Source organism: Heteronotia binoei, chromosome 8 (genome assembly GCF_032191835.1).
Source record: "Heteronotia binoei isolate CCM8104 ecotype False Entrance Well chromosome 8, APGP_CSIRO_Hbin_v1, whole genome shotgun sequence".
Taxonomy (NCBI): Eukaryota; Metazoa; Chordata; class Lepidosauria; order Squamata; family Gekkonidae; genus Heteronotia; species Heteronotia binoei.
Window position 1 is genome coordinate 87,855,808 of NC_083230.1, and position 144,179 is coordinate 87,999,986.

Here is a 144,179-nt window from a genome sequence, read left to right on the forward strand (position 1 = left end):
CGCTTGACTGCGGAGTGCCTCAAGGGGCGGTCCTCTCCCCGATGTTATTTAACATCTATATGCGCCCCCTTGCCCAGATGGCCCGGGGGTATGGGTTGGGTTGCCATCAATATGCTGATGACACCCAGCTCTATCTGCTTATGGACGGCCGACCCGCCTGCGCCCCAGAAAACTTGGACCGGGCGTTACAGGCAGTGGCTAGGTGGCTTAGGCTGAGCGGGCTGAAGCTGAACCCGGCGAAGACAGAGGTCCTTTGCTTGGGTCGCTGCGGCCCGGGAAGGGAAATCCCCCTGCCAGCTTTTGACGGCGCTTCGCTAACAGCGTCGGGCAGGGTCAAGAGCCTAGGGGTGCTGTTGGAGCCTTCGTTGACGATGGAGGCTCAGATAGCAGCCACTGCCAAGTCCGCGTTTTTTCATCTTAGGCGGGCGAGGCAGTTGGCCCCCTTCCTGGAACGTGACGACCTGGCAACAGTGATCCATGCTACGGTCACCTCGAGGCTGGACTACTGTAATGCCCTCTACATGGGGCTACCCTTGTGCCGGACCCGGAAGCTGCAGTTGGTGCAGAACGCTGCTGCCCGGCTATTATTAGGGCTCCCTAGATGGGAGCACATTCGGCCGGGGCTCCAGAGTCTGCACTGGCTGCCAGTAATATTCCGAGTCCGGTACAAGGTGTTGGTCATCACCTTTAAAGCCCTATATGGCCTAGGACCTGCCTACCTTAGGGACCGTCTCTCCCCACACGTTCCCCAGAGAGTACTACGCTCAGGCTCACAAAACCTGTTGGTAGTCCCCGGGCCAAAGGAGGCCCGTCTAAAATCCACCAGGGACCGGGCCTTCTCAACAACGGCACCTTACTGGTGGAACCAGCTGCCGGAAGAGGTACGGGCCCTGCGGGATCTAGGGCAATTCCGCAGGGCCTGTAAGACAGTCCTCTTCCGGCAGGCCTATGACATTAACTGACAATGAAAACATCCTGGATGGAACAAAATGTATTTATAGGCCGCCGGTTTTAATTATCCTATTTTATCCTGCTTTTTATTAACCTATAGTTTAATTGTATTTTAAATGTTTCAATCTGAAGTTGTCTAATTTATCATGTTGTAAGTCGCCCTGAGACACTTAGGTGAGAAGGGCGGGGTATAAATCTTAATATAAATAAAATAAATAAATAAATAAATAAATAAATTCTGATTCCCATAAACGTTTTGGGGCTAAGTTTGTTCTGTGGTCAGAGCACTAAGGAGACATAATTCAATCCTGGTTTTAACACCTTACACACCAGACCTAGCAGGGGCCATGTTTCACAAAGCATGGTTGTATATCTAAGATGCTAAATTGCTGTATTTTAGCTCATGGAATGGAGAGCAGGCAAGAGGTTTGGATATGTAAATATGCAAAACAGATGTTGATTTATTTAGGTATGGCAGTGATAAGAGTATTCTGAATATGTTGTCCTCAGTTTACTAATACAATGTCTTTCCAAAATGTCAAAGATTTGCACGATGGTTTGGCCCAGTGCCAGTTGAATTTAATCACTAAAGACTCTTCTCAAAATTGTTAGGCTCAATGGTTTGTAGAAAACTGTCATTAAACATGCAAAACACAAGACTGCTACTCCCTGTCTACAGGAAGAGGAGGAAGGCACCATATGGAGGGAGCCCATGCTTTGGGCACTGTGGTACATCAGAGACTGGATTAGCAGCTTCTTTTGCCATTTCTGATGTGGTCCAGAGGGTGCATTAATTGATCAACATATTCAGCATAAAAGAAATATTGGTGTGCTGTCATGAATATCAACGGTCATATATTGAGCACTTCTGATGTTCACCAAACATAACAAAGAGTACTTCAAACCAGCAACAATGGGTCTCTTCATGCTGAATTCACAGGACAGTAAACAAAAATATTTTCCAAATAATCTCCAAATGCTTGATATCTTTATGGGACATGCAGTAATATTTGTTTTCAGTACCTGATATCAACTCACATATCAAACAATGAACTCAGTTCTGACAGGACTGATAGTGGATATGCATATGACTCACAGTGCTTTTCAGACTTTTGACTTTCTGAGAACACCTTCTGCACTGAATTTGTCTGTTGAGGAATCCTTGCATATTGTAGAAGATTCTGAGATATATTATCAGGTATGTACTTTGTTCACCCTGATCTGGATGGCCCAGGCTAGCCTGATCTCATCAGATCTCAGAAGCTAAGCAGCATTGGCCCTTATTAGTACTTGGATGGGAGACCACCAAGGAGGTCCAAGGTTGCCACCCAGAGGCAAGGAATGGCAAACCACCTCAGAACATCTCTTGCCTTGCCACCTCTGAACATCTCTGGGTCCACATAAATTGGCTGCAACTTGACAGTACTTTCTACCACATACACCTCAATTGAGGTGGGTACTATTTTGTCTTACTATTATCCACTGTGAACAAGGACACTGCCTATGGCAAAGACAGTTCAATACTGGTTGACAAATTGCCTTTCAGTGAAGTTTATCCACTTTTACTGATCTTCTTATTGAGAAACTCTAAAAAGCTCCCTAAGAACTCTGCTTGATTAAGCGAAGACTTTATTAACAAAGGTGACTGATGATACAATCCTAAAAACACTTTCTTGAGAATAAATCCCATTGAGCAGACTTCAGTAGAATTCTGAGTAGACCTTTTTAGGATTGCACTGTGAGTGTCTCAGGGTTTATAGGACCAACACCTAAGGCTGGTAGTCCTCCATGATCCATGTGCACAAATTGTTCAGAATCTGACCACTAGTACAACATCTTGAAAACTTTAGCTTTCACCCCTCCTCACCAGCTTTCATGTTTCCACAGATGTTTCAAAACATGCATGTGATGTGCAGGGTTGCTAGCTCTGGGTTGGAAAATACCTGGAGATTTTTTGGGGGTGGAGCCTGAGGAGGTGGGGTTTGGGGAGGGAAGGGATCTCGGCAGGGTACAATGCTGTACAAAGCAGCTGTTTTCTCCAGGGGGATTGATCTAGGTCATCTGGAGATCAATTATAATAGCAGAAGATCTCCAGGTTGGCAACCCTAGATATCTGCAAAAAAAGGGTAAAACATCGATGGCCTGAATTTCTACATATCATTTCTCATAGCCTCCAGCTTCTTTCCTTCTTTAGTCCAACTGGACTGAAATACAATCTATTATTCACCACTTGAGTTTGTCTCTCTTCTTAGCATGATCCTTTTTCTATGACATTGGATTGCACTGTAACCCTGGCCCATGGCAAACAGTTCATGTGCACCCACCAGCAGGTGCACCTTTGTACCTATATGCACCCATTGTTATGCACAGGGTGTATTGTAAATCACCACATTTCTAAAGCTCCCCACCATGTGCTGAAACATCAGCATTGTACATGGGTGGCATATGTATGTATCACTTGCTTGTCAGCAAGTAGTAATACAGATATTTCAAATGGCCATAATACATTTAAATGTTGCAAATGGGCCCTTAATTGCCTTTTTGAGTTGTATTTGATTGTCATCCCTAGTTTCATATACAAACGATCTTATAAGATTCCCTATTGGGCAGTCTGGGACAGTTTTATCAGGTGAAATTTTGGGGAAATATGCTGACCCTCCAATGGTCAGCTGCAAGCATCTTATTTGCTTCCAGAAAGATGGCACCCACAGCAGAAAACACAGTAATCAGAGACCATCTATCAAGGGTTGGACTTCTGGGATTATTTGGATTGATTTTCATGAATAGCAGTTGAGAAATGAAATAATCCACCTCTGGGTAATCCGAACATCCAAGCTCAAAGGTAAATATCTGAACACAATTCAATTTTTAGACACAGAAGAAAACATTTTTGTAAGATGCTCCACAGATGGGAACAGCATTGCCCAAGACAGATTTTTCTCCACCAGCAGTTTTCTGTTTACCACCTAGAAAACGTTCAAGTGAAATTGTAAATTGTATACAACTACTCTCTGTTAAGTGAGTGGAGTGGCATATTGTTTAGGAATTTGTGATAAAAACATATCATGCATTTCAAATGAAACAAAAAGGAAGAGCTGGAATGATTTCTAATTTCCCCAAAGAAAACCCTGATTGGCTAGTAGTTTTTGTTTTAAAAAGTTACCTTGATATACTGTCTTTTAGATTCCCCTTTTAAAAACATTTTTTTTTGTCATTTCTGTCTTTTCCACAGTTGGAAAACTCCTCTCCTTGGAGGTCTCTGAAAGTTTGTGCCAAAGTTTTTCTCCTGCAATTGCTTACATATTTCTCTGTGCAGTAACAGAACTGATTTATTTGCAATCAGTGACAGACGTTGTGAGATGAGCTCTACAACAGCACTTCAAATGAGGATCAAGACTTCAGCAAACATATCTTTGATGATACATGACCAGGGAGAACTTTATTTCATTTATTTATGCGACTGTAGAGCAAGCACCATCCTAAACAAGAACATTTTCTGAAACCACACACACACATTAAAGCTCTACTAAATCCCAAACACAAACAAGTGCTCAAACTCACATCCTTTTGGCTTAACTGTGGCTCCATACCAATGTCAACCCAAATAAAAATTAGTGTTAATTACTGATTAATTTTAAATCAATTTGCATCTCATTGAACTACAACATAGAATGCTAAAGGAAGTGAGAGAGAATTATGACATTCATGATTAAAAGAAAATAATCTTTTAAGCATCTGCTTTGCATGCAGGAAGTCCTAGGTTCAACCCTCAATCTTTCCAGTATAAAGGCAGGTAGTAGATGATGTAAAAAACCTCATCCTGAGACCATGGAGAGCTACTGCCAAGTCAGAGTAGACAAAACTAATTGTGATAAACCGAAGGCCTGATTCAGTAAAGAAACTTCAGGTGTTCACAGTATCTTATTTCTATTGTGTTCTTTCTCCAAAGAACTCACAGTTCTATTTCTTTACTCTATTTTTATCTCACTGTTCTCCCACAATGCAACTGATGGTGCCATGTATGGATGGCTTGGGAGATTCCCATTGACTAGACCCAGATCTGCTTAGCTTCAGCAAGATGGATTCATCATGTGAACTCCAACCATGCTCATGCAAGAGCAAAAGTGGGCTAAAACCAACTGAAACAAATATGCTTTTCAGTCGCACGGCCACTGGTTAAAATTTAGCCCCATCTATGAGTTGACTACAGTTTTAATCAAGTTACCAAACAGTTCAGCTGAAGTGCACAGCCCTAATGAACTAAATAGTCTGAGTTATCAGCAAAAAAAGTAAATATCCTGTGTGTCACATTTGGGTCATTAAAGTGACTTATTTGTCAAGAATGGAACCAATAAGAGTTCATCCCTTCTTTATGCTTGTACAAATGGATGCACCCATTAAAGAACTGTACAGAGAATACATTGGCTGCTGTTCATGCATTGAACAAAAGTTTCATTAAGTCCACAGGCAGACACCAAAGGAACAGGGAGATAAGTAAACAGTAAATCTCAGTTTTAAAAACTCAGGGGTTTTCCCCCCTTTAAACAGTTGGAGGCAGATAAGTTGTGAGGGGGGGAACAACTGTGAGAAACCAGTTAAATTGTGCAAATCTGAATTGTTTGGATATGGTGAAACAGCTCAGCAAAAATCAGCTATCTGATAGCAGCTGGGTGAGCAGAATGTGAGCTGAATTGGTAGGTCACCAAGTATCCACACCGAGCTGTAGTTAGGTACTGTGGTGTTTCTGTCTTGTCAAACAGGCAGAAGGTGTCTGATTCAGTAGTGCAAAGGGTCTGTCACTATCTCTGATTTCACATCACAAGCAAGGAGTTAGCAGCATCCTAGGGATCAGCTCCCTCATGGATCGCTGGCTTGATGCAGTGAGGGGGCTTGTGTGGTTTGATGAGGCTGTGGGCTATACCGTGGAGGGCCACATCCCTTATGAATATATAGTGGAGGTGAAGAATAGGAACTAGAGCTGATAGAGTGCCTGAAGAACTATGGACAGGAGTTCGTGGCACTGTGCGGAAGGCAGCAACCAGCACCATTCCAAAGAAAAAGAAATGCAAGAGAGCAAAGTGGCTGTCTGAAGAGGCTTTACAAATAGCAGAGGAAAGAAAGAAAGTGAAAGGCCAAGTTGAAAAGGAAAGATTCACCCAACTGAATGCAGATTTCCAGAGAACAGCAAGGATACATAAGGAGGTCTTCCTGAAGGAACAATGCAAAGCAATAGAAGAAAATAATAGAATGGGAAGGTCAAGAGATCTCTTCAAGAAAATTGGAGAAATCAAGGGAATGTTTCATGCAAAGATGGCCATGGTAAAGGACAAAAACAGTAGGGACTTAACAGAAGCCGAAGAGATTAGGAAGAGGAGGCTAGAATACAAATAAGAATTATACAGCATCCTCGACAACCACAATGATGAAATCGATGACCTCATGCCAGACTATGTCAGCAAATTTGGAAAATGCAACAGTGGCCACAGGATTGGAAAAGGTCAGTTTATATTCCAATCCCAAAGAAAGGTAATGCCAAGGAATGTTCAAACTATTGCACCATTGCACTCATTTCACACGCCAGCAAGGTCATGTTAAAGATCCTACAAGCTAGGCTTCAGCAGTATGTAGATCAGGAACTACCAGAAGTTTTGGAGAGATAGAGAGATAGAAGAACTAGAGACCAAATTGCCAACATTCGCTGAATTATAAAGAAAGCATGTGAGTACCGGAAAAACATCTATTTCTGCTTCATTGACTATGCTAAAGCATTTGACTGTGTGGATCACAACAAACTGTGGCAAGTCCTTAAAGAGATGAATTTGAGCAGACTTTGGAGGATGGTGGAAGACAGGAGGGCCTTGCATGACTTGTTCCATGAGGTCACAAAGAGCTGGACTTGACTGGGAGACTGAACAACAACAGCAAAGGGATCAGCTGTGCCCTTGTGCTCTCCAGTGATCCCTGGAGTCTTTCATTAGGCTTCCAAGAGAGGGCTACCAATACTGTTGTTCACATGGAATTGAACTGGTTTAAATGTACACATTCCAGAGGTTCCAGAGGGGATCCGGGAAATTACAGGCCAGTCAGTCTGACTTCAATACCGGGAAAGTTGGTAGAAACCATTATCAAGGACAGAATGAGTAGGCACATTGATGAACACGGGTTATTGAGGAAGACTCAGCATGGGTTCTGCAAGGGAAGATCTTGCCTCACTAACCTGTTACATTTCTTTGAGGGGGTGAACAAACATGTGGACAAAGGAGACCCGATAGATGTTGTTTACCTTGACTTCCAGAAAGCTTTTGATAAAGTTCCTCATCAAAGGCTCCTTAGAAAGCTTGAGAGTCATGGAGTAAAAGGACAGGTCCTCTTGTGGATCAAAAACTGGCTGAGTAATAGGAAGCAGAGAGTGAGTATAAATGGGCAGTCTTCGCAGTGGAGGACGGTAAGCAGTGGGGTGCCACAGGGCTCGGTACTGGGTCCCATCCTCTTTAACTTGTTCATAAATGATTTAGAGTTGGGAGTGAGCAGTGAAGTGGCCAAATTTGCGGATGACACTAAATTGTTCAGGGTGGTGAGATCCAGAGAGGATTGTGAGGAACTCCAAAGCGATCTGTTGAGGCTGGGTGAGTGGGCGTCAACGTGGCAGATGCGGTTCAATGTGGCCAAGTGCAAAGTAATGCACATTGGGGCCAAGAATCCCAGCTACAAATACAAGTTGATGGGGTGTGAACTGGCAGAGACAGACCAAGAGAGAGATCTTGGGGTCATGGTAGATAATTCACTGAAAATGTCAAGACAGTGTGCGTTTGCAATAAAAAAGGCCAACGCCATGCTGGGAATTATTAGGAAGGGAATTGAAAACAAATCAGCCAGTATCATAATGCCTCTGTATAAATCGATGGTGCGGTCTCATTTGGAGTACTGTGTGCAGTTCTGGTCGCCGCACCTCAAAAAGGATATTATAGCATTGGAGAAAGTTCAGAAAAGGGCAACTAAAATGATTAAAGGGCTGGAACACCTTCCCTATGAAGAAAGGTTGAAACGCTTAGGGCTCTTTAGCTTGGAGAAACGTCGACTGAGGGGTGACATGATAGAAGTTTACAAGATAATGCATGGGATGGAGAAAGTAGAGAAAGAAGTACTTTTCTCCCTTTCTCACAATACAAGAACTCGTGGGCATTCAATGAAATTGCTGAGCAGACAGGTTAAAATGGATAAAAGGAAGTACTTCTTCACCCAAAGGGTGATTAACATGTGGAATTCACTGCCACAGGAGGTGGTGGCGTCCACAAGCATAGCCACCTTCAAGAAGGGGTTAGATAAAAATATGGAGCAGAGGTCCATCAGTGGCTATTAGCCACAGTGTGTGTGTGTGTATATATATATATATTTGGCCGCTGTGTGACACAGAATGTTGGACTGGATGGGCCATTGGCCTGATCTAACATGGCTTCTCTTATGTTCTTATGTTCTTATGTTCTTATGTTCTTATCTGGATTGACAGTCTGCTTTACCAACTGCTTAAATGCTTTTCACAGATTCTTACTATCAGTTGCAGGCATTCAAATACAGTTGTTCAGAACAACTGGAGAAACCCATGAGAAAAAGTTATATTAATAAATGGAAAAGGAAAACTTGGCAAAGGAAAATGAGGTAGGTAAAAGACAACCAAAGAAAAATGTCTTTGGCTTTTGGAATGGGAATTTTTGGTTTTTTTTCTGCTTTTTTAACTACCTATTTTACTTCAGCTGTGTGGGCCTTTCTCAAGCATTGGATGCCAGCTGGGAAGAAACAGGTGCAAAGCTGGTTCACTTTATGACATGGCCTCTTGCCTAATAGTCTCAGAACTCTGGCCACCAAACACATTTCAATTAGAATCCCAGGCTAGTCCTAGCAATGCCAAAGCAATCTGTAGCACAGGCAGAGCTTCAGCTTTAAAAAGAAATCCAAATCCAACCTGTTAACTGCTGGTGCAGATCTAAACAGGTGAAGCCTGGATCTACCTGCCCTTCCCTGACCAGACAATTCTGTGCTGCTCCAGATGAGAATATCCAAGTCCTACATATAAAATGTCCCACCCGAGATAAAGATGCTAGACTCAAAAACTTGCATAAAACTATGGCATATTAACAACTGACCTGTACAACTGATTTAAATCTCCCCAACCCACTTTCATGCAACTCACCTTGGGCTTCAAACTCAAGGTACCTTGATTTTCTTTGCCTGGTATCTCTGTCAAGAGATACCAGGCATCATCACCATTCCCCCATACTGGTCAGCATGAGTCCAAATGGTGATGCTGGGCACTGGGGGAGTTCCCAACTGCTCCTTGATCTGTACAGCCATTTGTGCCTCTTCTCATGCTCAGAATCCTCACCAATCTACTTAAAATTCAAACGCATAATGTATACTATTCTTGTCAATACCTTAACTAAGGTTCAAGATAGGGTTGCTCTCCCCTTGAAGGCACTGGTCTGTATTCTGGGAGTGCTTTTGACCCAGCTTATTGCTGAATAAGCATATGAACATATATGAACATATGAAGCTAGCTTATACTGAATCAGACCCTCGGTCCATCAAAGTCAGTATTGTCTACTCAGACTGACAGCAGCTCTCCAGGGTCTCAAGCTGAGGTTTTTCACACCTACTTGCCTGGTGTGAAAGCAGGCAAGCAGATGGCAGCTTTGGCCAGGAATACCTTTCCAATCTGGTTTCAGGTCTGGTTATGGGGCTGACATAGTCTTAGTCACCTTGGTGGATGATCTGGACCAGGAGATGGACAGAGGGAGTGCAACTCTGTTTATTCTCCTGGACTTCTCATAGGCTTTTGATACCATTTTGATATCATTTTTGTAAAAAAAAAAAAAAAAAAAGCCCAACAGGAACTCATTTGCTTATTAGGTCACACCCCCTGACAACAAGCCAGCTGGAACTGCATTTCTGGACATTCCTGCTCAAAAAAAGCCCTGATGGACTGTCCTCCTGGGCTGGGATTGGGAGGCACTGTTCTGTGGTGGCTCTGGTGCTATCTAGGCTTCTATGGTGCTGGGGGACTGCTGCTAAGTCCCTTGGCTTATGGGGTTCTGCAAGACTCTATTTTGTCCCCCTGTGCTCTTTAACATCTACATGAAAGACATCTAAAGATTTGAACTGGGTTGTTATCAATATGCGGGTGACAGTCAGCTATACCTCACACTTCCAGTTGCCCCAGGGATGGTGTAAAAACCCCAAACTAGTGTCTGGAGGCAATTTTGGAGAACATGCAGGCTAATAAACTGAAGTTTAATCCTAACAAGTTAGAAGTGCTAATGGTGAGCGGAAAGTCTGAACTGGGACTGAAGGTTCTAGATAGGGTTGCTCTCCCCTTGAAAGCACAGGTCTGTATTCTGGGAGTGCTCTTGACCCAGCCTGTTGCTGGATAAGCAGATGACAGCTGTGGCCAGGAATGCCTTTTGCTAGCTTTGATTGGTTAGCCAACTGTGGCTTTTCCTGGGCAAAGAAGATCTGGTCATTGTAGTGAATGTCTTAGTTACTGCAATGTGTTCTGCAAATAGCTGCCCTTGGAAAATGTTTGGAAACTTCAGTTAGTGTTGAATGCTGCAGCCAGGATGTTGACTGGGGTGGGTCACTATATCCAGTCTTGGCTCATCTACACTGGTTCCCAATTTGTTTGTGGGCACAATTCAAGGTGCTGGTATAAGGCCTATATAGCTTGGGACCAGCATATATCAAGGCTTTCCTACTCCCTTAGGAATCCACCTGGCTGCTGCATTTATCTTCTGAGGTTCTGCTTCAGGTGACCCTGCCTTCTGAGATCAGGCAGGTAACAGCTTGAGAGTAGGCCTTCTCGGCCATGGCACTCTGTCCACGTGGCACTCTGTCCAAAACTCTGGAACTCTCTTGCCAGAGATTTGTCTGTCTCCTTTCCTGCAGTATGTTTTAATGTGATGTTTTTGTATGTGCATTTTAGCTTGGCTTTAATTGGGAGGGATAGTAATTAGGCTTTTTAAAAGAAAAAGCACAGCAGGAGCTAATTTGCATATTAGGCCACACCCCTGATGTCACACAGGGCTTTTTTTGTAGAAAAAGCCCAGCAGGAACCTATTTGCATATTAGGCTTTATGCCAAGCCAGCTGGAACGGCATTCCTGTGCATTCCTGCTCAAAAAAAGCCCTGGCAGTAATGATTTTTAGGAAGTGACTTTATTAAATATGGTGCCCCAATGAGGGCAGAAAAGCAGAGTATAAATTTTACAAAAAAACACAACAGCATCAACAATAATAACATCCACTGACTGGTTAGCCAGATGTCATATCTATTTAATATCTGACCCTCCCTGCAAGAACAAAATAAACATGCCATGCTCTGAGCCAATTGGAAAACTACAACAATTCTTGCTTGGCCCTGAAGTGAATTCTACATCGCACCTATTGAAGAGCCATGTGGGCAGCAATCTTCTCAGCATGAGCCTGCTAACGAAGAGTAGGATGACATTCAATAGTCCTCTCTTCTTCCTCTTCTATTGTCCAAGCTGTACAGAACTGCCTGCCTGGCTCCTGCCCATCCTATTTCCAATGGGGTGGGTCCAGAAATAGCCCCAGCTCCACATTAGGCTTGGAACTGAGCATGGCGCTTGGTAGCTTCATCAGAGCGTTGCAGCCAAACCAGCAAGAATCCTTGGCAACCACAGTATTAAAAAAGACATTTTCTTTGTCACAGAAAAGCAAAGGAGGAAAAGAAAGCTGCATGGGGAATCTTTGAACTGCCACAAAGTCCTTTGATTAACGTATAATGACTTTGAATTTGCTCGCTAGTCAGCAATGACTAAGTTCTTGTCATTGCAGGACTTTTCAAACTCCTTGAAAGGAGACATGTCTCTGCCTCTGCTGTGGCTCCAGTGTCCAAAGCAAGGCCATTATCTTCTCCAGGCCAGCTGGCTGCCCCAGAAACAGATGTGTCAGGTTTGAAACAATGGTTACTTGCAGTCCAGAGAGGTTAGGCAAACACCAGCCAAAGTGGAGAAGAGCTTAATTACACAGCACACTGCATGCTGGAGGGAAAGTTTCTCAACATCTCAAATGAAATGGTTATATACTTGGTCTAAGATCACCTTGCCACAGCATCCAGGTCAACAACTTAAAGCAGGTTCTCCCACATTAAAATTCAGCCCATCTTCTTTTCTTGCAATCTACACTTAAGGTTTTTTAAAGCATGCATCTAAAAAGTTACATATGAAAGCAAATGATATGAGAATATGAACACATGTATCATGAAGATCCAATTGCCAGGAAACCTGGCTTGCAGTGGTTCGCTATCAAATATACCTTTGATAGTAAACTGCTATTCAGTGCTAGATAATGCTCAACATGGTCCAGGAAGTGACATTTTCTGTATTATTTGTATTAGAAAACAAAAACTTGCCATATGATTATGATTAGCTTGCACTCTTTGAACTAGCACCAAAGTCATTCTTTAGGTTCCAGTTTATATAAAAAGGAGCGGAAAACTGGGGAAGAGTATTGGCCCTTGCTGTTGTCTTGCTCAAAGTAGAAGGGGAAAAGTGAGATGGAAAATTTGACCTGTCTCAATTTAGCCTGTGGTCCCGCCACTGTTTTAAGGAATGGTGAAGGGACCACAGGCTAAATTGAGACTGCTAAATATGATTTGCTAAAAAAACTGGAATTAGATATTAGAATGGGAAAATATTAGATATTAAAGCTGGAAAACAGTACAGTCAGTTATCAACCAAAATACACGATGTCAGAAACATTAATGAACTTGGCCTAATATTAGGATACAGTGGTGTCACTCTGCTCAAGCATGGTATAGTAACAGAGTGGGGTAGTTTTTGGTCAATTCAGAAAGAAGTGGGATGGCATCGTACTTTATTCAACTCCTCCGAGAGCATTGGGCAAATATGAAATGAATGAGCATCCTACCCAGGGCTTTTTTTCTGGAAAAAAAGAAGTGCTGCAACTCTCAAGAGGGAAATGAAGGAGAAACAATGGGATTTTTTGAAGCAATATTATTTTCATGTGTTATGGACTTACCTCTACTTTAAAGCAGTTTCTAATCTTTAGACTCATCACCAACTTCCTCAGTTCTTTTCCAGGTCTTGCTTATGGTGCTTAATGCTGAATGATGACCTTGAAGCCACCATAAGAACATAAGAACATAAGAGAAGCCATGTTAGATCAGGCCAATGGCCCATCCAGTCCAACATTCTGTGTCACACAGCGGCCAAATATACACACACACACACACACACACACACACTGTGGCTAATCGCCACTGATGGACCTCTGCTCCATATTTTTATCTAACCTTCTCTTGAAGGTAGCTATGCTTGTGGCCGCCACCACCTCCTGTGGCAGTGAATTCCACATGTTTATCACCCTTTGGGTGAAGAAGTACTTCCTTTTATCCGTTTTACCCTTTCTGCTCAGCAATTTCATCGAATGCCCACGAATTCTTGTATTGTGAGAAAGGGAGAAAAGTATTTCTTTCTCTACTTTCTCCATCCCATGCATTATCTTGCAAACCTCTATCATGTCACCCCGCAGTCGACGTTTCTCCAAGCTAAAGAGCCCTAAGCATTTCAACCTTTCTTCATAGGGAAAGTGTTCCAGCCCTTTAATCATTCTAGTTGCCCTTTTCTGGACTTTCTCCAATGCTATAATATCCTTTTTGAGGTGCGGCGACCAGAACTGCACACAGTACTCCAAATGAGACCGCACCATCGATTTATACAGGGGCATTATGATACTGGCTGATTTGTTTTCAATTCCCTTCCTAATAATTCCCAGCATGGCGTTGGCCTTTTTTATTGCAAACGCACACGGTCTTGACATTTTCAGTGAATTATCTACCACGACCCCAAGATCTTTCTCATGGTCAGTCTCTGCCAGTTCACACCCCATCAACTTGTATTTGTAGCTGGGATTCTTGGCCCCAATGTGCATTACTTTGCACTTGGCCACATTGAACCGCATCTGCCACGTTGACGCCCACTCACCCAGCCTCAACAGATCCCTTTGGAGTTCCTCAAAATCCTCTCTGGTTCTCACCACCCTGAACAATTTAGTGTCATCCGCAAACTTGGCCACTTCACTGCTCACTCTCAACTCTAAATCATTTATGAACAAGTTAAAGAGCATGGGACCCAGTACCGAGCCCTGCGGCACCCCACTGCTTACCGTCCTCCACTGCGAAGACTGCCCATTTATACTCACTCTTTGCTTCCTATTAATCATCCAGTTTTTGATCCACAAGAGGACCTGTCCTTTTACTCCATGACTCTCAAGCTTTCTAAGGAGCCTTTGATGAGGAACTTTATCAAAAGCTTTCTGGAAGTCAAGGTAAACAACATCTATCGGGTCTCCTTTGTCCACATGTTTGTTCACCCCCTCAAAGAAATGTAGCAGGTTAGTGAACATCTGAACATCTGAAGCTGCCTTCTACTGAATCAGACCTTTGGTCCATCAAAGTCAGTATTGTCTTCTCAGACTGGCAGCAGCTCTCCAGGTTCTCAAGCTGAGGTTTTTCACACCTACTTGCCTGGACCCTTTTTAGTTGGAGATGCCGGGGATTGAACCTGGGACCTTCTGCTTACCAAGCAGATGCTCTACCACTGAGCCACTGTCCTTCCCCTGCTCTCCAGGGTCTCAAGCGGAGGTTTTTCACGCCTACTTGCCTGGACCCTTTTTAGTTGGAGATGCCGGGGATTGAACCTGGGGCATGATCTTCCCCTACAGAACCCATGCTGAGTCTTCCTCAATAACTTGTGTTCATCAATGTGCCTACTCATTCTGTCCTTGATAATGCTTTCTACCAACTTCCCCGGTATTGAAGTCAGACTGACTGGCCTGTAATTTCCTGAATCTCCTCTGGAACCCTTTTTAAAGATGGGGGTGACATTTGCTACCTTCCAGTCCTCAGGAACGGAGGCAGATTTCAATGAAAGATTACAGATTTTTGTTAGAAGATCCACAAGTTCAACTTTGAGTTCTTTCAGAACTCTCGGATGTATGCCATCCAGACCCGGTGACTTATTAGTTTTTAATTTGTCTATTAGTTGTAGGACCTCCTCTTTTGTCACCTCAATCTGACTCAGGTCTTTCAACACCCCTTCCAACATTAATGGTTCAGGGGTGGGCAAAAAGTTCTCATCTTCCACAGTGAAGACAGAGGCAAAAAATGCATTCAGCTTCTCAGCCATTTCCCTATCCTCCTTCAGTAATCCTTTTACCCCATGGTCATCCAAGGGCCCCACTGCCTCCCTGGCTGGTTTCCTACTTCTAATATATTTGAAGAAATTTTTATTGTTGGTCTTTATGTTTTTTGCAATATGCTCCTCATAGTCCCTTTTTGCCTGCCTGATCACAGTCTTGCATTTGATTTGCCACAGCCTGTGTTCCCTTTCATTAATCTCACTTGGACTGGTTTTCCACCATTTAAAGGAGTCTTTCTTACCTTTTACAGCTTCCATTACTTTGTTTGTTAACCATGCAGGCCTTTTCTTATACCTGTTTGTGCCTTTCCTAATTTGTGGTATGTATTTTATCTGAGCTTCTTGGATTATAGTTTTAAATAGTGTCCAAGCTTCCCCAAGGGTTTTGACCGTATTTACCTTTCCTTTCAGTTTCCTCCTCACATGCCTCTTCATCTCAGAGAATTTACCCCTTTTAAAGTTAAACGTGGTTGTGGCGGTCTTTTTGGGCAACTCCCTATTTATACAAACGGTGAAATCAATAACATTATGGTCACTGCTCCCAAGCGGCGCGATCACTTTTACATCTCTCACCAAGTCTTGGGCATTACTTAGGACCAAATCCAGGATCGCCCCACCCCTGGTAGGTTCTGAGACCATCTGCTCCATAGCACAGTCATTGAGAGCATCAAGAAACTCAGTCTCTTTCTCTCGACCAGAACACATATTGACCCAATCAATCTGCGGGTAGTTAAAATCACCTATTACGACACAGTTTTTACGTTTAGCCGCTATCTTTAAGCCTTCCAACATATTATAATCGTCCTCTCTCTTTTGATTTGGTGGGCGATAACAAACTCCCATAGTTAAATTTCCTTTTGGGCCCTCTATTTCAACCCAAAGCATTTCTAAAAGGGAATCTAATTCTCTGACCTCAGTCTTACTGGACCATGTTTTAACTTACTTTGTTGTATCAAAAATTGTTAAGGGAGGTCCAAAAGTTTTATAAACAATACAGATGTTATGGTTTTGACTGACAAGGAGGACTTTTCTGGAGTGACAATCAAGTTCATCTGGGAAAAATCCCCTTTAACACTCTTTGGAGGAAACAGCTATTGTATTGGTGAGAACAACGTCCCCTGTGCTGTCTGGCTCTTTCCCTGCTTGTCCACAGCTACTACTGAGCATCCTCTCATTTAAATTTTATTTTTTTAAAATTTTATTTGAATATTTTGTGATGTCACAAGTGACATCATGCTTCCCCAGTGTCCCTCAGGAACCTTTAATTTTTTTTTTTTTGAGAATTTTGTCTGCATGAAGAGGTTTCAGAACTCCATTCCACTATGCTCCCCCAGAAAAAAAAAGCCCTGATCCTACCTCTTCTCTCTCATGTATCACCTTGCAATGGCAGATCAGTAGTGGTGGGCAAGGTTTCCTTCAGGGAAGAACATGTGCCATTCCAGGTCTTCCTGTTGAGGAAAACTTGATAAATTTCCAAGGAACTTCCAGTTAATTGAAATGCAGTTTAAAAATAATTAGATTATGAAAAAACCTGGCTGCTCAAAATTCCATAGTATGTGGTCAAAATACATTATTGGCTTTGGCCATAAAATGAAGGTCACTTGCATTATTAGATATTTATTTGTGGCTGAAATTATGTTAAAAGAGCTGAGATCAGCATCATTCTCCATAGCATTGATTTCCCACAACAGTATCAAGAAAAGAGATTTAAAAAAGAAACTTCTTATGTAATAGCAAGAAAAAACGCAAACAAAATATTGTTCTGAGGTTTTTGAAATCAGTCAAAGGGGTCTTTGTAGTAGACAGCAGAAAACATCAGTAACTCCAGGCTTGAGTCTTTCATCTCCTTTTGTTTTAAGGCTGGTTATCAGGATTGGTTTTTATTAAGTCATTTTAGAATGATGCACGGAAACATGGATCTGCTGTTCATGAATGATTGCAAATGAAAAGCCAAGATTGAGACAGAGAGAGAGATTATTCTCCCTTCCTTGGTTCTAATGCTGGGACCCTCAGTCTCAGTTCACCTGTGGGTACCTTTGGCATTTTGAGAATGGTAAATGGTGGCAGCCACTAAATGGCTGCCACAGGGTACAGAAGCTACATCGTCATCTGCATTGGAATATTCAATCAAGGCCTACTTAGATGTATCTTCAGATGTGGATCTGGGTCCCCAATCTGGCTCCAACTGGCATTTGCTCGCAATCTCAGCTAGATCTGGGCCTATAAAATCAAGAAGGTTTTCACTAGGGGCTTTAATGATGAACTTTATAGATTTTATTATTACTTTTTTTAAATTGCTGTTTTACTACCTCTGGATATTGCAGTATTATTTTCACTGCAGTCCACCTGTCAACTGAGTATTTGTTTTTCTGATGTTGGCAAGATGACTAATTTCCTGTCTTGTCTTTCTCAAGTCATTTTCTTTGGTCTTCTTTCTTTTTGTTCAGTTAATATTTGAAAACTCTCCTGGTTTAGTAACCTAAGCAGATTTCATTAACCTGCTGTTTACTTTCTTTTCCAGATCAATTAGTGAAGGCAATAAATTAAATGAAACCTAATACCAATTGCTCTGGCACCCCAAGTAGCTCCCTTCCTTTGAAACTGGGCTCATTGCCATTTATCATTACTGTTCATTAATGGTCTTCTGGCCCATTTATAGCCCATGTGGCAGTGCTTCTAACCAAAGGCAATTTGAGTTCATTTTTCAAGCACAGTTTTGTGAGACATGGTATTGAATGCTTTACTACACCCCAATTCTGTTGCATTCCCCCGTTTCCACTAGAATTAATCATTCTATTTTTAAGACTTCGAGTCTCCCTGGAATGATTTAGCCTTTATTGTTTGCAGAGGCAGCTCCTCTATTCAGGTGAGAAGAGTGCGCTGGGAGCATTTCCATGTTAAAAATAAGATAAACTAAAGAGCCACACAGGTCAGACAAAATAAGCTTTAGAGTAACCCATTCCTTTTCTGGCTGGGTGTTCTCCGACATTTGCATCTTGGGTTTTCCTTTCTCCTGTGAACTGCAGGTACATTTTTCCTTATATCCCCATGTACAGAGGGTCAAGAGACCCTTTTTGTCCTTAATTAAAGCTGAACATTCAGGGAAAGGCGTGGAATACCTCTTTAGGCACTTGAACAGCATTCAAAAGGAATCAATATGTGTCACACAAAGACCTTCCATTAGCGAAAGGCATTTGACAGCTCCAGACTTGTCACAATGATAGGGCATGTGAAATTGAGTCCCTGGCACAGTTTATTTCCCCACCTGTAATTTTGATTTTGCTTGTTGCTGTTCTAGGAATCACTTAGGTGCAGGTCCTAGTTATCATTTATGGAGCCCTGTCAGGGCACATATCACATTACAGAGTATAGGAAGAAACTTGTCTCAGTTCCAAGAATTCTGCCCAACTTCAAAAAATGGAAAGATAGAGAAATGGGAGAAAAGAAGGAGAGGGATAGAGGTGATGAATAAAAGAACACAGGAGGGGTGTAAATTATAAAGAAGTACTTTAGACCAGGAGTGGCCAACGGTAGCTCTCCAGATGTTTTTTGCCTACAACTCCCATCAGTCCCAGCCATTGGCCATGCTGGCTGGGGCTGATGGGAGTTGTAGGCAAAAAACATCTGGAGAGCTACTGTTGGCCATCCCTGCTTTAGAATATTTAGGTGTAAGCTTTGGGGTATACTTGGGTTGAAAATATCCCAAGTTAGTTGTTTCAGATTGGCCAAAAGCACCCTCCAAAACCAGGGAGTAATGAAAGATTATCTCCTAGAATTTCAGGAGTGTGTTAGGTTTGCGGGAGATGCAGGAGTGGGAAGGGAAAGAAGAAGCTGGCCTAGGAACCAACACTGTCTTTCTTCTCAGTGGCAGAGGAAAAAATGGCTGCTGTGATATCTAAGCCTCATAGGAGTTCAGGAGCCTGCCATTCCACCAACCATTTTTTGACTGAGGTGGTTGGCTATGCTGACTCCAGTGCTGGTGGCAGGGAAAGTCTTCAGCAGGGATGTCCCTGGCTCAGTAAATCCAGTGTTGACTTTCTCTCTCTTTTTTTCATTCGTTCCCACCCCACCTGGCTTGAGGATGGGGAAAATGATAAAAACAGTGGTCCTGAGGTGACAAAAGAAGGGCCTGTTTGCAAGCCTTATAAGATATTTACTCTGAAAAGGAGTAATCTGAAAGTGTTGACTAGTGTAATGCTGTGTTAGTGATACTTAGGAGTGTGCAATCAGATACTACCAGCTCCTAGAATTCATCTGACTTACCCGCCATTGGATTGGGTAGGCTATATCTGAGGCAGTCAAAGACTTCTTGGAATGACTCCTGGATCTCTTAACATCATGAATTAATTGTCAATAATTTAACATAGCCTGTCTACCTATTAAAAATGTTTCTCTCCCTTCCCCAGAAAACAGCGTATCTCCCATCCAATCTTAGTCCATCCTCAAGTGAGTTGCTTTGGCTAGTTGCACAATCTTTCTTGGAGGACAGGAAAAATTTAAACTGCAGTCATGGCTATTTCTTTGACTGTTTTGTTCCTGCAAGTGTGCTGTGTGAGCACTGTACTTGTTGCTCCTTGTGTCTTGGAAGAGATGCTGTGCTCAGATTTTGCTAGACTCTGGCTGGCCAGATCCTGCTTGGATGGCGCTTCTCAGCAGGTTAGTCAGATTAATTTATTATCACTACTAGCTAACGTTTCCTCCCTCCTTTTCCCTTGGAAGTGGATTAATAAGGCGAAGTACATTTGGTCACTAGGGGTAGGGACTGGGAGTTATTACTTTCATTGTCAATTTGTATACAGTGCAATATTTGGGTTAGTTTGTTCTTTGGCCTTCCTTTTTTGTGTTTCTGATGAGTTTGTTTTTGTTTTTCATTGTGGCTTTCTTTCTTGGTTAGTTGACTTTTCTAGGGTTGCCAGCCTCTAAGTGGGGCCTGGAGATCAGCTCCCTTGGAGAAAGTGGCTGCTTTGAAGGGTGGACTCTATGGCACTGTACCCTGCTGAGGCCCCTCCCCTCCCCAAACCCCACCCTCTCCCATATCCACCCCCAAAATCTCCAGGTATTTTCTAACACAGATCTTTTCTGATTGCTTTCAGTTAGTGGGTTACCTGTTTTCCACTTTTTTTGCAGATTAATTAGTGATTTTAGCTGTTACTTTTTTTCATTGCTTAGATAGATAGGCTTCCTTTCTTCTACAATGTGATTGATTGGAGGTGGGGACTATTGCTACTTGCAGTTACTAAATTTGGTAAGAAAAATTGCTGCTGCAGAAACTGTCACACCTTTTTCACTCTGAAGAGAGGATGGCTGGGGGCATCTTATTCAAGCAATGGTAGAATTGGACCCCTTTGTCCAATTCACTTGAAACATGGGGAGTCTTTAGAAGAGAGAGTGAACTATGTTCCCTGATGAATTATTCTGATTTAGTGGAAAAGTCGTTTGGGAAAATCTGTCATTTTCCATGCATGGAAAGCAATAGACAGACATCTGATCCAATCAATGAAAACAGAAATGGAATCCAATGTGTCTTTGTGATACAGCAATATTTCTGAGAATTTTAAAAGTGATATACTTTCTTTTTCTTCAATTATGATTTTTGTAAATAATGATATTTTCCAGTGTCCCCCCCCCCAGTGCTGTCACTTCTGCAGCCTCACCCCCCCACAGCTGCTAATTGCTCTGCTATGATAAATTTGCAGGCAACATTCAGGTGATCCATATATTTCCCCTAACAAGGAACCCAAGGGGTCTTTAATGTTTAAAAATGATGTAAGAGAAAAACAGTATACTCCTCTCCCTACCATGTCAAGTTGCTGATCCAAATCTCCCCTCCACAGTCTGCCCTTTACCAATAATAATGTCTGACAGACACATTCACTGATCTCATTTAGTTCGGCCCTTAGCTAGCTTAATAGCTATGAGTGTGGGTTCTAAGACAGAAAGTTCTCAGCTCAACGCTCTCCTCTGCTGTGAACTTACTAGTTGGCCTTAGCCTCATCCCCTCATCTGCAATAAGGTCATAATGCTAATCTGTTGAATAGGCTCATACTGAAATTAAAAAAAAACCACTAATGAAATGCTAAACTTCCAGTCCCTCCAGTATTGCAGATAAGGAGTTTGAAGCTGAACCTGGGGTTACTGAATAAACCGAGGCATGATTCTGACCTAGGGACTTTTCAGCTCACATTTTCATCTATTGCAATGCTCCAGCCTTGTCTCTCTCCTTTCTCACAAGTGACATACTTCATCTGATGAAGTGATAAAAATAGTCTTACAAAAGCTTAAGCTTCAATAAATTGCTTACAGTGCAGTCCTAGGCAGGGTTATGCCGTCCTGAGCCCAATGAAAATAACAGCCATAGGCTAGGGTAGCCCTGCATGGGATTGCACGGTAAGTGTTTCGAAATTCCACAAGCCTCCTTTTTGTTCAAGGACTATGTATGTATCCTTGGTAGTGGTACATGGAGCTGCAATTCAGGTTTGTATAAACAAAAAAGTGTTTTTTTTCCAGATGTTTGAGAGGGGAGAAGGGCCACTTCCATTGTCTATACATGATACCACTTTTAATGAGATTATTATAGAGAGAACACTTAAGCCAATGCAAGGGCTGCAAGGAACTGTGTGCTTAATGTACTGTAATTACAACTGCAAATTGAACTTCAGCCCAAGGCTTTACAGCAAAGCTATAAAAACTAAAATCAATTTTAATCTTTAAGGGCACTTTGCTACATTCTTCTTCTCCAAGGCTAGGCTAGCTAGGTCAGCCCTGTAGAGCTGAAAATTTAATATGAGCTTTTTCTCCCTTCACTATAAATGTCATTTTGTGTATCAAAGATCATCTTATGGCCAACCACATTACGCTTCTCCTGGACAAACATACCAATAGGTTAGAGTGCAGATTTGGGGGGTACATTCATCTAGCTCATGTTTTGGAAATCCAAAGCATTCATTCATAGCAGCTAGCCCTCACCAATTTCTATGAACAAAGGCAAGGCCTTACAAAATGTATCCCAGCTTCTGGATTAAGTTGAGTGCACATTCAAATGTCAGCTGGTCCTGATTACACTGCCGTTGCTATGAAAAGCCCTAGAAGTTTGCTGTTGTGTTTCACTCACAGGTACACTGCATCATGATAGTCCAAACCTTTTGTCCACTGGCCTTGAGCATTCATTTTGCTTGTGATAATGTAGATGGTTTGGCATGAGAGGGTTGAACAAAGGGAGGAGCAGTGGTTCAATGGTAGTGCATCTGCTTGGCATGTAGAAAACTCCAGGTTCAATCCACAGCATCTCCAGTAAAAAGGACCAGGCAGTAGGTGATGTGAAAGATCTCTGCCTGAGGCCGCGGACAGCCGCTGCCAGTCTAAATAGACAATATGGACTTTGATGAGCCAATGGTCTGATTCAGTATAAGGCAGCTTCATATTCCTAAATATGCAGTTTTTTATTGCAGTTCCGCAGGGCTTGTAAGGCACAGATGTTCTGCCAGGCTTTTGATTGAGGACAGCATTGTTTGGCACCTTTTCCTTCTCATTCCCCCCCAGAAGTCCCCCCCCCCGCCCCATATGCTCCAGAAATCTGGACAAAGAACACAATTAGCAGGACACCATCAGGGGTTTTGAAATTTTATTGTTTTAATTTGCATTACTGCTTTGTTTTTAATTTATGCATTATTTTTACCTGATGGACATCACCCAGAGCCTATCTTGGGCTGGGATGGGGTGATTCAGTAAACATTGTTGCTGTTGCTATTATTATTATTAATATAAACAATATAGATCTTGTACATGTGTGTTTTGCTAGAGGACATTTGCTTTAATTTGGAAGGGTTCAAGTATCTTGCCATTTTCATTTGAAAATAGATTCAAAGCCTTCAGAGAGAGGTGTGGCTATGGAAGTGTTGGGAACTGAGGCCGCAAGGTCAAGCACCTAGGGATAAGGAAGAAGAGGTTTGCTGACTGCGCTCATGAACAGAATACCCAGATGGGTAGATCTCACATGGAATGGCTCATATAGGGCCATCATTTGATCAGAAGAGAAATATGGAAGGCATTTTTAGATTTGGGGGAACCTGTCGTCAGCAAAGGAAGTGGGGTAATTGGCCACTTATCAGGTCTTCCAAGTGGTCTTGCTAATTGATGCTGATCTTAGTGTCATCAACGGACATGACCAAACACAGAAACCTTAATTGGGAAAAAAAAAATATTTCCAGAAGGTAGAGTTCAAATGAAGAATGGTCTCTCTCTCTCTCGGCTTGGCTTCGCGAACGAAGATTTAAGAAGGGTGCAATAGTCCACGTCTGCTGCAGGCTCGCTGGTGGCTGACAAGACCAATGCGGGACAGGCAGGTCCGGCCACAGTGGCTGCAGGGAAAAGTCTGATTTAGGGTTGGTGCTGTAGCAGTGCGATTCTTCCTCAATCTCCTTTTGTCCTCAAGACCAGCTATGCGTGCGTTCTCAAAAGAAGAGACAGCCTGGTGGATGGTGTGCCTCCATGCTTTGCGATCTGAGGCTAGGTCAGACCACTGGTGATGGTTGATGCGACAGGTGCCAAGGGATTTCTTCAAGGAGTCCTTGTACCTCTTCTTTGGTGCCCCTCTATTTCGATGGCCGGTGGAGAGTTCGCCATACAGGGCAATCTTGGGAAGGCGGTGGTTTTCCATCCTAGAAATATGCCCTGCCCAGCGCAGCTGCGTCTTCAACAGCAGTGCCTCGATGCTGGTAACCTCTGCCCGCTTGAGAACTTCAGTGTTGGTCACAAAGTCACTCCAGTGGATGTTGAAGAATGGTGCTGGACAATAATTCATGATGATTAGTTCATAGTTATTAGTTGATGTGACTCATGATCTTTTTCAAGTGAACTATTTCTGTGCTCTTTTTTTGTTGCTTAAAAAGATATATTTCAAGATATAGAGCTGAGCAGATAATTAAATATATTCATCAAATAGTTCAATATTTCTATGCAATACCTTTGAATAAATTATTCAACTTCTTAATTATTCATCTTACACTAATTACTATTTTTAATCATTTGGGCATCATTCCTACAAATCTGCACATTAAAAGATTATACTTTGGTGAGTGGTTACATGGAATTCAGTGGCATTGCTTACATTAGTAAATTTAAGCATATATGCTGGTGCTTTGCATCGCTTGTATAGTCTGGAAAATGGCCTTTCCTGTGCCTGATTCCTAAGATCAAACAAGCTGTCCTGTAATCTATTTATAGGATTTAAACAAGGATACAAAGTGCACAATCCTAAGAACACTTTCCTGGGAGTAAATCCCATTGAACAGAGTAGAATTCTGAGTAGACCTGCTTAGAATTGTTCTCAAAGAGACACATTCAATTGAAAGCATATATATTTGGAATTAGGTAGGGTTGCCAGCCTCCAGGTGGGTCTAGAAGTCTCCCAGAATTACAAGTGATCTCCAGTTTATAGAGATCCACTGCCCTGGAGAAAATGGCTGCCTTGGAGAGTGGACTCTGGCATTGTACCATGCTGATGCTCCTCTTCTCCCTAAACTCCCTTGACTCCACTCCCAAATTTCCAGGAATTTCTCAAACAGGACTTGGCAACCCTAGAATTAGGTTAAGAAAATCTATAAGGCTTACTTAACCATGCATCAAACCAAAGGAATATCTATCATGTCATTATAGAGTTGGAGTGTAAAAACAATGTCCTTTATACTCCAGTGTGTTTAGGATTGCAGCATTAATAACTGTTCCAGAACAGGCAAAGCTCTGCAGTTACATCAGGTAAGAGCTAATCCATTTTTCTATGTTAATGTTTATTTATTTAGATGGTAGCATGGGACTTTACATAGTAACACAGCAGAAGGGGGAGATGCTTGCTTCAACCGTTTTGCAATCTAGTTGTTGTTTGGCTGCTTAAAAAGGAGACAAATACTCTCATTAGCATCCTTCCTTGGAAGTGAGATCCAAAGAAGAAAATTTCCATAAATGTGTTTAGAATTAGGAGATAAAGTTACAAGGAAGAGTTTGTGTGACCAAAATGGTTTGTTTCTCTTGTCTGATTTTCTTATGAATCTTTAGGTATCTTTTACCTCATGGACAGCAAGGAGAGGGGAAATGCTATAGGAAGAATGAGAGAAGAACTCTGAATTTTTGGTGATATTCTGGCTTAATTAATTGGAGCAATTATGCAAGTTTTAGACCATTATTTTAATATACATGTCTATAATATCCTGCAGGTTGCTGATTCCTGAGCTTTCCCTCCCTCCCTCCCTTCCTAGGATCTCTTTCTCTCTTTCCCTTTGCTATGTGAATCCAATTTTAGGAAGGCTGAAAATCTTCCTCTGAACAGTTCCCCCTACCATCAAAGAGTAACACCCCTACCCCACCCCCACCTCCAGCCTTTCTTGCCTCTCATTCCTCCCTCCTCTTAACTGAAGTTCAGAACTTGTAATATCATCTGCGATGGATCTGAAGGGGAGAAACTTTATGGTCCAAAACAGCCTTTAAAAATTCTTTAGGAGTGACATGGTGCATATCTGAAAAGAATGAAAAACGGTCTCTGTCTTTTAAAAATGCCTTGTGGGATACTCTGCATTGAAAAAGAGCCAATGCTGTAGTCCAGCACTTTGTCCTGTGTGCCAATTGATGTAGAGCTTGTTATAACTCATTGTTCAGATGTCAATTTACAAGTGACTTGACTGAAAGCTAAGACATGCCTCAGAGAAATGAAAAACCCAGGGAAAATACTAATTGTGTATCAGCAAGAGGGGCACAGACTGCTCCCTTGTCTTCTGTACCATGCCCGAGAGCTTCTTGCCAAACATGAAGGAAATCGGTGATTGCTGAACTGTAAACCCTTGACAGCTGTCTTCATGTTGATAGTATTCGAAACAGCAGTTTGTTCTCTGGGGTCTGCTTAAGAATTTACTGTAGAAAAATGGGGGGAAACCTCTTGAAGACTTTCTGCCCTTTAACTAGAGGGGAAAGAAGTACAGCCGGCCTCTCTCTTTCCTAGGAAAACACATCCATGTTATTGCTCCTCATTTCTTGTGAAGTCTTTGGCAACTCCAGAGCCTAGTGGCCTCTCTGAACATCAAAGGCACCTTAGAACTCACTACAAAGCCTGGAGCTCAAAGTTCACAGAGAACCATCCTACCATCAAATCAAAGCTCCTAACATGTTTGCAAATGATCTTGTGTGATTGCAGAATCAGCTCTTGCCAATAGCTTCAGGACAATGAATTTTCAAACAATGTATCCATTAAATACTCTCTTTGCTTTTTTTTTTTTTTTTACAGCAGGAAGGAAAGTTGCTGTTAGGGCTTGAGTGTTATTTTATGCATATGTGAAGATTTTTGCCCAGAGGTCTGCTTAGCTTCCCAGATGTAGAAGAGTTTGAAACATGAACACTTCTGAAATGCATGCTGTAGAACTTGGTTGTTTTAAAATTGCTACTGTGCCACGCAAAACAAACACAGAATGTCTTCTACTTTGAGCAGCCTGCTAGAAGTCAGACAGCATCTATTTTCAAAGCAAACTGAAGTGTCTGTAACCAAGCCTACGAAAGAAACCCGATAGACCCCAAACACATAATTAGAAGCATTTCAACATCTTCTTTTATAGCACCCTGATGGGACTGCTCCTCAGATCCAAACTTTCTATTTAGGCAGAATTTCCCAACATGCACTTCTGATAAGACATGAGACACCAAAATAAAGTCTGACTGCTGCAGCTCAAAGCTCAGAATCACAATATTGAATGGTACCCTCACTTGGGCTGCTATTTATTAAGCATATGGAGACGAGAATAGATTTCCTCCTTCTTCAAGCATATACCTTCTGTGGCAGACCTCTCAGGGCATGAGACAGCATAAGATAATGGCATGAGAAATTCAGACTAACTTGAACTTGGAGTTTGTTAAAGTGTTATAGAAGCAAGGCATGTGAGGACTTGAACAGAACACATTACAAGTTAATCTTATTGATCTTAGAGTTCGTTTCTGGTCAGGCTCTGAAGGTATTTAAATTCCTTTGGAGTCTGCATGAACCCTCCCCAAACCACGTGAACCTCCATGGAGGTTTATGAGGTTCAGGGAGGGTTTGTTGAAGGCACATTCTCCCAAACCCCTAGTTTGGGAACCATGAAGCAGCCTGGTTTGTGACCATCCTTACTGGGGAATCAAATCTGGTTCTCCAGATTAGTCTGCCACTCTTAACAATGCAGCTCATTGTAGAACCTTGGGCCAAATCACTGTCCCACAGCCAATGTACTCATGGGGTTGTTGTGAAGATAAAATGGAAGAAATGAGAACCACTGATGACACCCAGCCCTCCTTGGAGGATGGCTAGAATTTTTTTTAAAATGTAATGACCAGGAACAAAAGGAATCTATTTAATGAGTTTTTATTATTCCAGTCAGACTTCTGAAAGTCCTGGTTGAGTTGGGGGGGGGGGCAGTCAGTCAAAATGGACAGAAAGAATGTCATAATTTAGATTCATCTGAGCAAGTAGAGCCAGCTGCACAACACATGCTATGAATACAAAATGTATCAGTTGTCAAGCATGCAGTTCTCAATGACGAGTCAAGTGGATACAAAACTACGTTTATTGATAGACTGATATGCTATCAATACAGGTTCTTGAGAGTAATGCCAAAAATACATTGCTACATTACTTTTAAGCCATTCTTCAAAGGATTCCCCTGTGGGCCCCTGTCACTAATTATCTTATCTGGGAATGAGTGGATTTTCACAATGTGATGGAAAAAACAAATAGGCTAATCTTTTGGCGGTTGGCAACTGCGCACACGGGATGAAGTGTGCTTGCTTTGAAAAGGTGTCCACTACTACCAGGATTACAGTTTTCCCTTGTGAAGTTGGTAGCTCTACTATAAAGTCCATGGAGACTACGGACCAGGGTCGGGTGGCCATTTCCAGGGGTTTTAATAACCTGGGGGGGGTTCCCTCCCCTCCTTTTGGCCATCAGGCAAATAGGGCAGGAAGCCACAAACTCAGAAATGTCCTTTTTCATCTAGGGCCACCAAAACTGCCTGTTAACAACGTGCAGCGTCTTCACATACCCGAAGTGCCCCGCCAGTTTGTTAGAATGGCAGAACTGCGGAACCTCCGAGCGAAGACTCTTGGGGACATATAGTTTGCCATCTTTGTACCAAAGACCGTCCTCCCCTTTTTGCACCTCAGCCAGCCGATCTTCCCCTTCATTTTCTGTTTCAATGGCCAGGCATGTCCCCAACACACACACTTCTCGGCCTGTGAAAAACGCTGCTTTGCTTTAAAGCGGGTAGTTACTACAGCAGCCTCCTGGGACTGGGGAATTAGAGAATCTACCACCGCTTCCTTTTGGCTGTTGTGCTGAGGAAGACGTGAAAGGGCATCCGCTAAAAAGTTTTTGGCCTCTGGAATATGTTTCAAAATGAAGTCAAATTTAGAAAAAAAAACCCGCCCACCTTATTTGCTTTTTGGTGAGCTTACGGCAGCTGATAAGTGCCTCCAGATTTTTGTGGTCTGTCCAGATTTCAAACGGCAGTTTGGCGCCTTCCAACCAGGACCTCCAGGTTTTTAACGCATAGGTCACTGCAAACGCCTCTTTATCCCACACCGACCAGTTTCTCTGCTCTTGGGAGAATTTCTTTGAGTCCGCTTGTGGAGAGGGCGGGATATAAATGTAAAGTAATAAAATAAATAAAATAAATAAATATACGCACATGGCTTCAGTCTCCCTTCCTCATCTTTCTGCATGAGAATGGCTTCCGACAGCAACATTGGAAGTGTCACATTGCACAATGAAGGGTTTTCGCTCATTGGGGTGGCTTAAGACTGGTTCACTAGGGAACAGTCGTTTAAGCTTAGTGAACGCCCCCCGGTTTCTTAGCATCCAGTCCTTTCCCCTTAGGCTTTAACAACTCAGTGAGGGGTAGCATAGTCTGAGCGAACCCCGATACGAAGGTATGGTAAAAATTTGCGAATCCGAGGAACGACTGGAACTGTCTACGTGTCCTCGGATACCCTGAAACCCAAATAATCGAGTTCGGTTTTGTGGAACTCGCACTTAGACAACATGGCATACAGTTTATGTTTCAACAACATGCTGAGGATTTCCTGTACCAACTTCACATGCAATTGAAGATCTTGGGAATAGATAATTATGTCATCCAGGTACACCACCACCCCCTTAAACAGATAGTCCCTCAGTACTTTATTTATAAAGTTCATAAAGACCCCCGGGGCCCCTTGCAACCCAAACGGCATCACTAGATACTCGAACTGTCCCATAGGTGTATTGAAAGCCGTTTTCCATTCATCCCCCTCCTTGATGCGCACTCTGAAGTACGTATCCCTCAGGTCCAACTTGGTAAAAATCTTCCCCTCCGACACCGTACTGAGTAAGTCCTTGATGAGGGGTATTGGGTACACGTTAGAGGTGGAAATCCCATTAATCCCACGAAAGTCAGTGCAAAGTCTAAGTGAGCCGTCCTTTTTCCGGAATAGGACAGGCGTGGCAGGGGGGCTGTGGCTGGTCATATAAAACCCCTCTTCAGATTCTTATCTAAAAATTTCCTCAATTCTACCTTTTCAGCCCACCCCATGGAATACGGTTTCGCTTTAGGTAAGGTTTGCCCTCGGATTAACTCAATGGCGCAGTCAGTGTCTTTGTGGGGTGGGAGTTTGTCGACTCCCTGCTTACTAAACACCCCCCTCAAGTCTCGGTAGGCTTTAGGGATCGCTTGAACTTCTTCCACCATTATGCAAACCTTCTCATTTCGGGGTGGCGGGTTTGGCCCCCACTCCCCTTTCCACTGATGGGTATGACACCTCACATTGAATTCTTTGGTTTGGTCCCCCCATCGGATGTCCGGCTCATGCTTTGCCAACCATCCCACTCCTAGAACTACATCTTATGAGGAGGAGGGGGTTATCACAAAGGCCTCCTGGTCCCAGTGGTTTTTAATGCCTACGGGCACCAACTGTGTCTCCAAAGCGCAAGGCTCCCCCCTCATCATGAACCCATCCATTTGTTCAAACTGGATGGGATGGGGTAGGGCCACAGTGGGCAGTCCCAAAGTGTTCACTAGTTTAGGGGTGATTATGTCTCTTGTGCACCCCGAGTCAATCATGGCTTTCACCTGGATGAATTGCCTAAGTTTGCTGTTTTGCAATATCACTGGGACAAAAAATAATGACTCCGTTACTCTCACCCTGAGCGGTGCCGGTTTGTCGGCGACCTGCTGGTTCCGTTTCCCGCCGGCTCGTCCTCCCAGGACATCTCACTCAGCTTGTCGATGACGATGGTTTCCTCCTCCAGGGTCGAACTCGCTGCATCTTAGGGCGGCTGGTCTGCTTCTTTGGAGTCGGTGTACTCGCCTTGGTGCTTATCAATGCCGGCCTGGGAGGGTTGGGGCAGTTGCTGGCCAGGTGGTTCGGGTCTCCGCAACGGAAGCATTTACGGGTTGCTGAGGATTTCCCTACTCCTCCCCCCCACCTGGGTTTTCTTCACCTCTGTCTTCACCCCTGCTTTCTGGTTGTGGCCCGCCTTTCCGCTTTGCTGCTGGCGTTGTAGGGCCACTTTCTTCATGTTGGTCTCCACTTCCCCCACCAGCTGTATCCAACCTACCAAGGTGGTTGGTCTTGCTTGCTGCAGGGCTCGATCCAGAACACTAACATTCAGCCCCCGGGTGAAGTGTTCGATCTTCATCAGTTTGCTCCACCCCCTCACTTTAGCCGCATTGGCGCGGAACTCGGCCGCATACTCATGGATCGATTTGGATCCTTGCTGTATGTCTCTCAGAGTGGCCAACGCGTGGGTCTCCTGCAGTGGGTCCTCGTTCTGGGTTAGCAACGTCTGAAGGAAGGTGGCCACATCATCCAGCTCTGGGCTCATAGCCTCATACAGGCTCATGTACCATCTTTTAGCTGCCCCCTTCAATTTCGACCCCAGGTAGTCCACCTGGCTAAATTCATCATGGAAGGTGTTTCCCCAGTAGTGCATGTAGCTGTTAGCCTGAATGGTGAAGTACTCTACCTCTTCGGGGTCCCCATCGAAGGTTGCCTCCAGCTCTCTTCCCCGACTGCCTTCTCAAGGGGGTGGTGGCCCTGCCGGTTCTGCTTGGGGTGGTATCACCGAGGGTCTAGCAGTGGGCGGTTGCGGGGTTCTTCTCTGGTCGGCCGTTCTCAGGATCCGGTCAACCTGCCTGTTGAATTCTCCGGTCATTATAGTGGTCATCACTTGCATCTCATCCTGCAACCCCTTGGCGACCTCCTCGACTTCCTTCCTCACCATTGAGCGGAACTCTCGGGTCATCTCATCTTCTTCATCCCCAGAACCAGTCAGTCCCTGGGCTCTGGCCGACTCTCCCTCCAGTAAGGGAGGGTTGGCTTCCGTGCAAGCCGCAGCAGCTCTCCTCTCCGGGCTCGGTCGCTTCACCGTTCCCCGCCATCATTCTCACCCAGCGCATGTGTCTGGTTAGGATGGCATCTCTGCGTGCCAGAGCCTCATCCATCATGATGGTGGACATGCGCGGCTGCCACTGACAGGGAGTGACCGAGAGTGTCTGAATGTGGAGAGGTGAGACTTTCCCTGCACGTGCCATGGTGATGTTGGTGCTCTTGCCCCTTCTTTGGGTTCTGGAAGTTCACTGCTCACTGGAATCTTTTCAGCCATCCGGTTACAAAGTTGCCAGGGCAGTTAAACTTCTTATGGGATTACTCTCAAAATGTCAAGCATGCAGTTCTCAATGATGAGTCAAGTGGATACAAAACTACGTTTATTGATAGACTGATATGCTCTCAATACAGGTTCTTGGGAGTAATGCCAAAAATACATTGCTACATTACTTTTAAGCCATACTTCAAAGGATTCACAAGGTTGGGGGCAAGCAGGGCGCTCTAACACATAAACTATCATAAATGTCTACATTCCCACAATGTTATCAGTATCTCTCCTTGCTTTCCCCGGATGTTTCACACTCCCAAGGAGGAATGCATGGGAAGGTGCCGATCGTCTCTTCTCAAGCCAGTTTTGTTTCTCTCTAGTCTACTTTCACAAGCAATAAAGCAAGAGGGGGGAAGAGGAAGGAGTAACAGAACTAACATACCTTGGTCCCCCTGATATTTCACAGACCAGCTTTATGGGGGACCCTAAAACAATTAATTACCAGTGAAATTCTACCATGCTTGACATCAGTTACAAATATCCTGGCTCTATCAACTTGGATATTGATGGTATCCCATATTAGATTTTTGTAAGTTTCCACAGTATAATTATGTATAAGTTGGGAGCCTATGAGGAAATGTGCATGGTAGGAGAAGAACAGGTAGAAATTTCCCAGAGATAACTATATCCTCTTGCCAGAATACTAAAGAATTTTAGCAGACCAATTTTTCCACCCACCCACCCACCCAACTCCTCCCTCCCTGTTTCTATGCGATGCTCAACTCCAGTAAATATGCTGTCCCTTTGAGAGGGTAATGTACTCAACAGGCCACATGTACATGTAGAATCCCCCTCTTTTCTTTTAAAATTTATAAAAGAATATTTCTTTATGCATACCTAGAAGAGTTTTCCAAGATATGTTTAAAGAAAGAAGAGAATTCTTGTGGGTTAGCTGGCATGTTTAATCACAGTCTGGACTTGTTTGAGATTGAGATAATGTTCCCTTGTTCAAAATACTGTTTATCCTGAGTGAATGGAAAGATGGTTTTGTGTCATCTTTTCAAAGAGCTTTTGTTCTAGCAAAGCCTCTTACTGGCTGGGATAAAGCTTGCAAGATCTTATGAGATTTCACAGGTACAAACACAGGTTGCGATTGTATCTCTTTATATAAGTGTACATTTACCCATGGGTGCAGAAACCTCAACCATTGTTCAAGCAAGAAGCATAGTTTTGTTGTTGACAATCTACCCTACACTTATTGTTTTGATAATGACTAGTTTCTGAGTTTACTCCCACCAGATCTAATGAAAATATGGCTATTTGCATTGGTTGTTGAGCTGAATCTTTAAGAAAATGTATAGATATTTGATTTTTGGACATCTTTTGAAGCAGCATGGATCCTGGATTTCCCTTAAAGACCACATACATTTGTTTCTGTGCTGGTTTTTTGTGATGGTAGTATGTCTTATTACAACATACTGAAAGAAGGTTCTAAATGGAGAGCTGATGGTTGTTCACGGGACCAAAGCGGCTAGAACTGTTTTAGATGTAGCATCTTGTATACATGTATATAGTTTCGTGGTTATTATATATATACAAATAGAAAACATGCAAGGAGCTGCAAGGGCTGCTTCATTTCCCCCTATATTCTCTTCCCTACATGATTTTCTCTTTTTCTTCTCCTGGCAACTCCCATATCCATTCCCCTGCTTCCTTCTTTTCTTCCCATTCACCAACCAATATCTATTTTATCTGTTCCCCATCTGTTTTATTATTTATTCACTTTACTTATACCACACTTTTATCTTCAATGGGGACTCAAAATAGCTTATCTACTACTTTTCCACTTTATCCTAACAACAACCTTGTGAGGTAGATTAGGATGAGGAAGAGTGACTGGCCTCAGGTCACCTAGCAACTTTCCATGGCAGAATAGGGATTTAAATCTTAGTTCCCCAAGATCCTAGCTTGATGTGCAGATTGGATTCGGGGGGGGGGGGGGAGGGGGTCTGCATTACACCCCCAACCAAAGGTGCCACTAAGGAAAGTCCTTTGGGGGAAATGTCATGCACAACTTCTGGAGTGTACAGAACAGACCCTGTGCAAGCTAGAGGCATCAAATTCCAGCAGACTTCCCCAGGATGCTCCCCTATATGCCCTCCAAGGTCTGTGCAGATTGGACTTGGGTGTGTGTGTGTCTGCATTACATCCCCACCCAAAGGTGCCACCAAGGAAAGTGCTTTGGGGGAAGGGTCAGGCACAGCTTCTGGAGTGTACAGAACAGACCCTGTGCAAGCTAGAGGCATCAGACTCATAGCAGACCTTCAAAGGATGCTTCCCAGAATGATCAATGCCCTTCCTCCACTGGGCTCAAAAGGCCATCATCACTGTGGTGGGTGGCCACATCCCTGGGCCCTGTTCTTCCTCTGTAGTCAAGATGACTGCAGGGCATAGCCAACACCTTGCTGCCTGTGGGAGCCACCCTCACTGTTGGAGGACATGGTAATTGCAGAGATCCCTTCTGCCCTGTCTTGGCCTGGGTGCTACCCACACTATTGGAGATTGCGAGGACCCCTGCCCCATTGACCCTCCACTGTTAAAATGGCCACAGAGTACAGGTAGCCAACAACAGTGGAGGTGGCTCAAGGCCATGACACTAAGCAGATCCAGACTCAAGAGCATTGGAAATGGAAGGAAGGAAAAAAGGAAGGAGGTGGCTCAGGGCACCAAGAGAACAGAGAGAAAGGGAGAGAGAAACAGAGGACCTCTCAAAATCCAGAACAAAGCCCTGGGAAAAGCTTTGGTTATGCAGAGCAATCACCTTGCAAGTGAGAGGTTGGCTCAAAGCCCTGAGTTCACCCAGTGCCCAATGGGAAAAAGCAGACCAAAATTGGAACAGGGTGGCTCAAACCTGCTGCCAACATCCTATTCCCAGGAACAGCTGGCTGCACAGTTATCATCTTGTCAGCTGGTTAAAAGCCCTGAAACCACCTAAACCCAAGTAAGAACTAGTTCAAAGTCCTGAGTCCACCTAAACCCAATACACATCAGTAATGGAAGGGGGTGGTTGGTTGTGCACAGCTATCATCTTGACAGCAGATTGAGTGAAAGAGGATGGCTAGCTGTAGAGCCATAGAACATTTCTTAAAGGAACAGGTGCTGCTTCTATTATTTTTTGTGGGGGTTAATCCCCCAATCCATTTGATTTTAGTTTTCAGATTTTTCTGCAAACCTGGGGCTTTTCCAGGTTTGTAGAAAGTTCTGTCATGCCCGTTCATAGCTCCAACCTCTGTTTTTATGTATTCACAAATGGGTAATATTGAAAATTAGATATATTGATATTGCCAGAGGGATCTCAGATATCCTATACGGGATATCATAAACAGATCCCTAACGGAAGGGCTTTTTCCAGCGCCACTCAAAGAGGCTGTGGTCCGTCCCCTCCTAAAAAAAACATCTCTAGACCCGGCCCAATTGGCACACTATAGGCCGGTCTCAAACCTGCCCTTTTTGGGCAAACTCATTGAGAGGGCAGTGGCGAGGCAGCTACAGACTTTCCTGGAGGACGCTTCCATCCTTGACCCACTTCAGTCCGGCTTTCGCCCAGGTCACGGGACGGAGACGGTGTTGATCGCCCTGGTAGATGACCTTCAACGGCATCTGGATCGGGGTGGCTCGGCGGTACTGATGCTGTTGGACCTATCGGCGGCGTTCGATACGGTCGACCATCAGTTGCTGACTTGCCGCCTCGCCGACGCGGGGATTCAGGGGCTGGCCTTGCAGTGGCTTTCCTCTTTCCTTGAAGGTCGGGGACAAAGGGTCGCGATTGGGGGGGAACTATCCCGGAGGCGCTCACTTGACTGTGGGGTGCCCCAGGGAGCGGTTCTCTCCCCGATGTTATTTAACATCTATATGCGACCTCTTGCCCAGATTGCCCGAAGGTATGGGCTGGGGTGCCACCAGTATGCTGATGACACCCAGCTCTATTTACTTATGGACGGCTGACCGGTCTGCGCCCCAGATAACTTAGATCGGGCATTACAGGCCGTGGCTGAGTGGCTCAGACTGAGTGGACTGACACTGAATCCTGCGAAGACAGAGGTCCTCTGTTTGGGCTGTCGGGGGCCGGGGGGGGAAATCCCCCTGCCAGCTTTTGGCGGTGTTCTGCTGAGGCCGACGGACAGGGTCAAAAGCTTGGGGGTGCTACTGGAGCCGTCCCTAAATATGGAGGCTCAGATAGCGACCACTGCCAAGTCCACGTTTTTTCATCTTAGACGGGCAAGGCAGTTGGCCCCCTTCCTGGACCCCAACGACCTAGCAACAGTGATCCATGCTACGGTCACCTCGAGGTTGGATTACTGCAATGCCCTCTACATGGGGCTGCCCCTGTGCCAGACCCGGAAATTGCAGCTGGTGCAGAATGTCGCGGCCCGGCTGTTATTGGGCCTCCCAAGATGGGGGCACATTCGGCCGGGTCTTCGGGCTCTGCACTGGCTTCCAATAATATACCGAGTCCGGTACAAGGTGCTGGTTATTACCTTTAAAGCCCTATATGGCCTGGGACCTGCCTACCTGAGGGACCGTCTCTCCCCACACGTTCCCCAGAGAGTACTGAGGTCTGGGACTCAAAATCTTCTCACCATCCCCAGGCCCAAGGAAGTGCGCCTCAAAACAACTAGAGACAGGGCCTTTTCCACAATGGCCGCTATGTGGTGGAACCAGCTACCGGAAGAGGTGAGGGCCCTGCGGGATCTTACTCAGTTCCGCAGGGCCTGTAAGATGACCCTCTTCCGGTTAGCCTACGCCTGACTGGACAAATGTAGCTTTCTAGATTCTAGATTTTTGTGATTATACTGTATAGTTTTAATATACAATGTAAAATTTTAAGGTTTTTAGGTTTTAAATGCTTGATTTTAAATGTATTAATTTGTTCCGATTTTATTGTTTTATTGTTTGTTGTAAGCCGCCCTGAGCCACTTGTGGGAAGGGCGGGATATAAGTTACAGTGCAGGGTGATTAACATGTGGAATTCACTGCCACAGGAGGTGGTGGCGGCCACAAGTATAGCCACCTTCAAGAGGGGTTTAGATAAAAATATGGAGCACAGGTCCATCAGTGGCTATTAGCCACAGTGTATGGAGCACAGGTCCATCAGTGGCTATTAGCCACAGTGTATGTGTGTATATAACATTTTTTGCCACTGTGTGACACAGAGTGTTGGACTTGATGGGCCGTTGGCCTGATCCAACATGGCTTCTCTTATGTTCTTATGTTCTTAAATAAATAAATAAATAAATAAATAAAAAAGCTTTGATAAATAGCATGTCTTTCAGACAATTCTGAAAATATTGCAACAGTTCCATAATTGGTTTAATGTGTCTTCATATTTTTATAGGATTACATAACATTTTTAAAAAGCAGGATACAATTACTGGTAAGGATGTCCATGCAGTTCTTACAGAATCTATATTTTTGCAAAGTTCAGGAGAGCACTTCTATAAAGAGAATAGAGTCTCAGTACAATGGAATGGTTCAGAGGCAGGCCTCAGAATCAGCAGGAGCTCACAGGATCGTAGCTCCTGAACCTTTCTGAAGGTTCCCACGTTTCCTCCCCACCTACCGTGTCCATTGAATAGTAGGTGCAGCTGCATAACAATCCCTGGATTAGGAGAATGGGCAGCTAGCCAGCTAGCTTTGCCACACCCCCAGGGGCTTTGCCACACCCCCAGCAGCCCTCATTAACCCCCGGAGAAGCCCACACCACCCTTTCTCCACTTCTTATGTGATTTTGGGTGGCAGGTGTCTTGCTGGCATTTTGACTGGTGGAGGCAGCCCAGGAGAGCCCCAGGCGAGTGAGGCCTGCTTGTGAGTGAGGCCATCGAGGCCATCGATGGCCCAGGGCTTTCCTTTCTTGCATCAGGTTGCTTTTGGCTGGGGGGGGGGAGGTAGCAGCATAGGCTAATAAGGTATGCTAATGAGCTTCACCACCTATTTTTCTACAAAACGACTCGTGCTCAGAGGGCTTTTTTTTTAAATAAAGGGAGTAGAATTGCAGATGATCGCACTGATTATTATATACATTTTCTTGCTCTTACCGCATTGTTTTCTATTTTGTAATTCCGTTTTCTCCATTGTTTATATGTTATGTCTTATACTGTTTCTTTATTTGCGCTGCTTTCTCATTTTTAAATCCTAGTTCTATTGCATTGGTTTCTATTTTGTACCCCCAGCCTGAGTGTTGGTGAGAAATGTGGACTGTGAATAAAGTAAATAAATACATTCGCAAACATTACCATATTTAGATATGTACATACACAAGCTAGATTCATATGTATTTTACAATATTTTTCTCATGTTCTTCCCACTCATACCTCATTTCCATGTGCAAGAAGGATTGTTTAAAATGCAAAAACTCATGATGCAGCATCACTTTAATCTGGGCTTTTTTGTATAACTCATTTGCATATTAGGCCATACCCCCTGACATCACCATTGTTCTTACCAGGGCTTTTTTTGCAGAAAAAGTCCAGCTGGAACTCATTTGCATATTAGGCCACACCCCTGATGCCAAGTCAGCCAAAACTGTGTTCCCATGCGTTCCTGCTCAAAAAAAGCCCTGACTTCAATCAAACCATGCCTGTACCAGACCACCCATTCTAATTAAAGGCAAAGAACTGAATATCAATAAGAATAGCCATACAAAGAGAACCAACGCAATTTAGATATATGCTTTCCCTGCCACATAAATCAATTGCTTGAGGATTTGAAAAGAACAACCAAAGTTGTTTTAACTACAGATTGCACAGATGTGTGTTTGTTTCATCCTGTATATGTTAATTTGGATCCAGCCAGCTTTTTCTTTCCATCTTATCTAGGTAATTCCACTTGTTGCTGTGTTCCTATCACACGTGCTTTTTGTTCATGCAAGCAGGTTCAATTATTCCCTTTTTTGTGATCAACAAGGAGTCCCTCTCCCTTTTTCTTCACTGGAAAAACTGGTTGGACTCAACTCCTCATGCCATCCTTCCTTATTCATTTCCTAAGCCAATTGATTGTACATTTGCTGAGCTATGAGCACAGCTTATTTCTCTCCTCACTGATCTCTGTTCATACTGATCAGGAAATTCATTAGCATGAAATCTAGGTTCCTTATCACCTCTTCCAGTCTTATTATAATGAGCTTATTTTTAATTTGCCTTCCTGATCACAAATAGTATGTTTCTTCAAGCAATCACACTGCTGAACACGAAAGGGCTTCCTACACTGTGCAAGATGATCCCTCTATCTAATTACAGAGCATCTGTTGAAGTTTCCATGGCACTCAAATTTTCCTCAAACTTCAAGCAGATTTTTTAAAAGAAACTGTTTTTTTTTAAAAAAAATATGTTAAAACATTAGGCTTTTCTGAATTCAAACAACATTCTGGTTTCTCAGTGACTTTTTAATTTGCAAAATTTATATATTGCGTTTCAACATTCAAAAGTGGTATACATAATAAAAGAATAAAACAGTATGAATACATAAGAATAACAACATAATGAAAAAATACAATTCTATAGTAGCAGGAAATAAGTCTGGACAATCACAGCCTAAAACATTTTAAAAAAATAAAATTCAAGTTTTCAATTTGAAGAAAAAGCAGCATGGAGAATCTTAATGAAAAGGCTGTTCCACAGCATGAAAATATACTGCTACACCCTATGGTGGTCACTGAAGAAGAAGACTTAAGATTTATACCTCGCCCTTCATTCTAAATCAGAGACTCAGAGTGGCTTACTATTTCCTATATCTTCTCCCCCACAACAGACACCTTGTAAGGTGGGTGGGGCTGAGAGGGCTCTCACAGAAGCTGCCCTTTCAAGGACAACTCCTGCGATAGCTATGGCTAACCCAAGGCCATTCCAGCAGGTTAAGTGAAGGAGTGGAGAATCAAATCCGGTTCTCCCAGATAAGAGTCCGTGCACTTAACCACTACACCAAACTAGCTCTCTCCGTCTATGGATATAATTTCTTAATAAACTCTTAATCAATCATGCAAACCAACAGTTTCCATACATTAAAAGTGGCCTCATTCTGTATTCCTGTCTGGGCACCCCATTCTTCACATAATCAGCCTTGTATGTGGATGGTTCAGTTCCATATTAACACTGGTCTCAGTTAAGCCTCCTGGGCTTTATAATTGTGCAACTCATGCACATGCATAGTTTAGGCTAGGGCTGCCAATCTCCAGGTGGGGACAGGGGATCCCCTGATTTGGAGGCCCTACTCCCACTTCAGGGTCATCAGAAAGCAGGGTGAGCGATGTCTGCTGGGCACTCCATTATTTCCTATGGAGACCGATTCCCATAGGGTATAATGGAGAATTGATCTGCAGTTATCTGGGGCTTGGAGTTGGGAGCTGTTTTTGAGGTAGAGGCGCCACATTTTCAGCATAGCCTCTCCTCCAAACACTCCCTGAATTTTAAAAGGATTGGACCTGGAGGCTACTGTGTTCCACTTGAAAGAAACTTGGGTGAGACACTGTAAGTTTTCATGCATTATGGAATGGTTGAGAAATTTGTTAGAGGAGTATATATATTGTATATATATTGATAGACAGCTTAATTTGCCTTTCAGAATTGAGAAAGGATGGAGCTCTTGAGGAAGCCACGAAACTGCTTATATTTGAATAGCAAGTCAGGCTCAGGGATCCTTCCCTCCTATTTGGAAGCTTGTCTCTTGTTCAAGAGAAGTCCTATTGGCTAGTGGAAGAAAGGAGGAGTTAAGCACTCTCTATCGGACTATATTTGTAGAACACCTGTTTTTGGACTGAAAAGGTTTCTCATCATTCATGAATTGTACTTTATCTATATTGATTTACTGTTCTACACTGTAATATATATATGTTTGTTGTGAATTGCATGGTCTTTTCCTTGTTTTGTCTAGTATGGAGACTGTGGTGCCTTGTTTTTTGTTTACTAAAAGTTTTTGACAGATTATGGTCCATGAATCTTCCCCAAAGAAGGTGCTCCCATCCTTCAAGTCCATCCTATCTCCAAATCTCCAAGATTTTCTGGTTTGGATCTGGTAACTCTACCCCCTCATCCCCTACCTGTGGCCAGGGGGGATGGCAACCCTAATCAACGCAACTGTGTGAACTGGCTGGGCATGTGACCAGACTAGATACCCCAGATGAATCTCAGCCTTCTTACAGCTTTCCATATAGCCACTGAGAATCATGCTCTTGGATTGACCTGGATAGGAACTAATCTTGGTCCTGTAGCATCACAAGCGTTGAGCGTCATCTTTCTGCTTGAAACCCATGTATGAAAAGTGATCAATACAAGAATAAAAGGCAGGACTAATTGTGAAATTAGAAGTTTCTCGGTCAAGAGAACTCTGACAGAATTCCTGGATAAATGGGGGCTTTAAAAATATTTCTATATTTATAAGTGTCTGTCATGATCTGTGCAGGACTGGAGGACAAGGTCTAGAGAGGCATGGGCCTAAAGACCAGTGTGGGAGTAGAAAGAAGACACAGCCTACAATCCCCACAATGCTTGGCACCTGCTGTAACCAATCAGCGTCCAGGGATTGTGTGAGGGGGGATTGATACATAAACTTTGTGTGCTGTGGAACTGGATTCTTTTCTATCACAGAGTCAGTTTGGGAGGACAGTCTGTGGCTGAGAGAAGCTCCCTCACTCAGAAGGTAGAGTGAGTCACAGGGAGTTGGCCTGGAGAAAAGGGCTGTGGGCCCTGACGACTAACAGGCTAGGGGAAGTGCAGGTAGCTGTATTTTCATTTTCCTTTATACACTGTTATATCTATTAAGCGCCATGCCTTGTTTAAATCGCCATCCCTGTATTAATAAACCTTTATCTTTTTAGTGTTCTCTGCCTGGTCATCACACCTGGGTTTTTTTCTCGGCTTAAAGGGGCATTTTTGTTGGGCTTGGGAGGGTACTCTGGGCCTTCCCAAGGGACCATTAATCCAGAGTGGCGGTAGTGTAAGGCAGCAACCCACAGAGTCAATGACAGTGTCTCTCTAAATAGATTATATTAATGCTTTGACTCACACAAAAAATTAAATCCCAGCTAGATTTTCATATGTGCTGGTGTCTTCCGGCCAAGGAGTCTGGCTGGACAAAAACATTAAGCATTCTACTTTGATCTGTAATTAGGAACATTTATTTTAAAACTGTTATTGAATATTCTCATTGCAAACTATCCTTCAAGCCTCCCCAAGATGGAGAATTCTGCACCTTTGTTTCCCAACTCAGCTTCTGTATCGTATTGGCCTGTTGTTCTTAACTAATCTGAAATATTAGATGCAGTTAAAAGTGCTGCTTATAGGCCAGGTTTATAGCAGCAAAGGGCACCATTAGCACCAGACATGTGCATTCAAAGCATTGCCAAAATTAGATGGTCAAATTACTCATGACTAATTAATTAGGCTATGAGTTTGTGAGCTTTTCTGCCACAACTGATTTTTATTTCTGGGAGTTTGTTCACTGTGAAGATCATTTGTATTCCAGGAGAAAAATATAGCCATGCATATCTTTTAAAGCTAATTATGTATTTGTTATTGGAGCCATGAGATCAGCTACCCCAACCAATCATTCATTTCTTCATTTGATTTTTATTGTGGAAGTCAAAGTGATGTGCATGGCTTTTCCTCCCTGTCTTATCCTCACAACAATTTTGTTTGGTAAGATTATTTAGGCTGCAGTCCAAAGAAGTTTTTCCTATCTGCAAGCCCCATTGGATAAAACTGAAGTAACATCTGAGTAGAACACTTTATGGGAGTTAGAATAGATTCAAGTCCAGTGGCACATTAGAGATCAACAAGAGTTACAGGTAGGGTTGCCAATCCCCAGGTGGGTGCAGGGGATCCGTTGGTTTGGAGGCCCTCTCCCTACTTCAAGATTAGCAGAAAGTGGGGGTGGAGACACTGGGCACTCCATTATACCCTAAGGAGACTAGTTGCCATAGGGTATGATGGGAAATTGATCTGTGGATATCTGGAGAAGTTGCTTTTTGAGGTAGAGGCACCAAATTTTCAGCATAGCATCTGGTGCCTCTCCTCCAAACACTCCCTGAATTTCAAAAGGGTTGGACCAAGGGGTCCAATTCAATGAGCCCCCAAAGAAGGTGCCCCCATCTTTCATTATTTCCAGTGGAGGGAAGGCATTTAAAAGGAGTGTGTCGCCTTTAAATGTGATGTCCAGAACTGTCTTCAGATTGTACTTGTCACAACCTTCCTCTTGGCTCCACCCCCAAAGTCCCCAGGAATTTCTTGGGTTGGTCCTTGCAACCATAATTCAGGGTGAAAGCTTTTGAGAGTCAAAGCCCCCTTCATCAGCCATAAGTAGGAATACTCATTGTGTCTGGCAAAGAGATCAAAATTTTACATCCTGAAACTTTTTGAAATTTTACACTCTGAAACCCTTGAATAGGATTCTCAGTAGATCCAATTAAGATTGTTCTCTTAGGCTCAGAGATACACTGCTCCAAGATCACACTGTATAATAGCAGAGCAGAAGCTTGAGCCCAAGTGTCCCCTGTCCTATTCCAGTACATTATAATAAACAAAAAATGTATATCTTGGTACACTCAAATAACTATGCCAGTGAAAGAAAGATTATGACTTTGCACATGTAGATGAAAATAAATACTTTGAATCAGAGATCATCTAGTCCAACCCGCTGAACAATGCAGTAAGTTCACAAATACCTTCCCACACACACATACATTCCCAGTGACCCTGCTTCATGCCCAAAAGTTGGCAAAAACCTCCAGGATCCCTTGCCAATCTTGTCTGGAGAAAAATTACTGACTCGCTTCCCTGGGTGTTTAAGAAAGGGCCACGAGATCTAAGCACTGATGTAACCCTTCCTGCCCTCCTCATGATCTGCCTAATTCACAGAATCAGCGTTGCTGCCGGATGGCCATCTAGCCTCTGTTTAAAACCCCCCAAGGAATGTGAGCTCACCACCTCCTGAGGAAGACCTGAGGAACCACTCTGTCAGGAAGTTCTTCCTAAGGTTTAGCTGGAAACTCTTTTGATTTAATTTCAGCCTGTTGGTTCTGGCCTGACCTTCTGGAGCAACAGAAAACAATTCTGCACCATCCTGTATATGACAGCCCTTCATGTACTTGAAGATGGTGCTCGTATCACCTCTCAGTTGTCTCCCCTTCAGACTAAACATACCCAGCTCCTTCAACCCCTCCTCATAGGACTTGGTTTCCTAACCCCTTACCATCTTCATTGCCTTCCTCTGGAAACATTCCAGCTTGGGTTTTTTTTTTACTTCTTAAATTGTGATACCCAAAACTGAACACAATAATCTAGGTCAGGGGTGTCAGTCAAACTCATTTGTTAGGAGGGCCGGATCTAATATAAATGGGACTTTGTGGGGCCAAGCCATGCATGTCCTAAAATGTATTGCCAGATAGCAGAGATATAGACTTTATAGAGGACACAGGCCAACACTATTAAATAAAAATAAAACTCAAGAAAAAGCACAAAGATCACAGCAGAAACTTTAAAAAATAAAATGCTCTCAGCCTGGGAAAACATGAAATGGCAAGGCATTGCAAGCTTCTCTCCCCCCTCCCCTCGGTCTACTCAGGTTAGCAATGGCTCTCCAATGTCGTATCCCCCTTTGGATGTGGATTCCTAAGGTAGAGAATTCACTAGGCACTAGTTTTTACTCCATTGAGAAGAGACGAAGCTGGCTTAAGGCATCAATGCTTGGTTTGCAACAACATAACTCCAGGAAGCTTCACCTGGCCATAGGAAGTTGCTCTCCATTGAAACACAGACAAAGTTGCAAAGAAAACAGATGTATTTTCTCTTCATTTCTGCTCTGTCCAGAAGCCAGAGTAATAAATCCATTCTGCATTTTCTTTGCAGCTTTGCTTTCAGCTTTAGCCTGTGCAAAGAGAAGGCAGAAGGAGCTGGGAACATCGTCACAGCCTTTGGAGCTTCACGGGGTGAGGATAGGAGGGGGGAGAAGAGAACCTACGGGCCTGATTGAAGCTCTGGGTGGGCCGGTTTGGCCCACGGGCCACATGTTTGACACCCCTGCTCTAGGTGATGTCTAACCAGGGAAGAATAAAGTGATATGATCACTTAATGTTATCTGGACACTATACTTCTGCTGATATAGCCCAAAATTGAATTTGTCTTTTTAGCTACCACATCACACTACTGACTCATGTTCAGTGTATGGCCCACTGTGGTCCACTAAATCCTTTTTGCATATAGTCACTATTACCCAGGGTGCCCACTACTTCCACCTTATCAACCAGTTCTTCCCTGTTGGTGAGAATAAAGTCTAAGATAGATAGCAGAGCCTTGTTTCCCTTTCTACTTTTTGGAAAATGAAGTTTTCAGCATGACAAGTCAGGAATTTATTTGGCCTTTCATTTTTAGCAGAGTTGGACTGCCATGATCACTGTGTCATACATATTAACATATGAAGCTGCCTTATACTGAATCAGACCCTTGGTCCATCAAAGTCAGTATTGTCTACTCAGACTGGCAGCGGCTCTCCAGGGTCTCAAGTTGAGGTTTTTCACACCTATTTGCCTGGACCCTTTTTAGTTGGAGATGCCGGGGATTGAACCTGGGACCTTCTGCTTACCAAGCAGATGCTGGACCACTGAACCACCATCCCTTCTTTTTAAGAGCTTTGCAATATTTGTGTGAAGTTGGTATAGTTTTATGGGATTATTTATTATTTATTTATTATTTAAATTTATATTCCACCCTCCTCACAAGCAGGCTCAGGACAGATCACAACATAAAACCAGAAACAAATAAAATCAATATAAGTAACAGTTTAACATCAATAAAACAGTATAAAATTTCTTTATAGCACAGGGTTTCCAGCTGAAAGCACTGGTCTCCAATTTCAAAGACTGAGCTACATAATATGGCAGATGGTATATTAACAATATCAACAGTGGGAGGGACAAAGGTCTTTCTGGATACCCAGCTGCCTCAACCAAAGGCCTGGTGGAACAGCTCTGTTTTGCAGATGGAGTACCTGCTTAGTTAGTTCTGTTTGGTAGCTCAAAGTATATATTGAGCTCCCTTATTCTGAAACAGTTGTTCCCTGTTGCCTGTCTTTCCATTAATAGATATTTTAAACCACACCCAGTGTCTTTGCTGCTGAGAAGAACAAAAACCTGAGTGGGTACCCTAACTCTACTCTATAAGTAAAATGAGGCATTAAAGAGGTCATGTTGCAATGGCCAAGATTGTTGTTCTTGGAGAAGTCCACATTCCACGGGTCTGTTTCCTGTTTGAAATTATCATGACACCATTCACGTACATGGAATTTGGACATCCTTTCACATCTGAAAAAATGCATGTGTATTCTGTACTGGTGTACCAGAACCAAATTTTTAAGTAAGGAGGCAATTATAGGAACTGGATTGCAGGAGTGTTTTGAGGCATCTAGCTAGGTTGAATTATGGGGTCAACCAACTGGCACTTCCAAGAAAATGTATTAGGGAGATGTTGATGGGAGAGAAGATAAAATGAGTTGGCAATACTCAGTCGATGAGGTTACTGGTATTGCTCCCTCAAGGTTTCTTGATGAGGCCTTACACTCACACTGGAGTATTGATCGGACTAATTTCACCTACAGGGCAAGTGAGGAATGCATGGCATTGTTTGAGGAGCAGTAAAATGAAATGGAAGATGAGGAACAATAAATGGCTGCAGCAGAATCCCACAGTATTCTTGGATGCCTGAAAGAATGGATAACTGATAGATGCCAAAGAGAAACACATGCAAGTCATGGGGTCTGTATGTGTGTGAATGGGGTCTCTTTTTGCTGGATACATCAGTTGTGAGAAGGGAGCAATCAAAAGAGAGTGGCTAGATATATGATCATCTATGGTGTAACAAATGCCACTACTTATTTCTATTTTATTGCATCTTGCAGCATGCACAGAATGATATAATTTTGTGGCTTATTTATCTTCATGCCACAACTTCGTAAGAGGTCTCTGACCTTCAAATCCAATGTATCATGCCAGCCCAGAAGAATAGACTTTGCTATTCAAAGGCCTTTCATGAATATACAGTAATTCCTAAATACGTGTAAACAACAAAAGAGAGAAACAAAGGCACAATGGGACACATTTTGAACAAATAGGTTTATGAAGCATATTATCCAGCACATTTAAATTTGCATTTCAAAAGATACCCTTACAGTTATCACCAGCAGGGATACAGATATGTTTCAAAGCTGGATTTATTGAATTAAATTTTATAGTATGAGAACAAAGAGATCAAAAACCAAGCTGAAGTGTAAGGAATGGAACCTAGTATGTGGCAAACATGAACACATTGTTCCTGCTAGCACCGTCATGATACATGGCAAACTAAAAACTAAAAGTGATTGTATTTGTGCAATTTGCAGCACACTATGCTACAGACTGGATCTTTTTCAAGGTGCTGTTTTTTACCTTTGAAGTTCTAAATGGCCTGTGACCAAGGGATCTCAAAGGCCACATTCACACATATAAACCTGTCTATGGAGCCCAAGCTCTACATTTCACCTGCATTAGAGTTGAGGAAATAATTTCACAGCAGCACAGGACCTTTTTTGAAGTGGCACTGATGCTGTAGAATGCTGTATCCAGAGATGTCCATCCCTACTTGTCTTGATTCTATTTCAAGCACTTTCAGGCTGAGTTGAGATTTGAGCTTAATTACTGAGGAGATTTTACTGTTTTCCCCCCTCTGTTGATTGAGTGGTCTGTTATTGATGGTTGAATTCTTGTTCTGCAACTTTATCATGTAAATTCTTGGTTTATTCTGGCATTATCATATTTTATCTGCTTTAAGTAGGCTTAAAAGTCTGGCTTGGAAAATTCCCAGAGATTGGGGGGTAGAGCCTGAGCAAGGTGGGGTTTGGGGAGGGACCTCAGTGGGTTAGTCATTTCCTCAGTGGGAACTGATCTTTGTAATCTGGGGATCACCAGGCCCCACCTGGAGGTTTCAAATCAAAAATACACCGCTTTCAGGCACAACACAACAATAAGAGTATTTTAGTGATAGCCAATCATATACAACAAAACATTAATTCCAAATATACATTCCCAGTATATGGATACATAAATTGCCCATTGTTTTGACTACCCCTGGAGCTTAGGAACCCTAAAGTCACCTTTTGTCTTTGGAAATCAACAGAACGAGAGTGCAAGTTATAAATGCTTTGAAATAAATAAACCTGTGGATCTACCTAATTAAAATGGGTCATAAATATCTTAAATACTTAATTAGCTAAATAAATAAATACAGTATCATTATTATGAGGCACAACATGATAGACACAAGTCCTGTAATCCTGGCTATCTTTGCAGAATGGAGAGGGATTGCTTCCCACAGGAAGGCTATTTTCATCAGTGTCTCTATGCATTCCTAAAGTGTGCTTTGGATCATCTGACATTCTTAAAATTTCAGTGTGGTGCTACGGATTTAGTCTTAACACAGATACTTTTTGGAGATAAACTAGGTTAAGCAGACCACATAAATGTAGATTGTTCTTATATTGAAACTGTGAGAGCAATCCAAAGCAATTCTACTTGAAAACCCATTCCAGCCTGTTCCGTGGAGTTTACTCCCAGGAATGGCACTGTGAATAGTCTAACTCTAGAGAAATCACCTCAGTGTTATAATTCATAGCCTTCAGAGGATCAACAGACCACCCCAGTCTTCGTAACCTCAGGACAGAACTTTAGTCCCTAAAACAAGAGCACTGAGAGACCTTGAGCTGGATCCTGCCAGGAGACTGTGGGAAACACACAGACAAAAGTCAGTCAAGATTGACTGAATCAGATTGAATTTTGAGTCCAGTGGCAGCTTTACGATCAATAAAAGTTTATTCAAAGATAGATCAGGATATCTGAAGAAGTGTGCATGCACACGGAAGCTCATACCTTGAATAACCTTTTGTTGGTCTTAAAGATGCCACTGGACTCAAACTTTGTTCTACTGCTTCAGACAAACAAGGCTGCCCACCTGGCTCTAAATCAGATTGAACAAAAGGGCTGGAAGGATCCTACTCCTTCTATTTGACTGAAGATTTTGAAGGAGAGGCTCTGGAACAGCATCTGCTTGGCAGCATGCAGAAGTTTCCAGGTTCAATTCCCAGCATCTCCAGTTAAAGTTATCGGGTAGCAGGTGATGTGAAAACATGTTATAATGCAACTTATATGATCAACACTACAGTAAAAAAGATAATTGCAGCTCAGATTCATGCTTTCTTCCCAACTGATCTGATGTATGCAGCTAATATGGCATGCAAACTAAACAATAGGATTATGAACAGTTGCACTGTAAGGCATTTGTCTCTACTATCTACCCTCATGGGTCACAACCTGACAATGTGAATTCCCTGACCTGATATTGTCCATGCATTTGCCACAGCTTATATTTCTTTCCAATAATAACTTCCCTTTAGGCATGGTTATTAAGGCCACCATCTCTGTGAAATAGCTTCTGTTCACTGAGGCAGGCATTTAATGGGAAGTGATACAGTATAGCATGCTTTAATCCAATACACTGAATGGGGTGAAATGATAGACTTTTTACTCATTTAATCCACTTAATTACTACATTCACAAATAGTGGGAGAAAAAGTCTGCACCTCGGGTGACAGCCAGAATATTTGATTCCCAAATATTCACAGGGTCAATAGGCATACAGTGTGAAAAACGGTACCGAGGAGACCAAAACATAAGTATTTCCACGCTGTGTTACATCACTGAACTACCTACCTTGGCATTCTATTTCTAAACACAAGCCTTAGCAGTGCATAAAGGTATTTTCCATACTTTAGTAATTTTTACTGTCAAACAGTCAAATGTATATGATTTCTAAAAATGGAGATTGCTCCTTGGGTTAACATAATTCATTTTTAAAAATTGCATCCCACCTCTCAGCTAGGGCTAGATTTAAGGGCACGAGTAGGGTTGTCAATATAGGTTGGGGAAATTCCTAGAGAGTTGCTTGATGTGCTGACAACACTCCTAAGAGATCACACAGAAGTGACATTATCACATTGCACCAAGTCATTATCCAGCTGCATTTTCCTCCCACTTCTCCACTGAGAGATCATGGGGGAATTGAAGGCAGAAGCAGGAGTTTTGTTTGCCAAGGTTGGGCAAATCATAAGGCTTGCATATAGGGCCCAAGGCAAATGGGAGGAAAGAGCCTAAATGTGCAGTACATGTTTTAAAAACACACCATATAGACATCAAATATTGTAACAAATGTATATGGATACAAAAGAAAATACTCAAACACATTTATTTATTTATTTAGTGGACTTCTATTCTGTCATACCCCAAAAACGGGGTCAGGGTGGATTACAACAAAATGAAATATGTTAAAATCAGCAAATCAACAATTAAAACCATCTGGTTTAAGAGCAGGAGACAAATTGATTTACTAAATTAGTACAATTTCAAGATGGAACCAGAGAATCACTAGGATGTTGTCAGTCCCTTGAGGCTAAGGATGTCAGCCTTGGGGCAGGGGGGAGTGGAGTGGAGTTCTCACAGAATTTACAGCTAATCTCCAGACTACAGAGATCAGTAGTGCTGTAGGATATGGTGTCTTCAGAAGGTACAATCTATGGAATTATATTCCTGCTGAGCTCCCTCTTCTCCTCAAAATCCCCCCTTCCCAGCTCCACCCCCAAATCTCCACAAATTTCCTAACTCAAAGTTGACAACCCTATATGGGTCTCAGGCTACTCCTGCCCCATACTGCCATGGGTTGTGCATTTTCGAGTGCTCTGTCATGTTAACAAACAAGCCCCCTCATTTTAACAAACATTATCTATTTTTAAAAAGCACAAATTGGGGGGCTTGGACTCCTGGTGGGGCTTGGAGATCTCTCAAAATTCCAAGTGATCTCCAGACAACAGAGATCAGTTCCCCTGGAGAAAACGGCTGCTTTGGAGTGTGGACTCTATGGTATTGTACTCTATTCAGGTCACTGTCCTCCTCAAACCCTGCCCTCCCCAGGCTTCACCCCCAGGTCTTCTGGAATTTTACAAACCATAGCTGGCAACTCTGCTTTTACAGTTGCTTGCAGTTAAAAACAAACACACAGAAGACACAATTCTTTTTTTTAAAAAAGCACCTTCCCTTCTGAATGGAAAGGGACAACTCAGACTGATTCCTCACCAGCAGTTTCTCCACTCCTGGGCTTCTGCTTGAACCGGCTCAAGCGATCAATATCCCACCCCCTCCAGTTGCTGCATGGGCACCTTTTGATCTGCGGCTACCTCCCATTCCCCTCTCAGTGACTGGATCTGTTTTTTTTTCTCAGTGACTGGATCTGGTTGCCGTGGGGGGAATGGAAGGTAGCCACAGATCAAAAGGTGCCCACACAACAACTGATGGAGAATTGATCACTTGAACAGGCTCAAGCAGAAGCCCTGGGGTGAAGAAACTGCCAGGGAGGAATCAATCTCACTGTTTATTTATTAATTTATTTATTCCCATGATTTACCATCCACCTTTCTTATGGGGGCTCAAGGATTACACAGAATGAGTTAATACAATCAAGAGGATGGGACATTCAATAATGAACAGTGCAGTAGGATTAGGGTTGTGGAAATCTGGAACCAACCAACTAGGAATCTAAAAACATATTAAATTATGCAAAATTATGCAGCAGGATCCTATTTAACAGCAAGTTATGCAGAGTAGTATAGTGCACAGTCCCTTTACCAAAGCATTATCTGAACAATTTCTAACTTCCCTATTAGCAGAATAATAAGGGAAAAAAAATCTGTTTTGAAAAATGCAGATTTTCATGGTTTGTGGAAAACCAGTAGGGTGGAGCCTTCCTATATCCTCAGGCAGGCCATTTTATAAGGTAGGGGCCACAACAGAGAAGTATGTGTACAGGCAGTTATTGATTTTGTCCTTTTGCAGGTACCTGCAAGAGGCCAGGCTCAAATAAGCAAAACTGTTTAGGGGGGGGCTTGGGGGGAGGCAGACCTGCAGATTTGAGAGCCTAAAGTCACAAAAGGCTTTGTATGTGACAACCAATAGCTTAGATAAAGTCTGGTAACTGTTATATATTATCATACTGTTTCTATAGAGCCAGTAGAGGGGCAAACATAAAAATTTTGATTTGACTCCTAAATAAATTGTAAAGGACCAAATCTCTTGTCTCAGAGACACATCCTTGAGTGGATCTCTTTCATAACAAATGGCCCTCAACTAGGGTTGCCTGGAAATCCAGACTAGATGGGGCCTGGAGATCTCCCATTTACAACCACTCTCCAGCAGGAAGAGATAAGCTCCCCTGAAGAAAAAGGCTGCTTCAAAGGGTGGAAGAAGAAGAAGGCCGTAGATTTATACCCCACCCTTCTTCTGAATCAGAGTCTTGGAGTGGCTTACAATCTCCTTTATCTCCTTCCCCCACAACAGACACTCTGTGAGGTGGGTGGGGCTGAGAGAGCTGTCCTAAAAGCTGCCCTTTCAATGACAACTGCTACGAGAGCTATGGCTAACCCAAGGCCATTCCAGCAGCTGCAAGTGGAAGAGTGGTGAATCAAACCCGGTTCTCCTAGATTCCGCACACTTACCCACTACACCAAACTGGACTCTATGGCATTCTATCATGCTGAGGCCCCTACCCTCCCACCCCCAAAGTCTCCAGGTATAAGAACATAAGAGAAGCTATGTTGGATCAGGCCAATGGCCCATCCAGTCCAACACTCTGTGTCACACAATGGCCAATATATGTGTTTATGTGTATGTGTGTGTGTGTGTATATATATATATATATACACACACACACACACAGACATTTTCCAGCACAGACCAGGCAACCCTAACCCTTACTGTACTATGCGTGTTAGGCCCTGAAATCCATACTGCTACAGGACATTTCTATACATTATATTTGGAAATGCCTTCCTGAGCCCGCCTGTTTCCTTGTTATATATATATATATATATATATATATATATATATATATATATATATATATATATATATATATATATATATATATAGCATTACAGTTCTTAAAGGGGCTCAAGGTGCATACATGGATTTCACTTCCCCCTCTTCTTATAACAATTCTGTGAGGTAGGTTTGACTGAGACAGTGACTGGCTCACCCAGTGACCTTTGAGTCTGAGTTGGGAATGGAGGGCCTTAAAAGGGGTGGGTGGGAAGGAAGCGTATAGGTTTATTAGCTGTTAGGTTAATATGAAATTCTTCTCAGCCTAAAAAGATTTTATAACCATGGTTTACTGACATGGCCAGCAGCCAGCAATATAACAAGTTTTTATGCATTCTTTCATTTTCGAGCTATATATATTGATGACCATTCCTACAGTGCACTGTACTGTATGTAGAAATAATTCCTTTTGCAGGTCTAAATCCTGACTCTCAATAATATGAATTAGAGAGGATTTAAAATTTTTCATTCCTGCTGTTTCAACCAGAAAAAAATCCCATTTTGATGTTACTTCTCCCTTGTGTAATCAGTTTTGTGATTCTGGTACAAGCATACATAACACCAACAGACCTACAAAACCAAGAGCAAAAAGCATAGAACGGGAACAAAAATATTAATGAATATAAATGAAATAGAATAGGGACCATTTGCTCATACCTTGTCTGAATAAACAGATTTTGTTCTTTTTCACTACTGATTTTCTCTATCCTCTGCTGATTTTGTTGGGACTTGTTGGGGCTGTGTTGTGTTGCTCTGTATGTCAGAGGACATATAGTCAAACAAGCTAGAAAACATTAGGGAAATAAACTGCCCCACAGAAAGATATGGGTGGAGATAACAGATCAAATGGGATACTTAAAAGTGAGATTATACTATTTTCCTCCCCCCTGGATTAAATCCATGAGGCAGATTTCAAAACAGAGAGGGAAATAAGAGAAATAAAGTTAAGAGCATAAGAGAAGTCATGTTGGATCCGGCCACTGGCCCATCCAGTCCAACACTCTGTGTCCCACAGTGGCCAAAAAACCCAGGCACCATCAGGAGGTCCATCAGTGGGGCCAGGACACTAGAAGCCCTTCCACTGTGCCCCCCCAAGCACCAAGAATACAGAGCATCAACTGCCCCAGACAGAGAGTTCCAACAATACTCTGGCTAATAGCCACTGATGGACCTCTGCTCCATATATTTATCCAATCCCCTCTTGAAGCTGGCTATGCTTGCAGCCGCCACCACCTCCTGTGGCAATGAATTCCATGTGTTACTCACCCTTTGCATGAAGAAGTACTTCCTTTTACCCATTCTAACCCAACTGCTCAGCAATTTCATTGAGTATCCATAATTTTTTGTATTGTGAGAAAGGGAGAAAAGTAGTTCTTTCTTTACCTTCTCTATTCCATGCATAATCTTGTAAACCTCTATCATGTCACCCCTCGGTTGACATTGCTCCAAGCTAAAGAGCCCCAAGTGTTTTAACCTTTCTTCATAGGGAAAGTGTTCCAACCCTTTAATCATTCTAGTTGCCCTTTTCGGGACTTTTTCCAATCTTATAATATCTTTTTGAGGCGAAATGACCAGAATTGTACACAGTATTCCAAATGAGGCCATGCTATCAATTTATACAGGGGCGTTATGATACTGGCTCGTTTGTTTTCAGTTCCCTTCCTAATAATTCCCAGCATAGCATTGGCCTTTTTTATTGCAGTCACACACTGTCTCGGCATTTTGAGTGAGTTATCTACCATGACCCCAAGATCTCTCTCTTGGTCAGTCTCCGCCATTTCACACCCCATCAACTTGTATTTATAGTTAGGATTTTTGGCTCCAGTGTGCATTACTTTGCACTTGGTCATGTTGAACCTCATTTGCCATGTTGATGTCCACTCACCCACCCTCGACAGATGCCTTTGGAATGCCTCACAATCCTCTCTGGTTCTCACCACCCTGAACAATTTAGTGTCATCTGCAGACTTAGCCACTTCACTGCTTACTCCCAACTCCAAATAATTAATGAACAAGTTAAAAAGCATTGGACCCAGTACTGAGCCCTGCGATATCCCACTGCTTACCACCCTCCACTGTGAAAATTCCCATTTATACTCACTCTCTGTTTCTTATTAATTAGCCAGGTTTTGATCCACAAGAGGACTTGACCTTTTACCCCATGACTCTTGAGCTTACTAAGGATCTTTTGATGAGGGACTTTATAAAAAGCTTTCTGGAAGTCAAGATAAACGACACCTATTGGGTCCTTTCTGTCCACATGGTTGTTCACCCCCTCAAAGAACTCTAACAGGTTAATGAGACAAGATCATCCCTTACAGAATCCATGCTGAGTTTTCCTCAATAACTTTTGTTCATCAATGTGCCTACTAATTCGTTCTTTAAAACAGTTTCCACCAATTTTCCTGGTATTGAAGTCAGACTGACTGGCCTGTAATTTCCCAGATCTCCTCTGGAACCCTTTTTAAAGATGGGGGTGATATTTGCTACCTTCCTTCAGGAATGGAGGCAGATTTTAATGAAAGATAGTATAATATGGGGGTGGCCAGACTTGCTTAACGCAAGAGCCGCATATAATAAACATCAGATGTTTGAGAGCCGCAAGACATAAAAGTCAGATGTTTGAGAGCCAGAAGACAAGGAAGGAAGGAAAGCAAACAGATGGGGAAAGGAGAGAGAGGTAGAAAGAAAGCAATTTTAAATACATTCTCCAAGCCAGCTGACTGGGTGTTGGGGGTTTTGAGAGCCACACAAAATGTGTGAAAGAGCTGCATGTGGCTCCTGAGCCACCGTTTGGCCACCTGAGGTATAATACATGGTGATGTCAACTTTTCTCACACTGAAGAGCTAAAGTGTGCTTCAGGGTTGCCAAGGGATGCCAAGTCTCTTGTTTTGGCAGGAAAATTCCTCCTGCCCTCCACTGGCCATTCCCACTGCTGCTTAGCTGAATGCTGTGAGAAGAAGGGGGTGGGTTTGAGGTGATTGCTGGAAATAACACCATTACACTGCAAGTGATGCTCTTGTATTTGGCCTTTTGCTTGTTTTGGCTGAATGCCAGAATGTCACCACTGATGCAGTGATGTTATTTCTGGTCATACCAGAAATGATGACATCATGTTGCAGGTGATAACAGTACATTGATGGTCAGGTTGTCATTCTGGTAAATCTGCAGGCCTCACTTGGAGGTTGACAAACCTTCCTGAGTCATGCCATAGAAATGAGATTTCTAGATACTGTACATTGGAGCAGTTGATCATGGAGCCAACTAGAGGTGTAGTGACTCTGGACTTGGTTCTGAGACAGGCTCGAGAACTGGTCTGAGATGTAGGTATTGTCACACAAAATGGGGACAATGACCACAATGCCATTAAGCAGCATTCATGCAGTGGAAAGATGCCTCCAAAGTCTTAACAATTACTTTTGATTTCAAAAAGGAGAAATCTGCAAAAATGAATTAAGAGCATAGTCAGAAGGGAGTTAAAAGGGAGAATAAGAGATTCAAATCCCCCCCCCCCCCCGATGCCTGGAAACTCTAAAACTACACTAATTGAAGCCCAGAAAGAATGCATACCTGAAGTCAAGAAATGTACCACCACATCTAATAGTATGCCTGTGTGGTTAAGAAGTCTTGTCAAGGAAGCCATAAAAGACAAGATAGGCTTATTTTTAAAAAAATCAGAAGGTTTTCCCAAATCAGATGCACAGAAAGGAAAACAGGTTATGGAAAAAGAAATTTAATTTGACAATAAAGTGAGCAAAACCAGAATTTTAGGAGTAGATTGCATAAAACATTAAGATAAACAAGAAACATTTCCTCAAATATACCAGAACAGGACATTGGCCAAGGAGAAAATTTGACTATTGGATGATGAAGGAACAAAAGGATTACTTAAGGGAGGTGGAAGGATAGCAGAAAAAGACTTTGGAGACTTTGTATCCATTTTTTACTGTGGAAAATGGAAAGCACATACCCACACAGTAGCTGCTATTTTGGGGATGAATGTTTTGGGTCTGGTTAAGGTGACAAGAAATGAAGTTCTAGGATTGTTAGATGAACAAAAAAATAATGCCTGTAGGCTCTAAAATGGACTTCATAGGCTTGCCAGTTCTGAGGTCCCCCATTTTTGCAGGCTCCTCCCATTGCCAGCCAGCTGGCTGATGGGGGGAAGCCCCGCCCCAACAGCCACAATGTGCCTTTTCACCTGGGAAGGCTTAGAAGAAGCTTGTAAACTCATTATATTTTGAAAGGTGTTTGTGTGTTTAAATCTGAGTAGAAGCAATGCTGAATAGGGGTGAGGTGAGCCAGCAGAGCCACGTGGGTCTTCCTGGTGAGTCTGGGAAACTGGGAAAGTCAAAGTAAACTGGAACCTTTTATTTCCCTGTGTTAGTTGGAAGAACTTGGTTGAAATACAGCAGGTGGTTACATTCAACAACTTGCCTGAGTAAATTGTCCCAGTGATATCACAAAAAAAATGTTTATTTTGGCTGCTTTGTAAGAGTGTGTGTTCACTTTCATTTTGTTGAAGAGTAGTTGCTGGGATGAGGAAATGAATACTGTGTTCAGGGGAACTGCACTGCTTTATTTGCATTTATTTAATTTACCAAATGGGGAAATCTCCTGGCTCCACCCCCAAAGTCCCCAGCTATTTTCTGAGTTGGACCTAGCAACCCTAGAGGGAAATGTCCACTGGGCACTCCATTATACCCCATGGGGACTGGTTCCCATGGGGTATAATAGAGAATTGATCAACTGGTATCTGGGGTTCAGAGGGGCTGTTTTTTGAGGTAGAGGCTCCACTCCCAAAGTCTCCTGGCTTCACCCTCAAAGTCCCTAGCTATTTTCTGAGTTGGAGCTGGCAGCCCTAGAACTTCAATTGTGAAACTGTTGATTGACTAAAAAGTATATGTATTCTGTTGTTAAAACTGGTTTCTGTGTCAGAGAACTGAAAAGCAGCAACTGTCAGCCCATTTTTAAAGGGGATCCATCAATCTAATATCTGTTCCAGGTAAATTAAACTGTTATAAAAATAGAATTCTTGAGCAGATAGGGGAACAAAGTCTTCTGAGAGAAAATCAGTGTGGCTTTTGCAAAGGGAGGTCCCGCCTCACCTATTTTTTAAATTTTTTTGAGCAAGTTCACCAGTGTGTGGATAAGGGTAGGCATTATATACTTGAATTTTCAAATACTGTTGACAAGGTACCTTACCAAAGACCCCTGAGTAAATTAGTCATGGACTGAAGTCATAGGGTAAAAGGACAGGTGTTTCATAGATTCTTCTAAAAATGGTTAAACAAAGGAAAGCACACAGTAGTAATAAATTGATAATGCTTGCAATGGAGGGAAGTGAACATTGAGACTAGCGCTATTTAATTTATTCACAAATAATTTTGAATTGAGGATGAGCAGCATAATGGCCAGGTTTGCAAATGATATCAAATTATTCAGATTGTCAATATTGGCTGGGTGGACAAGAATGTGGCAAAGCTCAGTGTTGGTAAGCACACACTTTGTGGTCTCACTGAGGCAATTTACTCACCGTGGGAGTTGTTGAATGCTCTACACTCAACCAAATTCTTCACACAAACACAGAGGTTCTCTCTATTTTACTGCGCAAACAAGTTCCGGGGGGGCTGTAAAACAAACGAATGGAGTGGGCTCCTTCCTTTCCCTTCCTCAAATCAATTGAATTTCTTGTCAGACACCTTCAGTTCATAGAAAGGTGCAAGGAAAATCAATGTATGAGGATTTGTGTTACTGTTCTGGAAAAATTAGGGTAATAACCAAACCAGCAATTTCATGTATATTTTCTGCTTGGGGATCTTGGAATACACACAACTACTGCAGTCTCTCTAGTCCAATCCCACACCTTAGCCATTACAGTATACCGGCTCACATACTGTAAGGTGCCATCTTTCTCTACATTGGCTTTTGCAGAACTGACTGTGATGATCCTTACTATGAATATCCCACATACTCCCTTTGCCATAGAATTAAAAATAAAATGAGATCATAATGAGAATCTTAGAGGGGTGAATTAATACTTCCCACAATCTTTTTATTTCATAGTTTTTCTTTCAGTATTCAGTGCCATGGAAATTAAATGAATGGTTGTCCTGCAGGCAAAACTTTATGGTTTTAGTATAGATGCTAAATAGTGGTACATTTTGAAGTTATAATTTTTCCATATGGCCATTGTCCTTAGAAATGTGCAGGGTTCTGCATGCTGCTGCAGTAAGCAATTCTACTAAATTGTTTGGGAGTTTTTCTCTTGTTTTTGCCTCTCTCAGCATTTATAAAACACATCTTCCTTCCACTCACCTTCTTCGTCTGTTATTAAGTGAGGTCAGATGCTTCAGAAACCCAGCAAGTCTAATTATCCACAAAAGTAATTAACATTTTTAATAGAAAGTGCCACTGTTGGTTTTCATTGGGGGGCTGCAGGTTAGCAATATGGTAAAAGAGTGTGGCAATTAAAAATTCATTATTACTGGGTCCCCTTTACGCCCTCCATTTAATAGTGTCTTGCTTCTTAAATCGCAATACTGAGATTTGCTCAGGATGAAGGCTGGCCTCTCTGGAGAGCTTCATAGCCATTTTCTTCTCCACTGGAATAGAAAACTTCACTCAAGTAAGGAGAAAAGGAAGCAGCTTCCCCTAAGTAATATGAGTCCAAAATAAAAATCACTAGAATGAGAGATGGCTTAGAACTAGGGATGGGCACAAACTGAGGAAATGTGGTTCACTTCATGGTTCGTGGTGTATCCTGTTCATGAACTTTTAACAGCCAAACAAACCTGTTTGGTCTGTGAGGTTTGTGATGCATGGCATTCAAGAACAACAAACCCATAAGGAATCTCTGACTGATTCTCCTCTATTTGTTTTCTGAGTTTGGTGAGGATTGGGGTCTGAGTCATGTCCCTTCCAAAAGGTGTCATCAGGAAAGTACTTTCTGGGGAAATGATAGGTGATCATTTTGACAGGCAAAGATTCAGGAGGTTCGGGAGTGTATAGAATGGTCCCTGTGCAACCTAGAGACATGAGATTTGCAGAGGACCTTCCCCTGATGCTCCCCTAGATTGGATTTAGGGTGTGTCTGAGTTATGCTCTCCCAAAGAAGATGCTCCGAGGAAAGTAGTTTTGGGAAAATGTCAGGTGCAGGCTACACACATCAAATACACTGGGAACCTATTGGTGTTTCCAAGGCTGGAGAATTCCCAACTCCCCTCCCTCCCATTACTTTGAAGTTGCTTTGAAGTTTGGTGAACATTCTGTTTGAGTGCAGACAGTCTGCCTGGAAATGTATCCACTCACAAACCAGCACAAACCATAATTAACTGTTTGAAAGTTCATGGAAAGTTTGCGCTGATCAACCTGCCACACACCTTAGTTTGTGAACGATAAACTGATCAAAGTTCATGACAAAATTTAGTTTGCCAGCTGGTTCATGCCCATCCCTACTCAGAACAATTATAATGAGGAAAACATCTTATTCTAGAATAAACTAAGAGCTTGTGATTTTAGGGAAAACCCACAAATTACCAGGTCTTTGACACTGTAACGTATAAGGGAATGTTTGTAAACTGTAAATTCTATCACTACAACCTCTTGGAAAAAGAAAATAGATGGACTTCCTAAAGTTAGCTTAGAAGCTGTAACATGAGAAATTTAAAACAAAGCCATTGATTACTGTCATGACAAAATTGCCAAAGGATCATAACTGTCTACTTGAGGGTATAGTTGTATAGTCTTGTATTCAGAGTATTAATGAAAGTCAGGTTAATTAATGCTGGACTCACCTGAATAATGGTGGATACTGGGTGATTTTGGAGATATTATACTGGATCAGATACTATAGTTCTTTTTTTTTGTCTGTGCTTTTTTAAACAGAGTTTCTGAAAGTATTTTTCCATCCCCCAAGAAAGGTGGATGTTTATAATGCCCAAGGGTTCTCCTGTGTTTTATGTTTTAGAGAGAAAATATCCTTTCAAAGGTTACTTGAAATAACATAGGAAAGGAGAAGGGGTCCAAAAGCCTTACTTTGGTCATGTGAGCATTTTCCTTTTGCAAATAATTTTTCAGAACCTCTCTCTTATCTTTCAGCTTCCCCTTTCACGAGAATTCTTTACTCATGGAAAGTAGCATGAGTTTCTGGTTACTCTTACAGCACTTTTCCATTGCCTTATACATTCCTCTTGCTTCTCATTCTTTATTGGTAGATGTTAAACAATTAGCAGGGATGTTTTTGTTCATAATTTGTGTAGAACCTGGTGCATTATTATTAATAGCAATAGCAGTGAGTACTTTCATACTTGTACTAAGGGCACAGAAGCTCCTTTGACTAAAGTGCACATTCAACAATTATTTATGCTACAATAAATAATTCCTTGACATGAGACAAAAACTCCCTTTTGTTTACATGGAAGGCGCACAAGTATAACACTTATTAAAATGTATTCACCCATGGAGTTATGATCCTTACAATTAATTAATAAGTATTGTTAATGTAGAAAGAAATTCAAAATAAAAGCAAATTATATCACAGAAACTGTAAGTTATTTTGGATGAGCTCATGTTGTACAGTGGTGGACTGCAAGGACTTGCAGGGAGGCATCTCATTTCCTCTTCCCCTAATATTTTCTCTTTCCTTTCCCTGAAAGCCTCCAGAGTTCCCAAGCCCTGTTGAAGGCAAGGTTAGAGAAGTGACACATGGCCTGTACAAACCTTGCAGAAAGTGAGGGAGCTGGTGCCTACTCTGCCCAAATGCTACCAAGGGAAGCAACTACCAGCCCACCCACAGCAAAGGGGGTGGCACTGATCCAGTTGGGGCACTGGGGCAAGCAGACTACTTTATCCTCTCTCGCTCACTCTGTTGGGAGTTGAGGAGCTGGAGTAGGACCATTTTTAGGGCTGATTTTCACTCCCAGTCTGCCCCTGCCTCCTTTCTCAAAGGCCAGAACAGTCCTGGGAAAGACCTTCATCCTATCCCTGACTTTTACTGCAGCTAACCCAGGCTTGAAGGCTGGCAATATTGTGTGGTTGCTTAGCAATGTGAAAAGAAGAAGTGGGCAGGATCAAAAACAGAACAATGATACAGTGGGGAAAAATTGTTTTAGTACTGCAGTTCTAAGCTCTGCTTATGACCTGAGTTCGATCCCAGCGGGAGCTGGTTTCAGGTAGCCGGCTCAGGTTAACTCAGCCTTCCATCCTTTCAAGGTCAGTAAAATGAGTACCCAGCTTGCTGGGGGGGGGGAGTGTAAATGACTGGGGAAGGCAATGGCAAACCACCACATTAAAAGTCTGCCGTGAAAACGTTGTGAAAGCAACGTCACCCCAGAGTCGGAAACGACTGGTGCTTGCACAGGGGATCTTTCCTTTCATTGCCGCCATGCATATCTGTTTCCAACATTCTGTTGCTGTGGGAATTACATGATATTTTAAGGGTAAGTCACCTTGAGGAAAACTCTGAAGAGGTGGCAGAAAAATATCCTAAATAAATAAGTAAGAATATAAGAGACCTGCTGAATCAGAACATTATCCTGTTTCACATAGCGGCCAGCCAATAGGGTTACCAAGTTCAAAGTTCAGCCTGGAGTTCTCCTTTAATTATAACTGATCTCCAGACTACAGAGATTATTTCTCCTCTCTTGGTATACCATAGGAAGATGAAATTCTATACAGGGTCAACTCTCTAGGAATTCCACCTCTTTCTGTCACTGTCATTGTAAAAACACTGAAGATCAGAGGCCAGTTGGAGATTGAGATAAGGATAAGATTATGGATGAGCACAAATTGGCTCACGAATGAAATTTCATGATGAATTTTGGCTGGTTCATGCTTCATGAAATCAAGTTAATGGCAGGGCAACTGGCATGAACATTCCATGGAGATTCATACTGGTTTTTGAGCAGATACATTTCCAGAGAGACTGTGACCACCCAATCAAAATGTTTACAAAACTTCAAAGCAACAATTTGGAGGGCATCCAGGGAAGATCCTCTGTGATTTTGACAACTTTAGCTTTTACAGGATCCAGTCTATACACCTGAACCTGCACCTGTCAGAATATGACTCCGACAGTCATTTTGAGAAGTGCAGGCTCAAGAGGTTCAGGAGTGTATGGAACAGATCCTGTGCAAGCTAGCAACACAAAACACACAGAGGATCTCCGGTTGACTCTCCTCTACCTGCCCTCCACGTTTGGTGCCTCCAGTTTACACAGAATCTGTTCTATACACTCCCGAACCTCCTGAACCTGCACTTGTCAAAATGATCACCAGGACATGTCACTTACCATGAACCAAACCATACCACATTTTTCCAGTTCATGTCCATCTCTAGATAGGACTACTGTTGGCTGGCTTTCTCCTATAAGTTTTCATAGTGGACTTTAACTACAATAAAAACATGGAAAACATTTTGAAAGGTTTTGAATGTAATATAACTGGATAGCACTAGCAGCCAGTTATGCTTGCTCAAATATTTAGGATCAAAGGAATAGTCTGATGTATAAAACACATGCATGCAGAAGCCTAGAAATAATGTAAAGTAGAAGAAAAAGGCATGAAAATTTGAATATGGGTTGCAGGAAGTGACTTCACAGGAAAGGGAGATGTTCAAGAAGATGACTTTCCCCCCTTACTCTGTGCATTATACTTTATAATTTCTTGCAATTTTGTTTCCAATCCCATTGTTCCATCTTGATCTGATTGTGATGGTGTTATGCTCATAAGCTTAACTTTTATTTGATGTCATTCCACTCTGATGAAATAGGGCTGAACAATTGGAAATCACTAAAATTCCACACATTGGGACAAAAAGCTGAAATGCTGGTGCATTTGTTTTCCCCTGCTTCATTTATCTCACAAACAGCCAGACCAACAATACTTAAATAGAACATTTCTCACAGATACGTTAGCTATCAGACTCACATTAAAGCTAATAGCACCTGACTGCCTGAGTGAACATCATCACACTTTACCTGTTTATTTTGTTCTGCATTGACATCCCTAAATAAAAAGGCAGCATCCCTGTTGGGTGATTTAACTTTAAATGGGGTTGGCAAACAAATATAGCACCTGTATCAAATAAAATTGTGTCCAGCTAAATAAAATATATTGTTGGTTCAAAACATAGCCCAGTTAAAGTGCTAGAACTGGCTGAGGAGAGGGCTAGATTGTTTTATCAATTATTTTCTCTAAGGCCTAGGAAACTCTCCCCTTTCCCAGCAAATGGGTCCAGTCCTATTCAGTTCCCCATGGCAGCTATAAAAGACTTGGGAGATCCACAGTGCAATTCGATCTCTGGTCTAAGTCAATTGAAATCAATGACTGGCAGTTTAATCCTGTGTAGCATTACTCCAGTCTAAACCCCTTGACTGATTTTAGTGGGCTTAGATTGGAGTAATTCTGTACGGTCACATATCACCAGTGTCTCATCTTGACCCTAGACTTGTGTGTTTATTGGGCTGTTTAATAATTATCACAATTACTGTGAAAATGAATCAAACTTCCAATTTTAAAAACCTGTAACAAAAAGCCTATAACAACCATGAGTTGCTTTCATTTTGTTCTTTTCTTTTCATGGTTATTGTGGTCTGCTTTAGTGGTTTCACTTTCACAAGGCAGACAACAGTTTCCTAATAAAAACATATTGTCCCCTAGAGGGTGGGAAGAGAGAGGCTCTTGCCTTTCTTTATAGGCTGCAAGCTGTAACCACTACAATGACATAAATGTATGACATAATCCTGAAAGATATGGGATGGGAATTTGCCTTTCTCGCTCCTCCCAATGTTGACCTGCTATGCCAGATTCTCCCTTGTAGTGTACATTTTCCTGTTGGACATTATATCAGAATAGAAGACAGAACTCACATAAAAGTTCCAACCTCTAGGTGGGGCCTAGAGATCTCCCACTATTACAACTGATATCCAGACAAAAGAGATCAGTTCTTTTTAAGGTTGCCGAGTCTAATTCAGAAAATACCTGGGGACTTTGGGGGTGGAGCCAGGAGACTTTCCCTAAAATATATAAATAAAAATACAGCAGTGCAGTTCCCCTGAATTCAGTCTTCATTCCATCATTTTCAGCAGCTGTCTCGCTCTCTCTCTCTCTCTCTCTCTCACACACACACACACACTCACACACCCCAGCCAAAATAAACACAGTTTGAAAACACACACTTTATTAACCATGGGAGTTGTAGAATGCTGTACACTCAACCCAGTTGGTCAGTCTAACACAGGGGGACCAGAGGCTCTATTTTACTATGCAAATGAGTTGTGGAGGGGCTGTAAAACAAATGGAGGGAATGCTGTTCTACAGGCTCGCCCTGCCCCCATTCAGCCTAGCTCCAAAGTTGTAAAGGCACACATACCTTTCAAAAAAAACCCCCACAAGCCCTTCCCAAGTCTTCTGAGCCTTCCGAGGGTTGAAGGTACACTGTGGCTATGAGGGTGGGGCTTCCCCACCAGCCAGCTAACTAGGGGTGGGAAGGAGCCTGGAAAGTGGGGAAACCCCCACTAGGACCTGGAGATTAAACAAACAAATAAATAACAGTGAAAAATAACAAATATTCTATAATTACAATCCTAAAATAGAATACAAAAATAACAGTCCAGAGCTGATTAATTCATTCCAGTTTAGCGCAGATTCAGAATTTTTGCAGTATTTAGTGGTTGATGTAGTAATATTATATTGTTGTAAGTTGTTTATTGAATAGATTCTGTTAGATATAATTTTCATTATTTTTCAGTTATTTATTTGTTTTTGCCTTTCACTGTGATACTCCAGGGTTGTTGGGACCTGGGGATTGGCAAACCTAGTTCTTTTGGAGAAAACAGCTGCTTGGGGGGGGGTGAACTCTATTTTGGGTCACCAGGTCTGTCATGAAAAATACCTGGAGACTTTGGGAGTGGATCCAGGAGAGGGCAGGGTTTGGGGAGGGGCTTCAGCATGGTACAATGTCATAGAACCCACCCTTCAGTGCAGCCATTTTCTCCAGGGGAGCTGATCTCTGCCTGCTGGAGATCAGTTGTAAAAGCAGGAGATCTCCAGGCCTCACCTGGAGGCTGGCAACCCTAAATTGCATTATATACTGCTGAGGTCCTTCCACCCCAAACCTCTCTAAGCACTACCTCCTCAAATCTCTAACTTACACTCTGCACCCTGGAAAGATGGTGTGCCTCAATCCATCCTGTATATTCAATTTTCTATAAACTAATAAGCACAACGAGACGAGACGTCTCCCACTCGGTATCAGCTCTGCAGCATATGACGTCCTGCTTTGCAGAGGCTGCCAAGCTATTCGGCCTAGAAGTTAGTCTGAAGAAGACAGAAGTTCTCCACCAGCCTGCACCCCAGGAAGATTATCACCCTCCCTGCATCACTGTGGGTGAATCAGTTCTGAAGACAGTCCAGCAGTTCAGCTACCTGGGGTGCATCATCTCCTCAGATGCCAAGATCGACAAGGAGATTGACAACAGGCTGGCAAAGGCAAACCGTGCATTTGGCCGACTGCACAAAAGAGTGTGGAGCAACAAGCATCTGAAAAAAGGCACAAAGATCAATGTTTACAAAGCGGTTGTGATGACAACCCTCATCTATGGCTCCGAATCGTGGGTTTTATACCGTCATCACCTGCGACTCCTTGAGCGCTTTCATCAGCGCTGCCTTCGCACCATCCTCAACATCCACTGGAGTGACTTTGTGACCAACACTGAAGTCCTCAAGCGGGCAGAGGTTACCAGCATCGAGGCACTGCTGTTGAAGACGCAGCTGTGCTGGGCAGGGCATATTTCTAGGATGGAAAACCACCGCCTTCCCAAGATTGCCCTGTATGGCAAACTCTCCACCGGCCATCGAAATAGAGGGGCACCAAAGAAGAGGTACAAGGACTCCTTGAAGAAATCCCTTAGCACCTGTCACATCAACCATCACCAGTGGTCTGACCTAGCCTCAGATCGCAAAGCATGGAGGCACACCATCCACCAGGCTGTCTCTTCCTTTGAGAACACACGCATAGCTGGTCTTGAGGACAAAAGGAGATTGAGGAAGAATCGCACTGCTACAGGACCAACCCTAAATCAGACTTTTCCCTGCAGCCGCTGTGGCCGGACCTGCCTGTCCCACATTGGTCTTGTCAGCCACCAGCGAGCCTGCAGCAAACGTGGACTATTGCACCCTTCTTAAATCTTCGTTCGCGAAGCCAAGCCGAGAGAGAGAGAATAAGCACAAATAGCATAAAGAGTTAACTATATCTGAAACATCAGAGATTCTCACAAAAATTCTGCTAGCAGGAATTTATTTTCCAAAACACTAATGTATCAATCTCTGCAATCAAATCCTCTTCCCCCATACACACACTCCCATTTGGATGCTAATGGTGTTAGAAGAAAAAGTGACAGTGCAGAATTGGGAAAATCAATGCTACACTTACAAGGAAGTTTGAAACTAATGACCCCTTATGCCAGAAATCTGGGTAACTGCTGCAAGTGGCACCACATTTCATGAAACTCCAGTCTATTCCATAAACAGTATAGTAAACTTCACAAGCCCAAGGGCTGCACATGTGGAGGGATGCTCATATACCCACAGGTCAGCTCACCATTTGCTTGCTGGTTGCAAATAAGGAGCCAATTGTCCATCAGTTTACTAATTGCAAAAATTTCAAGACTGTATCCAAGCAGTACAGTACTGTACAGAGGAACTGGCAGAGTTTCACACATCCGTATTCTCACAAGCCCAACAGAGAATTCTGCTTTCCCCCTTCTTCACACACCTTTTGTTGGTGTACCCTACTCTGTAGCCAATACTAGGCAATCAGCAAATCCATCAGTCAATTTTAAGTGAACACTTATTTTTTTAAAAAAATCTATTTGGTGTTTGCTTAACTCTGTGTTATGGACATTATTTTGCTGCATATACATTTTTTCTCAGTCATAGGGAGGGATAATTTCCCCCCAAGTGCCATTTAATGTCTGAATTCTCCATGATCCTGAGTAGAAGAAGAATTGCCGATTTATACCCCGCTGTTCTCTCTGAAACAGAGACTCAGAGTGGCTTACAATCTCCTATATCTTCTCCCCCCACAACAGACACCCTGTGAGGTGGGTGGGGCTGAGAGGGCTCTCACAGCATCCGCCCTTAAACCAAGGCCATTCCAGCAGGTGCAAGTGGAGGAATGGGGAATCAAACCCGGTTCTCCCAGATAAGAGTCCAACGCACTTAACCACTACACCAAACTGGCTCTCAATCAATTGCATGTATTGCACAGATGAAGAAGCTCCTGAAACTGAGGAAATCAAACTCCATCACTACAAGTTCTGCACAGCTGAAACATTGTTAACCACTGTTCGGTGGTTGGTAGACAGACAAACAAACATTGAACATGTTTCCTGCAATATTAGCAGCTCTCTCTCTCTCTCGGCTTGGCTTCGCGAACGAAGATTTAAGAAGGGTGCAATAGTCCACGTTTGCTGCAGGCTCGCTGGTGGCTGACAAGACCAATGTGGGACAGGCAGGTCCGGCCACAGCGGCTGCAGGGAAAAGTCTGATTTGGGGTTGGTGCTGTAGCAGTGCGATTCTTCCTCAATCTCCTTTTGTCCTCAAGACCAGCTCTTGTAATAATGGCATAGACAGGCTTCACAATATTCACAAACAGGGAGAACAGTTGGTTTTTATACCCTGCTTTTCCCTACCTAATGGAGTCTCAAGTGGCTTACAATCATATTCCCTCCCCTTCTCACAGCAGGCACCTTGTGATGTAGGTAGAGCTGGGAGAGTTCTGAGAGAACTGTAACAGGCCCAAGGTCACAGAGAAATGAGAAATCAAACCCATTCCCTAGATTAGAATCTGTAGTGTACCAGGAGCTTCAAACAAAGACCTTTTGTTGGAGAGGCTCCTTGCAGCTGCATTCAGATTGACTGCCTTGCTGAGCCAGCCGATCAGGTAATATTCATTTGAATGAAGCCCATGAAATGAGGATTCCAAGCACCGGTTTTTCTATTAGATTGTTTATTGCTGGAGGTGTGTTTTGGGTGTATATAGTTACGGCTAGCTGCCTGTGTTTTCAGTTGGGTTTTTGCTAATAAAAGAGTTGTGCTAGAATCACTATAGTGTCTGATCTACTACTTTGCAGAATTCACCACTCTTAACCACTACACCACACTGGCTCTATAGTCTGTGGAAATACTTAAATGCAGATTTCCTAACCCACTCCCAAATTCATGCGGAATAGATTCAATCCAAAGGAATGTGTGTGCACATATGTGTGTGTGAAATGTTAATGGATTGATTCTACTCTGCCAAAATCCTGGACTGGATTCTGCATATTGAGATGTAGAATATTCTGATTCCACCTTGTTTCTGTATCTGATTGGCCTTTCCACTCCTCCCCATACACATTTTAAAGATTGATTTACATAGAAATTAGATGCCACAGTAAGTAACATAGACATTGTATGGTAACTTTAGTGCTATTACAGACAAAATGTATGGTGCTACCATCTGTAGTGTTATAATGCAGATGTGTATGAAAAACCTGAGCAGTTATCATAAATGTAATCATCTTCTTGATTATATCTAACTTATATAACATTTTTTTTTAAAAAAATTGCCCCCTATCCCTTATGAGGAATTTTATTGTAGAGATGAAAAATTTCTGGAAGTTTTGAAGGAGGGAAACGAAAATTTTTGGAAAAATTGAAAAAAAATGCTAAGAACATAAGAGAAGCCATGTTGGATCAGGCCAACGGCCCATCCAGTCCAACACTCTGTGTCACACAGTGGCAATTTTTTTTTTATATATATACACACACTGTGGCTAATAGCCACTGATGGACCTGTGCTCCATATTTTTATCTAAACCCTTCTTGAAGGTGGCTATACTTGTGGCCGCCACCACCTCCTGTGGCAGTGGATTCCACATGTTAATCACCCTTTGGGTGAAGAAGTACTTCCTTTTATCCATTTTAACCTGTCTGCTCAGCAATTTCATCGAATGCCCACGAGTTCTTGTATTGTGAGAAAGGGAGAAAAGTACTTCTTTCTCTACTTTCTCCATCCCATGCATTATCTTGTAAACCTCTATCATGTCACCCCGCAGTCGACGTTTCTCCAAGCTAAAGAGTCCCAAGCTACATTTGCACTTTTTTCTTCTTCTCCACATTGAAAGTCATTCTGTTACTATAGGAACATAAAATATTACTATGGATAATTTTACTTGGCATGAAATTATCACAATTAGCATATTAGAAATATAGTGTATCCAAACAATTATTACAAACAGTATTTACTTTTAAAAATAATATTTCTTTGTAATTGTAGCAAATGGAGCAACAATCTCCTGAATGGTTTACTAGTTTATGTGGAACAGACAAAAAACCCTCCACAAAACAATTTTTAAAAATCCAGAAGTAACAATTATGCATATTTCCTCTCCACAGTATTAAATAAAAATAAAAAACTGATTCTCATAAAAAGGATTGAAAAGGGGGGAAGTGTATAGAAGGGAGTGTAGGACTAAGTTTCAATGAATGGGCATGACCTAGAACTTGTTTGTCCTCATTGCACAGAAATTAGAATAATCTGATATCATATTTTTTAGAAATGATTTGGAAAATATTTGAACATCTTAACTTGAATATTTTATTCATCATATTAAAATAAAATGTTCCATAATAAATTTATTTTATTTTCTTCAATTTTTCCAATTTTACGGAAAAAAACAAAAAAGGCTTTAGGAAAAAAAGTTAAAATTCCAGAGTTTTTCCGAATTTTTCCGGGTTTTTTCCAGCCCTTCACATCTCTAAATAAAACCAGTATATTCTATCATGATTAGGGTTTGTAGAATCTTTCGGGCTCAAGTGTCATGTTCTACTGGAGAAAGTAGAACACGACACTTGAGCCCGAAAGATTCTACAAACCCTAATGATGTTACCAGCCGTGAAAACCTGAAATCTTTGATATTCTATCATGGTTTACCCATTTTAATAGGGAAAACTCCATTTTGGCAACCAGCAAAATTAGTTTGCCTTACTTGGCATGTGTAATTGTCATAAAGGCTGTCACTCAGGTAATAAGGTTAACTATTTTTACCACTCGATGAATCATTCTTTATTAACCACAGATCAAGAGTCCAGTAGCACCTTAAAATACTAACAACATTTGTGATAGGGTATGAACTTTCAATTTCATTAGTCTTTATTGAACTCTTGCACTTGCCTATTCCTACAGACAAACACCCATCTATATTTTTTTAACCACAAATATACTGGGGGAGGGGAATACTGTATATATTCCATCTTTCCTAGACTAATTAATGGTTCAATATTTAGAGTAATTCAGCTAAATCAGACTTTAAAAAAAATGTTTTGGTTTATTTTCTGAATTTTCCAACAACCAATAAAATAATACAAATAACCAAAATGAAAATTGAAATTATAAATGGCTCAGTATAAATTATCATACAATTTAATTTCTAAGTTCTGTTAGCTCTATTTCACAAAGAAAGAAAATAATGAAATAAGTAGGGTATTAGTTATTAATTTTCAGAGTAACCAACTCATTTTGAGAAACTGAATAAACTGTGAACCCGAGGGTTGAAATTCTGCCAATAAAATATCAAGTTTCTCCAATATTGGAAACCAACATTCATGATATTTTGAATGATACATCAAAGAGTTATTAATTTCAATGTTGTCTGAGATTTTGTCCATCAATATATGAGTCCAAATTCTGTGTAATTGGGTAGATCCTGTGTTTTGCAAAAGTGTGGGTAGATCCTGTGTTTTCCAAAAGTGTGCAAGCGATGTCTTTGCTGCTGATAGTAATATGGTGATAAGTTCTTTCTGAACCTGCGAGATTGGAGTAGTGTCCCAAAGGTGTAGAAGCAGGACTTCAGGTTTGTCAGCGATTGCACAATCAGTAATGTCTTTAATTTTCAAGTTTACCTGCTGCCAAAAGGATCTAATTTTTTTACAAACCCACCAGCAGTGGATATATGAGACAATCTCCCCGCACCCCTTCCAGCACAAGGAGGATCCAGATTTCTTAATGTAATTTAATTTAACCGGAGTAATATACCATCTAGTTAACAGTTTAATATTCTGTTGACGAATATTTATTGATTTACTAGTAAGAGTACGTGATGACCAGATTTCCTGCCATTGTGTTTCTGATAGGCTAAACACTCGCGCACGGGCCTTTTCCATCGCGGCCCCATGTCTATGGAATCAGCTCCCGGAGGAGGTGCGGGCCCTGCGGAGCCTTGACCAGTTCCGCAGGGCCTGCAAGACCACCCTCTTTAAGCTGGCGTTTACGGACTACTGACTTATGATTGTTCAATAAAGGGATCCGCCAATACGGTTCTGTTTAAGGACCCTCGTTACCATGCAAACTGATAGAAATAGCGCCAGGAACATCATTGCTACTGTCAGATTAAGTTAATTGTGTACTGACTGTATATTTATGGTATTGTACATCCATCAATGTTGTTAGCCGCCCTGAGCCTGCCCCGGCGGGGAGGGCGGGATATAAATAAAATTTTATTATTATTATTATTATATTATTAAGATCCTTATGCCAGGAAGCTGAATATGAAAGTAGGTTTGGTATGTCTGAAATAATAAGAGCTTGGTAAGTTTTTGAAATTGATCCTTTGTTAGTCGCATCTTGTGCCCGTATAAGCGTTTCAAATGCTGTCAATGGAAGGTGCAATGACTGTTGTACCTCAGAGGATGTGATTGTTGGATTTGAAAATATTCAAACCATGGCAATGATGTCTGTGCCAGGGCATCTAACTTAGATTTTTCTAACAGTTTGCCTTTTTTCCCCCTACTAGCTTTGTTATGGATGCTTGCTTCCAAAGCCTAAATGTACCTCTGTCATAAGCTGGTTTAAACCAGTCTTGTCCTATAAATGTTGAGACCAAGGAGATACCTGGGGCTAAGTACTTTTTCTTTTATGCCATATTTTAAACAAGGCTCAAGATTTTCTCCAATTCTTTGTGTTCCCTTTTTTTGGCCCATATAGCTTCTGGAAATGATTTTGGTTTCAAGTATTGTTCTTCTATTGCTTTTCAATCTAGTCTAGGGTCTAGTTGAATCAGACTTCATTAATATGGAGAATGAAAACATCTTATAATAAGCTACCCTGATTACTTCTTCTAAAGCTCTGTTTTGTGTAGTATATATAGCTTCCAGAATATTGATTGGTCTAAGTCACAAGGAATGGAAAGTAGGCATGCTGAGCTTTTTACGATGAATATATCTGCCAGGTGAACACATCTTGTTAGACTTCCATGATTATTCTTCAGGAATTAAGCCTTGGATCGGCTCAGTTCACCTTTGCTGTTCTCCATCCAACTTGAATTCAAGGAAGTCATCTCTGGAGCTGTGCAATGACTGTAGGCAGATGAGTTTCATTTCCTTCTTCCTGGTGCTGCTCACTTTTGCAGTTTAGCAGTACAGGAAAGTTAATTTTCTCCAGGGTCATGGTTGAGTCAGGTAATTAAGCAGCACAAAGTACTCCACTTACCCATGCTTTAGCCTTGTGCAGCATGAAGCATGATTTAATAAACCAACATTAGATAGTTGTCTGCTTGCTATGGGTTGCATATATGATTGCAAGGTTTATTATCTAGGATCATGGGTGGGATGTGAACCTTTGCATAAGGTTCAACAAGCCAATACACTGGAAATAAACTGAACCAGTAACTTTAAATTCCACATGAAAGAGAATCCCTTTATTTTTTTTTTTGTACAGTTAAAGAACTCTGTTAATGATTCAGACAGAGTAGTGGTGGAAATCAACACGTCTTCCATAAGTCTGTGAACGAATATGGATGTATGAACCGTTCTGCATCGGGACACACTGGCAGCCTTTAATGTGGCCATCATACAGACTTATTCAAGCATCAAATGATAAAGCACAGCTCTTTTTTCTCTTGAAGTATTTGTTCTATAACTATATTATTGTATTTTTTAAATGGTAGTGGTACATTCATGACAGTCCCAGCAGAAGAGATAGTATCACATATAGATGGTGCTGAATGCACATGTTTGGACAGAGAAACCTACTCGATGAAGCTGTTTATGGGCAGCCCAAGCTTCCTACTGAAGAAGGAACTGCAAAATTACCACATGCAGTCATCACATGAGCCAAACCTGGGGTTGCTTGACCACACCTGGTAGGTGGGCCCTCTTTATGCAGTCACAACAATCTGTCCCTTTTAAAGAGGTTCATCAACACATGTGGTGTAGTGGTTGGAATGCTGGATTAGCATCTGCATCTGGGAGGTCCAGGGCAGATTTTGTTGCAAATATATATTTTTATTTGTTTTTTTTAATTTTAAGTGATCAGATATCCTAAATAGAGGATAACAATGGAGAAGAGGAAAATTATGTAAGCTGCTATGGGTTCTCATTGGGAAGAAAGGTGGTGTATAAATTAAATAAATAAATAAATAAATAAATAAATAAAGTGTTCTGATCAGTTGCACAAATAGTTTTCTGGACTGAACTCTTCTGTGCGAGATTGCATGTTACTCACTACTCCTTATATACTATCAATAAAGAAATGTTGGGGTGTCAACATTAAATAATCTTCTAGAAGAAATTGAGGCATCTCAAGACAGAAATAAAAGTATTATTTAATAGATAATTACTTGGTGAAAACTCTTGTTTGATCCCATCCCAGGCCAACTGACATTAAACTAACATTAAAACTAACATTAAATGTTTGTGCTTCACCATTTTGTGCCAAGCCCTGATGTTTTCTTTGCCATTATATTTTATTATGTCACTATATCTTTTGAGGCTAAGGTTGTCAACTCCAGGTTGAAAAATTCCTGGAAACATGAGGAGTGGAGTCTGGGGAGGGTGGGATTTGAAGCAGAGAGGGATCATCTCAGCAGGATATAACTTCTTAGAGTCCACATCCAAAGCAGCTGTTTTTTCCAGGGTGTAAGCCAAAATGCCCTCAAAACGAGGTTGGGGAATTGTCAGGTGGGCACCTGGCTTAATCAGGATCTTTTTACCTATGTATACAGGATACACGTCCAGAAATTATTGCTTAAATTTACCAAGGACTCTAATTAAGTAAAACAATTAAAATTTATTCCAGAAAAATATAGAACTCGCATACAAGGCAATGTGCTCATGAAACATACATACAGTCCTAAGAAAAATAGAGAGAGATATAGAGACAACACATGGATAGACAAACAGGGTGATAATTACCGATCGTAGTCTTCAAGGAAGGCTCCAATGGCGATGAAAGAGGACGGGGGAAATGGGACCCTCAACTGGCCAAGAATCGGGGATGGATCTAGACAGCGGTACTGCTAGATTCAAACCTGTGGGGAGCTGGGTCACAGGTTATAAGGACTCCCTTGAGCCCTTAGGGGATGGGAGGTACAGGGGTGGATGACAGTGGTCAGCTGGTACATGACCTCAGAAAAAAGGGAGGCTCTGCAGTGACCATAAGGGCTGGACTTCTGCAGTAGCCAATAGCAAGTTAATTGGCACCTAATTGGGTGCCCATAACTGACCAATGAACAAGCTTGGGCCCCGGTTACCTGATTGGACTTCCAGGTAACAATGGGCCAGGTTGGGAGGCTCCAGGTTGACCGTTAAGGGAAAGAATGGAAAAATTATTAAGGTGGGGGGTACTTAAGTCTATCAAACTTATCTAAAAAGGTGACAATAGATGGCCAAATTACTACCTAGGTAACACCAGGTCTATACAAAGGACTTGGCTCTGGATGAAGATGGTCTTCTTCTTCTTCGATCTTCCATAGGCACCAGTCTTTATCTTCAGTTCCGTTGGACAAAGGCTTAGGCGGTCTGGCAGGATCCACGCCTAAGATAAGCTTGATGGCTTTATGCATAGGTGACATCTGTTGAATACGGGAGCCTCACGCTTCGATGTAATGGAGTCTGGCACATCAGGAAGATAGTTGCTTGTGGTGTTAGCCTCCCAAAATCAAGGCTGAAAACCTGCTTGCCTGGACAGTTCCTGGCGGCACAGCTTCTTCTGTTCCATGGTCGAGATGGGAGTCGCCCAGAGCAACTGGAAGCCATCTATTCTCCTTGCTAGCACTCCTCCAGAGACACGGAGCACTGATGTAGCGTTATGGCTGTTAGTACTCATAAGTCCCTTCCAGTTTGGTAGACACAACTCATGTCCTCCTGGCAGATATGTGCGAGTCAAAGCTCCAGGCACCCTGGCAACCATACTGGTGATCACAATGTCCATGTGTATGAAAAGTAGGGGGCTTTTTCTTACAAGGGGAATTGATCACAGGTGTAATTCTGGGACATACACAGGCTGTACCTGGAGGCTGGCAGCCGTAGGCTTGATGCAAACATGGCTGTGGGGTGAGACACGTGTTTGCTGTAATTTATCACCCAGGAGTCAAATGCATTCCATTAGTCATGAGCTAGAGCCTACCAAGTGCTCAGCAAACATGTTTTTTGTTACCTTGGAATTTGAAAAGCCCTGATACCGGGGCTGATAATCTGTATTCAGTATTGTGAATCACAATTTGCAAGTCTTATCTTTGTTGTAAACCTCACCAAAGCAGTATGATCCACTGGGATGATAGGACAAGAGTGAGTAGACCTCTAGCTGTCTTTTTGCTAGTGAAATTATGGCCCAAGCAGCCAGGAGCATAAATGCAGTCAGGAAATGAGCCACTGGAAGAAAAGAGCCATGAAACTTTGTAAAGGTACTTAAATGGATCAGTGCATTGTGTGTGTGGGCAATGGTTCATTCAGTAGAAAGGTTCCAAATAAATGATGGAGGAAAATTATGTAGGGTATCTTTGAATTCCATGTTTTTTAATTATCCTTGAGTCTTTGCATTAGGAAAGAATTTCCCCATTATATTTCATTATTGACCCAAGTTTTCTTTCTGCCTCATATTCCACTCCCCCGAATTCCAGTTTAACTTGGAAAAGCTCCACAATTGATTTTAGAAGTGCATCTTGCAGTTTATTGCAGTTTTCATTTTTTTCAGTCCACTTGCATCTTTTTTCACCTTTGGGCTACTGAGGATTCTTGATCTCATCATCCACATGAGCACATCAAGAAGAATGCTTTTTTGCAGTGTATTATCAATGTGCACATGGGACATCAGTAACAGGGAAGAAAGGAGAGGAGAAACAAAGTATACTGAATAAACCAAAGGATGAAGGAAACTACACATACATGATTCTGAATAAGATCCAGATTTTGTATTGGATCCCCTTCAGAAAAAGGCTAGCAATTCAGCACTCCAAAATCCTGGAATGAATTTGAATGAAGAGAGTTTTGGAAGCTTCTCTGCTTTCCCCTCCTTGGCTTCGACGCTGGGGCACTTTTTTTTCTTATCGAGCGTTTGTGCAAAATCCTCCTGCATGTTTTCCCTTCAATATTAGACATGGTTTGTATTTTTCATCCATATTCTTTTGATGCCAAAAATCCCTGTTTTGGTTTCATTTGTCCCTTGTGTGAATCAAACCCATAAATAAAGATTTCCATGCCATTTTCTGTTTCCTTGCATCACACCGCATTTCTAAATAGCAACACATATTACATATATAAGTGAATCAAATATAAAGACTGAATAATGTGTATACATGATACAAATAATTCTGGAAAATTGATCCAAGAGGCCAAAAAGGCTACATGGTCATTCGCCTTGTCGGTGAGATGATTGCTGTGGGTGAAAAAGAAAGATGTAATCACTCACAGTGATACAGATGATAATATAAACAGATATAAAAAGAAACTAGATAGAAAACATTTAACTCCATCTGTAGAAGTGCTGGGGAGAGAGGAGATCTTTTTCCTAATTAAAGTGAAAATTCAAAAAATGGTCTACATATCTGTTGTATCCACTTGGTTATATATTTATATAATCATATGCTTCCTGTGTGTAACTCTGCTGTATGATAAATGCATAAATAACTCTCCCTAGTGACCCCTGGGTGGCAGAGTGCCAGGTTTGCCACACACATATCCGGAGGAGGGCAAACCCCCGCCACTCTGCAGGCACCTCAAAGGGTGCACCCAATTATGTTACTGCCAGTGGAAAGACTGGCAGCCTGGGGGAATTTGGATGAAGAGAGTTTTGGAAGAAGAGGCCCACTCCCTCACAGGAAGAAGCAGGGGGGACAGGAGGCCCTTCCAAGAAATGTGCCACACACTTGGGGTGCCATTGGTGGAGCATCAAGGTGGGCCACCCTCCAAGAGGTCAAAAGGGCTACATGGAGGGCCCAGGAAGCAGTCATTCCCCTTGTTGTGAGAGGACTGCTGTGGATGGCTAACCCTTCTCCCGAGTGGAGGACATATCCTTTCTCTAGCTGCAGTGGTGATGGTCAAGGCTGAGGTCTCCAGAACTGTGCACTTCATAGCAGACCTCTGGAGTAGCAAGCAGAATTGCTGGGGCTTGGGCCAGGCCCCAGGAGGGAACAGTCCTGCCACTGGGCTACAAAGTGGTTTTGCTCCATGTGCAGAGTATGGATGCACAAAATATCACTGCCATGCAATGCAAAGTAGCCTGAGAAAATGGATGGATGGCAACAACATCATCCCTGGCTAAATGGTCATGGACGCTGGTGCCAACATGCTGACAGAGGTGAAGCACATGCACCTCAAGGACATCATCTGCCTGACACACACACTTCAGCTAGTGGTGAAGGATGCTTTGGGGCTGGGGAAGCCACTTGGTTGCCACCCAGAGATGTGTTCCTTGCTTGAGATCTGCTGGTGCCTGGCTGTCCATTTCTTACACAATATCAAGTCTGCCCATCTGTTGTGTGAGAGGTGGGGGAGAGGGAATTACGAACTCCACCTACATCATGATTGCACATTTGGTGAAGCAGAAGAGCATGGTGCAGGATGTCATCTCTGTGACCATTTTGCATTAGGAAGAGGAGCTCAGAATAATCTCCAATGGCTGGCTGACCTTCTCCCAAATGGTATGTCCTCAAGCCCTTCCAGGACACTGCTGATGTGCTGTGCACACATACAATTAGCCGGGGGGAAGTCATCCCATTGAATTGAGGGCTGGACTGGGTGCTGGCCTCTGCATTGGAGCTGTCTGTTCTCCATGGGTCAAGACTGGCAGAGAGGTTGCATGTTTGCATCCCCACCAGATTGCATCTTCTCTGCAATAAAGGAGAGTACAAGTTGGCCTGTATCTGTGGACCCTGTATAAAAGGCAGCATTGTTCTCCTGAATGCAGAACTCTTGCAATGGAAGTGTGAGCTCTGCAAAGACTGCGGAGGCTGCAGGGCAACAGATGTGGCCAGAAGAAACAGTGGGTGGATGAGGCTGGGGAGGAGGAGCCACAGTCCATCATCTTTGTCTCAAAGAGCCCAACCAGGTAAAATCCCCACTGCTGGTTGTCAGTGGTGAGCTAGGAGGTCAGCAGCAGCAAGGAGGTGTGCCAGGTGTGCAGTGGTGGAGAATTTGGCAGAGGTGATGGTGAAGGAGTACCTCACCAAGTCCCCTAAGACCACTGATACCAGTCCTCTGAAGTAGTTGTCACACAAGACTGTCAACTGGCCTGAGATTTTTTTCCTGGCCATGAGCCCTGAGTGCACCTAACACCCAAACCCCAGCAGGAGAGGAGTTCACAATCAGGAAGGTAAAAATATGAGTCCTCAGCTAAGTGACTTGGTGTGAGCAGAGAGACAAAGTGGATCAGAGTCCTGAGTCCACCTAACACCCAGACCCCAGCAGGGGAGAGCTATTAACAATCAGAAATAAAAGATGAATGTGCTCTGCTTTTAACAAGTTCCCTGTCTCTCTGCCTATTTGCCAATGCCAACAGAGGAGAGGTTGTGGAGCTGAAGGTATTATAGCAGGGGTGGCCAACAGTAGCTCTCCAGATGTTTTTTGCTGACAACTCCCATCATCCCCAGCCATTGGCCATGCTGGCTGGGGCTGATGGGAATTGTAGGCAAAAAAAAAATCTGGTGAGCTACCATGCATTATAGCATTCTGATCCCATAGAGCAGAGTGGAAAATCTGTTATTGGCAGCCAGTAGTACCTGATACACTTTGGAGGGCTCCAATGCTGGAAAATTTTGCCTCCGCTCCATTGCTTTGGAGTTTTGTAAATAATTTAATTGAATGAAGTTGGTCTGTCTGGAAATGCATTCATTCACAAACTGTCATAAACCACCATAAACAACAAGAAAGTTGGTGGAATGTTTGTGCCAGTTGCCCTTCCATGAACATTGCTTCACAAACCATGGGACCAGTCAAAAAGTATGACAAACTTTACTTCATGAAATGGCTGATGCCTATCTGTATTTACCACAGAGTTTCAGAGGAATTCTAGAATGTTGCCTCAACATGGTAACATCACTTCCAGGATCACACTAGAAGTGATGTCACAGTCTCAGAGTAATCACAGTGAATTTTCCCACATTCTTCCCCTGCTGAATAGCTGCAGGGAGTGGAGGCTGCCAGGTAAAAGATCTCCTGCCTAGGGATGAGCACGAACAAGGAAATGTGGTTTGGTTCGTGGTTGCAGGAGGCTTGTTCATGGAAGGCTTGCTCAGTTCATGGTCCACAGTCCCTTTAAACAAAGATTGCAGACAGCCAATCTTCCACAGCTGTTTTGGGCTGTCTTCCGCAGGCAGCACAAAACAGCTGCTGTTTTTGTGGCTTTCACCAGGAACAGAAAGCAGGGGTTCAAAGGTACTCGGGGTTCCTTTAAACCCCCACTTTCTGCTCCATCCATGAACCACGCTAAAAGTTAATGGAAGTTTGTGACAGTGAACTGGTCATGAGCTTCTGTTTGTGAACTATGAATGGGGCGGGGTGGGGGTGGGATTCATGAATTTTGCTTCATCCCTCCTCCTGCCAGAATGTGAAATTTGGCTTGCTTGTGTCTGTATCATTCCCTCCGCAGTCTTGATTTACTGGCCCATAAGAAGTCTATGTGGAAGTACATTTGTTTAAGAACTAATGCTTGATTGGAGCCAAACACTTATGTCAGAGTGATTTGGTTTGCTCTATAACTTGAGAACAAACTACTTGTCTTCTCATGTGATTCCCACAAATAAAAATATAGATACCTTGCAGGCTCAGACTCAATAAAACACAGGACGGTGTCAATGGGAACATTATATTATTTTTAGCATTTTTATTTCTACTGGTTGCTTTTCCTTGTACCTTTCCATGGCACTCTGGAAACTGCCATCTTTTCCAGACTCCACAAATGAATAAAAGCCCTCCTCCCCTTTTTCCAGTTCTAATGCAAAAGGGGACAAAAGTTTACCCAAAATGCTAGGCAAATTTTCTGAGAAGCATCGACTTATTTTATGGTTTGATTGACCACTTACAAATGAATGTGGAAATCATGCTGCAGAAGCAGTGCTAATTCCCAACCTCAGCCAGACCTCCCAAAATGGTGGCAGGCAAAGATCCTGTCATTCTAGAAAGAACTCAGTTTCAGGAAACAATAAATCCCAGCCTCTGTTTACCGAATCCTCATCCTGAATCCTCCAATTGCTCCATGAAACAATTACACAAGAACATTTTGCCTTTCCTTCCTGCTAGAAGACTGTAGAGAAGACCCTTCTCTCTGAATTAGAGTCTCAGCTGCTGTTCAAAAGCAAAGTATAATTAGTTGTCGCTGCTGTTTCATACAGGATTAAAAGTGGCTGATCAGACAGCAACATCTGCCTCCCGGTATTAACTCGTAGTAGCCCCCCTCCAATCCTTCTCGGAACCGGAGTATTTTGTTACCTGCTCCTTTGTGGTGTTTTTTGAGTTCTCCGGTTTCACCTTGTAGTTTCCATGTCCATGTCTGACTAGTTCTCGATCAACTTCCAGATGTCTGAAGGCTGTCCCAGAGCAAAAGGAGCCTCAGATATCTGGTTTACGTCTGTTTTTTTTTTACTACTTAGCGATATGCACATAACCGCATAACCACATTATGTTTTAACCTATGCACATGCTCGTGTACATAACGCACATGAAAGTGGAGAAAAAAAGAACTGCATGGTGCCGTCGTGTGGATGGCAGAAGATGGTTTCACTGCGGAGTGATTTGAATTGCAGTATGACAGTCTGATAGATAATATCCGGAACAAAGATATTCGGAACAGAAGCGGGTCAATTTAACACGGACTCAACACGCTGTGTGAATAGGGCCTCTGAGTGGCTTACAATCTCCTTTATCTTCTTCCCCCACAACAGACATCCTGTGAGGTAGGTGGGGCTGAGAGAGCTCTCACAGAGGTTGCCTTTTGAGGGACAACTCATGTGACCCAGGACCATTCCAGCAGCTGCAAGTGGAGGAGTGGGGAATCAAATCCAGTTCTCCTAGATAAGAGTCCACACACTTAACCACTACACCAAACCAGCTCTAGATTTCTGATGGCACTTCTGAAAAGTTGATTTTCCTTCTAGGGGAAAAGGAGACTTAAAAGATTGAGTATCTTACTCATGCAATTGTAATGGGTTGGGGTTGGATCCCATGGATCTCATCCACTAGAAGTGGCAGTTTACACTTGGCAGAAGGATAATTCCTCTTGTGTCAGTGGAAGCCTCCTTGCACCAGAGTAGAGTGCAACCACACCATGGAGCTGCCCAGTTTCTCTACTTTCATTCAGGCACAATCCTGCACATCACTATCAAACCAGACCCACAGGGGAACAGCTTACTCCGTTAGGGTTTGAATCCCCACCGTGTCATGAAAGCTTGCTGGGTAACCTGGGTAACCTTGGGCCAATTACTCTCTCACTCAGCCTAGATTACTTCATAGGTAATTCTTTTATATATGTCCTGTTTTTCTCCCCAGTAAGGACCCAAAGGAACTGACAACATCCACCTCCCCTCCTGCATTTTATCCTCATGTTGCTGTGAAGATAAAATGAAGGAGTAGAGATCAATGTTGTTAGCTGCTTTGTCATCCCACTGGAAGAAAAGTGGAATATAAAGATTTAATTTAAGAAAACAGCAACCATTTCTAATGCTCCATTCTATAGAAGTATAAAAATTATCACTTTATTTCCAAGGATATTTCAGCCTTCCTACATCCTGCTGTCACTGTGTTTATCTACAAAAGCAGATATGCAATTTTTGCAATGCAAATCCAATGTTGCACATCAAATTCAATAGTGTCATCCACAATTGGCTTAATTGTGCATCACATTCACCATTCAAAAGCACAAAAATTTCCTAAACACATAATCCAGATCTGAATTCTCATTGGGCAATTCATGTGCAATTGGCTTAATTGCACATCAGCTGATGGATCCAGATGCTGCTGTTTCTATGGTTCATGCAGTACTGCTCCCCAATCCACTTTCTGTTTGGAACAACTATCTACAACAACTAATATGTGATTTTTCTGCACTGGGGACAAAACAGCAGAGATTCAAAGTATCACTCCCTGCATCTGTTCTATTTTAAATTTTTGTTTTTCCCTTTGTGACTGTCCTCACTTCTTGGATTACACTTTACATGGGTATCTTAAAGCCTCTGGCTGGAATCACCATACAATTTCACAGTGCTAGATTTAAAAAAACACCAACACATGCTTCTGGCAGCAAAAAACAGAAGTCCAGAGAGTAGGCAGCACATCCAAAACAACTGTATGCTTAATCTTGTTTTATGGTGAAACCAAAAACTGTAAATTGTTGTTTACATAACTTTAAATGCTTGTGGAAACAAGCATGACTGAGGTCCTGTTTCCTGTGAACTCTCCTCCAAAACACCTTAGTTCTAAATGCAAAACAAATTAATTTGCTAGCACTCTTTGCTGCTCCCAGCCCACTGAGATTGGGGAAAAGACAGCCAGAGCTGCAATGGAAGTTTGCAAAAGTAGATGATGGAACTTCCTCACGTGTGCTGTTACCTTTTTACCCTGCTTTTCTATATATTTTTCTGGGAATGGACCTCCCTCCCCCTGACTTGGCCATACTACCCAGGTGCAAAGGGTGACTTTTTAAAAATGTTTTTAAAATTTATATTTCAATTAGTTTAATTTCAATTAGACAGATATTTCTGACAGATCTTGGGGTTGTGGGGTTGTGGTAGTTAACTCACTGAAAAAGTCAAGACAGTGTGCGATTGTAATAAAAAAGGCCAACACCATGCTGAGAATTGTATTTCCTGTCAATTTTCTTAATTTCCTGCAGAATTTGGCTCCAGAAGCTTTTGATCACGGAACAGTGCCACCAACAGTGAATTAGGGACCCTACACTGCCACAGTTTTTCCAACACATGGGTAAGGGGAAAAGGTGACTTGACCTTCCTCCCTTCCTGCATCTGAAGCCACAGGAGCATTGGAAGTGCCACTGGGAAGGCAGAAGAAAGCAAGCAGATTCCAGAGGGCCATAGGGTCCCTCACAAAATTCAACATGGTTCTTGGTCGCTCAGACATGTGCCTCATTCTGATTAGAGATAAATCCACCAGTTTTGCTCACATTCTGCTTGTGAATATCTGGAGCCTGTTCAGTGTGTTACTTTAGATGTACACAAACCATGCAAGTACAGTGCACACTACAGTTGACAGTATTTCACACACTGGCATTCTCCCACAGTTCAATGTCAGTCCTAATTCCCCCTTCAACTGTTGCTGAGTGATGCTTGGGAGGCTGGGCCTCAAGCTTTTTTTTTTTTTTTTAAGGCTTCAGATGTAGATACTTGTTAATTTTTGCCTTCTGCTAAGTTTCACAACTTTTTTTATGTATATCATGTGACATTTTTAATTTTGACTAGGGACTGGAAGGCTACAAGTGGCCCAGGTGGCAAATAGTGTGTTTTTAAAGTTTTCCCATTTAGTGTTTGCCTAGATATCCTGTTATTGACATCATTTCAAGAATTCTTTCAGCACACATCAGTTTTATATATGCATAAATAACATACAATTTATGTATAAATGCTACACAAAAGATTTAAGAAAACTGCACAACATTGTCAAAATTTCTCTTAAGAGATGGCCTCAGAGGATACAGTATTAGCCCACAGGTCAAGCCAGCTGACATGCTAAATCTCCATTATCTGGAGGAGGAAGAAACTGATGTCATTATAGGTTGCTTGAATCTCACTTCTCAAGAGGTCCCTAATACTTACGTACTTCACAGCTGGAAATGTTTATCTGGTTGAGTTCTGGATGTTACCTTTATACCCGGGTCCCTTAGGGCCAAGCACTGGCTTCAGCCCCTGGACAAGCCTTCACACTGAGATGGGGGTGGGGTGGGTGATACCTCTTTGGCTTTTCCCTTTAGCTTCTGCCATAGGGTTGTCAGCACTGGCTTAGGAACTACAGGAAGATTTTGAGGGCAGTGCCTGATGATGGTGGATTTTGGACAGAATGTGGCATTATTTCTGGAGTTCTATGAATTTCCCTTAATATATCTGGTAAATGCCACTGAGAGAGAGGGAAATTCCCAGAGCATCACTGCAGAGGCCATTTGTTCCTCTCATATCTCAGTTTCTTGAAGGCAGGAGATTGGGGCCGGGGGCAGAGGTTTACCTGCCATAGGCAAGAAAATGGTGAGCCTCTTCTGCCAGCCTTTCCATAGCAAGAACAGTTCACTTGGGAACGAGTTACTCTCAAGCACAGCTTTTGGCCGTTTTCCCACTTACCTTACCCCGGAGCGATGTCCCCCTTCACTGCGCTGCGTCTGCGCGGATTTCCTGCTTTTTGGCGGTTTACATTTGCGACGCAAAAGCCCCGGGACTACGCGGCTCTTCCTGGTGCTGCGCAGCAGTTTGTGCGAAATTCGCACAGACGCAACGCGGTGAAGAGGGACGTTGCTCCGGGGTAAGGTAAGTGGGAAAACGGCCTTTGTCTTCACCAGCCTTGTGTGTTTTACCTCTGGTTTGGGTGTGATCACTTCCTGTTTGTCCAGTTGCTGCAGGATAATGCCACATGGCTGTTTGGGGGTTGTTTCCTGACAGCACAAATCAAAAGGACCTACATAAACAGAGAATAGCAAAGAACCAGAACAACAGAAAAATAAAAAGATTCATAAAAAGAACTCAGATAGGGAAAATGCATTCATCCCAACTTTCTCTGGTTTCTGCTTTGGTATGTTTTGCATGCACAACACAAACAAAGGGGAAGGCAGGGCTTTTTTTGTAGAAAAACCCAACAGGAACTTATTTGCATATTAGGCCACACACCCTTTGACATCACCATTGTTTCCAGCAGGAACTCATTTGCATATCAGGCCACACACACCCTGATGCCAAGCTGGCTGGAACTACGTTCCTGTGTGTTCCTGCTCAAAAAGCAAAAGAAAACAAAACAATGGGAGAGGATATGTCATTGATGACAGAGCTGTGTTGGATTCCAGAGTATGATTTTCACACAGGCTTCCACTACACAACACTTTCATCTAACAGTACAATGGGAAGAGTACACTCATGAACCCGAAGTACTTTGAGTAAAGAGATGCAGCAATTATACTCACATTCAGGCTTTTGCGAACTAACTTAGTTTCTGCTGTCTTTAATTTGGTATTCCGTTTCCATGGTTTCATGCTTGGTTGGAGATGGAATATTTAAAGCCACCAAAATAAATTGGCCTGAACAAGCCAATGTTTTTGCAGGCTTAACACATGACTAAGAGATAGTGAATATCCAGGTGTAAGAAAAGATGGATGGGGTGAGAGGAAGGAAAGTACCGCTTGTGTGGGGGAGGAGGGGGAGTTTCTTTTCTGCTTGTTTGTTTAAGAAGCCTCTGAATGACAAGGGCTCTGATTCACTGTGCAGTTACCAGCTGTCTTGGCTCATATATTTGATGCCGAGTGAAATTGAAGCTTTTCAGGACAGATGCCTCCACATTTTGTCAAGCATCTGTACACAATAACGCTAAGTCATTCTTCACATGTGAAAAAAAGCACATCATAGATAGGTGTCATATTATTGATTCTAGAATTAGGTTGGGGTCTGTTCCTTCTCTCCACCAATTCCCTGGGGGCTGAGAATAAATTCAAGGAAGGTTCATGATTCTTCCTTGCAGCTTGATTGTTGGGTAGAGAGAACCACTGCAAGCCATCTGTCTGCTGTAAAATGTGGTCAAATGATGGTTAGTTTATATTACAAGGCATGTATGTCTTTTACTAAAGATGAAGGGCAGGGGAAGATAGAAATTTGCTCTAAAAGAAAATGAATATTGGCTTTAATGGACAGAATGGTTTCCATCTGCTGGATGGGATTTTTTTGCCTCCCACATCACACTGCAGTCCAATATGTCCCTCAAAATTTGGGACAGTTGGGCTACAGGGGGAGAAGGAGGTAATAAAGCCGGGCTCCACAAGTGGAAATGATTCCATTGGGAAATGCATCACTGGATCCATTTCGGTACTTACTTGATGCTACTAGAATGAACAAAAAGAAATGTCTCGCATCTTGCATCAGCAGAAAATGGTGTTCCTCTGGTTTTGTATTTTGATCAATAATATTATGAACTGTCTGATACGAGCAGGAATGCAGTTCCGGCTGGCTTGGTGTAAGGGTGTGTGTGGCCTAATATGCACATGAGTTCCTGCTGGGCTTTTTCTACCAAAAAAAGCCCTGGTCTGATATGCTTAAAACTTTTCTGTAGGTTCCAGCCCAATGTAGCTCTTGCAGACAACATTTCTCTATATTTACATGTATTTTAATATGTTTTTTATCTATACAGTGCATCAAGAATTCCTCCCTCAGGGTAGCGTAAAAATAACTTAAATGAAGGAAAATAACAAATAAAAATGTAATGACAACAGTACTGAAAATTATAATCCTGTTCTTGCCTTCTGGAATTCATCATAGTTGGGTTGTAATCAGCTTTTCCTTGTGAAACAGTGTGGTCACTTCCCTGGTGAGGCTGTAAAAAGAATGGGAAGTTGCCAAAATTGCTCTAATCCTGCCACACTGTTATACTAGGCAACCAGCAGGGGACAAGGGGTAGGGCTATGTATAAGTGGCTATCAATGATGGCATAATGTTCCAAGTCTGATGTTCCAAGTCTGTACTGAGACTACTAGAAATGAATTCCAGGTGAAGCAGGGATATTACGAAGACGTTTGCCATATATTAGATGCCATGCAGACGGCTGTACGGAAACACGCCGACACACCACCTGATGTGTGTTTCCTTTATGACCAAACAACAGGGAAAACTAGATTTGTCAGTTCGAGTGTTACACACTTCATTGTGGGTGACAAATTAGTGCTGCTGCTGGGGACTCCCCCTAACATGACATTCAAAAACATTCAACACGCAATGGATATTACCAAAGGGTTTAATTCTCTGTACCTATATATCGATATCATAGAACACCAGCTGGTAGGGGACACAGCCGTGCCTCTTCTGCACTGTGTTCCGATAAGAGGGAAAACTCACGATTTTGTCACAGTCATCTATGATGAGCCCCACTACGTCCCCGTCAACAAACAGCATATTGAAACGATCCACGTAGAAATAAAGACGGATCAGAATCAACCCGTGTCATTCCGTTATGGCAAGGTCATCGTAAGGTTGCACTTACGACCACAGAAAAAATGGTAATTGTGAAAGATTATGGGGACCAGCGCTGTTTAGGGGCTATTACATTCACAGGCCGGTTACGCTCTCCCTGGATTTCATGGTGCACCCGTTATGTATGGGTCAGGAGTTGGAGGGATTTTTCGGAGGCTTTTCCGAATAGCCGTACCACTTTTTAAAAAAGGGGCAGACATTGTCAACCTGCACTTGAAAACTGCAACTCGCAATATTGCTCAAGATGTCGTGGGCCATGTGACACATCGAATTATGAATAAACTCGATCCCCAGGAGGGATTGGGCTTTCTGTATCTTAAAAGAAGGGGTGGACTTAAAAGAAAACGATCTACTACATGCAGAGGCCCCCCAGAACTCGTTAAAAGAAGCCGCGGGGGTCCCAAGAAGCAGGAGGCCCTGATGAAGAGGAGAGGAAAGAGGAAGAAGAAGAGGATTCCTCAAGGGGGACTCAAAGACATTTTATAAGTGGCCATGGCATTCATCCACTGTGGCTCGGAAGTGTGTGTGAAGTCGGAGCTTGATCTGTTCCAGATAGCCCCGACACAAACTTGCATCGAGAAAAGCCTGTATATCGAAGTCCCACCCCTATCAGCCCTTACAGGATCTGCACCTCTAGAGTTCTACATAGCTGGTAATGGGGAAGGTTACATTACGTGAAATGCAAAATTACTCGAGAAGATGGCACAGACCTTCCTGCTGACGCTAGAGTGGCGCTGGTGAACTACCCAATAGCATCCATGTTCAGTCAGCTGGATGTGACCGTCGGAGATCGGCTGATCAGCCAGAGCAATAATTGCTACCCCTATAGGGCAATGATTGAAACTCTGCTCAATTACAGCGGGGAAACCCTAGCCACACAATTTTTAGCGGGTGGTTTTTATAAGGATACGGCTGGCCTGCATGAGTCCACCATCCTAACAAACCCCATCAACAAGAGGTTTGTCAAGAGAGCAGAACTAACGGCCGAGAGCAGGGTGATAGACCTCCACACGGACCTATTTTTTCAAGAAAAACTGCTACTGAATGGAGTGGATGTGAAAATCAAACCCGCAGCAGGTACACCTTCTGCTTGATGAGCGGTGCGGGAGACGGGACACATTTTAAGCTCCAGATGGATTCAGCCTCTCTCGTTGTGAAAAAAGTGAGGGTGTCCCCGGGTGTCTGACTGGCCCATGCTGAAGCACTGATGACCTCCACAGCAAAATACCCTATGGACCGTGTCAGCATGAAAGTGTTCAGTATCTCAGCAGGAGCCAGTGTAAACAACCAAGACAACTTGTTTTTGGGACAGCTTCCCAAAATGGTGGTCATGGCTCTGGTGGACAATGACGCTTTCAGCAGTGGCGTCACCAAAAACCCTTTCCACTGTAAAGATTACAACATTAACTTTGCAGCCCTATATGTGGACGAGGAGCAGATCCCCCCTAAAACCCTTCCAGCCCGACTTTGCCAGGGGGAACAACGTGAGAGAATACATGAGTTTGGTGCAAACGGCAGGGAAGCATCTTCAGGATAGACAGCTCCTAATAGATCGTGATGAGTATCGGAATGGGTACACTGTTTGCCTTTGACCTCTCTCTCGATCAGGAATGTGCAGACCATTACTCCCTGATCAAAACGGGGAACCTGAGAGCTGAAATACGCTTTGCAGACGCACTCCCCCAAATGGTGAATTTGATCGTGTACAGGGTGTTTGACAATGTCATTGAGATCAACCAAAACCGCAACATGCTCTTTGACTATATGTAACATGGATACTGTCCAGCTAACACGCGTCTTACTAGACAATCCTCACACCCAAAAAAGCTTCTTGAATGTCTTCCCCAGCGATCAGCTGCCTGTTAAAAGGCTGTCCCAGAGGCCCGCCTCTTTAGTGGTGAACACATCCCCACTACCTCCCGGGAGAACATTGGCTGGCGATTTATCTCAGCGACCCCAGGACCTCCGAGTTTATTGACTCATTCAGCAACCCACCCTCTAGCCCCCTCTTTCCACCCACCATTATGGACTTTTTAAACAAGAATTCTAATTAGGTGAGTTTCCAGAGGAACCGTCTCCAAGGATCAACATCTAACACATGCGGACAGCACTGCCTGTTTTTTCTCCACCACCGCTGCAAAGGTGCCCCCTTTCACGAGATTGTGAAGATGTATTCTCCACCCCCAAACTGAATGACAGGATGGTCATGAGTTTTGGAAAAAGCACCCTGAAGAATTCAAGGACTTTACAAAACATGTACACCCGCACCCAAACCTGTGTTTCTCGTGGTCCCCCTAATAAAAATCTGTTGGAATATTAAAATGGAGTAAGCATGTGTCTTTTGTCCATAAAATACTCAGAGCCGAAAGATTTGCGTTTACAAAAAAAAATTATTCCATAGTCAACCATGCAGGCCGTCTTTTTTTTCTTTTAGAAGAAATACGGAGGGGTGATTTTTTTTTTTTTTAGAAGAAATTACGGGTGTGTGCTTTAAAGCCGGAGGCTGTGGGCTTTTCAGGTCTTCCATCATTTTTCTAGCAGCCGGGGTGCCCACCACTGAAGAGGGGACGTTGAGTTCGGCCAGAGCCCTCATAAACACATCCATGTCATTAGGTGAGGAGGCAGAAGAGGGAAAGTGAGTCTGAGTAATAGTCTTGACCAAGTCAAGCAGATGGCTTTCAGCAACAGGGGCCCCTCTGTAAAGAAAAGTTCCCCTTTCATCCCAAGAGGCAATTTCTTTGTTTTGATCCATTTTCTTTAGCAGCACACGGGCATTGTTCCTGTTTCGATGTGGTAGATTCTCTATCACCTCTTCAAAAACCATTGCATTTTTTTATTGACGTTGGATGTTAACTCAGTTTGCAGGAGATACAGATCCAGCTTAGTTTTCTCTTCCTCACCCATTCTGACATGCATGAGATATTTCTGAAGAAGAGGCATAGACCTTGGCCTTCTGGTATTGGGACAAATCCCCCCTCTCTAGAACCGTTTTCATCTCCTTGTCTAGAGAGTACACAACGGCGTGCCTGATGGGTTCACTCTCAGAGGTCCGCTGAATAGTTATACGATCTAACTGCTGGCTAGGGACCAGGTACATCTTCTCAGCATGATCCATCAGGAGGGTGTTAAAAAGCTGGTGAGCAAGGGCAGAACAAAACCCAGCAAGGACCCTATAAAGCCCCCCTGCTGTCTCACCAGTTTCTTCTTCTTTGTAAGAGGAGTCTTAGAGCTGCTCAGGGTTTTAATCAGGGACCATTTTTTTCTTCTGCTGCTGTGACAGGGGGATAACGCCTTTTAGCATGTTTAAAGCTATCTCCCCGATAGCCTTTATTAAATCGTTTGGAGCAGCTCACAGAATAGCATTCCTTAGGTGAGGGGGTGATTTGGAGATGAGTCTTAGGAGACTTCAATTTCTTTTTAAGCATGCAGACATGCTTCCTCCGTGCCAGGCTGACTCTCCTTAAAAGCCCCGCAGAGATAAGCGTCAGCGCCTTTTAATCCCCCTGACTGTTTTTTTAATAACATAGCAGACCGGGAGGTCTGGGGGGAACATCCCTGTACGAAGTATGTAAGATTCCGGCATGGTTGCATTTAAATTCACCATCAGGTAGCCGAAGGGCTTTCCCGTGGCATCTTCATAAGCCTCCATAAAAAAAGCTGCTTTTTCAGGGTACATCTGTCTGGCTAGAGTCGCTATTTGTAATTTATCTCTGGGGTTTTTAAATAACACCATGTACTTGGTGTTCAGATTGATGGTTCTGCTGCTCTTCCCCTGGCAGAATAGATTCTGCACAATGTAAATAATACTCAGATTTCTGTGATGAACCTATTTGGTGAAAGCGTTTTCGATTTCGCCGCTATCGGAGGCACACGCCATCAGATCATCCATAACGACAAGTTTTATTTTATTAAGAGGTAGCAATTCATCAGCATTCAAATTGGAGGGCAAACCGTCTACAAACTTTATAAAAGAATAGTGTCTGAGCAATTCTTCATACAATGGTTGCCAGCATGTGTAAAACCACACAATATTTTCAGGCATGACAGAAAGCGTAGACTTTGTGTTCACAAGTACATTTTTTATAAAATAACTTTTCCCGCAATTGCTGGGTCCTGCCAGGATGGCCGAGAAAGGGTGATGCCACCTTGTATCCATTTTAATAACCGTAGGGCAGACTCTTAAACCCCTCTCTGAGCACTCGTTTGTCATAAACCACCTTCTGAGTTTTTTAAAGAAGTTTTGTTTTAATAACAAAGTTCTTTTTGTCTCTGACTATGCCTGGGTGACTCACCGTAATCTCACCAGGCTCAGAGCCAGAAACGTGCATGAAAACCAAATCCGTCAAACTGTCAAAATTGATCTTTTCACTATTAGAGGCATTCAGAGTAACACCCTTAATTTTCAGACACGCTTCCCCTCCTGACAGCTTGTATCCTTAGGTCTTAGGACCCGCAGAAACAAACTCCGTTATATACTGCCTCGCGGGAACTTCACTTGTCAGCTGACCTAGATAGCATCATAGGGGGGGATTAGAGTCACAGGGACGGCTCACAAAGATCACGGAATAAGTATCTGAGTACAAGCACCTCTCTCCTAAACTTTCGATGAGAGCGTGGCGTTCCAATCGTGCATAAACTGTGGTGACAGCAGCTATGAACATATTTGTGTATCTGGGAGCTGTCAAACGCTCCCCAGCGTGCTTTCAAGACACCCAGGCTACATCCTCACTGGTGAAACTGCAGGCTGTGGGCTCGTAATTCTCTGAAAATATCAGCTCAAAAAAGCGGTTTGGATCCCTCACAATTTCAGTGTTTTGCAAGTTCGTTCTCTGTGCAAATTTACCCCACAGAGAATTGAGGAAAAGCTTATTAATCTGGCGCTTTGCGGGGTTGCGGCAGATATGCTCGGGGCGGAGAAGGACACCTTCCTTTTTGTAAAAATCAGCAATGTATTTCTCTTTATCAGCCTGTGTCACACACCAATCTGGGTAGCCAGAAGATTCCTGCTTCTGCCTGAGATGTCTTTTAATGTATTTTGCAAAGAGCTGCCTGCTTTTCCCCTTAAAATGCCAAACTTCAAAGATTTTCACAACCCTGTAGCCTTTGGCCAGAGCCGTGTGCAGCTCCACAGTGACCCATGTGGCTGTCAGAGCTCTCTCCTCATCGGAATGCCGACATGTTTCCTGTTGTTTTGTTTCAGTGCAGGTCCTGCATAGTGTAAAAAACAGCTTCCCACCCACCCAGGATGGCAACACAGGGGAAAAAAGTCCTCTTGGGGGATAGACTTTAACCTTAGCCAACCCAAAATATTCTGTGAGAGGCGCAAAATTATTTTGAATTATCTCTGGGTGGCCTAGAGGGTACACCTTTGTTGCATTCACAAACAGGTACAGACTGGTGAAATTGTAGTAGTGTATTTGCTCTCCTTCTCCAGCTTTGTAGTATAGTCCGTCCCCCCAAAAGTGCATCTCTAGGAATTGGAGGATCAGGAAAGTCTGCTGCTTTAAGAAAAGCTTTCACGGCCTCGTCAGTGTTCTTAAGACGGTTCCACTCGTGCTCCCAGATGCTCTCAACTTAAACCCCATCCTTTTAAGGTCATCAAACTTCCACCGTGTAGCACAGTAAAGCTGGTCAAATGTTTTCCCTGCTAATTTATTGATTTTGTTAGGTTCATAACATTGTGGGCAGCTGTGTCAATAGCAGCCGTTAAACTCAAAAGCTGTTTTCTTCCCATTCAGCACCGCAAAACCATCTAGGAAATACTTCCCAACCTTACGTTCCCTCCCCTTTAATGTGTGTTAGATTTGGATCTTTTCAGAGTGCTCCAAGTAGCAGAGCCGCTGAATAGAAGAAGTTGAAAACCTCTTTGTTTCCCTGTGATAGTGGTCTGGAGGAGGAATGGCTACTGAGAGCGGTGTCAGAAAATTAAACCTGTACATAGCTAAACAGACCCCAGCCAATGTGAGATATTGTAGGGGGTCTATACTGAGACTGTCCTGGGCTGTCATGCTCATGATTTCAGTTCGGTACAACATACAAGCCTGTTCCAGAATGTTCACATCTTGCTGGCAATAAAAAGCTAGTTCTTTTTGGAGATCAAAAGTTCTAGATTTGTTCTCGTGCCATTTTAAGAAAGTTGCCCTTTCTTTGGGCATCATCAGGTCTACCCCATAGTATTTGGGCTCTGGTAAAAGTCCCACATAAGACTGATTTTCCTCAGTGTTGAAAAAATGAGGAAAATAGCCCTTACTCTGGGAAAATCCTAGAGCTTTTGGCAGCTTAGAGAGGGCCAAGGGAAGATGGTTCAATGAATCAATGAATTTTATGTCGAGACTTTTTATGTTAATGCACATTAGCTTTCCTCCCAAGGCTACCAGTTTGGGATCCAACCTCTCCTCAATCAGCTGCTTAACAATAAAGTAAGAATCATAAGCCTTGGAGTTATGGGCAATGAAGGTAGTAAACTTAAACTGCTTGTGTGCGATAATTGGGTTAACAAACTGATACACAGGCGTTTCACCCCTGAATCCCCAAGATTTACCACTGGCTCACCATTTTTTATCTTCCCCCAAGGCTTTAGCAAAAACATAATTGGGCTGGTGCACCCCTCCTACGTTATCTTGTGTGCATTCAAAATCATAAAATATGTATTTTGATGAAACGTCGGGCTGTTTCAGAGGTTCTAAATAGCACAGCCTGTGGAAATCTTCACCATCCTCCAGCTTCCCACCGCATTGTCTACAGACCCTCCCACGACACTCTTTAAACAGGTGAGTAACGTCCTTGTAAGAACTGCATTTTGTACACCATGCCCTGGAGGGACATGCTGTTTCATCTTTGGGCTGCCAGCTCACCATGCCTCTTAAAACAAAAGTTGCTGCTACAATACATGCAGCAGTTGGGACATTTCTTAGGTGTTCCTAGGATCGTTTTACATTATGTGGTGGAACACATTCTACAAAATTGAGAACAATTATGGTGATGGTTGTATAGGGTGTGACAATACCTTCAATAATTCCTAGACCCAAAAAAACTCTTAATGTGAAGAATGCCATAAAAATGATCACTCTGTAAAAGCATAAAATGGGTCTCAGGATATTTCAGGGGCTGTGTTTTAAATATACTCCATTCCTTATCAGAACACAACACAACATGAATGTTCACTTTTAAATGTTCCTCAACTGTTGATATGTCACAGAGACCCACCTTTTTCTGATCAGACCATCCTAATTCGCTGTGTAATTTTCTAGCTGCCTCTAACAGGATTGCGTCAGAAGGATCCCTCGTTCTTTTCATTACACCCATGAGCCTCGCCGCGAAGCATAGGTTGTTGTTGTAATCTGAAAAATCTACCAAAAAACGCCGCATTTTTTTCAATTATTGAACTGTAAGGGATAGACTTGTTTTTACGACGAGCACCGCCCCTCGGGGGCTTTGAAACAGTCACAATTAAGCGCAGTGCGCTGGTGCTGAGTATTTCTCTATTGCTTTGCAGCATATTTACCACAAACTCCAGAAACTCATCCGCGTTGAGATAGTCTTTCTTTTTCTTAAATGAAAATAATGGGTTTTGTAGACCTTCCCCCTGTAGGCGCATTTGAACAAAATCTCCCTCATCTATGCCAACATTAATCTCATCCAGAACATCCTGGATCCCCCTCGTTAGCACCTCGAAGGCATGTGCAAAGGAGCGCACGTGTTCTAAATTTACAAAGCGAAATTCCTCACTGGTTACCAAAGACCTAAATCTTTCATAGGGCCTCTGCCACCCCCTCACATGTTCTACACAGTCTTCGGAAGGTTGTGGGGAGGCATTTGGACCCCCCAGCACCGCCTTTACCTCCTCCACACCATCGGTGCTGTCGGAGACTTCGGGAGGTGATGGAGAGGTTGCACATCTCTCTGCTGCTCCCTCCCCAATCCCATTGGTGCTAGCAGAATATGCTTCCCCATCCTCCTCCCTCCCCACCTCATCAGTTTGAACAGACATCAGGTCTGGGGAGCCCCTTGCCCCTTCAGAGACATTGTTGGGCAGAGCCCCCCCTCATACTGTATAGCGCTATCAACACACGCTGGGTACTTTGCATAATTTTTAATCAATTTGGTCTCATAGTTGTCAAACAGCTTGGAGATCTTGTTGGAGACAACATCATGAGCCTCCTTGGCTTTCTTAATAAGATTATCTTTCTCTTTCAATTGTTGAGTGAGTTTGAAAAGAGATTCAGTTAATTCCATCCGCTTTTTAGGTTGATCGCCATCGCTTATTACACCCTCTTCGTTGGTTCTTGCACTGTCAGTTTTTCTCTTTTTAGGCTTAGGCCTCTTCTGGCTGTTGGTAGACACAGAACGTTTCTTTTGAGGTGCACCATCACCCTGCAACGGCATAGCAGCTTGTGACATTCCAAGTACAGCTTCTAGAAAATAGACCAAAAAACACACTGTGATCATGTAAAACTGCAATTCTATTGGACAAAAGGACAATAAACTTGTACAGAAAGTTTTAAAAGATGATTATGCCATTTAAAACTAAATTATTTTTGTTAAATATGACTCCACAAAAAAAAAAAAAACCCTACAAGAATTGTAACCAATTGATAATACATATGGTAACTAATGCTGGGATAATTTTGCCAAACAGTGGAAAAAGTTGGAAGCCCCAACTATAAAAAATACCTGAAACGGCTGAAATAGATATGACAGTGGTTCTAAACGTTGAACCTATGCAGAAAGTGTTGGAGAGTTGGGCTCCTTTCTATGAATGGACCTTTTTCACAGAGTATTAAGGTGTGTCAAAATGTTATTCAAAAAACCCCTAAAATCTGTTGATAAAACCTTCTACAAGTCTCGTGCAAGCATTACAATGTTGTAAAAACTAAGCAGCTTTAAGTGTTAAAAATTGTTATATACAAACCTTTACTGTAACGTCCAAATTCTAGTAACCCCCTAAAAAAACCCTATACAGCTCTCATTAGTTTCATATAAAATGCAAAAGCTGCCACATCACAGTTCTGCAATATTGATTTTGAAACCCTTACACTGTTAAAAGTGACTCTCTCTCTCTCTCTCTCTCTCTCTCTCACACACACACACACACACACAGAGTGAGATCTGTTTGGCAAACAAGGTATTTCTAAAAAAACCCAACCATTAAAATAACACAGAGCTGATTAATTAATATTCTTACCAGGCTCCTTAAACACAGTGGCTGCCTGGGGGTACGGTTGTGCTGCTTGATCTTCCTCATCCAAAATAACCTCTGCCAAAAAAAAATACCAGATCGAATTAATTCAGAAAACTTTACATTTACATCTTTACAGCTTGTTTGTCTCGTAAAAAAAGAACCTGTAAAATTTTATTTACCTATGTCATTAATAGTGTATTGATTCAATTCAATCATGCTGCTAATTGCTACTGATTCTAACTCCTGCAATTCCATACACAAATCATCATTGAGGTAATCTGAAACCAGAATAAGGTACTTGTTAAATGTCTATCTGCTGGTAGTTCTACATCCACACACCCCCCCCAAAAAAATTCTTACCTTGATAATTATTGAGCTGGGATGCCATGATGTTGAATGTTGTATGCTAACACTGGATCTTAAAAGTTTTGCTGCATTAAAGATGGTCCTTCACACATCCTTAATATAGTTATTTGGGGGTGGTGGGGGTGGTAGGGGGTCTCAGAAAATATATGGAAACTTGACTCTGAAAATATATTGCGTGAGAACCTAATTTCCTCTCTTCTCTCTGTTTATCTTGTCCGGTCTAAGCAGTGCCTGCTTTAATAGTATCCATATTTTGTCAAGAATCTTGCTGAACCGCAGGTGTGTACTCTCTTACGCCTGAGAGGCATACATTTTTATAGTTCTCACCATAAAATCACTGGCCTTGAGCAGTTGATCTTTTAGGACAGTTTGTGGGGTTAAATACTTTTTTCTCACAATTAGCAATATATAAAATCGATCAAATTAGAAGGTGGGAAATGATACCTTGGGAGAGACCAGTTTCCCAGACATGGTTCTGTGAGAACTCTTGATTTGATAGCCAGAGCTAGATTCTCCAGCCTGAAGACTGGTAACCTCCCTGTGCTTGCAGAGGACGAGAGACAGTTTTCATGATCGTCTGAGAACAGGTTGCTGAAGCTGCTAGAAAGATAGGTTTTAATGTTAATAAGAAAATATAGGTGTTTGCAATTAATAATTAACGGGGCAGTGTTATTAGAATGGCTTGTAGAACTAGTCATGAATGTCTTTGCAACAGTTTGCCCCCCATAAAACACACTGAGAACATAAAAGCATAAGAGAAGCCGTGTTGGATCAGGCCTATGGCCCATCCAATCCAACACTCTGTGTCCACAGTGCCCAAAATATGTGTGTGTATGTACACACACACACACATATATATAAACTGTGGCTAATGGCCACTGTTGGACCTCTGCTCCATATTTTTATCCAATCCCCTCTTAAAGCAGGCTATGCTTGTAGCTGCCACCGCCTCCTGCGGCGGTGAATTCCACATGTTAATCACCACACATTGCCAATCTTAAAAAGGGATCAAGTAAGTAACAGTGACTTTAAGTGTGCACCAAGTTGTGCATCAAGTTGTGAAACACAAGTTCCAGATCATAAGAACATGAGAGAAGCCGTGTTGGATCAGGCCAACACTCTGTATCACATAGTGGCAAAAAAAGCAAAACAAAACCCATGTTCCATCAGAAGGTTCACAAGTGGTGCTAGAAGCCCTTCCACTTTGCCCCCCCCCCTCCCAAGCGCCAAGAATACAGAGCATCACTGCCCCAAACTGTTCCAATAAAATGCTGTGGCTAATAGCTGCTGATGGACCTTTGCTCCATATTTTTATCCAATCCCCTCTTGAAGCTGGCTATGCTTGTAGCCTCCACCACCTCCTGCAGCGGTGAATTTCACATGTTAATCACCACACATTGCCAATCTTAAAAAGGGATCAAGTAATTAACAGTGATTTTAAGTGTGCACCAAGTTGTGAAACACAAGTCGCAAATCATGATAAGAACGTAAGAGAAGCTGTGTTGGATCAGGCCAACACTCTGTGTCACACAGTGGCCAATATATATATATACACATACGCACATTGTGGCTAATAGCCTCTGCTCCATATTTTCATCTACCCCCCCCCCCCCCCTTGAAGCTGGCTATGTTTGTAGCCTCCACCACCTCCTGTGGTGGTGAATTCCTCATGTTAAGAAGTACTTCCTTTTATTTGTTTTAACCTGACTGATCAGCAATTTCATTGAATGCCCACGAGTTCTTGTATTGTGAGAAAGGGAGAAAAGTACCTCTTTCTCTGCTTTCTCCATCCCATGCATAATCTTGTAAACTTCTACCGTGTCATCCCGCAGTCAACATTTCTCTGAGCTAAAGAGCCCCAAGCATTTTAACCTTTCTTCATAGGGAAAGTGTTCCAAACCTTTAATTGTTCTAGTTGTCCTTTTCTACACTTTTTTCCAATGCTATAATACCCTTTTTGAGGTGCGGTGACCAGAACTGTACACAGTATTCCAAATGAGTCCGCCCCATCGATTTATACAGGGGGGCATTATGATACCGGCTGCTTTGTTTTCAATCCCCTTCCTAATAATTCCCAGCGTGGTGTTGGCCTTTTTTATTGCAATTGCACACTGTCTTGACATTTTTTTCAGTGAGTTATCTACCACAACCCCAAGAGCTCTCTCCCTTGGTCAGTCTCTACCGGTTCACACCCCCCATCAACTTGTATTTGTAGCCGGGATTCTTGGTCCCGATGTACATTATTTTGCACTTGGCCACATTGAACCTCATCTGCCACGTTGTCGCCCACTCACCCTGTCTCAACAGACCCCTTTGGAGTGCCTCGCAATCCTCTCTGGTTCTCACCACCCTGAACAATTTAGTGTCATCTGCAAACCTGGCCACTTTGTTGCTTACTCCCGACTCTGGATCATTAATGAACAAGTTAAAGAGCATGAGTTGTATCGACACGGAACCTGATGCAACCTGATGTCAAAGGGACACTGTCTTGACATTTTTTTCAGTGAGTTATCTACCACAACCCCAAGAGCTCTCTCCCTTGGTCAGTCTCTACCGGTTCACACCCCCATCAACTTGTATTTGTAGCCGGGATTCTTGGTCCCGATGTACATTATTTTGCACTTGGCCACATTGAACCTCATCTGCCACGTTGTCGCCCACTCACCCTGTCTCAACAGACCCCTTTGGAGTGCCTCGCAATCCTCTCTGGTTCTCACCACCCTGAACAATTTAGTGTCATCTGCAAACTTGGCCACTTTGTTGCTTACTCCCGACTCCGGATCATTAATGAACAAGTTAAAGAGCATGAGTTGTATCGACACGGAACCTGATGCAACCTGATGTCAAAGGGACGTGTTACATGTATAAGGTTAGCCGTGTTCAGTTTTAAAGTCATCATTTTATCCGTTGGGTATGTCTCCTCTCCAAACTATGTCTGCTTAGAACCATTGCATCTCCACAATTCTCTAAATAACATCTGTGTTGCAAAACACGCTTTCCCCCAAACAATTTGAAGCCTGCTACACCTGTGGCTGACCCACCTTTCCCCCTTAGGAAACATCCAGCATTCCTTGGCGTGGGTGGATCCCTAGCCTCCCATTAGGGACTGTTGTGTCACTCCCCTATAAGGAAGCATATGGCATTTGTTTTTTGTGTGTGCATGCATATGTGTGGGTGGGACAGCTGTTACTTTGATGATGATAGGGGCCCCCTATCTACTACTTCTGTGTTGTACACAGAATTTCTGGCAATTACTAGGTAGAATTATAATTTCATAGTTTCAGAGAGTAGCCAATTTGGTTTGCAGCAGAACAGCTAGATTCAAGTCTTTAGACACCCACAAGATTTTGAGGATATAACTTTTTGAGAGGCTTATAATTTTCAGTATTGCTGTCATTACATTTTTATTTGTTATCTTCTTTTGTTTAAGTTATTTTTATGCTACCCTGAAGGAGGAATTCTTGATGCACTGTATAGATAAAACATATATTGTTAGATGTCTCGTGCACAGTGCTTTAGCTCTTGAAAACTTATACCCCCCAAATCTTGATGATCTCTAAGGTGCTACTGGACTCAAATCTAGCTCTTCCATGCTCAGAATTACAGGAGCTAGAGTCAGCATGGTGTAGATTAAAGTGATGTTGAAAACTTCTCTAGGGTAGATCCAGACTAAATTGGAAATATTCCTTCTTTTATACTACAGGACCAACTCCCCCCCTATGTAATTGCACAGGGTCCCTTATCCCACAGAAGCAGCATTTTGTGGAAATTAGTGGGCTTGTCTCTACACCACTGGGCTGGTCATGATCCTTTGGGTAGTAGAGGGCAGGTTATAAAACCACTCTCTTCCTCTTCTACAATTTAATTTTAAATATATGGTCCTGGAGACTGAACTGGCTGAGAACAAGATTAAAAGAGATCTTGGGATTACAGTGGAAAGTGCAATGAAAATGTCAATTCAGTATGTGGCAGCAGTGAAAAATACAATTTCTGTGCTAGGAATTATTAGGAATCATTAGAAAAGAAATTCGTTACTGTTGGTCAATGTTGTAATGCTCTTGTATAAAGCTATAGTGTGGTCCCATTTGAAATATTGTGTGTGATTCTGGTTACTGTATCCCAAAAAAGACTATGAAGAGCTAAAAACAAAACAAAAATAAAGATGAGCAACCAAGATGTTTCAAATAATTAGGAAGTTGGAACACTTGTCCTATGAGAAAAGGCTGGAGAGTCTGGGATTTCTCAGTCTCGAAAAAGATGGCCAAGAAGCAGTTTTCACGTTAATAATATTATGCATAAGAACATAAGAGAAACCATGTTGGATCAGGCCAATGGCCCATCCAGTCCAACACTCTGTATCACACAGTGGCCAATATATATATATATCCTTCTTTTATACCACATATATATTTTATACCATACACACACACAGACACAGTGGCATGGGGTGGAGAAAGTGTATGGGGTGGTGGAAAGTGCTCTCAAGTCGCAACCAACTCATGGTGACCCTTTAACTTGAAAAGTCCCTATTAAAAACAAAATAAAATCTCATTATTTAAATGGGGAATTATTTTGGGGGGGATTCTGTAGTGGAAACAACAATTCTCCACTAGGGTTTTATTCCCCCTGGGCTTACTGCAACCACAATCCCAAGTGAGCTCCTCACATTCTCTTGAGGATGTTTCCCCCTCTTTTCACAGTAATAGTGCAAAGACATTCAAGGCTTAGATTCTATCTCAGAACATTTTATGCAAATTTTGGCAACTATGTACCAATAAAGGATGTAAATTAATGAAAACCCTCCAACATATGCTACAGTTCTAATATGCTGAACAAGAACCTCGGGACTGAATGAGCGAGCACACCAGCCTCAAGTATGGATGGGCATTGCCCTTAATTCCCCTGGCAGCCCAGTTAACTTGTTGAGTGTCAAGATGTCACCACTTGGCATGCAGAACGCTGTTCTCACACATGGCTAGTAGACACCATAGTTTGTTCTTCTGAAAATTCCCACAAGTGGCTACAAAGGTGAATATATCATTGCTTTGAAAATATGATTTTAAAAAAGGTTTCCCCTTCCTTTACATAACAATAGAAAGAAATCATATTCACTTTTTGTATTGTTCATATTTTGTAAGTGCTGGGACGTTCAGAATAACCTTTTAAATACTGCTTTGTATATATAACTGGACATAGTTTTTCCACATTATTAGTAAGAAAGAATCGATAAAGTCTTTTTTTCTTGCCATATCCACAGGTCATCACTGTCAGTGGTTTTGGACTGCTTTACGTTTGCCGCTATTGTTGATTATTCTTTTTATGCCATTCATACACTGCTATCCATGTGCAGTGGATGTACAAGTATTGTTGAAAAATGTGTCAAAAGGGAGAAACATGATTGAAACGGATATTTGAATCCCATTGACAAGCCTGCAAAATTCTGCCTTAATCCTAATAACTATTTTAATTACATTATTGTTAATGACTAGCTTTAGCCTTGATAAAAGGTAGGATAGAATTTGAAAAAACCCACTCAAGATTGTGCACAGATTTAGAGCACCCAGATCATGTTGTTCCAAGAACATGAAGATAGGTTAAGAGAATATCAGTGGTTTTGCTACAGATAAATTTTAGATCAAACTGCAGACTAGGGATTGGGAAACTGAAGAGTTGTAGCACAAAGGAAAGGGAGTTAGGGACTGAATCATGGCATATTGGTAAGGTTATTATAGCACAATACACTCCGTGATACATCTTTTTAAGGTAACCATTCCTAGGAGTCTGCAGTGGATCAATTACATTACTTTAGTACTGCCCGAACTTTTCTGTGTCCACATTTAACAAGGGCCAATACATTCTTATTAGCACAGCTGGCTCATCTGTGACCTTAGCAAAAATCATTACTGTGGATGACAGACATCTGTTCCACATCCACTGCCACTCCTCCTGTGGGGAAGATACATAAGGGTGGTGTGCTGAATTTCTCTGTGTCACCAGGAGCTTACAGCAAGTGCTGCAGAGGATTTTATCATGTGAGTTTAGCTGCTAATAGGCAAGGGAAAGGAAGCAGGGCCCCCCTTTGGATAACAGCGGCCCTTCTGCATCAGCATTAATGGATTTCAGCGGAGCCTCATCAAGTTCCTTGCTGCTAGGCAGATGGGGAGAAAGGGATGGGAAGATGGGAGTAGAAGAGGGGGCAGAATAGAGGCTCTGAGAGGAACAGCTGAGAACAAAGCAAAGAGTTTGTGTGGGCTTTCGCCAATGCCTGTTTGTTTCAATCCCCACTTTATCACATTGGTGACATGAACATCAGCAGACATCCTCAAGGCTACTTTTCCCTCCTGTCTCTTCAGTTTTGACTAACATCAAATTCAATATCTTGGGGAGGCTCTGCTGTTTGTGCAGTCTGACAATGAAATCTATATCTTTATTCACAACATTTAGTGAATTCATAAACTGGATCGATATCAGCCTAATGGTTATTTCATCTCCCCGGGTCGATTTTCTAGCCAGTCCTCAGAATATAGATTGATGTTTGCATTGGGGACGCAGAGACCCTTGTCATCTTGGATAGCCAAGTGACAAAGGGAAGGCAAATTAATGGCAAAAGGGACAGAGACTGACCTCCAAGCAAATGGGACAAGAAAAAAGGCCTTTGGGAAATGTCAGATCTAGATTCTGGCTGTTCTCAGGCAGAAATAGAAATGCAACGAGCAGAGAGGGTGGAAACGTAATCTTTACATATCCTTTCAGCTGCTTTCCAAAATAGTAGATGGTGGGTGGGCTGTACTTTCTAAGGACATGGTTTGGAGGAATCCACATGAGACACAGAGATTTACATCACAAAATGGTAATGAAAAATTTAGACTATCTGGAATTACTACAAGTGGGGATTCTGAGAACTCGACAACAAATATGTTCAGAGGGTGAAGATTCAATTTTTGACAGTTGCTATCACACAGGAGCACAGAACTTTTTTTGGGGGGGGGTTGTAATTTTTGTGTGTGTGCATGCACACCTGGAAGTCATGGTGACCTGTGGTTTCTGCCTGTACTGGGGGCATGGAGGATATTCAGAAAGGCAGCTGAATGAAGCCTGCCTCTGCCTCCCAGCTCTGGTATTCCAAGGAGGTCTCCCATCCAAGTACTTGCCAGAGTCAACCCTGCCTAGCTTTTGAGATCTGATGAGATCAGGCTTGCCTGGGCTATCCAGGTCAGGGCCAGTAGCACAGATCTTTTTTGTTCTGCTGCTGTCTGACTGCAGCAGTGAGCCCAACAGCTTTGTGACTGTGCAGTAGCTTATCTGGAACCTTGTAGCCTGAACTGCTCTTAAGTTTCCTCTGTAAGCCTTTAGCAGAACTGACCACATGTTTGCAATTTTTCTTGAGGCCTGGATTGGAAATCTGCTGTGAGTGGCATGTCAGCTTCTCAGGATTCCCTAGTACTTAGATCCCAATTTTTGCATAACAGGTTATGATATAATCATAAGAATCCTAAACTCCTATTGTATTCTTAAAATACAGAATAACCTGTTTATTTCTCATGTGTTAGAATTCTAATAAATAACCCTCCCTGTTTAGCTGGTGAGTGGATTTATGCTCGCCCGCAAAGCCCTGATTGGATTTCAGAATGCTCTGGGGGATCCGATACCCCCCCGGCAATTCATTAGATGAGCTGGTGGAGGACTGCCATAGCTGAGTCTCCGAGGCCATCAATGAAATCTCCCCCCAGCACCCTCTATGTTCTTGCACCATGTTAGCCCCGTGGTACACTCCAGAGCTACAGAGAATGAAGTGAGAATGGAAACGGCTAGAGCAAGGGTGATGGTATAATCATGACAGAATTATGGGAACATCTCATAGGTCATTTATGAAATCCTATAAGATGTCTGTGAAGGCTGCTAAAAACATTTTTTATACAGCCTCCATTGCATCTGCTAGCACTCATCCAGCCCAATTATTTGGGATGGCTCAGTCTTTGACTACCTTGCCTCAAGGCAAGCAAAATGATAGCGAATTGGCTATTGGCTGTGAGACATTTGTGAGCTATTTTGCAGATAAAGTCTCATCACTCCTCCAGGACCCTGCTGCTATGCCTGATACAGTAATGGAACTAGAAGCCCCTTATCTGTCTTCAGGTCCAGTTTTAGACCACTTCAGTAAGCTCTCCAGTGAAAAAGTGGATAAGATCCTAGCAGCTTTAAGGCCTACCATGTGTCCCCTTGGGAGATATTATCAACTTATTCCTCTCTTGAGGGGTATTTCCAAGGGATTTAAAGGAAGCTGTGGTATGTCTGCTTCTAAAAAAAAAGTCACTGGACTCTGCAGTCCTTGCCAACTACTGCTGGTCTTGAATTTCTTGTTTCTGGGTAGATGAGAGGGTGGTGGCTGAGCAGCTACAGACTTTCTTAGATGACACTTCAATACTGGATCCCTTCCAGGGAATAGAAATATGTATGACTATATGTATAGAGTGAATTCACTCTGTGCAAAAAAGAACAATCTGCCAAGAGATGTGGTCATAAGATTTATGACAAAAGAAATGGGAAGAATCATGAACAAAAATTTTGAAAGACATTGATAGTGGGAGGTAGTAGGATAAGAATTATGAAAGAGTTGCCAAGACAAGTGTTAACTGACAGGAATGCATATAAAAAATTGACAGAAAATTACGTGACAATGGAATGAGATACAGATGGATAATACCTGAAGGTCTGAGCTTTGAACTTCAAGAGAAAAGGATTATAATTACAAACACACAGGAACTGCGTAGATTTTATGGAGAAAATAAAGAATTTGCACCATGATGGATTACAAATTAATATCTTGGAATGTAAATGGACTAAACTCACCACAAAAAAGAAGAGCAACATTTCATTGGATAAAAAAACAAAATTGTAATATAGTTTGTTTACAAGAAGTGCATATTAGACAAAAGGATTATAAATTTTTATGGAATAAGCAATTGGGAGAAGAATTCTATACATTGGCTGAACACAAAAAGAGAGGAGTAATTTTTTATATTAAAAAAGAATTAGACCCGAAATTGGTTTTTAAAGATAAAGATAGAAGGTACATAGCAGTGGAAATTTTATCGAATGCTTAAAAAACTTTGTTGTTGGGACTTTATGCTCCAAATGGTGCAAAGGACATTTTCTTTAAAAATATTACGCAACATCTTGATGAAGTGACTTATGAGCAAATTTTGTTGATGGGGGACTTTGTTGATGGCCGCCCTGAGCCATTCGTGGGAAGGGCGGGATATAAATCCCAAACAAACAAATAAATAAATAAATAATGTAACAATTCAGAACACAATAGATCTGGGAATGAAAAAATTGATAAAGAAGGGAAATTGCCAAAATCTTTTTTTGAGCTGGTTAAACAAGAGAGTTTGGAGAATATATGGAGGAAGTTCAGTTCTGAAGTACGGGACTACACCTTTTTTTCAGCCAGACATAATTCTTTTTCCAGAATTGACATGTTGTGGGGTACCAAAGATTTGGGACTTATACCCAAAATAGGAGCTGACCATAGCCCAATAATTTGGATTACAAAATTGTCTAAAAAGTCAAGAAGATGGAGAATAAATGAAGATTTACTACAAAATAAAGAAATAGTGACATCTTTAGAAAACGAAACTAAAGCTTATTTCCAAGTTAATGATAGAGAAGATATAGAGTTTCAGACGGTATGGGATGCCTATAAGGTAGTAATGAGAGGACTATTAATAACACTGAATAATAAAGATAAGAGAGCAAAAGATAAACAGATCTTGGACATTCAAAATGAAATAAAGAAAAAAAAAGGTGAATTAAGAAAAAGGCCAGGGAAAAAGAAAATTATAAGGGAGATTACAATATTGCAAACACAAATGAGACATTTGTTAAATAAGGAAATGGAATGGAATTTGAAAAAATTACAACAAATCTTTTGAGGGAGCAAACAAACCTGGAAAGTACTTGGCTTGGCAACTGAAGAAAAAGAGAGAAAGTAAAATTATTAACAAAATTGTGGTTGATGGAAAAGAGATGGTGGGCCAACAAGGAATAAAGAAAGAATTGTTTAAGTATTAAGCTAATTTATTTAAGGGTGTTAAAGTAAAGAAAGAAAGGCTTGAAATGTATTTCCAAAAGATCAAAATAGCACCCTTGACTGAATATATGGAAAAAATTTTGAATGATCCAATTGAAAAAATAGAAATTGAAGCAGCGATTAATGTAATGAAATCTGGAAAGGCACATGAACCAGATGGTTATACGGCAAAATTTTTTAAAATGCTTGAAGAAGAATTAGTACCGAAACTTCAAAAATTGAGGAATGTGATAAGATCAAACAGGAAAATACCCAATACATGGAAAGAAGCTGTAATTTCATTGATTCCAAAGGAAGATAGAGATGTCACGAATGTAAAGAATTATAGACCAATTTCATTATTAAATAATGATTATAAGATATACACAAGAATCCTGGCAGAGCGATTTAAATAATGTTTAATAAATTTTATAAAGGAAGATCAGGCGGGTTTTCTTCCCAAAAGGCAAATAAGAGACAATATTAGAACTGTTGTAAATATTGTAGAATATTATGAAAAACATCCAGAGAAGGAAGTTGCATTATTTTTTGTGGATGCAGAGAAAGCTTTTGATAATCTGAACTGGGACTTTATGTTTGCAGTAATGGAAAAATAACGTTGGGGGGAAACTTTATGATTTGAAACAAATCATACTTATAATTCAGCTCCTCAGCAGTTTTCAACTCTATTTTACCGCTTTGTATTTTTCATAATTGATTGTATGACATCCATTTTCCCTCTCCTATCTCAGCTGTTATTTTTATTACTTCTGCAGGCACTATCCATAGTGGTTTTCTCTCATCGCCATATTTCTTATACTTCATCCAGATATTTAGCAAATTACTTCTTATGTAATGGTGAGAGAAAAAACCATCCATCTTTTTCTTCCTATAGAAATATGGCGATGAGAGAAAACCACTATGGATAGTGCCTGCAGAAGTAATAAAAATAACAGCTGAGATAGGAGAGGGAAAATGGATGTCATACAATCAATTATTAAAAATACAAAGTGGTAAAATAGAGTTGAAAACTGCTGAGGAGCTGAATTATAAGTATGATTGGTTTCAAATGCAACAAATAAAGAGTTTGGTGGAAAGTGATCTTAAAACTGAAGGAATAAGATGAGAACAAACGGAATGGAAAAAGTTCTGCTTGGAGATAATGATAAATTAATTTCGAAAATTTTTAAGTTACTTTTAAAATGGTCTATGGAAGATGAAGTAGTGAAATCTCAAATGATTAAGTGGGCAATTAATGTAAATAAAGAAATACAGATGGATACATGGGAATATTTGTGGAAGAACTCTATGAAACTCTCAGCATGTCAGAGTATCAAAGAAAACTGTTTTAAGATGATGTATAGATGGTATATGACTCCTAAAAAGTTGGCAAAGATGAATAATAAGATGCCAGACAGATGTTGGAAATGTAAAAAAACATGAAGGTTCTTTCTACCATATGTGGTGGACTTGTGAAAGAGTGAAAATGTATTGGCAGATGATTCAACAAGAGATTTCTAAGATCTTGGGATACAAATTTAACAAAGTTGCAGAGACTTTGCTGTTGGGATTACAAATGGAAAAATTTCCAAAAGAAGATAGGACTTTAATCTGGTACTTGCTCTCAGCTGCTAGGACACTGTATGTGCAGTTGTGGAAGCAAGAAAAAATACCAGAGAGATGGGATTGGATTGTAAAAGTTATGATATGGAGTGAAATGGACAAGTTAACAAGAACTTTAAGAGACTATGATTTAGAAGTATTTAAGATGCAGTGGAAAAAGTTTAGAAGATACGTAGAAAAAGACTGGAAAATAAAAGGACATTAGACAATTTTTGATAATGACTAAGTATAAGAGGGAGGAGGATATGAATTTTGGTTCTTATCAATTAAGGATACCTTTAATACTAATATCTTAAGTATAGTACACCGGCGGGGGTCAAGTAACGGGGGGAGGGGTGGGTAGAAAGTAATATATGGGATAGAGGAAAAAAGTAGTTATTAATAATGTAAGAAATTGAATATACTACCATATGTTACTAATAAAAAATATTTGAAAAAAAAAATACTAGATCCCTTCCAGTCCAGATTCCACTTGGCCACAGGGTGGAGACTTCACTGATCACTCTTACATATGATCTCTAGAGACACCTGGATCAAGGTGGGTCAGTGCTACCGTTGCTCTTAGATCTCACAGCATTGTTCGACACGGTCAACTATGATCTGTTGACCTACTGCCTGGCCGATATTGGGATATGGGGGATTGCTTTACAGTGGCTTTCCTCCTTTCTCCATGGTCGGGGACAGAGGGTGGCACTAGAGGAGAGGATGTCCCTATGTTACCTGCTTGAATTTGGGATGCCTCAGGGGGTGATCCTCTCTCTCTCACCCTGTTAATCTGGGGGCTTGGGCTGGGCTGTCATCAATATGCAGATGATATCCAGCTCTATCTATTGATGGATGGTTGGTCAGATTCTGCCAAAGATATTCTGAACAGGGCATTAGGGGCCATGGCTGGAAGGGTGCAGCAGAGCTGGCTGAAACTTAATCTAATGAAGACAGGGGTCTTGTACCTGGATGGGGGGGAGCTTGGGTCAGGAATCAGGCTCCTGGTCTTTGGTGGGGCACCACTGGTGCCAGCACTGAGGGTAAGAAATCTCAGGGTGATGCTGGATTCCTTGTTGTCTATGGAGGTCACTTCAGTTCCCAGATCAGCCTTTTATCATCTTTGGCATATCAGGCAACTGGTTCCCTATCTCACCACAGGATTTAGCTACAGTGATCATGCAATGGTCGCTTCCAGGTTGGATTACTGTAACTCGCTCTGTGCGGGGCTACCCTTGAGCCTGATCCAAAAATTACAGCTAGTGCAAAATGCAGCAACATGCCTGCTGACAATGACACCTCCACAGGTGCACATTCAGTCAATGTTGCACCAACTGAACTGGCTACTGATTGAATATTGGAACTGGTTCAAGGTTATGGTTTTGACCTTTAAAGCCCTATGTGGCCTGGGACCATCATACCTGTGGAATTGCCCCTTCCTATATGAGCCCTGGAGAGCTTTATGCTCTTCCAACCATCACCTCCTGGTAGTTCTTGGTCCAAGGGATGTTGGCTTAGCCTCAACCAGGGCAAGGACTTTTTCAGCCCTTTCCTCAGCCTGGAGGAACATGCTCTCAAAATCAGGGCCCTGCAGGACTTACTTCAATTCCACAGGGCTTGTAAAACAGAGCTGTTCCACCAGGTTTTGGCTAAGGTAACAGACATTCAGCCATTCTGGCCTCCTCTGTTCATGGCCCCTTTCCCAGTGCCCTGCTGCTTTGGATATTAATTGGGCATGGGTGTCTTCTGAGGCACCTATTTTCTGGATTCTTGTTGCTAGCTGTTGTGCCATCTAATGTTTTTTTATTGTTGATCAGTTTTTATGAGATAGGGTGGGGTATAAATTAAATAGAAAATATTATCAGACAGAATATTAAATTTTATAAAAATCATTTTTGCCTGTGCCTACAATTATGTCACACACAAAGTTCACTATAGTGAAGCTGCTCATACTCTAATTCCTTGCCCTCTTTTGTAGTCATCTTTTTAATATGTCATCCCCTTCTAGTAAAATGTCATAATTTTAGCTGGTTTGATAGAAGATAATAAAATAACCTGTATTCACAAATGTACATATGGAAGACTACTGTATTTCTCTGTGTTATGGAGGAGGGAAACATTCTTGTTCCTGTTCTTTTAGGGGAAAATGGTCCACTGGAGTTTTGGATCTAATTATATTTTCTTCTAAACATCCTTCCCTTCCCCCCAGCCACCTTGATTTAGTGGGAATGGCATAAAGAGAAGTGTAGGAGGCTGAGGAAAGAAATATTAAGGGTTTGAATAGAAATTTTAATAGAGACATTAACTGGCAAAAGCAGACCCCTTTGTACTTTTATTAACACAAGTTCCTAGTCATTATGTCCCTTTTCTCCTTCTCATAATATTATTCTTTTCTTTCACCGGGTTTCATTTTAGCTGCTAGAGCCTGACACAATGCATTTATATTCTGCTGATAATAACATGGTTAGTTCTTTTAAACAGTCCATTTGATTACTTGTGCATTCTGGTATGTGTCAATTATTGGTGTTATAAATGTTACAGATTAACTGCTGTCTCTAAAGCTGGTGTGGATCAAAGCCGCTCACGCAGTGCACCAGAGTTCGAGACTCCCACGGCAATTCCAGTTGTGTGCTTCATTCGTTGCTATGTTAATCATGACAAAACTTAATTCTTGACTCTCATGTTGGCCCTTCTGCTGAAGGACCCTACGTTCTATTGTTTTATTGTTGATTCTCTCATGTTGGCCCTTCTGCTGAACTTTCCAGAACCTACTTTGCATCAAAGTAGGCTCCTCATTGTATGTTTTATATTGTTGTTATGCCTGGCTTTTTAAAATGGCACCAGCCTTTAAAAATGCTTTTGTTTGAAAAGCTTTATTTTGGGGGGTTGTGGCCAATGGCCAATGGCTGGGGCTGATGGGAGTTGTAGGCAAAAAAAACATCTGGAGAGCTACCGTTGGTCACCCCTGGTATATATCAATAATATGTGAGAGGAGGAAGATACATTGTAGTGAGAGAACTGAAAGTTGCAGCAAGCTGTGCATACTCAGTTCTCTATATGCAATTTAAAAATTTAAAAAAAGGAATAATGGAGAATTCCCAGTGCATCAACTACCTAGAAAAAAGACTAGGTAAACTGGAATTTCAAAATTAGGAGATAAATTCAGATATGAAAAACTCTGAAAATACCCCAGTATAATAACAATATAATAAATTTTATTTATACGATACCAAAAAGGTGCAAAGAACAATGGGAAATATACTTTGGAAGGAAAACTGGAGTCAACTGTAGCTCACGAATCTCAGAGTGCAGAAAAGGCATAAAAAAGGAATGCAGAATGCTTATTGTACTGTGCTCTGAGTGCAGACAGCAATGCAACCATCAAAAATGAGCTGGAATAGGACTTCTGCTATTCCCAACCTCCAAGCATGACTTATTTACAATAAATAATAAAAGATAACAGTGAGGAGTACTTAAAGCATCCATCATGTTCTTGACTTTACTCTCTCGATTTATTTTCCTTCCATTTTCACACTTGCTTTATTCTGTTTTGGATCTGTTCAGTCTGGTTTATATAGCAGGGGACTTAAATTGCTACTTACCCATGGACCAATATTATGAAAGATAACTAATACTGGGGTACATCAAGCCATGCCAAATATCGACAAGATTTTTCTTATAATGTGATGTGTAGATGGAGTGGATGGTAAACTACTATTATTAAGCAGTAGCTATTAGTTGACTTTATGATGCTGTTAGCCTATGCAAGGATAGCAGAAATTGACAATTTATTTAGACGTGTTAACAATTTGACAGAGGAATAGAAAGAACTGTTCTGTGGGGTTTCAGGATGCTGGGGATGAATCAGAAAGCATCACATGAAATTAAACAGATCATAATACAAACAGGAGAGGTATTAGAGTTGAATGTTGTCTAGGAAAGAAAAAGAAGTTGCTGAGGGGCTTTAGATCAGTAGTAGAGGATTTGATTTGCATGCAGAAGGTTGTAGGTTTTATATCCCAAGCATCTCAATTAAAAGGAACAGGGAGCAACTACTGTGAAAGACCTGAACCTGCCAGTGAGAGAAGGTCAATGTCTGATTCACTGGAAGGCAGCTTCATGCATTCAGTTTCTGACATTCTTTGGTCAATTTGAACTTTGATGGTTTCAGTGATTTTTTTTAAGTCTGTGGAACATGTTCAGCTTACTGATAAACTAGACATTGATGCCTGTGGGTCAAGGTTTGGAGATCAGTAGCTTTTTAAAAATCTGTAACCTGGCAAATGGTCATCTCTTCATTATACCGAGGCTTGAGAAGAAGTTTAGTGTGGTTGCAGTGGCGTAGCTAGGGCTTTGGGGGCCCGGGGCCCAAGATTTATGTGGGCCCCCCATGTGTGTGCACGCCTCCAGAAACAGGATATGATGTCACTTCCGGTGATGTCACTTCCGCAAGATGGCCACCACTTGCGAGGGAGCCCTGCTGGAAACAGGAAGTGATGTAACTTCCCCAAAATGGCCACCACTTGTGGGGGGGAACAGGAAGTGGTGTCACTTTGGGGGCGGCAACCCCCCCCCGATGGCACTGCTGGTGCGATCTAGGTCATGTGATTGATAACCTGATTACCCCACCACACCATGTGACAGGGAGAAATGCCACAAGCAGCCTGCTGGCCCAGCTGTTCCCCTTGTGCCCTGTGAAAGGCAGACTATAAATAAAATAAATAAATTTAGTTTTTGTAATCTGCCTTAGTTTTTATTCAATTATGATTCATCTTTCTTCAAAGGTGAAGTAAATAAATAACACTGACAACAGAATAGAAGTATCCTCACAGATCAAGGTCACCATCAATTGGACTCAAATATGGCCAGTACTACTGAACCCCTATAAACCAACACAGACAATCCAGTCATGATTGAGCAATTTATAGACCATTTGATGTGTAATTACACAGAACAGGAATAACTGAGATTTTCCCTATAATTATATAGCTAATTAAAATCTTTGCAATAGCATTTTTCTTTTCTGTTGCACATTCTTTTGATGTCGCCTTGTGCATTCTCAGGCAGAGAAAAGACCTGTTCCTTTTAATTACAAAACAAACACCGTGGCAATCCCACCCATGCAGCATAAATTTGGTAGCTTATTCCATCCAAAGCATTGTGAAAAATTACAGCAACTTGGAATATGCCAGAGCTTTTTTTGAGCAGAAACACACAGGAATGCAGTTTCAACTGGTTTGGCATCAGGAGGTGTGGTCTAATATGCAAATAAGTTCTTGCTGGGCTTTTTTTAAAAAAACAAAAAGCCCTGTATGAAACAATGGTGATGTCAGGGGGTGTGGGCAAATACACAGATAAATTCCTGCTAGGCTTTTTCTACATAAAAAGTCCTGGAGTTTGCTAATGAGCCTACGCTCAACAAGGAGTCACAGCTAATCCCAAATCTCAGATATATGTGTATCTATATAATTCATATGCCTACAAATAAGTTTTTGTTGCATTTATTTTTAGGTGTACACTTTTTTAAATGTGCATCTTAAAAAATGTACTGTGGACAACCCTCGCTACTGCCACCTGAGGGGAAGACAGAGGATCTTCTTGGTTGTGGTACCAAGGCTCTGGAATTCTTTCCCCAGGGATATTTGTTTGTCCCCTTCTGCTGCCATCTTCTACCAGTGGATGAAGGGTTTTTTTGTTTGGCATTCTCTCAGTGATCCCTCCTTCTGGACCAGTCTTTTGATTGCTTTTTGTTTTTTATACACATTTTAACTGTTTTTGTTTTAAAGATGTGTCGGTGGGGGATTCAATGGTTTTAAAATGTATTTTTAAAACTGTTAACCCCTTCAGTGGTCCTCATGAGGGTAGAAAGGCAAGATATATATTTTGTACTTAAACATTTTCATAGACCACCCCCAAGCAAATTTAAAATACAAATATATTTCTGATGTGGACAAAAATATTCATGTTGAGTCTCTTATGAGATGAGAAGCCAAAAATCTGAACATTTAAAGATTATTGTTCTTTTTAATAGCTGCGGTTTTAAAGATCAGTGCTAGGTGTTTTAAAGATCAGTGCTGGGTTACCAATTTACAGGTGGGGCCTCGAGATCTCCCAGAATTATAGCTGACCTCCAGAATTACAACTGACCTTCAGAGATCAGTTTCCCTGGAGAAAACGCTTGCTTTGGAGTATGCAATATATGGCATCCTACCATGCTGAGATCCCTCCTATCTCTGAATCCTGTGCCCCCTCCGGCTCCACCCCCAAATATCCAAGAATTTCCCAACCCAAGCTGGCAACCCTAGAGTCAATGCTTTTCAAAGTGGTCACTGCTTTAAATGCAAAACTACTTTTGTTAAGGTGGGGCAGCAGATAATTAAAAATAGTTTTCAATGACAAAATGAAAACATGTTCTAATTAATACTTGAGAGTAAATCTGGTTGTCTGACATCTTTGAGCACTGAATATTCACTCAAACGCAAGACATTCCCACTCAGTATAAGAAAAGAGTGGGTTGTCACCTACAATTTAAAAACAAAACAAGTGTATGACATTGGCGAGGAGGATTGTTTTACATTCAGGGTCATCTATCTTTCAAGTAAATCCAGGAGGGGGCTAAGGACCATTAGTCTTTACAGCACTAGAAGCTGTCTTCTAGATGCTTACAGACAACATGATGTTATCAAGGGAGATGTGTGTATTTTTAAAGAACCCACAGAGGGCAGAAAATGCTGATTGGCTGAATGAAGGGTCAACAGAAAGATAACGAAACCAGTCCTGAGAGTGGGCTGTGAGGCGTTATGGTGTGCGGTGATACTGGATAGGAAAGCGCGGGATAGACAGAATCCAGATGAATCGCCCCGAAATTACATGTGGATCATTTGGCCTTGGTAAATGTTGGGAGATGCGAGTAACAAGCATGCCAGTTCCTCAGACTCTTCGGCGGTCTCCGCATTAGTTACCCGGCATTCTAAATGTCAGAAGTCTTTGTGCCTCGAATGATTCCAAATGATTCCACCCCCACCCCGGCCGCTTCGTCCGATCGTCCACTATAGGGAATAAAAGGCGACCCACTTCCCAGCACTTACCGGCTTTCCGGGCACCGCGACAATTTTATTTGGCAAATCAAAGCCTCCCCCCTTCTCACACGTGGTGCAGACTGTTCCCCAAAGGGGATGCTGGAACTTGTAGTTTCTGCTCTAAATCCGACGTGGTAGGATCTCTGGGGCTTACAAGCTCCAAAGAACTACAGTGCCAGAACACTGGACGATCTCACTGAAAGGGAATTGGTGGTTAGGGATATTGCAGCGCTCTCCTATCTTCTCCGCCGCGGGAGAAGCCCGAGAAGGAGGCTGGGGCGCACGCGCGCCTTCTGAGGCGAGGGAGCGAGAGAGGAGAAGCGACGCGTCTTTCCCGCGCTTTGCTTTCAAGCCTTTTGATTGTGTGAGAGAGTGAGGGGGGAAAAAGGGGGGGGGAAGGGAAGGGAACGAGGAGCCCCGACGTGCGTGCGCACGCCCCTCCCCACCCCCCCTTCTTTTGCCGTGTGCGCACGCGCTCCCTTCGCTGCCGGGCGCCGCGGGCGCCTCCATTCTTTTTCTCCCCCCCCCCCCTTTGCAGCAACGTCACGGCCATTGTTTGGGGGGCCCCTTTGCCAACGCGAGGACCCCCAGACCTGGGGCGGGCCGCCCTTCCCGCCCCCCCCTCTCTACGCGTCTGTGTGGTTGTAAATTAGAAGATAAACAAGTGGGAGGCCTGTAACAATCTGCATCTCATTTTTCTATCCCCCACTATTTATGTCTTCCCTTTCATGAAAGCCCTTATAGCCTCTCCCCTTTTCCTGCTTCCTTCCTTCCTTCCATCCCACCCACCAGCCAACCAACCTTTTCCTGCTCCTCTATCTGCAGCTTTCCTTTTTTGCCTTCCCTGGCAGCCTCTCCCTGGGAAAACTCTAGCCAAGTGGCACAGTTCCAGTCACTGGGCTGGGCCCATATTAAGCTTCCCAATTCCCAGGTCCCAGCAGGGGATCCCCTGGTTTTACAGGCTTCCCCCCTCCCCCAGCCAGCTGGCCGGCGGGGAAAGCCCCTCCCCTGCAGCCATTATGCACCTCCATGAACGATTTCTATAGGGTATGATGGGGAATTGATCCGTGTGTATCGGGGTCTCTGGGGGCTGTTTTTTGAGCTAGAGGTGCCAAATTTTCAGTATAGCATCTAGTGCCTCTCCCCAAAATACCTCCTAAGTTTCAAAAGGATTGGACTAGGGGGTCCAATTCTATGAGCCCCAAAAGAAGGTGCCCCATCCTTCATTATTTTCCATGGAAGGAAGACATTTTAAAAGGTGTGCTGTCCCTTTAAATGTGATGGCCAGAACTCCCTTGGAGTTCAATTATGCTTGTCACACCCTTGCTCCTGGCTCTGCCCCAATGTCTCCTGGCTCCACCCCCAAAGTCCCCAGATATTTCTTGAATTGGACTTGGCAACCCTAGCCCATATGCATGGCACCAGCTGGGCTCAGCCCAGTTGCACTATAGGAATTTGCAAGGACTTGTGGGAATACCTCACTGTTCCCTGTATTCCCTCCCCATGCTACTTCCTCTTTTGATGCTTCTGGAGGCCCTCATATCTTCTTCCCGATTCTTCTTCTCCTTACCAGCCAGCCAGTAAATGGCAAAGCACCTCTGAACCAATGTTCCCTGTAAACTGCAGATTGTTGTGAGCCAATATTCTACTTTGTGAACTAAAGGAACTACTAGCATGAAGTTGTGAGTGAGCCTACATTTGACTATCATGTAAATTAATTTTTAGAAGATTATTACCACAACCGTGTAAAAATATCAGAATGAATTATTTTAAACTATATTTTGAGAATGATTGAAACATTATAAGTGAAATCAGAACAAGTTAAATTGTTCCTGTTGTCATGTAAATGTTAGTATGTCATGAGAGGTTTTCATTGCTCCAGATTTTATCTTCTCTGCAATTATTAATTTGAAGTCTGAATAGTCTTTATGAAGTTGTTTATCATATGATTGTTCATCTTTCTGGAACAAAATGCAGGAACATTTAGCTAATCTTGAAAAAAAAAATTAATTAAAAAAAAGGAAAACTCACCCAGGTTGGAGGGTGCTAATAAGTATCTTTGTCAAATACACACCAAAGCTGTAATTCATTCTGTGGAAATCTTGGTCACAAGATTGCCTAATAAAATAGAGAATGACATCAATATTTACTGTAGAGTTGTAAGATGAAATTAGATCTTTTATAGTTTCGGTCTCAGACCAAAGGACAATATTTTGCCTAAAATACTGTGTACCTTCTATGCATTTCTGTGGGCTTTTATTTAGGGGATTTTCCTTCCCCACTGTCTGCAGGATGGTCACAGTAACTGATTTTTAAAATAAAAATAATAAGTAGTGGAGTAGTTGGAAGTCCTGGCCAGGCATTCATGTCATAATTAGGGATGCCAAAGTTGGGTTGTGAAATTCCTGGAGATTTGGGAGTTGAGCTTGGGGGTGACAGAGTTTGGGGAGGAGAAGGACCTAAAAAGGGTATATTGCCATAGAGACCACCCTCCAAATTTATTTATTCATTTACATCATTTATAGTCTACCTTTGTCACTTGGACTCATGGCAGATGATTTATTTATTTGTTTATTTATAATCTGTTTTTTCAACATGGATTACACATAGCAAGCAAGTCCAATCATAAAATGTGGGACCTTCCACAACCAATTCATTAGACCAGGGATGTCAAACTCATTTGTTATGAGGGCTGAATCTGTCATAAATAGGATTTTGTCAGGCTGGGTCATGTATATCATAAAATGTAATGCCAGGTGATAGAGACAAAAACTTTATAAGGGACACAGACAAACACAAAAATATTATTTTTAACTTAAAATATGAAGAAGAAGAAAAAGAAATTCGATTCATACCCCACCCTTCACTCAGAGTTTCAGAGCCATTTATAATCTCCTTTCCCTCCTCATAACAGATATCCTGTGAGGTAGGTGGGGCTGAGAGAGTTCTAAGAGGACTGCTCTTGAGAGAAAAGTTCTGAGAGAACTATGACCAATCCAGGGTCACCCAGCTTGCTGCAGGTGGAGGAATGGGGAAGAAAATCTAGTTCTCCAGATTAGGGTCTGCCATTCTTAACCATACACCAAAATGCTTAAACATTAACATTCTTGCAATGTTTTATTTGATAGTCTTTAATACCTGTCACCTCTTGCTCTGAATTATTGCATCAAAATCTGGAGACAATGTCAGTGCTGTAGCAATCTTGTGTATTGTAAGCCAAAATGCCCTCAAAACGAGGTTGGGGAATTGTCAGGTGGGCACCTGGCTTAGTCAGGATCTTTTACCTGTGTATACAGGATTCCACATCCAGAAATTAATGCTTAAAAATATTAGGGACTCTAATTAAGTAAAACAATTAAAATTTATTAAGAAAAATAATAAGCTTCCGTACAAGACAAAATACTCATAAAATCATACACACAGTCCTAGGAAAAATAGATAGAGAGATAGGGGAACACATGGGTAGACGAACAGGGTGATATTTACCAATCATAGTCTTCAAGGAAGGCTCCAATGGCGACGAGAGAGGAAGTGAGATAGGGGACCCGAAACTTGGCCTTAGAATCAGGGATGGATCTAGGCAGTGGAAGTTGGGATACTGCTAGAAGCACACCTTTGGGTAGCTAGTCCACAGGTTATAAGGACTCTCTTGAGCCCTTAGGGGATGGGAGGTACGAGGGAGGAGGATGGTGGTCAGCTGATGCATGACCTCACGAAAAGGGGAGGCTTTGCAGTGACCATAAAGGCTGGGCTACTATGATAGGCAATAGGAAGTTCATTGGTGTCACCTAACTGGGTGCTTGCTCCTGACCAATGGACTTGCTTGGATCCTGGATACCTGAGTGAACTTTCAGGATGAAATGGACTAGGGTGAGGCTCCAAAATGACAGTTGGGGAGAAGAATAGGAGAGATTACTGAGTGGGGAGATACTTAAGACTATTAAACTTATCTAAAAGGGTGATAATAAGAGTCAAATCATTGCCTAGGTAACACCCGGTTTACACAAAGGAACTTGGTTCTGGCTGAAGATGGTCTTCCTCTTCTTCTGTCTTCTCCTTGGCACTAGTCTTTGTCTTGAGTTCCGTTAAACAAAGACAGTGGCGGTTGGACGATTAACCACTCCTGGGGTGGGTAGATTGCTTGCAGGCACAGGTGACATCTGGCGAGTACGTGAGCTGTCCGCTTTGCTGGAATGGAGTCGGGCCAGGTAGGAAGATGGCTGCGTGTGGTGTTAGCCGTCCACAGTGGATTCTATGGTCAGCGTTTTAAAACTGTTCGCCTGGATAGCTCCTGGTGGTGCAGTCTCTTCCACTTCATGGCCGGGATGGACGTCCTACAGAACGACGGGAAGCCATCCATTCTCCTGTTGGGCACTCTTGTACTGGTCTTGAGTGCCTTTGTAGCGTTATGGCTGCTACTGCATAAGTCCCTTTCGCCCCTGGATAGGTTTAGCCACACTCTCTGGCCAGACGTGTGTGAATCACTTCTCCAGGTGCTCTGGCAACCAAGTTGGTGATTATGATGTTCTGTAAGGGGGTTTTTCCTCACAGTATGGCTGGAGTGGGGAACAAACCCTTTTCCCAGCCTGCTTTAATGATCAATGCTCTGAGCCTATGACCCAGAGGAAAACATGAAATGGCTGGGCACTGCAAGCTTCTCTCACCTTTTGCTCACCCCAAGCCCAGAATGAGGAATACCTTGTTTAGTGGGCAAGAGCAAAACACAGTTACAAATTACTAGAGAGAGACTAATTGTTCATCTGTCCTAACAGGTAGATCCGCAGAGTGAAAGGACAAGTTTCCTGGCCTCTCAGGAAGTTCACAAGAAAAGTCAGCCCTGCAGGGTAAGACTGCAGTCGGAGTTTCCTAAACTAAAACATTACATAGTAGGTGGTCTGAACTTAACTTTGAGGCTAATGAAGGCAAAAATCCACAACAAGGTAAAATATAATTAAGGTGTAAAATATTTAAAAGGAGACAAAACTGTGAAGGAATAAAACAACAAAGGAATAAAAACAAACTCTATTCTTACCTAGGTTAGCTAGTACAGTAAAACAAACTTCCAAGTTAACAGGTGCTAATCCAAAGTTGTTAGGTTCAGCAACAAAGAGGCTCTGGTCTTCAGAGACAAGTGAAGGCCTTAACTCACAGGAACAGCAATTCAAGATGGATACCAAGCAAGGCTGAGCTGAAAAACCACTGGCATCACTCGTGCTAAGTAGTCTCTGAGCTGTCAAGGGACAAAAGCTAACTAACTTTATAGGAAAAATTTTTGATGGACCCTGGACTTATTGGGCCAATCAGAAACCAGACAGGCGATGTAACTCTCTTTCTGAGTTGCTAAGCATATGATATAGAAGGCCAGAAACAAAACTGTACTGAAGATTAGTTTACATCTCTGTTCCCACAAGTGCAAGCAATACCCAAGGACTTTGGTATGCACTAATTGAAAGACCAAGGCAGAATGGTACTCCTCCACTCCCATATATATATCTTACTAACCAAGTCATTTTTACCACAGGCCCCTGAAGTCTGAACCAAAAACTTACATAGACAGGATTTTGTGAGGGACCATTTTTCTTCAAACCCTCCCCCCCCCCCCCCCAAACACACACATCTACTCAGAGTGGCAATGGCTCTCTAGGGTCTCAGGTTAAAGCCTTTCTCATAATAAGCCACAGTAGATAAAGGAAAAAGAAGCAGTTACTTAAGGGAACCCATGTGGCATCTAATTAGGATCTGTGAAACCCTGGGTTCAAATCCCCACTCTGCCATGGAAGCTTGCTGGGTGACCTTGGGCCAATCATACACTCTCTGTCTAACCTACCTCACAGGGCTGTTGTGAGGATCGAATAGAGGAGGGGCTCTTCCTATGCCATTCCTGTTCCCTTCCTCAATTTCTTTCTAACAATCCTGTGAGGTAGGTTAGGCTGGGAGAGAAGGGCTGGCCCAAGGTCCCCCAAAACTACATCTCTATTATCTGATTTTATCAGGGAAGTAACTGTGGGTCTAGTTCTACCACATAATATCAAGCCAGCTAATCCTGTTGAAATCAAACACAAGTGAGAAGGGCATGAACAGACAGAGCTGCTGTGGCTGCATTTCACACTTGACACTACCCCAACCCTTTCATAGGGACATTCAGATTTTACCTAAGAAAAAGGAAGTTCTTCCTTCCATTTCCAAACAGACTTTTAGTTTGCTTAAAAATAGTCTCTCTAGGAACCATAAATCTTCCACAATATGCTCTGTCAGAAGCAACACCAGAAATACATCAGACATCCATATGTTTAAAAAGGTATCTGAGGAAATGGGGTATTCAAGGCAAGAAATGTTCCGACGTGGTTTCCCATTGCATGCCTCCATTTCATGACCCTGGAACTCCCTGAAGGTCAACCCTGCTTAGCTTCTGAGATCTGATGAGATCAAACTAACCTGGGCTATCTAGGATATGGCATTGATTCAATGGCAATGTTTTAATAAAGGTTTGCTATTTCAGTTTTTCATCCACAAACAGGTTAATGTTAAATGCTTGTAAATGCTGAGAAGAGATATCAAAGAGTATTGCAATGGATCCAGTCAGGTTTTTCTCTGATGAAGAAGGAAGGCAGGGTCCCCTTTGACCACCCAACATGGCTGTAGTAAATTCCATGGAATCTGCATGGATGAAAGCTATGTGTGACGGAGACACACCAGAAGGGGAACTGGGTGAGATTTAGTGGCTGTATCCAACCTGGGACATTTAGCAAACCAACCCAATCAAAAATCCACACACTGGTTACCACTTGCATCTTGAAAATGGAGTTGGGAGGAAATGCTACAAAGTGTTAACCAAGAAGAGGGTGAAATCTGAGTAAAACTCTCAGTGATGGGCAGTGGGAATTAATCTAGATAAATGTATTGATTTCTCAAATGTCATGACTTTGGAGCAGAGACCTAGTCCTTCTGCACAGTAATGAAATCATTAATACATTCCAGTACCTAGGGGGGTTCATTGCAGCCACAGTGTCCCCCCCCCAAAAAAAAAAACCCTGCCTCCATCCCTCTCCTTAATAATGAAGAAGGGGAGTGAGCAGGAAGGCCTAAAGGAATACTAGGACCTTGGGCCAATCATACACAGCACTGGATGCTGTGTTGCACAACAGCAACTAGGACTGATTGAAACCATAAGAAAGGTTGTTTGTTTCTGCTCTGTTGCTCTAAATACTATCATGAATGTACACCATAGCATCCAGGAGAAGCGCATTATCAATAACGTACACTTCGAGGCTTGGGGAAAAACAGATAAAATCTTGTAATCAAGTTAAGGAGGTCTCCCCGCACTTGCAAGGTAGAAATAGATTTCTTTTTACTCAGTGGAATAGCTCCAAGTACATATGTTAATTTACTTAAAATAATATTGCACTATGATTGATTAAAACATATGAGTACATCTGTAGTATTGATTCAGAAGAGTTTTATTTTCTTGTGGAGTGGGATGGGGAACTGATCTTTTAAATGCTTAAAGCGATTTTGTAGGGGCAGAGGTGAATCAGTCCTGTAATAAATTGATTAAAAATCTAGGATGTAAAATTATAGACCAGGAAAGTTCCTAGAAATGTCCTAACCAAATACATTACTTAAGTCTCCTACACCCTGTTCACGTTACTGTGGACACATGTACATCCTGCCTGTACAAATTTACATCTCTTTGTAAGAAAAAGCCAAGGTGCATTCGCTTTATTAATGGAACCAGGGACCAGTGCAGTTGTACATACATTGATTGTAAATTGTAGCATGAGAATTATTCAGTGAATATACAAAAACAATCGTGTATACTGGACATGGATTTTTACATGTGTTCACTATAACTTGTGAACAGGACTATAGCAGAGTGGTCAACTCCAGGTTGGGAAATATCTGGAGATTTTGGGAGCAGAGCCTGAGGAGGGTGGGGTTTGGGGAGGGGAGGGGCATCAATATAATGCCATAGAGCTCACCTTCCAAAGTTGCCATTTTTCTCCAGGTGAATTGGACATCAGTTGTAATCCCAGGAGATTTTCGACCATGATATGAAAGTTAGTAACTCAAGGAAAACTGAGGTGGTGCTAGAAGAAGAAAAACTGGTACTATAAGGGTTCTCCACTCTGGATTATACAATTCTCTTCTGCCTCTAGGATTTGCCTTATTATTTTCAAGTTTGTAATATAAACCATAAGGCCCAGAACCAAACAAAAAAAATTATATAAAAGAGCCCCTTGAGAGCCACTGCCAGTCAGATAAAATAGTACTGACCTTGATAGGCCAACGTACTTGTGTGTTCCCAGTTCTTTCTTGCCTACAAACACAGACCCAAAAGCTTAACCAGCTGCCTGTACCTCTACAGGCAGATGATGCTTCAGGCACATTTCTCTGTCTGCCCTCTACACAGACACAGTTGTACCTACTTACTTGCCCCCTTTACTTGGGCCTCTAATTAAATGCTTCCTCTGATATTATTAAAAACAGACCAGTTGGTTTATAGGGTTTTGAAGCCTTTTTTGTCTCACAGTACACTTTAGCTTTTAATGTGGGAGCCTAAGCAAATGCTCTCGTTTCTTTCTGTTACATTGTGTGCCATGATGCCATGGCTCTGATTGACTGTGGATACTTACAAGCACGGAACAATCTTATATGTAGGAGGTGGTTACAATGCCAGCATTGTTGGCAATGAACCAAAACTTGTCTTCAGATGGCAGGCAGCTGCTGTCTTACAATAGATTCAGTCTCCAATGGTGTGCATTCTCCACTTCTCCCCACTTGGACCAGCCCTGGCAACCAGTGGGAGACCAGGTGGCATAGGCATATGGAAGTGGGCATCTGTCAGTGACAGTGTACCATAAATTTCTGGCAAACCAGGAAGTGACATAAAGCCTCTCTAGGAATTGCCAGCAACTCTCAAGTAAAATCATAGAGTTTTCAGTGATTCCTAGAGAGGATTGACAACATTTTTGGGTTTTCTGAAAGTGATACCATCTTGTTCCTAATCACATTTTTAAACATTTCTTCCTTTTTCCCGCTGGCTGCTAGAGTGGCAAGAGATCTCCTGCCCCTCATGGGCACATGGCAACCCTATTCCACATCCCTACAATCCACCTCTTTCCACACGTTAGCCAAGTCCAATTCAAGAAATATCTGGGGACTTTGGGAGTGGAGCCAGGAGACTTTAGGGTTGGAGCCAGGAGACATTGGGGCAGAGCCAGGAGCAAGGGTGTGACAAACATAATTGAACTCCAAGGGAGTTCTGGCAATCACATTTAAAGGGACAGCACACCTTTTAGAATGCCTTCCTTCCATAGAAAATAATGAAGAATAGGGGCACCTTCTTTTGGGGCTCATAGAATTGGACCCCCTGGTCCAATCCTTTTGAAACTTGGGAGGTATTTTGGGGTGAGGCACTAGATGCTATGCTGAAAATTTGGCACCTCTACCTCAAAAAACAGTCCCTGCCAGAGCCCCTGACACCGGCGGATCAATTCCCCATCATTCCCTATGAGAATCGTTCATGGAGGTGCATTATGGCTGTGGGGGTGGGGCTTCCCCCGCTGGCCAGCTGGCTGGGGCAGGGGGGAAGCCTGTAAAACCAGGGGATCCCCCGCTGGGACCTGGGGATTGGGAAGCCTAGTTAGCAGAGCCCTCATGATCTATGCATGAATGTTTAGGACTGAAGATGGAGCCATTATTCTTTAAATTATCACAGTACCATTGTACAAAATGTCACATTCACCAACCAGGAAGCAGAAAAATTTCTCATCAAGGGTTAAAGTAATCAGTTTCTCAGTATATGCTAATCACAGGTACCATCCTTACACAAATGCACAACATGGGCATCTGCTTGAAATATGTCTTGTTGCTCATGCTGAGGTTGCAGGATGAAACAGTGCCTGCTTTGGAATAAAGCAAGTATTATTAGCTGTGATCACAAACTTTTGTGTAGTGGAGCAAACAACAAACACCCAGTTCCATTTGGCAGAAGGCTTCTTTTTTAAAAAGTAACTATAGGCAAGGTAACTTGGATACTGGAGTAAGGAATTACAATACTGTAATACAAGCTGTTTCTAGAGCTTCTTGCCAGGGTTGTCCTGGCCTGGTTCTGCAAATTCTTAGTAGGGTTTCCAGGTCTGTCTTGACCACCAGTAGGGGATGAGGGGGTTGGTTGCCAGATCCAGGGTGGGAAACTCCTGGAGATTTGGGGATGGAGCCTAAGGGAGACAGGGACCTCTATGGGGTACAATACACCCTCCAAACCATCCATTTTTTTCAGGGGGAGTGATCTCTGTCATCTGGAAATGAGCTGGAATTCAGGGAGATCCCCAGGTCCCATCTGGAGGCTGGCATCTCTAATTCTTAGTAGACCCTGAACACCTGCAGACTGCTAGCAAGGAGACAGAGAAGAGAAGTACTAAGTCCCTTCTGTTCTCTTGCTTGCTCTGAGGCCTACTGCGATAGCCTCTTAAAGAGGCAGTACACAACAAAACACAGTATTTGTAACTGCTGTCAGCCTCCCTATAAAACACTGAAGTACTTACAGACATTTATTCTAGGCACATTATTATATCTGTAGTATGATTCAGGAAACAAAGGTTTAGCTTGCTTACTATAAAGCAATACCACTCTAATTAACACTGAATTTCAGTTTTTTCTTCATTTTAGAGGTGACTTTTCAAGCTTCAATCATCAGTAGGCTTCCCAACCCTCCCGCCCTGGCGGGGGACCCCAGGATTTCCACCCTCTTCCCCTGCTCCCCCCAAAAATGGAAGCGGGGGGAGAGGGGGGAAACGGAGCCGGGGAGCGGGTGAGGCCGCTGTGCCGCACCGCTGCCGCCCCCTCCCCGCCCACTGCAGTTGCTCCTTCGAGATGGGCCCAGGCTGAGCCCATCTCGGAGAAGCAGCCAAGAGACGGCAGTAGCGCAGGGAAGGGCAAGGCAGGCCAGGAGCATGGCGAGCTGCGAATCCGGGCCCTTCTAGGACCCGGACTTGTGGCTCGCCACGCCCCGGCCCGCCTCCAGCCCCCCCTCTGCTTCCACCCAAGAGGTGGAGTGGGCGAGGCTGCCGCTGCCGCCTCTTCTCTGCTCTCCGTGGCTGCTCCTCCGAGATGGGCTCAGGCTGAGCCCATCTTAGAGGAGCAGCCACGGCAAGCGGAGAAGAGGCGGCAGCGGCGGGACGGCTCACCACGCTCCCCGGTGCCGTTTTCCCCCTCCCCTAGCTCCACCCCCAAAGTCTCCTGGCTCCACCCCCAAAGTCCCCAGATATTTTTGGGGTTGGACTTGGGAACCCTAATCATCAGATTCTCCATAATCTTCATGTCTCTTGCCATGTATCGAATTGCAATTACCATGTGATTACCACTTTTGTTTCCTCTTTAATTAAACATTTTCTGTAGCAGAACTGGACTGAAATGGCAGGATAGATTTTAATATTGTCGCTTACATTAACTGTAAATCATAGGGCTTTGTTCTTGCCTAGTTCAGCGTTAGGAAAGCAGCATACAGATAGATAGTTCATTGTGCTCTCTAAATTGCTATGTTTATTACTTCCCAACATTCCCCTATATTAGTGTGTGCTTGACAATTCTGGGCATACCTTCTTTGCAGTTATAACAATAGGCTGCTTGTAAAGGATAGAAGCTCCATGCTGCCCAAGAGTCTATCAACAAATGCTCCCAGGAAGCTTGAGAAAACATAATTGGCTGTTGCTCTTTTCCTATGATGCAGTGAGGATTGTTCTTTCAACAGGTCTCTGCTGCTGTGCTTGGTCTGAACACATTAGGAAGCTGATTGTGCTGATCTCAGTCCTACGAAGTGCTTCACTTGCTGATATCTGCTGCCCCTAATGTTTTAAATGGTTTAAATGTCTTAAAATTTTAAATGTATTAATTATTTTAACTGTTTTTATGCTTAAATTCTATTTATGTGAAACTTTGTGTTGTGAGCCGCCCTGATCCACTTGTTGGGAAGGGCGGGATATAAATCATAAAATAAATAAATAAATAAATAATAAATAAATCTGTAGATCAAATTGCAGTTAAGGGCTCAGAAACAGGCTAGATTTTGTTGTTGTTAGTTGGCAGTGGCATTTGCCTCAGTTAAAAGCATATAGTCTAAAAAATGGCAACCCAAATTATAGTTGGCTCTTCACCTGAAGTAATTAGAAGCTCTCTGTCTTCGTCAGTCTTGCCATGTTCTTCCTAGGAATCGACAGCAGATTGGGGGGACTCAGTGGGAGCAGAAGTAGGCTTGCCAATCCCCAGGTCCCAGCAGGGGTTCTTCCGCTTTCCCAGGCTCCTTCCCACCCCCAGTCAGCTGGCCGGTGGGGGGAAGCCCTGCCCCCAAAGCCACCATGTGACTTTCCACCTCCGGAGACTTCAGTCTCCGATTGGAAAGGCTTCCTCTTGGGATGGTGTGTCTGTGTTACTTTGAAGAAGTTGGCTGCAACTCATGAGCAGAGATGCCAATCCCTCGCTTCAGAGTTACCAGAAATGGGGGGAGGGGAGGGAGGGAAGGAAATGTCTGCTGGGCACTTCATTATTCCCTATGTGGAGATTGATTCTCATAGGGTATAATGGGGAATTGATCTGGAGGTATCAGGGGCTCGGGGGTGTGTGTTTTTTTAGGTAGAGGCACCACATTTTCAGTATAGCATCTAGTGCCTCTCTCCAAAATACCTCCCAAGTTTCAAAATGATTGGACCAGGGGGCACAATTCTATGAGCCCCAAAAGAAGGTGCCCCTATCCTTCATTATTTCCTATGGAAGGAAGGCATTCTAAAAGGTGTGCTGTCCCTTTAAATGTGATGGCCAGAACTCCCTTGGAGTTCAATTATGCTTGTCACACCCTTGCTCCTGGCTCCACCCCAATGTCTCCTGGCCTCACCCCCAAAGTCCCCAGATAGTTCTTGAATTGGACATGGCAACCCTAAGCAGAAGGTAGGCCCAGGCTACATTGCCAGCAGTGTGGTGACATCATTTCCAGTGTGTACCAAAGGTGACATTGTCACACTAGGACATCTTGGCTTCTACTACAGAGTTTTTGCCCAAATATCAGTGTCACTCAGATGTTGCTGGTGTGATAATCTTACTTCCCATGCATGATGAAAGTGATGTCACCATGTTGCCAAGGCCTGCTCCTGGTAAATCCCCCTGCTGACCTGCTGATCAGAGGCAGGGTGGGACTAGCCCTCCCCTGCTCCAGTGCGGGGGTGGGGGTTGGTCTAGCAACCCTATCTTCTGTGCATTTAGAAAAGTGTGTGGCGGTTTGCACCAAATGCATTTTTATGTGTATGTTAGGGATTTGTTTATTTTCAGATAACCTTTTTAAAGGATGTACTTTATAAGCATCTCCCAAATCTGATTGGGAATTTCTCTAGATCGTGCTTTATGGCCTTCAGAAATTTCAGTGTAGTATACATTGATTCAATCATACTGTACAGTTTCTATTAATTAACGATTCATGGGCTCACAACAAGGATCGCCATGACCTTCCTGCAGATTCAAGGTCCTAGTCAGCCATCTTCATTAGATGGGGCTGCAAGATTTCTCAATAGGGCCTAAATTTTCCCAGTCAACTTGTAGCAGTGTGTGTTGGGAGGTGGGGAACAGATTGGAGACATCATGGCTAGAGGAGCAGAATCCCCCACATCTCTGTTTTACATTTCTGGTTGCTCTCTTGTGCACTTATACTCATAGCAGATAAAGGGGACCTTTTTAAAAGCCAAGTTTACCTGAAAACAAATTTCTTGTCTCACTGTCATCACAGAGAAAAATTCTTTAAAAAACACTTTCTTGGATGGGGCAAAATATTGCTCTGGGTAGGATTCAAGGTCTTTTTTTTTTTTTGAGCAGAAACGCACAGGAACACAGTTCTGGCTGGCTTGGCCAGGGCTCCAGCTGGAAAAAGCTCTCAGGCAGAGGGAAAGCATTAGGCAGCCACATGCTCCCATACAACACTCTCTTTCAATGAAATTCACAGAACAAATACTGGAGCTTTCCAGTGCCCTTAATTTTCAAAACCTCACAATTCGAACTAACTCTGCATTCTCTCTATGAGCAGAGGCACCTCCTCCCCCGGTGGCAGGCTCAATTTGCCCTACTGTCAGGAACATTATCCATTCTTTTATTCAGCTGTAATTCTCTCTTCAGCTAACCAATCCCATGTAACCCTTCCATTCACCAGCATTTAAAAATTCTTGCAGAGGCAGTTATGCCACTTCTTTAGTCACGTTGTATAGATTTGCTTTTCATTATCACAGATCTGCACCTCTATTATCTTTTTCAAGTCATTGTTCCCTCCTATAGTACTGTCTGCAATTGTTCTGTCATTCTATCCATCTTACCATTCATGTTTCAAAGCTTCTTTCAATTTTTTCATTCTCTTTGGCGATCAGTCTTTCTTTCCACCTCTGTTATTTTCAAGGTGTTATCTTTAATTGTTGGTTGAAATGAAAGACTATATACAGGAAAAGCCCAGTGGGGCTATCCTTTTCCACATTTCCTTTGCACTCATTTAATTATTTCTTCCTCTGTTCATTTGTGTGTTTCTTTTATTACAGAATTGAGAAATGAAATTCCAGGTATGGTCCCCTTGAGTGTTCTGCAGAGGAACCTTGTTATATGGAGGCATTCACAAGATCAGGGTAGCTCATTATCGTTTAAGGGTCTCATTACCAGGTACGTGAAATGTGATTTGAGTTGGGGATTCCCCAACATCACTCACATTCTGTTGGATTATCTGAGTTTAGCAGAGTGCTCAAGGCATGTAATGCATCAGAGTCTACCTGGTTAGTGTGTGTGTTGTCCAGCAACAAAGTTACACATGGAGCCTTTTTGTCTTTGCAAAACTAACATGAGATCTTTATTACAAGGAACTCCATTCTAGACAGGATAGAGTAGAGAAAGGATTCTAATCTAGTCTAACTAGCAAAATTGGATGGAGATACATGAGGCATGACCTGCTGTCCTGCTGGCAAGATGGAGAAAGCTAGCACTGTGTGCAGAGAAGGTGTCAAGACTAGAAAGAAGGAAGTTTCCCTAAGGGTAGCAATCTACACATCAAAGGGATAGCATCAGAGATGAGAAGGAAAGGATGTTCGATGCCCTAGCCTGTCTATCTCTCTGACTCTCTTCCAGTCCCCCTCTCAAGTCTGAGGCTAAGAGACAGCGCAAAGTCCTTCACTTCCAACCCATTCCACATATTGGCTAAGGAGACCCTAAGAAATTAGAAGCAGAAGAGAAAAGTTTCACATGTTGTGAGGAGAAAAGGCATAAGTGTATAACTCACACTTTCCTTGTTATTGCATTTCAGGACCTTTTGTGAGTCTTGGAAAATCAAGATTTAAGTCCCTGGTAGAGAGCAAGAGAGGGTCAGAAAGCAATCTGAACTTGCAAAGTCAAGCTCTGGAAATTCAAAGGCAGCATGGAGCAAGCTCAAGACTAGTTTGAAGACTGAGAGGGTCTGTGACAGCCTGATCCTCCCTCTCTGCTTCTATGGTTCCAACTAAGATCCCAGGACCAGCAAAGGCCTCAGATACAGAGACAGGAGGGGTTAATTGCACTCTGCTGCTGCTGAAGTCTCTTCTCCACAGCCTGGAGAAGACTTGAAGCCTCCTCCCCATCTCACTGTTTGGCTCCTTATATAGGCCATATTTAATCATGAGTATGCCCAGCAGCCTTTCCTAACTTCCTATACCTGTTCCTCATTGGTAGGGCTGACAACTCTGGGTTAGGAAATACCTGGAGATTTTGGAGGTGGAGCCTGGGGAAGGCAGGGAAGGATCCTCAGCATGGTACAATGCCGTAGAGTCCACCCTCCAAAGGAGCCTTTTTCTCCAAGTGACATGATCACTGTTCTCTGGAGATCAGTTGCAGTACCTGGAGTTCTCCAGGCCCCACCTAGAGATGGCAACCAAATAAATCAAAACCACTCTGGGGAAAATATTATTACAAAATGTAATTCATACAAGGAAAAAAGTGCATTTCAGCAACCTCATCATTTTACATACCACATGTGCATATTTATGCACATATATACGACAGTGTGCAAGTAGTCCAGAACATAAATAAGTTCAAAAGGAGTTCCAATGGACCACTAGCAGAGTAAGCCCGCTTCAGATGGCCAGGTCCTTCCTCCAGGGAGCATCTTGCAAAACTTGTGATATATGTGTAGAAAATATTCTGAAAGGTATATCCATTACAAAATTACAAAAATACATTCATTACAAATTTATCAGTTTACAATATTAAAATTAGCAATATAACAGAGTACAAAATGCAGGCTCACCAAATCTTTCACAAATTTATGCACAAAATTGGAATGCTGCTGTGCATAAATTTGTGAAAGATTTTGTAAGTCTGCATTTTGTACTCTGTTATATTGCTAATTTTAATATTGTAAACTGATAAATGTGTAATGAATGTATTGCAATGAGTATATTTTTGTAATTTTGTAATGGATATACCTTTCACAATATCTATTAGCCGTCTTTTGAAAAAATGGCTAGAGAAATGGGCGTGTAGAAGTGATGCTTGGAGAGCAAATAGTAGTATTGTTATGTGGCTTGCGAAAAAGCTTTGTATAGTGGAACGTGGATCTTCTAGCTGGCAACCACATGAAGGAAAATTACCCTATGGAGCTGAATCCTGGATATTAACTCTTCTTTGTAGATTGAACTTTGGACCTTCTGGGACTTCTGTGAAAGAAGAAAATTATTGAGGAGTCATACAGGAAGAATTTTTTGTTGCTTTAAGAGACACTGGATCTTGGGAGTCATCTTTGAAATATGTCTTTTGTATTTGTAGTTCAAATTCAGCAGAAAAATTTCCTAAGTGATTAATGAGTTTTGGTTTTCAGGTGCGGTTATTTTTTCTATCTTGCTCTCACTGTGCCGCCACTGTTTTTTTTGTTTAAACTAATTCTGAGCTGTGGCTTACCTGTTTATTTTTAATCTTTTAATCTGTTTTAACTGTTTGATTGTTTTACTATTTATCTGTTACATTGCATATTGTTAGTTTTATCATGTTGGAATCCACCCTGAGCCCACCATGGGAAAGAGTAGACTACAAATTGACAGAAATAAATAAATAAAACATCAGTCCTTTCTAGAAATCATGGGCAATTCTATGGGTTTACCATAGTATTCCAGCAAATCCCTAGAGAGGTGTGACATCACTTTCAGTTTTACTGGGAAGTGAAGTCATGGAACTGACTGACAGCCCTTATTTTATTTTATATTTCTCTCAGCACAACCCTGAACTCCAAGTGGTTGGGGGAAATACAGGTTGGGGGGAGGGTCTCCTGGCCCCACAGAACGGCTGAAAACACTACCTCAGACGTAGATTTTTTTTAATGCATTCCAGATTTTGTACCTCACAGACATGGGATGAAGAAACCTATAAACCCCACTTCCCATACTAAATTGTAAGCTACAGTTTTCAGATTTTCAGCGAGCCTCCCTAGTATAGTTTTTTTAAGAGCAGCTTATTGTACAGAGATCAACAACTGATAAAATTTATCCCCATCCTACAAAAGGCCTCATCTGTTGATTTTTGCACATCTAGCTGCTGTGAAAGGCCAAACAGCAGGCCAGTATTGTTCTGGGAAATTGGTAATCCTACTAGAATCAGAAAAAGTTCCTTCAAAGCCTATTAGAAAGTTTTAAGTGGTTCTTGGTTTTCAGCCATAGATCACAGTATTATTAGAATAGTTTTAACCGATAGACTTTTTGAGGGTCCTTCCGGCCTCTGGCTTGCAATCATTTCCTTCCACTCTATTATCTTACACTGCATCAAAGAGTATCTCATTGGATTGCTTCCTGCTCCTATTTCTAAGCTTTCTAAACCCCTTTTTTATTACTTCTTTTTTTCCTTCCTGGTCTTCATAATGCCTCCCCATTTAATAACAGCTGCAAATTTCATTAATGTTCCTTCTTCCAGAGGCCTAATGGAGACATTAATATAGAGAAAGCTAACTGTCACATTCTTTCTAGTGATGAGCGCATGGAATGCTCCCCTTAGTCAATATGCATTCTTTTAGCACTATCCCTTGATTTGCATCCTTCCCTCTTTGTTTTTAGTCATGAACACATGAAGCTGCCTTATACTGAATCAAAGCACTTGATGTCCGTGTTTTTTCCTTGGACTAGCAGAGGCTTTTCAGGGTCTCAGGTAGGGGTCTTTCATGTTACCTTCTACCTGAATTGTTTAAATGGAGATGCTGGGGATTGGACTGGAGACTATCAAGAAAGATCAGGGTTGCTATGCAGAGGAAGATAATGGCAAATCATGTCTGGTAATCTTTTTCCTTGAAAATCCCATGGTCCTGGGGTTCCCATGAGTTGGTTGCAAACTGGTGGTGAACAATCATCATCATCAAACAATCATACAGGTTCCACTTTTCCTGATATGGAATTCACATTTTTTCAGCTGTGCAAATGGTTATAAAATTTGGTTCAGCTCTCCAGTCTATGTAGTTCAGAAGTTATAAAAGACATGGATTAGAAAATTCTCCCAAAGTCACAGTCCAGTTCCCTTATCAACCAGTTTTCAGGCATGAAGATGGGAGGCAAAATGTCAGTGCAGTCAAGAATACAGGAAGGAGGGCCTTCAGCCTCTAGCCTTCTGTTCCCTTTACTGGCTTATATTGAGGCATATAAGCCACAGAGTGTTGGACTGGATGGGCCATTGACCTGATTCAGCATGGCTTCTCTTATGTTCTTACGGCATTGTTCTCTCTTGCTCCTTCCCTTGCTCTGCTTTAAGGGCCTTCGCGCATTTTTGTCTCAATGTATACTCAAACATGTAAAATGCAACAAACAAGGATGTTGAAATTTTTCATCTTTTGTGGTGACTCTTCTGTGGCTCGTGTTCTCAGCTCATTTGATTCTTTGGTATTACTATGAGGCCAGTTATGTTATACACCATGCCTATGCAACTGCCGGAGGGAAATCATACTAAAACTGTGTATACTTACAGTGGAAAATTCAGGGAACAGAAGATGGTACAAAATGAAGAGCTGTGGGCCTTATTCACACAAGGGGGAAGTCAGGTCCAAATGTGGGTTCTCTTGTTGACATGACAAAGATGAGAAACTGGAAATCCCTAGTGATGGACATGTTTGCAAACATTTGACACTATTCAGGTAACCTTGTCAGGAAGACATGAGTTATTCCAGCCCCCACCAGCAAACACAGGTTTGATTCTTCATAATGTGAGAAACGGCTCTCTATCATCTCTATCAGTTTTTGCAAGCAGCAAATTAAAGGGAGGCATTGAAACATAGGCTTGTGGTTTGGGGAGTGATATGCAGAGCAATGAATCTGACATGGAAGAGTTATCAATTTCTGATCCCTAACAGTACATTTAATTAATCTAGCTCCCTCATCCCATTATTTATGTTAAGGGAGAAAGAAAATTAATTATGTTTCTCACATTCCAAAATGTATTCTAGAAGGATGCTCAAACTGCTTTATTTTAATGATCAACAGAGGCAATGACAAGTCCTTTTTTATTTTCTGCTTTCTGTTAAAGTATGGTTATCCAAAGCTACAAGTTATCTGAATTAACTGCATATATTCTCTGCACAGCCTCCCTGATGTAATCTCACTTTCAGCCTATTCCTGCTGCAGTGAAAACAGATTTTGCTGCAGTGGCAGTGAAACCAGAGGTCGGTGCTGCAGCGACCCCTGTGGCATTCTGTCCCCAAGTAAGGAAGCACAGCAGTCAAGTAAGGATGTGCAAATCAAAAAGCAAACCAAAATGCTCCGCTTTTTTTAATTCTCTAATTGACCTGTAAAAATACTTAACACAGATGGTTTTCTGGGGCATATCCATACCCCAACAACCGTTTGCTAACCTTCAAGCCTTGGTTTCTGTCAGTAAAAAAATGCAGCACATGGCCTTTTCAGGGCTGCTTTGGTCTTTGAGAGAGAACTCACTGGGGTCAAATCTTCCAACAGCCACAGGATTCACTCTAGCCTGGATGCTTGCTATGTTCAACTGCAGGCACCCCACAAAAGACAGTGTGATGTAACAGATATAGTTTCAGGCTAGGATCTGGGAGCCCCAAGTTTGAACCCGCCAATCTACTATTGACGCTCAAACATTGTCAGCTTAACTTACCTGGGTTGTTGTGAAGATAAAATAGAGGACAGGAGAATGACTGAAGCTGCTTTGAAACTCTGTTGTGGAGAAATGTGGGGTATACATGAAGTAAATAAACAATTAATGTAGCTGAAGATGAGGGGGAAAGGAAAGGTCCCCTGTGCAAGCACTAGTCGTTTCTGACTCTGCTTTCACAACGTTTTCATGGCAGACTTTTTGCAGGGTGGTTTGCCATTGCCTTCCCCAGCTGTGTACTCATTTTACCAACCTCGGAAGGATGAAAGGCTGAGTCAACCTCAAGCCGGCTACCTGAAAACCCAGCTTCCACCAGGGATGGGGATGGGGATGGGATGAGGGGAGGGGAGGGGTAGCTAAAAGGGTTGGTTGGTTGGAAGGACAGAAAGAACCAGGGAAAGATGAAGACATGGGAGTTGCCAGGAGGAGGGAAACAGCAAATAGGGGAGGGGGAGAGAGAGGAAAGTGAGGTGCCCCCTGCTATTCCTTGCACATTTTCCACTATGCAACTGGCCACACCTGGTGGCCAGTACTGTGCTACTTGGCCAAAGTTTCCTAGGCAGAGTAGGGTTGCCAAGTCTAATTCAGAAAATATCTGAGGACTTTGGGGGTGGAGCCAGGAGACTTGAGGGTGGAGGCAGACTTTCCCATTTCCAAAATAAATGCATAAAAATACAGCTGTGCATTTCACCTGAAGAGTCTTCATTTCGTCATCCCCCAGTAGCTGCAATTCTAGTAAATGAAAGTGTAAACACACAAAAAACAGCCAAAATGCACAGAGTTTGCAAGCTCACATTTTTGTGATCTCCCTGAGGCTTTACTCACAGGAACTGCTGTTCTTCAGGCTAACACAAGCAAATAAAAAGAGAGAGAGGTGGAATTTTCCTCCATCCCATAAACATGCTCCTATACAAAGACTCTGAACACAATGCAAAACAAGCACAGAGACAGACACACACTATCACTGCCTCCCCTACAAAGACTTCTGAAAAGTTCTCTCTCTCTCTCGCTTGTTCAGGTTCAAGTTCAGACCTTTATTGGCATAAGACACTCTCTCTCTCACTGGGGCTGGTCCCTCAACAACAACATCTGTAAGCACAGGGGCTACCCTGCTCTCTCTCTCTCTCTCTCTCTCTCTCTCACACACACACACACACACACTTACTTGCTCTGAAATGAAAGCAAAACAAATGGAGTGAGTGTGTTCCCAGAGGCTGCTGCTGACCCTTCCCCATGAAGTACTTCCTGCTCAACTTTAAAGGCGCACACACACACACACACACACACACATTTTAAAACTGGACTTGTTTCTAAACCTGTGGGAGAACTAGAGGTACTGGTGGCTGTGTGGGCGGGGCTTCCCCCCACCGGCCAGCTGGCTGGGGGCGAGGGGAAGCCTGTAAATCCAGGGGATCCTCCACTGGGACCTGGGGATTGGGAAGCTTAAGGCAGAGGCAGCCAGGGGGAGGAAAAAAGGGAAAACTGAAGATCAAGAAATGTCTGGTGGGTGGAAAGGCAAGAAGAAAATAGAAAGTGGGGAAGGGCTATGAGGACTTTCAGGAAAGAAACAGAGACAAGGGGAAACAAGACTTTCCCACCTGTCGTTGTAGTTTCCCTGCTTATTTTTCGCTAATGTCCTCATATGAAGCTGCTGTTACTGACATAGCTGTTAAAAGCCTTACAAATGTAAACATAAAACTGGGCTCAGAATTCTAAAATTACAAAGCATTTGAATTGCTATCAGGCTGTTTGGATAACTGGGGTAGCACCATAGTAACAAGCTTGAAGCATGACTCCCATAGGCCAGAGTGAAAACTTGCCTATATAATAGAAACAACACAGAGTTTGTTTGCACCAGCACTCTTGGGCCTTGTTCTGTTTGGCACTCTGAGTTTTCTTGTTGATTTTTCAGAACTACACAAAATGACGTATTTTTATTTAAGGGCAGATTAAATTAAGCTTGCTATTCTCCTGAGTGGCCATTTTGGGGAAGAAGAAATTGGTCTTGAGGTTAGGAAAACTGGAGTGTAAGATTCTAGTGCTTAAAGGGATGGTTTGAGCACAAGATGAGGAAAGGCAGTTTGAACAGTGAAACAGAACTGTGCTATGAATCTTCTCAGCAGAATGAAAAGCTTTCTGTTCATGAAAAGCCTTTTGATATATTATAAAACTGCATGTCTGTTGATAGCTAAAGTGACACTTTCAAAACTATTATGATCAGGCTTTGCAGTCATCTCATCAATCACTTTAGTAGCTATAGCAACAGACAGATTTTCATGTTCCTCCTACTCAAAATCTCAGCCCACCATTAAGAAAGGCTTAGTCCTTATTTAATGATAGCACCCCCCCCACCCCCGCATATGTGTCTGTGACAGCGAAAAGTGACCACCTAGTATATTCCACAGGCGGTTATATAAAGAACACTTATGGTGGAAATACAGGCAACCTCAGCCAATCTATTCCAAAGCCTGTGTTTATTCAGGTAACATACCTGTCAAGGAAAATCTGTGTGAGGAAACAATTAGGACATTTCGTCCTAACATGTATCCACTGATTCTCCTTTGCAAATGCCATATCCTTTCAGAGTGTTCCCTGTGCCTCATTTTCTCCCAAGATCAAAGAATAAAATAAGCAAGGATCATTTTCAGGATAAAGAACTAAGAGAAGGGTCAAGTATCCCTGCCCTCTTGCCAATGTCCCCTTTTCATAATAGAATTAGCATTAGAAGCCAAACACAGGATGGAAACCTCTGAGTTTCTACCTGTATATTTCCCCTTGCCCTATTGCCCTAATCTGATTTTCTATTTCCACATACACAGCTACTATGCTGAATTTCTTTTTTAAAAGTAGGAAGTTCTAGCCTGGATTGTTTACTTTCATGGCGAATTTGGCCCTTGTGATGTACAGTTCTGCTTTCATTTGAAACCAAGAGAAGCAGTGTCCCTTTCTTACTGGGGAGGGGCAACTATGGTTCTGTGACAGAACATGTAGAAGTCCCTGGGTCCATCAAATATCAAGTAATATGTGTTATGAAAAACTTCTAGCTGAGATCGTGGATAGCTGCTAGTATCGTAGATAATACTGAGCTTGATATAGCCCACCCAGTGGTCTGCCTAGGGCAGTTTCCTGTGGCCATATAAAATAGGTTTATGTGACATGAACTTTAGTAGGCAGTATAATGTATAACTCAGATTTGATTGCAAACAATCATCCTGATTGCATTAGTTTACAATCATCCCAGTCTGGGGAGTCACTGGGCTTAAGGTACCAGAAAATGGAATAATAAATTTGGAAAATAAATACTTTAAAAATATAAAGGGCAATTCATTCACAGCCATCTTAATTCTTTTTTTTTTCCTAAATCACATTTTATACAGTTTCTAAATTGATTTCTTCATTGGTAAAATGGACTTTGCAGCCTCTTCCCTACTTTATCTTCATGATGAATTTGTTCATCTGGTAAAATCCCCAAGCCTCTAGACTTCAAAAAGGAGATGGTGAGAAACAAAGGAAATAGGGATTCAAGACTAGCTGGCTACTGATCTTCTCACCTGCATTTTCATGAACAGTGATGTTTTAATTTCTCTATTTACATCACAATTACTCCAGCATGTTGGAAATAGATGATCGGGGAAACTGATACTCTTCCAACACATGTTCCCCCATTCACTATTCCTCTTTTCCTTCTCCGTTCAAGCTTTATTGAAACGTTTATGTATATTCCCCAGCATGTCTGTTTGAGGCATGGGTCACTTTCCCTGTCAGATTCTATTTATTGAAGAAAACTGATGCTTTCCCTCCAACTAGATAGAGTGAAAAATGTACAGGCACTTCAAGAACTGGGATGTTGGTTACTAGGAAACAGAATCTCAAGAGAATAGGTGGGAAGACCAGCAGCCTTGTACTCAAAGATTTATCATGGGGAAGATCTTGAAGGGACTTGGAATTAAAATAATGAGGTCAGTACTAATCTAAGGTAATTGCTGACGACAGAGGTGTATTTGAAAGAGTCCAGTGGACTCATGACACCCTTCCTCCTCCTGTTTCAGTAATATTGTTTATGAACTCATGAGCCTACTGTGCTTATTTCAGGAGGGGACACAGACAAGCAAATAGGAAGCACATTTCAGAGGCCCAAATTATGTATATTCTTCTGCAGGGTCATCTCATTGACCCTTTTCCTATTTGTTATCAAACACAGATTTCCACCTTTTCCAGGAGAAAAAACTGTCCTTGCGCTTCAAAAAGATAGAAGTTTGCAATGCTTACGTTTCCTCTTTGCTTTAGAAAATAAGTTCCAGATCTTAGTGCAAGAAGATGGGGATCATTTTGACTTTTCATTTGGGATGTGAAAATGTTCAAGAACATTTAGGAGTATCTCATCATGCTTTTCATTTTATAATTACACAACAGCTCTGGCTTAGATATTTTTGTCAGAATGGAAAGCAAATAGTGATTTACACATACGTTACACTGGCCCTGATAAGGGAATTTTACTTGTACTTTTAGGACCTAAATTGGAAGGTATATATTGGGAATAGTATTATTTCCAGTATATATAATTGCTGCTGACATAAGGCCAGATATGTTTGTGGCGTCTCAGCATTTTTATGTTGAGGTCACCACGGAAGGCGGGTCCACCATTAGGCAGCACATCAACCAGTTACGGTCATGTGAAGCCCCCGGGGATGAGATTGAGGATTACAGCCCCAGTGACCTGGCAGCCATTCTGACCTCCCCATTGATTGAAACATTCCATTATGGGTTCTATATTAATTGTCTTACAAGTATAACAGGGACTTTGTTGTATGTTGTGATTCTTTCTTTCTTTCTTTCTTTCTTTCTTTCTTTCTTTCTTTCTTTCTTTCTTTCTTTCTTTCTTTCTTTCTTTCTTTCTTTCTTTCTTTCTTTCTTTCTTTCTTTCTTTCTTTCTTTCTTTCTTTCTTTCTTTCTTTCTTTCTTTCATCACTGATTATTTTGGGCCCCTATAAGGTTTTCATATGTTTTTGTAATAAATGTGTACTTTATAACTATTGATGTTTTAAACTCTTGGACCTTTACTAGAGCTCTAAACTTCTTTTGGAGGTTTTCACTTGGTTGGATTAGGTTTTTTTTAACCCCTCTCCTTTTGGCTTATGTTTCCACACTAGACATTTAGTCTGAGTTGTCATGATTTCTTCACTAATTTTTAATGGACAATTCAAATGGTGCCATAGCAAGTCAATGCATTCTATTATTTCAGTGTAATTTGTGTGTGTATGCAGGGCTTTTTTGAAGTAGGAATGCACAGGAACAGAGTTCTGACTGGCTTGGCACCACGGGGTTTGCCCTAATATGCAAATGAGTTCATGCTGGGCTTTTTTGTGCAAAACAATGGCAATGTCAGGGTTGTGGTCTAATATGCAAATGAATTCCTGCTGGGCTTTTTCTGGGTCTCTTGAATGAATAGGTAATTATCAGCTGTCAAGAAGGCGGATTGAGAATGGATTTATTTTTGGGGCTTCTGGGATAGGAAAATGCTGAGCTGCTTCTCATAAAGGGAGCAGGCTGGAACTTCTGTTCGGGGTAGTGGAAAGCAAATTAATGCCTACTGCCTACTTTTTTCAGACAGAGATTAGTCCAAGATATGCACAGAAAACTTTGAGGAGATTTACCTTGGCTAAAAGGGAGTCCTGGAGAGGGGGGCTCCTTTGAGGGGTCTCCGGAGAAGAGTTGCATTTTCATCATCTGCAGAAGCTTCCAGAGTCATTTATTTGACATAAGCTCAACAGAATCCTAGCCTTCTTGGACATTACTAAACATCTAAAGCTACACAAGACCGGTGTGGATCTGGATAATTTGCAGAAAAGGTACAGGTTACTATCTTTCATTCTGGGACTATTTAAAGTTAAACAGAATAAATTCAAAAGGTGAGAAATGGAAATTTAGAAAGCTTGGTAGAAAAAGGGAAGAAGAGGTGAAAATTGGACTTTTTAAATTTAAAGGACAGTGCTAAAAAGTCAGAAGGAATTTATTTGGTCTACTTGCGGTTTTGAAAAAAGAACACCATCGTCACAGACCTGCAGCATACACAGTCAACACAGGAAGTATGTCAAGTATCGTGAGATCTTTCTACCAGCGAAAACGGGATTTGGTGGCAAGTAAAGCAAGAAGTATTAGATGAAAAGCCTACTCTAGGACTATAATACCATAGAAAAACATTGGCGGCCATTACAAGGAGGTCAAAATTAAAATAATTTTAAAGTGTTTGGGATATTAATAATTGTTGGAAACAATTGAGATGGTGATGAACAGATAAATACTATTGGACATTATTGTCAATATTGGACTTTAGAAGCTTTTAAAGGAATTTTTTTTAAAGGGAAGCAGAAAGTCACGACCGCCATTTTGAAAGAAATAAAAATTTCAAAAATTAATATCTCAGCCTAGGAGGCTCTGAGGATGGCAAAATTAGGCATGTTGGAAAAAGCAAGCTCTAATCTTTTGAATTTGATAGTTGAATTTTAATTTGGTGAGAACAAAATTTTTGGTGTTTTTAAATGTCAGAGCATAAGCAAACCCCTACAAGGGCTACCTCTCTGGAGAAAATGCAGGAACAATTAGAGGCAATGGAGGCTAGAATGATGAAAGGTATGAAAGACATGATAACTGCCTCTAAGGAAGATATTATAGAAGAGATTAAAAAGGATATTGAGGATCTCAGAAATGAGACTGAGGAAACATCTAAGAAAGTGCAGGAGGTAGAAGGGAGAATGAAAGTACATGATTCCACCTTGTTGAAAATACAGGAAAAACTGACAATCCATGACTGCAAATTGATGGAAACTCAGATATGTCTGAGAGGAGTACCTGAAAAGGAAGAGAGTGATTTGAAAGAATATATAATAAAAATAATTGCAGAATTTTTGGAGGAAGATCCTGAAGAGTCTAAAAATATGTATGACTATTTGTATAGAGTGAACTCATTCTATGCCAAAAAAAAAATCTACCAAGAGATGTGGTCATAAGATATATGACAAAATAAATGGCGGGAAAGATTATGAACAAAAATTTTGAAAAGACATTGATTGTGGCAGGTAGAGTAAGAATCATGAAGGAATTACCAAGGTAAGTGATAAATGACAGAAGAACATACAAAAAGCTCACAGAGAAATTACGGGACAATGAAATGCGGTATAGATGGATAATACCTGAAGGTTTGAGCTTTGAACTTCAGGGAAAAAGAACCACAATTACAAATGAACAGGAACTGCATAGTTTTTATGAAAAACATAAAGAATTTGCACCATGATGGATTACAAATTATTATCTTGGAATGTAAATGGACTAAATTCACCACAAAAAAGAAGAGCAACATTTCATTGGTTTAAAAAGCAAAATTGTAATATAGTTTGTCTACAAGAAGTACATATAATACAGAAGGATTATAAATTTTTATGGAATAAACAATTGGGATT